The sequence below is a fragment of the Ochotona curzoniae genome, unplaced genomic scaffold (assembly GCF_017591425.1).
Source record: "Ochotona curzoniae isolate NIBS_2020 unplaced genomic scaffold, NIBS_Ocur_1.0 contig_883, whole genome shotgun sequence".
NCBI lineage: Eukaryota > Metazoa > Chordata > Mammalia > Lagomorpha > Ochotonidae > Ochotona > Ochotona curzoniae.
The window spans coordinates 33,823,261-33,966,556 of record NW_024466599.1 but is presented as its reverse complement, the minus strand read 5'-3'; the positions used below and the strand labels follow the sequence as shown (position 1 = coordinate 33,966,556).

The following is a 143,296-nucleotide window of genomic DNA, read 5'->3' as shown; positions in this document are numbered from 1 at the left end:
ATCCCAGGGAGTACAAGGCGAAGGCTTTAGCTGCTAGGCTACCAGGCCGGTCCCTCAGCTCTTCTTTCTAATGAGAAGACCACCTGGCAGGGAGCGAAGAGCCTCTGGGAGGAGGAATCCATAACCTTGAACATGAAGTAGAATAAGACAGCTGTGGAGCTCTGGCTACCTCCTTTCCTGCCTTGCCTTTTCTGACAGGTGACTTGGCCCTCAGGTTTCCTAGCTTGAGAACGATGCTTTTGAAGTGCTTGGTATTTGGGAGTTGGCCCTTCTGTCTAGACTCTTGGACCGTGTGGATAGCGGCAGAAGAAATTCTTGTAGTGGGGTTGGTGTTTTGGTGTAGCAGGTAAAACTGCTTGCAACACCGGCATCTATATGGGCATCAAGTGATGTCCTGGCTACTTTACTTCCAATCCAGTTTCCTGTTACTGATTTGGGAAAAGCAGTGGAAGATGGCCCAGATGTTTGGGCTCCTGGCATTTACGTGGGAAACCTGGAAGAAACTCTTGGCTCCTGGCTTTGGGCTGGTTCAGCCCTGACTGTTGTCGCCATCTGGGGATGAACCAGCAGATGGAAGATCTGTTTCTTCCTCTTTGTAACTGTGGCTTTCAAATAAATAAATAAACATTGAAAAAAAATCCCATCCTGCCCTTAGCATTGAGCTGTCCTTAATGAGGCAAGCTGGAGGGATGCACTGTTTGCTCAGAATCTGGTTGGCTTGGATGGAAACCACAATTGCAAGAGTTGTGAGAAACAGTCATCTGCTTGCTGATGAAGCCTGTGCAGAATAACGAGCTTTATAAAACTTGCCGCAGAATGACAGAGGGCAGGTTGTTCATGGAAGCAAGCCATGGACCCATTGGTTAGCCCTGCTTGTGGCACACAGAACAGTGTCTTGGGACTGTTGTGCCCTCAGCATGATCTGTCCATCTCCCAAGACCTGCGTGTGCAGACTGTGACTCATAGGAGCAGGGCACACAGCTTTCTAGGGCACAAAACACCAAAGTCCAAGAGGCTGGGCTTTTTCCTCTTCTGTCTGTGTCCTCCACCATCTTTCTTCAGAGGAGAAAAAGGAGGAAGGAGTGCGTGCAAGACGAGAAGCAAGGGCACTGATCTTTGCCCTCACGGTGACTACAGAGCACTTACTTCATTGTTGCTTTGGTTTCAAGAGAGACTGCTAGACAATATTACCAAAAACTTGCCTCCCTTTTGCCCAGTTACTAGACGGACACCTGTGTGAGCTCGCTCTCAGGGCAGGCTGTGACTCCAGGGTCCCCGAAAGGAGTTCCCAAGCCAGAGGCTATCTAAGACTTGCAGGTGTGTTGGCTTCCTTTGAAGACAGCTGCAAAGGCGTCTTATGAAAACATATGTGGGCTTTGCAAAAAAAAAAAAATAGATTTCTGGCTTCTTTGGTAAAATTGAAAGAAGTGAAAGGGTTTGTCACACATTCCCACTGAGTGCGAATTGGCTGAGCTGACCAACTGCTGACCTTCTTAAAGGAAACACTGGCTTCCTGTTTGGCCGCAGTCTCCATCACTCCTTGTATCTCCCTGTCCTTGCTGCTGGACTTTTTTTTCCCCGTCCCCGTGGATGCCATACCCTGGCTCCTGTAGCATCTGAGTTTGAGGCCTTTGACTTTAACTGAAGAAATTATATAGCAGCAGGAGCAGCCAAGAGCACGGAAAGCCACAAATTTCTGGACAGAGAAATCTGTTCTTGCTCACAGCATCATCCCCTTTAGGAAATCCCAGTACCCAGCTTTGCACACTCTGAAGGATGTCCGTCGGCTAACGGATGCAGAGAGAGGTGTGCAAACACAGGCTTGGCTCCCTAGCCCCATGGCCTGGCCCTCCAGCACCCACAGCTGCCCATTTCCACTTCACCAGGGAATAGAGGACCCGACTGATCATGGCTCTGCAACCCAGAATGGAGTCAGCTTTGAGCCTGCCCACTCACTGCCTTGTTCGGGGTCACCTCTTACCTTACCACCTGTCTTGTTCCTACCAGCACCTCAGCATTCCAGGAATGAGTTGAATTCTTGCCCTGCCCTGTCCTGTGGATCTTTGCACCTGAGCTCTGTCCCTGGAACACTAGCTGCAGCGGCCAGACTTCTTTATGCTGCAGAAATTCCATCCTTCTCTCATTTCTGCCTACCCCAGATCCCTCAGGACAGACCTTCCCTCTTGCTTGTCTGGCCCTGTGCACTATGCTGTCAGGCAAGGACAAGGCTTATGGAGGGAGTGGAGTTTGGTGAGATTTCAGACCCCAGATGCTTTCTCGACCAGGCATGCCTGAATCTCTCATATGGGTGGCAGGGACACAAGTACTTGGGCTATCATCTCCTGCCTTCCTAGGAGCATTAGCGGGAAGCTGGTCAAAAGCAGAGCAGCCATGCCTTGAACCAACACCTGCTGTACCACACCAGCTTCAAACAAACTTCATTTCTGACTCCCATCTCTCAGGTTCCTATCATGTCCATGTCCTCTTTCACTGATACCTAGTCCTGGAGCACAAATGATCAGCACAGTAACAGTGAGTATGTTGAGGTTCTGCTTGAGGGTATTGATACTAAATATTATAGGTACATGTTTTTAAGATTTTTTAAAATAAAGATTTGTTTATTTTTATTGGAAAATCAGGTATACAGAGAGGAGAAGAGACACAGAGAGATCTTCCAACTCCTGGTTCACTCCCCAAACGGCTGCAGTGACTGGAGCTGAGCCGATCTGAAGCCAGGAGCTAGGAGCTTTCATTCTAGTCTCCAATGTAAAGACTCTTACAGGTCTTTCAGTGGGTGCAGAATCCCAAGGACTTGGGCCATCCTCTGCTGCTTTCCTAGGCAGGGAGCTGGATAGTAAGTGGAGCAGCTGGGACACAAATCAGCTCTGTATGGGATACTGATGCTTGCAGGATTAGCTTATTGAGCCACCACATCTGCTCCAGTAAGTGCATTGTTACATCTATTCTTGCAGCAACCATATGAAGTAATGCTGCTGTCCCCATTTCCCAGTAAAGAAACGGACACAGCAAAGAATTTTCTCAAGACCCACCATGAGTAAATGACCCAACCAGATCCAAACCTAGTTTGGGTGCTGCTGAAGCTTAAGCTTTGAAACAGCTCTGCGTCCTGAACACAGAAAGAGCTAGACTAGCATCTCCACATGAGCCAGTGGCCTTCAGACTTTTCCAGAGTTCTCTTCCTGTTTCTGACTGGGGATGAGGATGGAGAGCACAGGCAGGGGGCAGGGGGAAGGGGATGACTCTTTTTCCTGGCTGTCTCCAGCCTGGTATCTGTTTATTTTATGAGGAACTTGAGCCGTGGCCTCTTCAGGTGTTGCTGCTGATTCCCAGTAAAGGGATGCAAGGATGGGCTTTAGTGTCCAGGTGGCCTGGCTCCTGACCAGGTGTGCCAGTCACTTCCAGCTTGAAACCTCAGCTAGATTGGGCTCAGGAGCTCCCGGCTCCTCCTGGGCTCAGTTGGTGCCTTCCTTTCTGCCCAGATGAACCAGCTTGTGCTCAGCCTGTGCCGTGCCAGGTCCTTGCTTTCTTCACCCTCCTCTTCTTACCACCAGGTCCATGGAGGGTGCTTTAGGGTGCAGTCCCTAGGGGGAATTGCTCCTTTGGGGTCTTTGCTGCTCCGTATTTTGCTGTTATTGTTTCCACAGCTGGGCTGGTCTTGCTGGCCACCCTTGCAGTTTCAGAAACCAGAGCACTGTTACTTCCTCACTGATTCCACATAGGGCTCTCCCCTCATCCGGTTCCCTTGGAATCCTAGAGGTGCATAAAGGAGAAAAGAAGAGGTGATAGAGTGGGTCTCTTTCCTGCCTTCCACTCTAACCAGAGACCCCGAACCAGCCTGGGAATTGCAAGCATCCTGAGGCACCTGCAGCTCCATGCAGCAGGCAGCCACGACTGCACTCTGTCTGCCCATGTGAGGGTGTGTGGGGGAGCTGGGCCTGATTGCAGCTGGGAAGAGCAGTGGGTGCTCCAAGGCTCCCGAGGGCAGGTGAGAGAGACAGGAGAGTGAGGATGGAGTGGCAATCAGAGCTGAGGATGGGGAGCCCCGGGGAAGAGGATGCCTGTAAGGGGGAGGATGGGGGGATGCATAAAGGGATAGAAAGCCTTGCCTTGCGTGTCTCCAGTCCTCTGACGTGGTTGTGCTGATATCCCTGGCACTAATTGCTTCAATTAATAATACTGCTCTATGAAATTTCAACCCCTGAGAGCAAGTGCAACGGAAGATGACATAATGCATTAATAATGCAGGCCGGTGTTCGGGCTGGGCTCCTGGGGAGCTCCAGGAAGGAGAAGCTGCCGCAGTGCTCACAGCAGCGAATGCTCCTGTGTCCTTGGGCCTCTGCGGATGGTGGGGCTGTGGGCAGAGGTGGCGCCAACGGAAGAGAGGCTGGGAAGACTTTCCCCTGCTCCTCAGCGCCAGCGAGCACCCCTTGGGGGCTGTTCTCCCATCTTATGTAAGCACTGTGCAGGGCTTGGGGTTGGCTCCCCTAACTCCCTCTGATGGCCCTTCCCCTGCCTCTCAGGTTGGAGCTTTCTCTGCCCCCATGCCAGCGATTTGGGAGTTAATAATAAACGCCAGGGCTGAGAGCAGTAGCTTTCTGCTGGCTGTTGTTTTTCGTATCTCCTTTTTTCTTCTTCTTCTTATCTGCATCTTCATCTTTGTGTTTCTTTGTCTCCCTGCCCATGGATTCCTGAGAGTTTTTAAGGAGATAATCCCTTCTTTCAGGACAAAGAACCTGTTTCCAAATCCTGTGGAGCTGGCTTCTCTTCAGCCTCTATCTCCTTCACCAAAAGCTGCCTTTAGTGTTTGCACATGCGCACCGTCCATCCCCCAGCCTTAAGTCTGAGAGGGGAACCGAGAACAAAGGAGCCAGCAGCAAGCACACCACCCCGCTCCCCGCCCCCTACCCTGGAGCTGTGGGTCACCGAGTGATTCCTTGAAACACAAAGCCAATTTTTCCCCCTCCTTTTGCCTGTAGGAGCCAGGCTTGTCTCATTCCAAACAAATTCCCTAATTAGGGCTTCTCACTCTTATTTCTAAGATAGATAGTCCAGAGACTGTGGAGCTCATATACAATCCTCTTGGTCCACATGCATATTTCTCTGATAAGAAGATCCACAGCATTCTCTGATGGTTGATGGATCTGTGTGGGGCCCCAAGCATGCTGAAGCACAGCTCTAACCTCTCTGGGAGCAGGGCAGCACTTAAAGGAAAACTTAGGTGACCAAGTCATTTAGATGAGTCCTTCTGTCTGTCTCAGCACCCTTGGCTATGATCTCTTGTGACTCTGCTGTTTCTTACCTGGATGCCCACAAAGCTGATGCAAAAAGAGGTCAAGGAAGGAAGGAAAGCACGAAGTGGCCCAACGTTCTGTAAGATCCCAGTGGAAGTGGAAGACATGCAGTAGGTCTTGGCAACTGACACAGATCTGTGCCTGCATTCCACAGCAGGGTGTCTGTGTTAGTGAAACCACGCATTCTTCTTTCCAAGGAGGGAAGATAGGTGACAAATCTGTGGTAGGCATCTTCTGAGTATAGGTCTCTGTCCTGGAGAATCCAGTGCCATCCTGATCACACTCCAGAGAGGCAGACCACCACCCTCCCCGCCCCACCCCTCGTCCTGCTTCATGGAGGAGGAAATAGAATCCAAGGTGTGATTCTAGGCCTCTTGGCTGTCAATATCCAGCCCTTACCATTTTTTTTTTCAGAATCGCCCCTTTTTTTTTTTCCTTTTCTTTCTTTCTCTTGCTGAGGTGATGGAAGTGTGGGTGTTAGCAGTCCTTTTAAAGGGACATTTTCTCACTAAGCCCCACCTCTAGGCTTCCATTTCTCATTGTCCATTCTCCATCTGTACCTGTTGCACCCTATTTTTAAGACTTAACTGAAATACTGCCTCTTCCATCAAGGCTTTTTTAGACCAATTCAGCAGAATGGCCTCTCTGCATGCAATGGATAGTGTGGGGAGATGTTAGGTGCCCAGGGGGTGGGCTCCAGTGGACCCTATTTTCACTCAGCAACCGTTTTCCTAGTTATTCATCTCTAATAGAGCAGGATTTATAAAAAAGCTTATTTACTTGAAAGGCAGAGCAATGGAGAGAAAAGTCTTCCATCTGCTGATTTACTTCTCATAGCAGTCAGCGCTGAGCCAAGCTGAAGCCAGAAGCCTGGCACTCCAGCTGGGGCCAGAGAGTTTCTAGATGCAAAAGCAGGAAACCATAATAAAGGCAGAGCAGCTTGTCCTTAAATATGCATTCTCATAGGGAATTCTGACATTGCAAGTGATGGCTCAACCCACTACACCACAACGCCAGGCCCCCGTAGATCCTGATTCCTCCGTTGTGATTCAGAGGGCAGTGCCCCATCTTAGCCCCAGGAGTGGATGGTGCTTGGTGCAAGCCGGTTGCAGAACTCTTAGCCCCCCATTCATCAGTGGTCAGCTTGGGATTCTGGCTGGTGAGATGCAGGGTGAGATCTTCTGGGGAGACCCTGGGAAACAGGCCTAGGAAGAGGCAGTGTTTCCTTCTTTAAGAGGAAACACGGGCACGGCTGAGGTGCTGCTACCCAGCAGAAGGAAGCCCATTCCCAGTGGCAGAGTAGGAGGGAAAGGATTGCTTGATTGGGCTGCTGTATCCAGTACCCCGAGTCTGCCCTTTCCTCCAAAGCTCTGCTAATTGAGATGAATTCTTTTGCAGCTAATACCAACTTGAGTTCAGGCTTTTTGTTACTCCCTGACAAAAACATCCGAGTTGATAACATTCCTCCTTCGATGCATTGTTCTTCTTGAGACTTATGACACAGGGTTTTGTCATCTCTATTGTCTGGTTGCCTTGTTGTCATTTTGCATTTTCTGTATTTCTATCCTGTCAATGAAATCTGCACCAGCTCTTCCAACCACAGAGTTGTGCTCTGCATTCTCATGGAGTTTCCAGACAGCAGCCATTCATTCCAGAGGAGTCCACAGAGGCTAGTCCGTGCGCCGGGACTGCAGAGACAACTGTAGGCCAGGCAGTTGCAGCACAGAAGCTCTAGTCCTGCGAGTGCTCAGACCTCAATCAAGTAGCCTCAGGAATAAGTCTTGCATGACAACCAGGTCTAGAATAGCAACTGGGGAGAGCTGTGGAGGAAGGAATCCAGAGTATTGTTACAGGTCAGAGGGAGGACTTGCCTGTGCTTGGGGCTGAGGAAACTCAGAGAAATTGAAGCAGTGAACTGGGTGAAAGTAGGGAGAATTCACAGGCTACAAGAACAGTACATCCCCTCATCCCTGTCCTGACCACCATGGCTTGGCTCTGCCCATATCACTTCAACAGGAGCATCACTGTGGTTTCCTGATGGATGTCCCTGCAGTTCTGTTCCTCTCAGGTACAGCCCTGAACCACCAGTATTTGATAAGACCCTGCAGTGGCTCCCACTGTCTCCCAAAAACAATGGCAATTGCTTCCCAGGGCTCTGATTTGTTCACTTTGCTTTCTGCCTCTCCCTGCCTCCCTGCTGGTAATTCTCAGTCACACTGCACACCACCGGACCCTTTCATACTGTTCTCTGTGCCCAGCTTTCCCTGTGTGACTGCTGACTCAGCTCTGGTGTCCTGTGCTGTCTTGTGAATGGGAAGTTCCAGGGTAGGTGTCGTATCTCAGGATCTTGGTTCCCCTTAGAACATAGTCCAGCACACAGTAGGGTCTTGGAAATTGGTTGTCAAACTGCACTTCAGCATTTATTACTGCCTTAACACATAAACTAGCACAGCTAATATTGTACTCCATAAGTATTATATTCCTCTGGCTTTCTAAATTTTTAAAAAATTTATTTATTTATTTTTACATATTGATCAGGGTGGGAATGATTGAGGGTAAGAGGAAAATGGGTGAGATTATTGCTTCCCATTTTTATTTTTCTTCCTCCTGTATCTGGGGGAAAGAGGGAGTCAAGTGGAGAAGCTGCACCCAGCTTCCCAACCACCTCAGTTACCTGGAGATGGGGAATGGCCACCCAATATCAACTCAGGGTCCCTGATCTGGAATGTGTTACAAGGGTGCTGCTTACGTGGTTGTGATAGTTCTGAACTGCTGTTGATCTCCTTGATCCGAGCATGAGGAAATCCTTCCAATGTTCTTTGGCCGACATAGTCGACCTTAGAGTCTCCATTCATTCAGATATTTGCTATCATTGCTTGGCTGGGGTAGTTGTCCATTTTGTTCTGCCCTCCGTTCTCTGCTGTGGTGTCAGATATTCTCTACAGAACTCAATGGGCTGCCATATCCTACATGTGCATCTGGGTGTGCTGTCCTCTGTTCTGTCTTTTCTACTAGGAGTCACAGTTCTGACACATGCACTGTATGGTCAGTCTACCAGTCCTGGACTTAAACGCTCAGGTCCCTGCACATCCCTACCTGTGTCATCCCCCAGATCCCCCGCAAGCCCACGCTCCCAAGCCCCAACAAGCATGCTGCTAGGCGGCCCAAGGGCTTTGCCCTGTGCCATTGGCACCCCAGGTTGATGAGACCCTCCATTCCCAGTGCTCCTGGGCCTGACTGCTACCACCCAGGGAGAGCAAAAGACCTGAGCCCTGCCATACCCCCACCCCGTCCCTGGGACTCCTGGGCTCCACTATCACCCTCCTTTTAAAAATAGTTTATTTTTTAAGTTTACTTATCATTTTATTTGAAAGACGGAGACCTTTTACATGATAATTTACTCCCCAGTGCCTATAACAGCTGGGCTTGGGTCAGGCTGAAGCCAGAAGCCTAGAATCCAATCCAGGTCTTTCACACAGGTGGTGGGGACGCAAGAACTTGAGTCCTCATCTGCTATTTCTCAGGGTGCACATAGCAGGAAACTGGATCAGAAGTAGAAGAGCTGAAACTTGACCAGGCAGTCTGACACAGCACATGGGGATGCCAGCTGGCCCCTACGTCCGCCCCTCTATTGGCCATTCCTTGTATGTACCCTTGGACTCCATATGTAGACTTTCAGCTTTTGAAAGCCACTTACATCTTACATCTCTCCATAGTCTGTCCAGCACTGAGCATAGCTGCCTAAGTGCTAAATTAGTAGAGAGATTAGTGTGTAAGTGTGTGGATGGAGATTAAATAAATAGTTAAGCATTATTCCTTCAACCTCTCCAGTTTGGAAATGAGAAATGAACCCCTTTCTTGAAGTAGATGCTGCCTTCCAGTGTGTGCTGAGGAACCAGGATGAGGGAGGCTCCAGGACCTAGCTTCTAGGTAAGGAGGTCAAGACCCTGGCCCCTTAGGGAGAGTTGTTCCTCCCAGAACCTTTTGATTTAAGATAAGGCACCTTCTATTTTAACTTTGTAAATTAATTTGGTATATGCTATTCCTTTTATTTATATCTTTTCATTTTATTTATTTGAGGAAGAAAAAGAGAGCTCTTGTCATTCATTGGCTCTGTCTCTCCAAATAAGTACAAAAGCTAAAGGTAGGCCAGGCTGGGGCCAGAACCCAAGAACTTGAATCTGGGTCTCTCATGTGGGTGACAGGGACCCAGGCACCTGTTGCCTCCCAGGGTTCCCATTCATGGGAATCTGGAATTGAGGAATGAACTGAGACACTTCGATATGGGATGTAGGTGTCAACTTAATTCATAGGCCCAACTGAAGTCCCTAAGAGAGTGGAGGTGAAACATTTGAATCCCCTAAAAGTGAAAAATTTCCATTAATCTATTAATGAGACGTAGTCCAAGCCAAATATCAACAAGATAATCTTTGTTTTGAACTTGGTAAAAATAGTATTAAGACAGATTTGCAAAAATAAACATGGGAGAGAAACCAGGGAACGTTTTTAAAAGAATAAGTCATCAAAAATGAGGGGATAGGATCTTAGATCTTAATGTACATATGCATAGTTGCTTGTTTTATTTTTACATGGAGGGACAGTGTGGGAGACAGAACTGCCATCTGTTGATTCACTCCAAAAATGTGCAGGAACCTGGCGCTCAGTCTAGGTCTCCTGCTGGGTGGGAGGGACCCAATGACTTAAGCACTACCTGCAGCCTCCTGGTATGTGCATCCACAAGGAGCTGCAGTTGTGATTGCTTTGCAGGGATCCCAAGCAGCTTAACGGTGTCACCAGATACCCGTCCCTAACGCATATTTTAAAGGGCATGTAAAGGGTCCCTCCAGTACCATATATATATCCTTAGTTCACAGGACACCCTGCTCCTATAGTGAGACAATGAAAATTGCATTGATTTCCTGGCAACAGGCCTTACCCATCATTCTGAAAGGAAACGTCAGACCCTTCTCCCTTCCTATTGCCTAGCCCGTGCCATGTCCGGAAGCTACACAGAAAGTCTTACTTAGGAAGACAGCATGAAACCGACCCTCTCCACTGTTCAGGTGTGGCATGCACTGGCTGAGCTGTCTGGGATCATAGCAGGCATTCCTTCTCACCACAGGTTGTTACTTGGGCCCTTCCTTTGTGCTGTGTCTTCTTTGAGTGTCTCCACTCAAAGCATTAATTTAATTTCTTGTTTTGTTTTGTTTTGTTTTAGGCTTATGTATTTAATTATTTGGAAGGCAGAGCAACAGAGGAAGGACACATGCACACACATTCCACCCTCTCCCCAAATAGAATCTTCCCTCTACTGCTTCACTACCCCAGTAGCTATAACTGCCTGGGCTGGGTTGGGCCAGGCCAAAGCAGAACCAGGAACTCCATCCTGGTCTCCCCCATGGGTAGTAAAGTTAAGCACTTTGGCCATATGCTACAGCTTTCCAGGTGCATTAGCATGGAGCTTAATTAGAAGCAGAGCAACTGTGACTTGAATCTGTTCTCCTGTCTGGGATACTGGCCTTGCAGGCAGCCCTAGAGTTGAGTTCTTGGAAGCTGAGAGGGACATTTCCTGAGTGTTAGTGGTTTGTTCTCCCTCATTGCTGTCCCTAGGCCTTCTCATTTGCACATATAATAGTTAGGGACTCTTCCAGAAAACTGAGGGACTCAGCCATGTGGCCATTCTGAGTCTCTCCCCCAGCCTTCCCTCAAGAGGGCCCTTGTTTCTCTGTGCATTTGTTTTGGAGGAAGATGATTTGCAAGGAGCATTTGTAGCGAAACTCCACAACAGCCGTCTTTTACTTTTGCAGAAACTAATCGTGGCTTGTGCCAAAAACTGGGCATTCAAAGCAAGTAGCCATTCATCCTGACTGGGAGCAGACACTTTGTTGGACTTTTCATTTTCTTTTCCTGGCTCTGACTCATAGTCAATGACATGAATCTACATGGAGTCACCATCTCAGGAACTGGGGGAGAAAAAGTGTGCACAGATCATTAGCTCTGCCCCAAGCAGGAGCCTGAGTGGGGTCTGGCGTGCAGACAGAGACTTGCTGGCTGAGACAGATCAGCTGTCACTGTGGATAGAACCACAGCTTATTTTAATAGTTGCAGCAGGAACCAAAGCACAGGTTCATGCAGCTCAAAGGCAGCAGGAGCTGGAGCTTAGGATCAGCCTGCAAAGCTTGGCATGCTGGGAACCTCAGGGCTGGGGTGCCACAGTTCCAGCCCCGCCCCTCCTGTTGCCTGCTGCATTGCACCACTGATTTGGTGAAGACATCATCCTCACCCCCTCTGAGTGCATCTCTCTGCGGTGCTCTGACAATTACACTGGCTGATGCAGAGAAGTGCTCCTCCCTGCCGACATATGGCTTTTTAAGGTGATAAATTACGTTAGCGAATTTCTTATTAGCTCTGTGTCAGGAGGGAGCTCCTGCCATGTTAGCATGCTCAGGCTGATGCATAACTTCCTGGTGGTTAATTACCTTGCCAAGGGCTAAAGGGACTCAGGTCTGGGCGGTGGAGGCCCCCATTCTTTCTTCCCATGATTGTGGGTGGTCAGGGAAGACTGGGTTCAGGAGCCCTTGAGCTGTCTTTGGCCTGGCTCTGCAGAGTCCTAGACCTGGGGCTGCTAATCTTTGTGGGTAGGGCCCAGCACTCCCAGATACCATCTGGGCTGCTTCTGGTTGAGTTCTCCCCCAGGGCTTCCAGGCTTTGGCAGCTTGGAGTCTGCACAGCATCTCTTTCAGAACTGCATATTCAAGGCAGGGTCTGGCCTGTGTCCCAGAAAGGTGTTCTCCTTGGGAGCTGGGGACTAGCGATCCTCCTTGTCCCTCCTCCCCTCATCCCAGACAGCCAGAGCCTCCTTCCCGAAGGTGACATCATGTCCCCTGCTTAGGTCTTCTCTTGGTGGACGTCCAAGGAACTGCGTATTCAGATTGCTCAGCCCTGATTTGCATGAACCCGGGCTTCCTTCTGTGAGGACTTGTAGACAACTCCAGGAGAAGTGAAACGTTACCATTTCTTGCTTTACTGTCCCTCGAAAATTAGTAAGCATTTTGATACTTCATCCAAGGAAAAAGACACACACAAACGTGCATTCTGTCCCACAGTCTTCCCAGACCCTCTGCATGCATTCATATTGTACAGGTGCACTTCTGAGTACCCGATCCCAGGGACCTGACAGTGGCAACATCCCTGGGCCACAAGAAGTGATTCAGCATTCTCCTAAGAGAGCAGTAGAGCCAGCTCCCCAGGGCAGCCTAGGGCACAACTGGGGCGAAGGCCTTGAGATGCAGTGGCATCATTTTGGGGGTTGCATTCAGGCTGGGGGTAGCAGCAACTCTGTGGTCAAGCCTGCCTGAACGACTCATTCTGAGAAGCAGGTTCCTGGAGTAACATCCTCCTGTCCTGGTGTGTTCCTGCTGAGAAGGGAGGTGAAGAGGAGGAGGAGAAGGAGGAGGCAGAGATTGCTACAGAAAAAGAGAAGGTTCTGAAATGGGTGCGGGGGAGGGTGTGTGTGTTGAGTGCTGAGAGGCAGCAAGAGGGGGTGGGGAGGAGAGCCAGATTCCTCATTATTCAGCCCAATGATGCCTGAGATGGAAAATGAAAAATGTGTGAATGCGCCTGCACACTAACACACAGAGCCTCTGATTTCCCCATTACTTGGAGCTGTGGCTAAGGTGCATGCTCTGTGCTGTGAGATTAGAATGAAAAATGCCCATCCTTTCTAGCTAGGCTTTTGGAATTGCCCCAAGGTGGATGGGAAGGTGGAAGGAAGCAAGTGGGAGGACTACCAACTTATTCTCAAGCAGTTTCCATGACTCCTCTGGGGCAGCATGAGGACAAAAGGACTGCATCAAGACCAGGCCAGACCCAATGTCTTCTGAGGGATGGACGCCCAGCTCCCTTGCCTGCCTCCCTGAACTTGTGGAGCTGGTCTTGATTGTAGCCCAGGTCCCAGTGCAGCCCTTCCAGGACCCCATCTCATTCTTGTACTCCCTTCTCCCTGTGTCTCTAGGTGTGTGCAAAAGGCAGGTTCTTGCTGCAACCCTAGCCTAGCATCTGGGCCCCACCCATCTGACCTGCTAGGCATCCCCTTCTGGTGTTGCTTGAGCCCAGGGGGCTCTGCTTCAGCCCCCCTTTGGCTGCCCCAGTCTGTGCCTTCCTTGTCTGAAGTTAGGAATCTACGCATGGGTGTCAGGGAGGGGGCCTCTCAATGTCCCCAGCATAGAACTGGATTGTCTCAGAACTCACTTTCAGAAAAGGATTTGAAACACAGGAGTTGACCTCTCCCAGCTCTCTATTCTGAGCCCTTGTACTCACACTGACTGTAGCTTCATGAAGAGGAGAGGAAACAAGAGTTCAGAGGAAAAAAAAAAAAGAGTTCAGAGGAATAAATGATCCTCATAATCCACATCCACCTGCCCAGAGCTAAGGCCTTGCCCTGCCGGTCGGCCAGGCTTCCTGCAGCTGAGCTGGAGACTGTGAGGGCGACTGATGAGTCCTTTATGCCACTGGTGAGCCTGCTCTAAAGTGTGTATCTGCCTATTGGGGCAGGACCAAGTTGGCAGCTGTCAAGGCTCAATGCTGCAATCCAGAAATGAGCATTTCTGGCTATGCCCAGATGACCACCCCAGGGTTAACGTCTGCGTAGATGGGAGGCTGCAAAGCCATCTGCTCTCCTGAGTGAAAATTCTGGGAAAGACCCAGGCACCAAGGGCTCAGTGATTCCTTCAAACCTTGGGATGGAAGCTGCAGGATTTGCCTCCTCTTGGCTACCCTATCCTTCCACAACCTTTCTGATAACCAGAAATCCCAGGACAGTGGCTCCTGTCATTTAGGACTTCATTGACTCCAGGAAGCACAAAGAGGACCCAACTGCCAGTGCACCCAAGGCACTGGTCACCCCTGACGGTGATGCTGGTTCTCTGGGACACACGCCAGAGTGCCTGATGGCTGCCGGCCAACCCTCGCCTGCCTGCAGTGCAGCAAGGCTGGCTCAAGGGCTCTTGTTCAATTCAGTAAAGAGGTGTTGAGTTTCCTGTGGGCTGAAAGTAGCACTGAGTCTCTGAAGGTTGGGGTAGAGGGAGAGCATGTGAGAAGGCCCAGGGATATTTCGAGGATCTTACAGGGGAAGCAGGAGAGAGGGAGGTGTGGTGCTCAGACAAGAGTTTTGAGTGGGCATAAAGAGGATCTAAGTATCTTCCTGAAACCAAGTCTGCAGGGGAGTCTGTGCCTTCCATGTGGCCTGAGTGTGTTCTTCATGGGTTCATGTGTTGGAACTGAGTCCCCAGTGTGGGGATGTTAAGTGGTGAGCCCCACAGTAAACAAAGCCTACTTCAAGGTGGTTTGGTCATGGGTGCATTGGTCTCAGATGGGATTGATGATAGACTGGAAGAGGGAATTCACTCTTAGGTAAGGTGGGGGATCCCCCTGCACACATGGCTCCTTATGCCTGGGCCACTTCCCTCTCTGTTTCTTCACCACATGGTGATCAGCCAAGGGACTTCACCAGGGGCCAGAGAGATGGGGACTGCCTGCTCCTGGACTTGCAGCTTTCAGAGCTGGAAGCTGAATAAACATTTTTTTTTTAAAAGATTTACTTTTATTTTTATTGGAAAGGCGGATAAACAGAGAGGAGAGACAGAGAGGAAGATCTTCCGTCCAATGATTCACTCCCCAAGTGAGCGCAATGGCCAATGCTATGCCCATCCAAAGCCAGGAGCCTCTTCCAGGTCTCCCACGCGGGTGCAGGTTCCCAAAGCTTTGGGCCGTCCTCGACTGCTTTCCCGGGCCAAGGCAGGGAGCTGGATGGGAAGTGGGGCTGCCGGGATTAGAACCGGTGCCCATATGGGATCCCGGGCATGCAAGGCGAGGACCTTAAGCACTATGCTACCGCACCGTGCCCTGAATAAACTTTTTCTTTCTGAAGTTTCCAGCCTTGGGGAGTCTGTGATTACAACAGGCATTGGGCTGAGATGATAGAAGGAGCTGAGTATGGAAGAAAGAAATACACTTGATCTTAGCCAAAAGGCCAAGAAGCGAAGGAAGACAGAAATCCCACTGTGATCTCTTCTTCTTCCCATCGTTGCCCACCCCTCTCAGGCTCACTTTGCTCCAGATAGCCTGAACTCACTCACCCAGCATCTGCCCCTGGGGCTCTGCCAGCCCTGGGCCTCCCCCTGAGTGGGCTTCTCACTCGTGTCCAGCCCACATCATTCAGGTCCCAGTTCAACTGTCATTTCTTCCCTGTTGGTCCTCCCTTCCACCATCACTCCATCTCGTTCCAGTGTTTTGTCTTTGTTGCATACCTGTCACTGTTGGGAATGGCCTCCGTTATTCCTACATTGGCTGGCTGGATTGTTGGCTGTCTGCCTCTGCTGCTCCATCCTCTGTGGCTCCATTGAGCAGGCTCTGTCCTGTTCATCTCCCCTGTGCCCAGAATGTCCCTGGTTCAGAGCAAAGATGTGCAATTGTTATTTGTAGATACCCTGGGAAATGATTGTGATTTGGAGGAGAAAGTGGGTCAGAGACTGTCACAGTGAAAGGGGAACAGAGAGTCTTTGACACTTTTCACTCCCTTTTCAGTAGCTTCCATAGCCAATGGATGAAGTCTGAACTCGTTGCCCTCACATGCAAAACCCGGATCCACCTTCTGTGGCCCTTCCTCTGCCTCTCGTGCTCTTTGAATGGCTAAGTGGTCCATCTGAGCCCAGGGTAGTTCTCATGTGTTCTTTTGTGTATATGTGTTTGTTCTCACCTGGAATGCCTTGTAACTGTGCAACTGGGAGTGATAGTAATCCTTCTTTCTCCAGTTACCATGAGGAATGAGAGTCTGTGGTATAGGACAATCTCCTAGCACAGTGCCTGCCCAAAACTCAGTCCTCACTAAATGCTGGCCAGTCCCCTTTCCCTCCCTCTCTGCATAGGGGGATGCATTGGCACATGGAGAACCCTCTCTAGGAAGCTGAGGCTGCATCATCCCCTGGTCTTCACAGCATTCTGTCTGTGATCCCATTAGTGAACTATCCAGTTGTTTCTCCAGGCAGATGTATCTTCTTGTGCTTAGCAAGACAGTTGGCACATGGCACGTCAGAATGGATGTTTGCTGAATGGCCAGAGTGAAGGCGGCTCTGGACATGGGAGGCTATGGGGTCTGACTGGGTGGAGGCTCTGTTCATCCTCTTGGGCCCAGAATATCTATACCCGTTGTCCTTGCAAAGGTCAGTGCCTTAACACACCTGTAGCGAGGAAACCAGGAATAGGGAGGGAGCACCTGTCCTGCAGCCTAATCAGCCATCTGGGTGCACTTGGCCATGAAATGAGAATCCTCAACCCAAGCACCATGGCCACATCTAATTTTCCATCAATGAAATATTCAGCCACTCCATGGCCCCAGTCTGCTCAGTGTCTGGAAGGGAGGAGAGCCTCCTCTCTTCCCTGCACACACCACACCACACCACAGTCCCTAGAAACTGCAGTAAGGCTCTGTACCCTCCCCACCTCCCACACACAAGGGTAGCCTTCTGCCTCTTGTGACCCTAGGCCAAGCTCTTTAACTAAAAGTGACCTTTCCTTCCCCAGGATCCTAGAGGGATTCTGCTGGGACAGTACCCCTGCCATTTGCAAACCCTGCAATTAATTCTCAACTGGACCCATCTTCATCTAACTGGGAGAAAGACTTTTGATGTGGAACAATGGCTTGGCGGCTGCTATAGATTTTTCTCTGAGGACTGGGATTGAGAATGGAATGCCTTCTAGGAAGTGGGAATGGGGGTTTCCTGTGGAAATCTGTGGGGGTACTTTTAAGAACCTCTGCCTATCCTGGATGCTGCAGACTACTTGAACCAAGGAACTTCCTCTAGTTTAATCTCTACTCCAGACTAATCCCCTTGCAGGGGCAGGGCAGGGCAGGGCAGGACAGGGCAGGGCAAGGCTAGGAGATGTTGGGGTTAAGGATTTAATGCTGTCCAGGTGCGTGGTGACTATTGCTGTTCACTGTGGGGCGTCTGGGTTTGTTATGAGAGTGCCATGTAACAGAGCCATGAGCTGAGGGCAGCTCACTGGCAGAGTTCTGAGAAGAAAGGCCATCTGTGTTAGGGGCCCCTTAGTCATGCAAGTATCCTCAGTCATGAGGTATTGCTTTATACATCCTGAACTTAGGTTTAAGTGAGATGTGAGACTACATGTAAATAAAAGCAAGTCTAATGTTTTTAGGTTTATTTTATTTATTTGAAAGGCCAAGTTACAGAGAGACAGAGAGAGAGAGAGAGAGAGAGAGAGAGAATCTTCTGTCTTTTGGCTCATTCCCCAAATGGTTATGCAGCCAGGGAGGGGTCAGATAAGCCAAGTGTTTACTCCAGGTCTTCTATGTGGGTGCAAGCGTTCAAGCATTTGCGCCATCTTCCTTTACTTTCCCAGGCCATTAGCAGGAAGCTGGATCAGAAATGGAACCACCAGGACTCAAATTAGGACCTTATGGGATGCCAGCAATTGCAGGAGGCAACTTTATCCAAAACATTACAACCCCAACCCCTCAAATGTATATAGTTGAACAAGCAGAGGTTTAACAGAGAGTTTGCATAACACTGTAGCAGACATTCATCGAAGGACAGGCCTAAGAGTCAGAATTGTGAAGCAATGGAGAGATCCTGGCAGACAAAATCTCTCAGATATAAAAATATCCCACTTGGGATATCTGAGGAGCAGCCATGTCATCTGAGCAAAGAAACCTTGTAAAGTATAAAGCATTGTTTTCCAAAGCCCAGGCTCGGCTCCTGCCCTGAACAACTTTCCCGTCTGACCCAGTTGGTCAAAAAGAGCCACACAGTGGGCCCGGTGCGGTGGCGCAAGTGGTTAAGGTCCTCGCCTTGCACGCCCGGGATCCCATATGGGCGCCGGTTCTATCCCAGCAGCTCCACTTCCCTTCCAGCTCCCTGCCTGTGGCCCGGGGAAGCAGTTGAGGACGGCCCAAAGCTTTGGGGCCCTGCACCCATGTGGGAGAGCCAGAAGAGGCTCCTGGCTTCGGACCGGCATAGTACCAGCCGGAAGTTCTTCCTCTCTGTCTCTCCTCTCTGTATATCTGCCTTTCAATAAAAATAATAATAATAATTTTAAAAAGAGCCACACAGTGCTCAGGTGATGTAGCTAGGGATCAAGTGAACAGTGTACGCCTTAACCTAGTGGTCAGCTTAATATTCCTACAGTGGAACCCATTAGGCCATGCAGCATGCAGAATTCCACAAGAAGGGTCTAGCATCCACTTCCCAGCATATTCTTACTCTAACATTATTGAACCTGGGGTCCATTCAGACAGGTCCAAATTGTGGGATATTTTGCAAGATAACTCGGCTAGACACTTCAAAAAATGCCCATGCCAGGAAAAATAAACATAAACAAAAACACGAGGATGGTTCTAGGTTAAAAAAAACTATGGGGACATGACAAGTATGCCATTACAAATCTTGATTGTATCCTGGTTTCAAAAAAAGAAAAAAAGCAATTAAAAACCACCAAAGGCGGGGTGGGGAACCTGCATTTTGGCATGATGTTTAAAGCCGCTGCCCATCCCATAGGAGTGCTGATTTGAGTCCCAGCTCCTCCATTTATGATCTGGCTCCCTGCTAGTGGCCCAGGAAAGTGGTGGAAGAGGGTCTTAGTGCTTGGGCCCCTGCATGCATGTGGGACACCCCAGAAGAAGCCCTGGCTTCTGGCTCTGGCCTGGCTCAGCCCTGGCTGTTGCAGGCTTTGAGGAATGCACCAGCAGATCCCCTCTCCTATCACATTTTTATCTCTCTTTCTCTTTCTTTCTGTCTCTCTCTAGCTCTTTCAAATAAATAAATAAATCTTAAAAAACAAGTCATGTAAGAGTATTTGGAGAGAATTAGGAAAATTTAAATGTGTTTTAAAACAGTTAATATTACAATATCAATGTTAACATTTTTGAGTGTGATAATTATATCATGGTTGTTAGAATATACAGGAAGAACATATCTGCCCTTTTGTGGTTTTTAAAAAATAATTATTTATTTGAAATTCAGTAAGAGAGAAAGAGAGATTGCTCTTCCATCTGTTCCTTCTCTCCCCAAGTAACTGAAATAGCCATGTCTAGCCCAGGTAGCCTAGTGGCTAAAGTTGTAGCATTGCATGGGCTGGGATGCTATATGGGCACCAGTTTGTATCGTGGCCACTCCACTTCCCTCCCGGCTTCATGCTTGTGGCCTGGGAAAGCATTTGTAGATGGCCCAAAGCCTTGGGACCCTGCACCCACATGGGAGACCCGAAGAAGCTCCTGGTTCTTGGCTCCTGGCTTCTGGCTTTGGATTGGCTCATCTCTGGTCATTCATGCCACTTGAGGAGTGAACCAATGGAGGAAGATCTTTCTCTATCTGTCCTTCTCTCTGTATATCTGACTTTCCAATAAAAATAAAATAAATCTTTTTTTAAAAAAAAAAGAAAGAAAGAAACCAGGAGCCAGGAACCGTATCCTGGTCTCCGACGGGAGTGACAGGCGCCCAAGTACTTAGGCCATCATCTGTTTCACATTAGCAGGAAGATTGATGAGAAGCAAGGCAGCCAATATTTGAACCAGAACTCTGATATAGGATGCTCAGTGGCAAGTTGCAGCTCAACCAACTGCACCACAATGCCAACCTGAATATGATATTTTTGAAGACATTTTTGTCTCTTGCACCCTCTCCATCACCAAGCACAAGTTTAAAGTTGCAAATGAGCCCTCAGAGCCAATTTGCTAATAGATGAATTGAGGAAGAGCTGCGAGAAAAAGAGTGAAGAAGGTGGAAGGGAGAGAGAAGAGGAGGATGATGGGTCAAGGCTGGGTGTGCAGGGCATGGACTGTTCCATGAGGCTGGGATTCAGACCCTGTAGGTGGGTGGAGTTAGGGTGACTGCTGGCCCACTCATAACTATTTGCATTTGGGGCTTGGCTGCTTTGGGGTTCCTGCCCCCACATGACAATTTGCATCCATAAATTTACATAGATGTGAAGGAGCTTCCTGCGAGAAGAGACAGGGCCCTGCCACCTCTCTGCATTTCTCTTTTGTCATTCAAAGTCATGTGGGGGTGGAGAGATAGGCAGTCAAGCTAGATCCAGAAGAGTATGGTCATACACTCTGGAGGGAGGATGAATGTGCACCCAAATAAAGCGAGAACCACAACTACATCCTAGGCTAGTACATAGTATGCAAGATTACATATAGACAAAGAAATGAGCTTCAAATTGCTTTATTTAAAAAAAATACTTATTTTTTTCATACTGGCACTGTGGCATATCTGGCTAAGCCTCTGCCTGCTGCTGCGCTGGCATCTCATATAGGTGCCAATTTGTGTCCTGGCTGTTCCACTTGTTCTCCAGCTCTCTGCTAATGATTTAGGGAAGCAGCAGAATATGGCCTAAGTGATTGAGCCCCAGCACCCACGTGAAAGACCTTGAAGAAGCTCTAAGCTCCTAGCTTTGGACCAACCTGGCTCTGACCATGCTGGCCATTTGACAGTGAACCAGCAGATGGAAGATTTCTCTCTTTCTTAATGTATAATTTTGACTTTCAAATAAAAATAGATATTTTAAAAAATATTTATCTTAATCCTATTTGATTTGCAGAGTAGTTAGAAAGAGAGAGAGAGAGATCTTCCGTCTACCAGTTTACTCCTTGAATGTCCACAACAGCCAGGCCAAAGCAGGTTAGCTCAGAACTCCACCTGAGTACCCACATGAGTGTCAGCAACTCATATGAGCTCACCTGCTGCCTCCCAGGGTGCACATTTGCAGGAAGCTGGATTAGAAGCAGCACCAGTACTCAAACCAGGCACTCTGAAATGGGATGCAGACATCCCAGCCGGCCTTGAAAGCCACTGCACCCAAGGCCTGCCCCGAGATTGCTTTCTTACTTTTGCCTCCCCTCATTTTGCTGATAAGGCTGGTGAGAGTGAATGCCCCTCGGCTTGCCCCTTGGATCCTGCCCTGTAGCCTTAAACATCATGGCAGAGCAGGCTCCAAGCCCTCCACAGGCTTCTCTGACATGAGCTGCCTGTGTTAACCCAAACGATGGACTCAACCTTAAGGGCCATGGGACAGAAACCAGAGCAGCAGGTTCAAGAGGAGCTGCAAAGACAGCACTTGATTCAGGAACATAGAGGAGGTCAGTGGCCTGGGGGACAATGGCAGGCACCAGCTGGCCCCGGAGAGCCCCCAGCAGATCCTGCAGGGACAAACAGGGAGAGAGAAAGCTCAGTGGTGCAGAAAACCTTCAGCTGGCGGCTCTGATGTGGGGCTGTCAGGCGAGAGAGGAGGGAGGGCTCAGGGCTGGGAATGAGTTCCCTGAGCCCCATCTGTTACCAAGGGAGCTGCTGGAGTCCCAGCCCCCAGAGGCCTGGCGGGGGAGGGGATGATGGATAATTACGTAAAGGACTCTAGTTTGATAGTGGCCTGCCTCAAGGCCTGAATCCTAGCAGTTACCACAAAGAGAAGTGCAGATGCTGTCATGGAATTATTGTGTCACGTGTGCTTGCTTTAGCTTTCGAGAAGTCTCCTGAGTGCTCCAAACCAGGATGAATTTGGTGATTTCACGCCTTCCTCCCTCCCCCCACCATCCTTTTCATTGAAATAACAACAAAAATTCGAGCCTCAAATCCTGAAAATGGATACTTTAGTGTCTGTAAAGACAGGATATTCGGCTGTCGTTGGAAATACCTGCAGTTCTCACTGGTTAAAGCAAGGTGTGTGTACTGGCAGGGGGTGGTGGTAGTGTTGGAATATTAATGTGGAGCATTTAGATGGGGCTCTTAATTTGAAAAGAATGTGAAAACTAATGCTGGAGTTTAATCAGAGCCTGAATCATCACAGATAGATTTTTACCCTCTTCTCCTTAATCAATTTCAGCCTAATTAATTCTTCCATGGATAAGTTCTTGTTACATTAGATAGTCTGCTGATTATTTTTCCACAATCAAGAGACTGTATATTCATGCATTTTTAATAGGGAATGGCCGCATCCTTTTTCATAAGTGATCCTCCTGGTTGGCAGTGGCAGCCGCTGAAATAATTATAGAGCAGATGACTTACTTTTAAAGCATTGTTTGCTGTCACAGTCTGCCCAGGTGACAATTTGGAAGAGCTCCGGAGGCTGCTGCAATCAGGCAGAGGAGTATGGCACTGAATGTGGCAATTTTCAATGTCAAGTGCTGTTTATTCATAGGTCATTGATTTTTTTTTTAAATAAACACAGGGATGATTTGGTGTTGCTGGCTGACAAAGCCCTGTATTTGAAGGCCCTCCTACTTGGATGCTCACTTTAAACCTTGACTGTCAGAAGGACCCACTTTCAAAGGTGGACTGGCACCTTCTATCTTCTCCTGTAACTGGCCCAGACATGGTTATTGCTATCTGATGACCACTTCAGTGGGAAGGGTGCTCTCAGGTCAGACCCCAAAGCCCCTGTCACCACGCAGGCTTGAAATAAGGCCATACACACACACACACACACACACACACACACACACACACAATTCCAAAGCTCTAGCTGTGCCCTGTTTTGTGAAAAGAAGAGGAAAACCCATCTAGGGGACAGATGCTTTTGGTGTTGCCTTTTGTTTCAGCAAAAAAATTTTTGATTATGTAGAGGGAAGGCTCCAAGCTAATTCTGGGAAGCCCCGGGTTGAGATAGAGGCAACCTCAGTGGTGATGGCTGCTGGTGTAAAGGCTGCCATGTTGGGAGTGACAGGCAGAGCTGCCCTGTTCGCCAGTGGTGAGACATCTCTCACTTGGGGAAAATGAAGGAATTGAGATGTGGTATCCAGCTAGGGGAGATGCAGCCAAGGGCACTCCTGCCTGTGTAAGCTAAGTTAGTTCTGCAGTCAGATGGCAGGCCTGGAGGAAGAAAGCAAGCACAGCACCCCCACCAGAGCCTCAGCAAGGCTGCCAGAGAATCCTTAGGCAATGTCCAATGTACTGTTGACTTTCATGATTGTAACTCTCTTTTACCAGCCCCAAGCCTTCAACATTGAAGGTGTTAACCTTGCAACTTCAAGAAAGTAAGAGAAGACTCTGAGACTTTGCTCCTGAGAGCTTCCTCCTGAAACCCGCTCAAGAACAGCTGGTATGGTCCTGGAGCCAACATGCCAGGGGGATTCACTGGCCGTGGGGAAGGAGGCCCCTCATGGGATCCCCAGAAAATGGAGAATCAGGCTGGGGCCTCACTCAGGTTGACAGGTGCAGGAGCGGTTTCAGACAAATCTCCTTCCCCTTCTTCTGGAGAGAGAGAGAAAGAAAGAGAGAGAAAGAGAAAGAGAGAGAAAGACCTTCACAAGGAGAAGTCACAGCTTGCACAGCCCACAACCTGGGTTGTTGGCTGGCAGCCATCTGGGTTGCCCTTCATAAACACTGTACAGTTGGCCATAGTCGTGGAGGTTGTCCTGTCCTGCCTGCTCTGCATACCAGCTGTTGGGGAACAGAGCCCAACTGGAGCAGCCTCCAGCTCATTTCCCAGGAACACCATTGCCAGCTGCTCAGGGATAAGAAGGCTGGCAGTTATCACAGAACAGGTCAGCACTCCCACCCAGAGTGCAGACAGGAAACCTTAGGTGTAACTCTGCTGTGGTTACTGGTTACTTTCTGTACTGAAATGGGTTGAGAGTACATGTTTTTTTTTTTTTTTTAATTGGAAAGTCAGAGTTACAGAGAGAAAGATCTTCTGTCCACTGGTTCATTCCCCAAGAAGCAACAATGGCCAGAACTGAGCCAATCTGAAGCCAGGAGCCAGGAGCTTCTTCCAGGTCTCCCACATGGGTGCAGGGTCCCAAGGCTTTGGGTCATCCTTGACTTCTTTCCCAGGCCACAAGCAGGGAGCTGGAAGGGAGGGGAGCAGCTAGGATATGAACTGGCACTCATATGGGCTCCTGGCGAGGCGAGGACTTTAGCCATTAGGCTACCATGCCGGGCCTGACAGTACATCTTTATACCACTGTAGGGACTGTAGGGATTGGAAGGGCAAGGTCTGACCAAGTGTTTGGTTGTACAGTAAATACCTGGCAAGTTACACAATATCCAAAGCTAGATCTCAGTGCCCATTTTCTTGATAGGAAACTTGGCCTCCAGAAGTAACTTGTTCAAGGTCACTCTGTTGATCTGGGAAGGATTTAGGTCTTGGGTTCCAGGTGTCCAACTATCTTTTCTAAATAGCCCTTCATTTTAGTAAATTTCCTCCCAGTAGAGAAAAGGGAGTTGATTAGGACATCCTACCAGCTTGCCACGTATCAACCGTATGGCCAAACATTTGTTCAGGTCTTAACCTTCCAATCGACTCATTTTTTTTTGGCAGTCTTTTATGATACTTCTTTGTTCATTTTACTGTAGACAATAACTGCAACACAATTTTTCAGCCTTCTTATCTATAATCGAGGTCTAATAATAGCAGATTTATGGTATTGAGTTAATTCAAGTAAAGGGCTTAGGACAAGGTGTGACAACATAATAAATGCTAAATAAATGTTTGCTCCATGAATGGAAGCTGGGATAGAAGTCAGTTTATGGTCTCTGGAGGAGGCAAACTGATTGTTACTGTTGGAAGAATCAGTGGTCCTATGCTAAGACAGGAGCAGTGAGACCCCTCGTTGCCCCTGGGTCACTGGCTCTGGGCAAATCAGAGTGTACAGAGTGTGCAAGCATGCTGCTTGGCTCACTTGTAAGTTCCTATCAATCACTCTCCTTGGGCTACGCTGGACTGATTCGCCCCTGAGTTTGACAGCTGGGGAGTATTGGTAAGGTTAGTTGAATAGGAAGATCAAGATGATATTGGCAGGGTGAGAAGGAAGACCTCCATTTCCAATACTAGCAACCTCCTGGACTAAGAGGTCATTTTTTTTTTTTTTAATGGAAAGGCAGATTTACGGAGAAGAAGAGACAGAGAAAGATCTTCCATCTGCTGGTTCACTCCCTGAAAGGCTGCAATGGCTGGAGCTAAGCCAATGTGAAGCCAGAAGCCAGGAGCTTCTTCTGGGTCTTCCACACAGGTGCAAGGTCCCAAGGCTTTGAGTCATTCTTCTATTGCTTTCCCACGACACAAGCAGGAAGCTAGATGGGAAGTGGAGCAGCTGGGACATGAACTAGCACCCATGTAGGATCCCAACACTTGCAAGGCAAGGATTTTGCCACTAAGCCATTGCACCAGGCCTCTAAAAGGGTACTTTAAAACTTTGATGAAAGGGGCTGGCATGGTGGCATAGCAAGCTAATCTTGGCCTGTGGTGCCAGCATCCTACATGGGAGCAGGTTGCTGTTCTGGCTGTTCCAATTCCTATGCAGCTCCCTACTAATGGCCTGGGAAACCATCAGAGGATGACCCAAGTACTTGGACCTCTGCACCCACATGGGAGACCCATTGGGAGCTCCTGAATCCCAGTGTAGACTGGCCCAGTTCCAGCCATTTTGGCCATTTGGGTAATGAAATGAACCAGCAGATAGAAGATCTCTCTGTGTCTCCCTTTCTTTGCATAACTCTGCTATTTAAGTAAAATAAATAAATCTTAAAAAAAAAGTTCATGGAAAGTGGAATTAAAAGGTAAGAGAAGAGGCCAGTGCAATGGCTTGACTGGCTAATCCTTCCAAGTGCTGGCATCCCATATGAGTGCCAGTTTGTGTCCAACTGCTCTATTTCCATTCCAGCTCCCTGCTTATGGCCTGGGAAAGCAGAGGGGGCTGGCCCAAGGCCTTGGGACTCTGCACGCATGTAGGAATCTCAGAAGAGGATCATGGCTCCTGGCTTCAGATCGACTCAGCTCCAGCCATTTCAGCCTTTTAGGGGGTGAACTAGCAGATGGAAGATCTTCGTCTCTGTCTCTTCTCTCTGTAAATCTGTCTTTCTAATGAAAATAAATAATTAAAAAAAATTTTTTTAAAAGATTTGCTCATTTATTGGAAAGTCAGATACACAGAGAGGAGGAGAGACAGAGAGGAAGATCTTCTGTCCGATGATTCACTCCCCAAGTGAGCGCAACGGCCAATGCTATGCTGATTCAAAGCCAGGATCCAGGAACTTCTTCTGGGTCTCCCACACAGGTGCAGGGTCCCGAAGCTTTGGGCCGTCCTTGGCTGCTTTCCCAGGCCACAAGCAGAGAGCTGGATAGGAAGTGGAGCAGCCGGGATTGCAGCCGGGATTAGAACCGGCGCCCATATGGGATCCCAGTGCGTTCAAGGTGAGGACTTTAGCTGCTAGGCCACGCGCCGCCGGGCCCATGAAAATAAATAAGTTTTTGAAAAGATGAGAAGTCATACATACAAGGAACTTTCAAGAAGCTTACAGAAAATGAATTTTATGAAAAAGTTATGCATGAGTCTCAATTTTTTTGCATCAGAATAAACCTATATTTTGCCTCCGTTTCCATGAGGTTTTTGAAGCACTCTGGTATATATAAAAATAATTTTCTTTTTTCTTTTTTTGTTACCTTACTTTCTAGATTACCCTCATTCCTAGCACTCCTCTTCACATCATTTCTCATGGATGATAACAGAAAATTAAAAGATGTGGGGACAGTTGAAGAGGACCCCTCCACCAATCAGGAAGTGATTTCACCCTATTAAGAGGGGTCTTCAAAGGAAGCTGGGAGCCCCAGAGCTGTTTGTTGAGCTTCAGAGTGCAATAAACAGAACTCACTTCCAAGAGCTCTGCTACCAGGGAGTACTGGAGCCTGGGTGAGCAAGGTCTCCACCTTGACCATAACACAGGCCATAAGTGCCCGAGGGCAGGGGCAGAACCACAGGTGTTTTTAAAGACTGGATTGGGAGTCAGAACACTTGGGCTTGGATTGGGTCTCACTTATGTTTGAGCTATGTGAAATGTGGTAGGCCTTTAATTTCACTGTCCTCATTTCTGAAACGCAATGAAGTATTCACTTCACAGGCCTGTCTCAGCTAATGCATATCAAAGTGCCTTGTGAATCGTGAAGTTCAATACAAGGGAAAGTGACGAACACTTTTGTGACTTGCCTTTTTATTTGTTTTTTAAGATGTATTTATTTTTATTTGAAAGGCAGATTTACAGAGAGGATGAGAGATTTTGAGAAAGATCTTCCATCTACTGGTTCAATTCCAAATGACAGCAACAGCCAGAGCTGAATCAATCTGAAGCCAGGAACCTCTTCTGTGTCTCCCAGGTGGGTGCAGGGAGCTGGATTTCCCAGGGTATAGGCTAGATAGGAAATGGAGTAGCTGTGACACGAACCAGTGCCCATATGGGATGCCAGTGTTTGAAGATGGAAGACTAGCTTATTGAGCCATGACCCAGGCCCCTGCTTGTCTTTTTAAAATTAACCTTGTTGTCACTGGTGTGTGTATGTGTGTGCGCAGCTTTGTGTGATGCAAGCATTCAATATTTCACTGATAACTTCAGAATTGCTTGCCCGAGTTTTCTCTCAGTCAGCCTGCCTAAAGTTTTGCTGTGTCACAGACTATCCCAACCACCAAGGATTATTGCTTTCTGTGTTGTATCTTCTGTATCCAGCTCTGTTGAATGCCCTGTTCATTCTTGGGCCCACAGGACCTCTAGGGGGCTCATCTACCTTGTGTGGTAGAGGAAAAGAGCAGTGAGGAAGCATTCCGTGGTTCTTAGAGCTGCTTGGATAGGATGCCCAGAGCATCCATAGGGGAACAAAGGCATTTGTACAACTGTGACACCAGTGGGTTGCAAGGTACACTGTCTCCATAGGGAGGAGTGACATGGTGGGGATGTAGCAAATATTTTTGAACATATAATGTAGTTTACTCAGAGAAGTTTCAGGTTATGCATACAGTATGGCTGCAGTTATACCAACATTTACACAATAATAAATTTTGTGTTGGTTTCTGCTTTCCATTAACTCGGTCTGACTATTGTCTCTCCACCTATTTTGGCCATTCATCAGTACCCACTTTATGTCTCACCTTAGTGCATTACTCTTTACTAATGGTTCCAGGTGCTTTTTGACAATCCATTGTGCCACCGTCACTGGCTTTTTCCTGGCTGCTGTGTGGGAAACTTTACCTCTCTTAGGAGGCTGGGGACAGGAGCTACATTCTACACTCCATTGGGAAGCCTGCTCTCTCCAAATGTTCATGTACTCAGGAAGCACGTAAAAAATAAAGATCAATACTTTTTTAATTGGAAAGGTAGATTTGCAGAGAGAAGAGACAGAAAGATCTTCCATCTGCTGGTTCACTCCCCAAATGCCCACAATGACTGGAGCTGAGTCTTAGATGTAACAGGCATTTGGTGGAAAGAGCCACCATATGATGAACCCTTTGTGTCTCTGTGCCCTTCAGATGAAACAAACACTAACCTAACCACGCCTGGATTGAAGGCCTACTCACAAGCATGAGGGCTTGCATGACTTTAATTTCTCGCTGCATCCTTGTCTCTACCCTGGAGTCCCGCAAGCTGGCTCTTGTTATCCTTATTTTGTAGATGAGGAGACAGGTGCAGAGAGGTTAAATAATTTGAATAACTTTCCCAAGGCGATGGGATGGCAGCCAACTAAGTGGCACTAACCAACCTGGGGAAAGGATGTGGGATGCAGGGACAATGGGACAGCCTCTACAGCGGTGCCCAGGGGAGGAGTCCGGGTCCCAAACATCCTGGCCCTGGGCAGGATAAGGCTCCAGGCTGCAGGAAGGCCATTGCAGCCTTCCACGGGGTCATCACCTGCCGTCTGTCCCCCCTTGGCTCACCAAGCAGCCTTCTGACGGCAGCTCACTCCCTCACAGGGGACTGCCCAGTCTCCTGCAGATGCTCTTCCCTGCCTGGGACACCTTTGTCCTGGATCTTGGCCCCTCAGAGACGGCTTACTGTAGTGAAGTGGCCTTCCTTCCTGCCTTCCTCACTCCTAAATATGTTAACAGGTGTCCTTTGTGGTGCTTATCATTCTCAGCTATGTATTATTTGTATACATGTCTATGTTTTCATCTTCCCAAATGGAATACAGCTACCTGGCACTTAGTAAATGATCAGTAAGAAATAAAATGAGAGACAAAAAGAAAGGAAGAATTAGCATTCTGGTATATCAATGCTTTATGATCCTGATTGATGTCAGGCTATCTTTAACAAACAGATATCTCTGCCTTCCAGAGATGAAGGGTTGTCCCAGAAAATGGGAGAGAACCATCAAGGTACACTTCCACCCTGGCAGCCCTCCTGCAGCCAACTGACATCTCTCTCTCTCTTGCTGCACATTTGCCTTCTTTGTTTTTCATATTTTAAAAATATTTGTTTATGCGCCCAGTGCAGTAGCCGAGTGGCTGAAGTCCTCACCTTGCACATGCCAGGATCCCATGTGGGCGCTGGTTCTAATCCTGGCTGCTCCACTTCCCATCCAGTTCCCTGCTTGTGGCCTGGGAAGGCAGTTGAAGATGGCCCAGAGCCTTGGGACCCTGTACCCACGTGGGAGAGCCGAAAGAAGCTCCTGGCTCTGGCTTCAGTTCCAGCCACTGTGGCCACTTGAGGAGTAAACCAGCGGATAGAAGATTTTTCTGTATATCTTTCTCTCTGTATATCTGCCTTTCCAATAAAAAAGTAAATCTAGGGCCCGGCGGCGTGGCCTAGCGGCTAACGTCCTCGTCTTGAATGCCCTGGGATCCCATATGGGTGCCAGTTCTAATCCCAGCAGCTCCACTTCCCTTCCAGCTCCCTGCTTGTGGCCTGGGAAAGCAGTCGAGGACGGCCCAAAGCTTTGGGACCCTGCACCCCTGTGGGAGACCCGGAAGAAGTTCCTGGTTCCTGGTTCACTTTGGGAGTAAATCATCGGATGGAAGATCTTCCTGTCTGTCTCTCCTCCTCTCTGTATATCTGACTTTGTAATAAAATAAATAAATCTTTAAAAAAAAAAACGTAAATCTAACATGTTATGCTGCTTTCTCAGGCATATTAGCAGGAAGCTGGGTTGGAAGTGGAGTGGTGTGGATTCTAACCAGTGTTCATATGGGATGTTGAGGTTGCAGCCAGCAGCTCTTGTGTGTCTGCTTTTAAACACCAGAAGACAGTATCTGCTGAGTGGTGTGAGTTTTCTTTTTTTTTTTTTTTTTTTTTTTAAAGATTTATTTTTATTATTTTTTTTATTGGAAAGGCGGATATACAGAGAGGAAGATCTTCCATCCGATGATTCACTCCCCAAGTGAGCCGCAACGGGTCGATACTATGCCGATCCGAAGCCAGGAGCCTCTTCCGGGTCTCCCACGCGGGTGCAGGGTCCCAAAGCTTTGGGCCGTCCTCAACTGCTTTCCCAGGCCACAGGCAGGGAGCTGGAAGGGAAGCGGGGCTGCCGGGATTAGAACCGGCGCCCATATGGGATCCCGGGCGTGCAAGGCGAGGACTTAACCACTTGCGCCACCGCGCCGGGCCCGAGTGGTGTGAGTTTTCAATGCTGAGACCCTCTCCTGATTATTTTGCTTATACAAAGGGATGTTTAGTCATGTCCCATCTTCCCAGTGTAGACAGACACTGGCTGCCCAAAGGAACCATTAGCCTCTAGTCCTGCTCTCAGGGCCACCTCCTTGCAGTTCACTCGCTGCTGGCCATGTACCTCTCACAACTTGTACCCTTGCTCTCCAGCACCCTCTGGATTCTGCTGGGCTGCAAGACCCAATCTGGACCTGGAGTTTATGTGACTCACTCTCCCAGAAGTAGGTACTGAGTAATAACCTTTTCATCACCGAGGGACACTTGCTGGTTTCGTGGCTGGGTGAAGAGTAGCCAAATGAGAAGAGATGGATATAGAAACACTTGATTCTGGCTCATTTTTGGAACACTCACTGTGTGTCAGATCCCATGCTCTCATCTATGATATCATTCAATCTGTAAAACAGACATATGATTTGTGTCATCCCTATCTTACGGATGACAACATTGAGTCTCAGGGTAAAAACATTTGCCAGGTAAGTGAATGACAGAGTTGGGATTTGAATTCAGGAGCCCTGTATTATGCTTTTGCTCACCCTGTCCCTCCTCAACAGTAAATAATCCATCATAGCTTTGCAGAAGATATGGCATTAGCCTTTAACATGGGATTCAGACCATCTTGTCTGAATTCCAAGGTCTTGCCTAGCACACTAATCCCATAGTAGCCCCTCCAGGGAATGGCACTTGCCATGGAGCACCCAGGGGAAGGGAGCCACCGCAGCCTCTCCCTTAGGCGTCCCCTTGAGCCCTTAGTTAGACAGGGGTTCCCCTAAGGCCATGCAAGAAGCTCTGTGGTTCCAACATCAATCACTTCAAAGGTTTATTGCCTCATGTGCAGGACTGTGCAAGGGCACTGCGAGCCGTGTTGATGGAAGTGCTCTGGGTCTGTGTTCTCAGGTTTGGATTTACCTTTCTGAGCTGTAGGCACTTCCTTATTTCGGGCAGGCTGACCTTTGTTAGGAAGATTGATACGCTGGGCTGGCAAGGCACCCTCTGCCTGGCAGGCCTGTGGGGCGAGGAGCGCTGGGGCTGCTAGGAACACCCTTCCTTTTGCCTTCAGCCTGAGTGTGCAAGAGGGCAACAAAGCATCCAGGATGAGGGACAAGAGGTGAGGAGGTCCAGAGTGTCAAAGTCCTGAGAATCCCCACTGGGATGCCACCTAGGGTGACAACAGTGGCTACCTGTGTGGGCATCTCAGAGGGTCCTCACAGCCTCTTTTGTCCCCCACCTAAGATGAGAAAGTGGAGGCCGGAGGCTGACTGGCCCAGGAGACCACGAAGCTGCCAAGTGGCTGTATCAGCAGGCCATGGTGGAGAATGGAATCTGCAAACTATGGTTCAAATAAGAGATTTCCGTTTGAGAGGCCAGGGCAGGGCTATGCACAGACCAAAGCTTGTGAGCCCCATCCGACATCAGCAGCAATGACAGGAAGTCTAATGCAGCAAGGAGTGAGAAGAATGGAACACATACTGGGCGGACGAGAGTCACAGAGGACTCAACTGCTGCCAGAGAACCCCCTGCCTCTCTTTCCTCCTGCTATCCCAGTTCTCCCATTGGCTAAATCTACACAGACACCAGAAGTAAAGGAAATCCCACATGAAGCAGTCTCAGCAGGGCGTTTGGTATAGTGGTTAAGACGTTGCTTAGGGGTCCAGCATTGTAGTGTAGCAGGTAAAGATGCCATCTGTGACACCAACATCCCCTGTGGGCACTGGCTCAAGGCCAAACTACTCTACTTCTGATCCAACTCCCTGCAAATAGGAAAGCATCAGAAGATGGTCTATGTGCTTGAGCCCCTGCACCACCTAGAAGTTCCTGGGACCAGCCCAGCTCTGGTTGTTGTAGCCATTTGGAAAGTAAATTAGCAGATGGAAGACCTTTCTCTAACTCTGCCTTCCAAATAAGTAAATAAATCTTTTTTTTTTTTAATGTTGCTTGGAATACCTATATCCCCTGAGTATTGGAGTCCCAGGTTCTATGCTGACCCAGCTGCCTGCTAATATGTGCCCCAGGAGACCTCAGTGATGATTCAAGAACTTGGGTCCCTGCCACCTATGTAGGAGGCCCGACTGGAGTTCTGCATTCCTGGCTTTGGCCTAACCTAGCCCTAGCTTCTATAGGAATTTGGGGAGTGAACCAGTAGATAGATCTCTGTTTCTGCCTTCCACATAAAATGACAATACATAAATACATGACAATTTTAAGAAGCCAGTCACCTGAGCATAAAAAAGGGTCGAAGACAATGGCCTAGAGGAAAATGGAGTTGAACTAGTAGAGGGGTAGAACTGGGTGTTGCAATATAACTCTTTTTTTCTTAGAATCTATTGATTTAATTTTTTTAAAGATTTATTATTTTTTTATTGGAAAGGCGGATATACAGAGAGGAGAGACAGAGAGGAAGATCTTCCGTCCAATGATTCACTCCCCAAGTGAGCGCAACGGCCAATGCTATGCCGATCCAAAGCCAGGAGCCTCTTCTGGGTCTCCCACGCGGGTGCAGGGTCCCAAAGCTTTGGGCCATCCTTGACTGCTTTCCCAGGCCACAGGCAGGGAGCTGGAAGGGAAGTGGGGCTGCCGGGATTAGAACTGGCGCCCATATGGGATCCCGGGTGTGCAAGGCGAGGACCTTTAACCACTTGTGCCACCGCGCCGGGCCCAGAATATATTGATTTATTTGACAGGCAAAATGACAAAGTGACAGAGAAAGAGAAGAGAGAGCTTCCATCTTCTGGTTTACTTCCCATATGGTCACCACTGGTGAGGCTGGGACCTGCTAAAACCAGGAGCCTGAAACTCCATGCTTGTCTCTTACATGGAAGGCGGGAACTCAAACATTTGGACCACCTTCTTCTGCCTTCCCTGGCATGGTTGCAGAAAGTTGAATTAGAATTGGAGCAGCTGAGACTCAAATAAGAGCTCTAATATGGGATGCCAGCATTGTAAGCAGTGACTTAACATGATGCGCTGTCATGTTGGCTCCTTATTTAAATATTTACTTATTGCTTATCTGAAAGACAGAGTGACATGGAGAAAAGGAAAAGGAAATGGAGAGAGGAAGGAAAGGAAGGAGAAAGATCTTACATTTGCTGGGTCACTCCCCAAATGGCTGCAACAGCTGGGGCTGGGCTAGGCCAAAGCCAGGAACCAGGAACTTCATTTGGGTCTCTTGTAAGGATAGAGGACTATAATATGCTATCTCCCAGGGTACTCATTATCAGGAAGTTTGATGGGAAGAGAGGAGCAGCCAAGACCTGAACCAGGCACTCTCACTCACTCCCAAATTGGCTGCAATGGCCAGAGCTGAGCTGATTCAAAGCTAGGAGTGCTTTCTAGGTCTCCTACATGGGTTCAGGGTCTCAAGGCTTTGGGCCATCCTTGACTGTTTTCCCAGGCCACAGGCATGGAGCTGGAAGGGAAGTGGAGCAGCCAGAACATGAACCAGTGCCCATATGGGGTCACAGCACATAAAAGGCAAGGATTTAGCCACTGAGCCATTGCGCTAGGCCCTCTGTGATGCTTTCAAGCTGAGACCCCCCTATGCTTGTGCGATTCAAGTGCAAGCCTCCTCAGAGACTGCAGGACTGAAATGCCAGCCAGGCTTTCCTGCTGATTGGTTTGAGTGGTCATGGCCCTCCTCCATGCCTCCTTGTTGCTCCTGTAGCCATCTTCCCAGGAGAATGACATTGTCTGGGCCCATGGTCCTAGGTAGCTGTGTCCCTCCACAGCTCTCTATGCTGACTCCACACTGGCTTGCATCTCTTGTCCCTGATCCCATGTCCCCTCTGCACCCTTGGCCTTCCCAAGCCCAGGGTTTCCACCCTGGTCTTGCATTTTTCCTCTGTGGATGCCACCACCCTCCATGAGCAGCCAGTCACTGGTAGCTGTCGCTCTGCTACTATTCCAGAGCAGGTACTATGCAGGTGCTCAGCTCACTCAGACCACAAAACAGCCTGCAAGGTGCTGATCCTCTCCAGGGAACCTGGGTCCAAGGTGAGATAAGTTTCAGCAATGAGGGACAGGTCAAGGGAAAACTAGGTGTGCTGAAAGGTAGTCCTCTGACAGCCAGGAAGCAGCTTCCATAGCGAGAGTGGCAGAGGAGTGTCTACCTTCCAAAGACATAATGGCAACACCAACGGGTGTTGGCTAGATACTCGAGAACTTCTGGAAGGGTCTCAGGCTTCCTGTCAATCTTTACGTTCCACCCACACAATTTCATCCAACTGCATCCACTTCTCTCTTGGTAGCTTCTCGCCAGCTCAACCCGCTGACCAGCCTCATGTGTGGCCTCAAAACTTCCTTTCTTGAGGTATTGGGATTTCTGGATGCCCAGTCAGTCTTGAATTCTTGACTTCTCACCTACTGCCCCTATCCTCTGGCCACAATTCTGATCTGTGCTGTTTGTCTGCCCTGTGTTTTAACCAGCAGCTTCACAAATGATGATATTGACAGTAGCCAGCATTTCCCTTTCTTTAGCCCCTAGTCTCAGTACTTTCAAATACCAGACACCTTCGCTAGTTTACAGATGAGGAAAGCAAGGCTTGGAGAGATGATGAGCATGATCAAGGTGACACAGCTAGTCAGAGCAGGGGTGCAAACCCAAAAGGCTATCGATGGCCAGGGGTACATTTTCCCTTCTCTCTCCCTCCTTTCCAAAAGCTTTGCTGAATTGTATCAGTGTGTAATTCACCACATATTTAAGGACTTCAGTTTGGTAAGTTCTGACATGTACACAGCAATGAAACCAGTGTGACAGTCAAGCTAATGAACATGGCCATTAGCCTTTCTTCGCAATCCACCCCCCTTTCCCACACACCCTGTTTCTAGGCAACCTGTTATCTGCCTCCTGTCAATGTGGGTTAATTTGCATGCTCTAGAAGTTTGTGTGTGGAAGTAGGTGGCATGTACGCCTTTTTGTGTCTACTCTTTCAGTGTAATAGAGGTTGCTCCACGTGGTTGCATGTATCAATAGTTCACTTTTGTGTATTGCTGAGGAGTATTCTGTTTTTTAGTTGTGCTACATTTGTCCATTCATGGGAAAACAGACATTAAAATCTGTATATAGAAATCTTCTATATATGAGCAGTGGCTCATTACCCAATGTCTACATAGACATGGCGAGGCCAGGCTGAAGCCAGGAGCCAAGCACTTGAGCTGTCATCCGCTGTGTCCCTGGATGTTTGGCAGGAGGCTGGGTCAGAAGCAGATCAGGATTTTAACCAACCATCTAGTCTCGGATGTGGCTATCCCAAGCAGGAGCTTAACCCACTGCACCAAAATGGCTATATATGCTTTTGTTTCCTTATAGCAAATACATAATTGAGAAATGGCTTGATCAGAATGGGGTCATGTAAAACTTTAGAAGACATGCTTTTTGTTGTTGTTTGAAAAGATATATTTGAAAGGCAGAGAAGAGAGACAGAGGGAGAGAAGTCTTCTATCCAGTGATTCACTCCCCAAATGGCCACAGTGACTGGAGAGGGGTGTGTCTGAACTTGGGGGCCTGGGCATCTTCCACGTTGCCCACATGGGGCACTTGGGCCATCTTCCACTGCTTTCACAGGCCATTATCAGGGAGCTGGATTTTGAAGTAGTGTCCATATGGGATACCAGCACCACATTTTACTGGCTACCCCATAGTGCTGGGCCTAAACTATTTTCCAAGGTGGTTTTATCCTTTCATGCCCCCACCAGCCATGTATGAGGGGTGCCAGTTGCTCCATTTCTTTGACTAACATTTGATATAGACAATCTTTGTCATTTTGGTAGGTTAAGTAGTGGTTTCCCACGGACATTTTAATTGGCATTTCACAACCAGCTGACTAACCATCTTTTCGGGTGCTTACTTACTATTAGTAGCTTTTTTGGTGAAATGTTGGCTCAAATCTTTTGCACATTAAAAGAAATTGGTTGTTTGTCTTGTTATTGAGTTAGAGTTTTTGTATACTCTAGAACAAATCCACCATCAGATATGGGTGTTTTTTTTTTTAAAGATTTATTTTTATTATTTTTATTGGAAAGGCGGATATACAGAGAGGAGAGACAGAGAGGAAGATCTTCCGTCCGATGATTCACTCCCCAAGTGAGTGCACAACGGCCAATGCTATGCCGATCCAAAGCCAGGAGCCTCTTCCGGGTCTCCCACGCGGGTGCAGGTTCCCAAAGCTTTGGGCCATCCTTGACTGCTTTCCCAGGCCACAGGCAGGGAGCTGGATGGGAAGTGGAGCAGCCGGGGTTAGACCCGGAGCCCATATGGGATCCCGGGCATGCAAGGCAAGGACCTTAACCACTGCGCCACCGCGCCGGGCCCAGATATGGGTTTTGAAAATTTTCATGTCTCACCTTTTCTTTCTTTTTTTTAAAGATTTATTTTTTTTTATTGGAAAGGCAGTTTTACAGAGAAGGAGATATAGAGGAAGATCTTCCGTCTTTTGGTTCACTCCCCAAGTGGCCTCAACAGCCGGAGCTGAGCCCATCCGAAGCCAGGAGCCAGGAGCCTCGTTTGAGGCTCCCACACACGGCCCCAAGGCTTTGAGCCTTCATCTACGGCTTTCCCAGGGCACAAGCATGGAGCTGGAAGGGAAGTGGAGCAGCCAGGATACAAACTGGCACCCCTATGGGATCCTGGTGTGTGCAAGGAGAGGACTTTAACTATTAAGCTACAGCACCAGGCCTCTCATCTCTTCATTTTTGTAACAGTGTATTATGAAGAGCTAAGGTTTAAAAATTTGATGAAGTGCAATAATTTTTTTGTTTTGTTTTGTAGTCCACCTTCCTCTCCCAAAAAAGAAGCCTGAAGAAAAGATGTTCTGAGTGTGTGTGTGTGTGTGTGTGTGTGTAAGTGTTTAATTGTGTTAAAATATATGTAACATCATATTTACCATTTAACTGCTTTTAAGTGTTTGGATCACTCTCATTAAATATATTCACAGTGTTGTAATGTGTTCATTATTAATTGTTTTCAAGATGTTTTTGCTAACTCAAGTTCATAAGATTCTTTTCTTCTTCTTTTTATGTTGCTGTTTTAGACTTTATGATTTTAGGGTTTTAGGTTTGCGGTAGCCTAGTGGCCAAAGTCCTCGCCTTACATGTGCTAGGATCCCATTTGGGCACTGATTCGTGTCCCAGCTACTCCGCTTCCCTTCCTGCTCCCTGCTTGTGGCCTGGGAAATCAGTTGAGGATGGCCCAAGGCCTTGTAACCCTGCACCCTCATGGGAGACCCAGAAGAAGCTCCTGGTTCCTGGTTTCATATTGGCTTAGCTCTGGCGATTATAGCCATTTGAGGGAGTGAACCAGTGGGCGGAAGAATTCCTCTCTGTCTCTCCTTCTCTCTGTAAATCAGAATTTCCAATAAAAAGAAATAAATCTTTTTAAAAATTGACTTTATAGTTCTAATTCTGACAGGACAATTTCAAATTAATTTTTGTGTGCAATAAGATGACCACTGAGGTTTGTTTTTACATATGGTTAAATATTACTTTCTGCATCATTTATTGGAAAGGTTATCCTTTTCCTGTTGACTTGCATTGACATCTTTGTCAAAAATCAGCTGATTGGGTCTAGTGTTGTGGCTTAGTATGATAAGCTTCCATCTGTGGTGCTGGCATTCCATACGGATACTGTTTTGAGTCCCAGCTGCTCTACTTCCTATCTGGCTTCCTGCTAATGGCTTGGGAAAGCATCAGAAGAGGATGAGGGCACAAATGTGTGGGTCCCTGAACTCACATGGTAGACCTGGAAGAAGCTCCCAGCTCTTGGCTCCACAGCAGTCCATCCCTGCCGTTTGGGGAGTGAACCAGTGGATGGGAGATCTTTGTCTCTCCTCTCTGTAAATCTGCCTTGCATAAATAAATAAATAAGTAATTTTAAAAACCCATTTGGTTGCCCCAGCTGTAGGCAATGGCCTAGGCTGCCTTATACCTAGGCAAATGTTATACAGCTGGGAGAAAAGCAACCAATAGATGGTTGGCATCTGGGCCTGGTTAATGCCAAATTTGTGTTAACTATACCAGTGTACCAGCATAGTTGCCTGTTCTATTTTCTTTTCTTTTTTTTTTTTTTTTAAAGATATTTGGGGTTGTGGGGACTTGGCATTGCAGGCTCCCCACCCAACTTGGGTCGGCCTGCGTGAGATCCTTTTGGTGCAGGGCGCCCCGTGCATCCCTGGGGCACAGGGACTGTGGATTGATCAGGGAAAGGGGCAAGGGAATGTGTGGGAGAGGACTGCTTAGGGAGTATGTTGCAGTGAGGAGTGACTTCTGAAGCACTTCCATTGACAAGGCCATTGTACTTGCTGACCATGGAATGCGTGTGTCAGAACTGGGCCTCCTCAGTGGATCAGATGGAGCAGTGGAAGGCAGTCCCTTGGGGCCTGCAGAGGCCGTGTGGTACCACAGCAGAGGATGGAGGGCAGAACAAATTGGTAAACTACCCCAGCCAGGCATTTACAGGAAACATCTGGACGATTGGGGACTCTAAGTTGTACTATGTCGGTCAATGGACCTTGAAAGGATTTCCTCATCCTTAGATTTGTTAAGATTGACATTTCAGAACTACCAAAACCACTCAAGCAGAACCGTAGGAGCAAGCTCCACATCAGAGACCCTGGGATGACAGCGGGAGGCCGCCCCCAATCCCAGGGTATTGAGGTGATTGGGAGGCTAGGTGCAGCTTCTCCTCTTATCTCTTCCCTTCCTCCAGATATAAGAGAAAGGAAAATGTGGAAACAATGTCCACTTTCCCCTAACCCTCGACAATTCCCACCTTAACCAACTATGTAAACATCTTCAAAAATAAAATTAAACAGTACTACAAATATCAGCTGGTTGGCTTTTTGCTTTTGTTTTGAGTTTGCCCTCAACTCTTACCTTCTGGTTCTCCCATTTTCCTGGAGGGACTCCCTCGCCTGTCACTCTGCACTAGGCTGGCTGCTGACCACCATTCTCCCTGGCTTATTGATATCTAGTGGTGTTTTCCAGGGCTTTCCTGACTCCCTGCCTCTCCCCTGCACTCAGCCTTGCTGCTGTCTCCTGCACCCAGGCACTATGCCCAGACCCTGAGCCCTGCTGCCGTCAAAGCCCCAGAGGGCAAGAGACACAGATGGGGCCTACTCAGTCTGTGAGCTCAAATAGACAGCAGGCTTTCCCAGCTGGGATTCAGGCAACCCTGACCCTGGACACAGAAATCTGGCCCTGTAGGACGGAGGGGCTGCCAGCTGCATTTAGGACCTCACTGTCTATTGGTATCAGCACGATTGTGAGGCCCAGTTAGGTCCATAAGTGAGATGGGCAGAAGAGTGATAATGGATCTTGTGGAGCAAGGAAGATGAGGAGTCCTGTGCATTGGAAAGGAAGGAAAACTTTTTTTTTGAAGCTTTTATTTTTATTGTAATGGCAGATCGGATTTACAGAGAGAAGGAAAGACAGAGAGAAAGATCTTCTATCCACTGGTTCACTTCCCAAATAATCACAACAGCCAAAGCTGAGTTGATCCAAAGCCAAGAGCTTCCTCCAGGTTTCCCACACAGGTGCAGGATCCCAAAACTTTAGGTCATCCTCTACTGGTTTCCTAGACCACAAACAGAGAGCTGGGAGGAAAGTGCAGCAGGTAGAACTTGAATCTGTCTTGCACCCGTATGGGGTTCTGGTGCTTGCAAGGTGAGAATTTAGCCATTGAGCCATCGCACCAGCTCTGAAGGAGAATCTTTTAAACAACACCTACTCAAGGCCAGCACTCCACACTGCTTTCCTAGTTTGATTTCAGGGAGAAGGACCACCTCATCCACCATTATGTCCTAGGAACCAAACCTGGAAGAAGCCTTAGAATGGCTTTCCTTAGAGGATATGCAGACCCGGTCTCCTCTGGGAGAGCACAGGCAGTCCTCTGAGCTTTGCTTGAGTTGGATGAGAAACAACCATCCATCTGTGCTTATTGGCTTCAGGGAGATTGAGGTTGACAGGAATGTGGAGGATGCTTCCCACTGTGGCTCCTGGGATAGTCTCAAAGCAGCCTACAGGAGGAGAGTACCTTGTAGGAGGACTTCATCTTGAATTCAGCTGAAAGAAGGTGCCACTCAGAATACCCAGATCTAAGGTGAGGCTTTCTGGCTTTTTTTTTTTTTGAGGAGCAAAGAACCCCTATGGCCAGCACATGTTCTGGCAGGCCCTTGAGAAGGCTGTACCACAACCCAGTCTCCAGTCCCTAGCGGCTGCTGGTCATAGCCCCTGCGTGGCAGGTGTCTGCTTAAACACTGGGCTCCAGCTGGTTTCCCAGTTTGAGTGACAGTTGGACATGGGAAGAGGGAGTTTTATTTGTTGATGCTGTCTCTGGTTTGGTCAGGACTGACCATATTAACACCAGATTCTGATCCAACCCTCAGCCCCTTTGGCAGGGAACCACACACCCACTTTCCTAGGAAGGCCTGAGAATCCACAAACCTGGAGATTGGCTGGAGGGAATATGAGGAGGGAGTGGGGCGTGGAGCAGTGTCACACACTAGCTAGCCAGTCTCAGCTGTGGGTCTTGTCCTAGCAGGAAGGAGACCAAAGGATGAGCTGTGTCCTAGGTCGGCTCTTGGGAACAGCGGTCAATCATAGTGGCTTATGCTGGAGCTTGACTGGGACATCGCGGGACTCTGGGGACTTTGATTTCTTCTCAGGCTGTCATTATCCCAGCAGCAAGACGCTCTGAGTCCCAGCTGGGGAAAAAAGAACCTCCACTGCTCTGGGGAAGAATGAGGGCAAGAAAGCAGACGGAAAAGTTGTTTATGGTCAATAAAATCTAAACAATCAGCATTTTAGGACAGGCTTCTACGTGTCCACAAGTTTCAGGCTAGACATACTAGTGAGCAGAAGTACCTGAGGCTTTTGTGGTTAAAAATCTAAATGGTATTGTGGAAAGAGTACATTCTTTGGAGTCATATATTTATACATGGATTTAAAAAAATTTTTTTGCATTGTTTTAATGAATAAAATTTCTAAAAAATAATTTAGAATTTCTAAAAGCATTTACTGTATGCCACACTGTATTAAATATTTTACATGTATTAAATCATGCAGTGCAGACTCATTACTTAAACAGTGTAATATCTGCAAAGCACCTGGTATGGTAAGCTATACAGTCAGTCCTCAGCAAATGGTAGCTGGTGTAAACGCAATATCTCAGAGATCTAAGTAGAGCCTTTGCCTCCCCCTCTCACAGTCACTGCCTCAACTGAGAAATGTGGCTGGAAAAGCAGCACTGGCACTGATAACAGACAACTGATGACAGAACTACTCGCAGAGTAGGTGTTGGGTGGGGAGGGAGAGGTGAAGAAGGATAGAGACAGGGATGTGGACACCAGATCAACACCAAAGAACAACGCTGCTATGCCTGTGAAGATCACTCTAGAGTTAGGGAGTTGCAAAGTGAGGTTTCGTGGGCCAAGATGGGACTTCTGTGCATGGGTATTTTCCATTTGGTTGAGTAATCTGTTTTTTCTTTTTTAAAAAAAATTTATTTATTTATTGGAAAGTCAGATATACAGAGAGGATGAGAAACAGAGAGGAAGATCTTCCGTCCGATGATTCACTCCCCAAGTGAGTGCACAACGGCCGATGCTATGCCGATCCAAAGCCAGGAGCCAGACTTCTTCCAGATCTCCCACACAGGTGCAGGGTGCCAAAGCTTTGGGCCGTCCTCGACTGCTTTCCCAGGCCACAAGCAGAGAGCTGGATGGGAAGTGGAGCTGCCGGGATTAGAACCGGCGGCCATATGGGATCCCAGTGCGTTCAAGAAGAGGACTTTCGCCACTAGGCCACGCTGCCGGGCCCTGAGTGGAGTAATCTTAGAGAGTCCAGTGAAGTTGCTTTTGCATCACCAAATTTTTACTTATGTATTTATTTATTTTTTAGTGATTATTTATTATTTGGAAGGCAGAACAACAGAAAGAAGGTCATATAGAGAACTTCTACCTATTGGCTCACTCCCCGAATGCTCCCAACAATTGGGGCTGGGCCAGGCAGAAGCCAGGAGCCAGGAACTCCATCCGGTTCTCCCACATGGGAGCACAGATCCAAGTACTTGCTTCATCACCTGCTGCCTCCCAGGAGAGGCGTTAGCAGGAAGCTGGATTAGAATAGGAGGCAGAACTTGAACCCAAGTACTTGGATATGGGATGCAGGCATCCCAAGCATCATTGAGGCATTTATTCATTTGACATACAGAGAGACAGACAAAGAGATCTTGTAAGGAGTTATTTGAATGTCCTACCCTGGACCCGGCACCATTTCCTCTTCCTCACAGCTCACAAAATTCGCTCCGGTCTAGCCATCCACCAATCAGATGTAACCTGGCATTCCACTTGAGAATCCCACCCCCAATCTTCCAGCCCCTTCCCCAACCCCACCCACTCACCAATCATCCCTAGGCATTCACCTGCAGTTACCAATTCCTTGGGGCCTGCCCCTCAATCCCTCCCAATCCCCGCCCCCCACATCTTGCAGACAAAAAGGCCCCAGGTGCGGCTACTCTCTCTCTTCTCCTTCGGGCCTCCATTCCCCCTTTTCCCTTCCCCTTCCCCCCCCCCCCCCCCCCCCCCCCGCCGCCATTCCCGCCCCACTGGAGTAAACCTCCTAAGATACCTCGTTGCGTCTGGTGTTTTCAGCTCACAGTAAAGAACCAGGTTGTGGGGATTAGCTGTGCGTAATAATATCGTAATATCGTATGAACTAGAACTTAAACTGTTTTACATAACTAACAGATGTCCCATCTGTGATTCCCTCCTCAAATGCCCACAATAGTCAGGGTCAAGCCAGGTTGAAGTTAGAAGCCCAGAAGTCAGTCTCCTACTTGGGAGGCAGCCATCGCTTGCTGCCTCCCAGGGTGTACATGAACAAGAAGCTGAGAGCAGGAGCAGAGCTGGACAAGGTATTTCTGTGTGGACTATGGGCACCCCATACAGTGTATTAGCTCCATGCCTGTCCCTGTGCCTGAATTACTGAGTTTAGGGAATACCTGAGACCACGTGGACAATATCCCTGACCCTAGGGATACCTTTACCTGTGTGTAAGAGGAGGGGGTGTGCTGGAAAAATGAGCAGAAGCTATTTTGGAGGTTTTCTGGTCCTTTAAGTTCACATCCTCCCACTATGGGGGACTCCAGATGGATGACTGGAAATTAACAGTGGGGACCCTAACACCTTCAAATGGATTTGCGGCTGGGGCAGGTTGTCCTTCAGCTGCTTGCCACAGGACTCACATAGAGGCCGAGCTTCTTATAAAAATATCCTGGTTTTCTGTTTTCATAACTTACAATGTGATTCTTCCAGGAAGTAAATGCCTTCAAGGACAATTAATAGAAAGCTTGTGGAATTCTCTAGTGCAAGGCAGTATTGCAGCTAAGTGAAACACTTCTGAGAAATTCTCTGTAGAGAATTTATATAATGCCTATCTGAAGAGCTTATTGAAAAGCATAACAGAAAATTCCCCTGCCAGCCCTACTCCTGAAAAAACCTGGTCCCCAAGAAGGGTCCCATCTTGGAGTTAAATCACTCGAGGAAGATATACATATATAAAAGATTTACTTATTTTTATTGCAAAGATAGATGTACAGAGAGGAGGAGAGATAGAGAGGAAGATCTTCTGTCCAATGATTCACTCCCCAAGTGACTGCAATGGCCAGAGCTGAGCCAATCCTAAACCAGGAGCCAGGAGTGTTTTCCGCGTCTCCCACGCAAGTGCAGGGTCCCAAGGCTTTGGGCCATCCTCAACTGCTTTCCAGGGCCACAGACAGGGAGCTGGGTGGGAAGAGGGGCTACCGGAATATGAACTGGCGTCTATATGGGATCCAGGTGCGTTCAAGGCGAGGACTTTAGCCACTAGGCCACCATGTTGGGCCCGGAAGACATATTTTTATGCATGTCTTTTTCAATATGATTGCCTTCTGTGATTTAAAAAAAATTTATTTGCATTTTCTTTGAAGGGCAGCAGAAGAAAGAGAGAAACGGATAGATCTTGCACTCATTGGTTATTCCCCGAAACAGTCAGAGCCAGGCTGAATCCAGGAGCTTGGGAATACAATCCAAATCCACACCTCCTGTGCAGGTGACAGGGACCCACGTACTTGAGCCACTGGCTGGCCTGCGATCTCCAGGGTGCACATTAACAGGAAGCTGGATCAAAGATGACAGAGTGGGACTTGAACCCAGGCACTATGGTATGGGATGTAGGCATCCTACTCAGCAACAACTTCAGAAAATAATTTACCATTGGGCCTGATGCAAAGGCTAAGTGATTTAATCCTTATCTTGTGTGCCAGGCATGGTAGCCTAGTTGCTAAAGTCCTTGCCTTGTACACACTGGGGTCCCATGAGTGCTGGTTCTAGTCCTGGCAGCCCCACCTCCCATCCAGCTCCATTCTTGTTGCCTGGGAAAACAGTTGAGGACAGCCCAAGGCCTTGGAACCCTGCACCCGTGTGGGAGACCCAGAAGTGGCTCCAGGCTGCTGGCTTCGGATTGGATCAGCTGCGGCTGTTGTGGCCACTTGAGAAGTGAATCATCGGATGGCCACTTGGGGAGTGAATCATCTGTCTTGCCTCCTGTCTGTACATCTGACTTTGCAAACACACACACACACACACAAACAAAAAACTCACACACACACACAACAGCAACAACAAAATAAACCTTAAAAAAAAAAGAAAAAAAATCCTCACCGTGCAAGCGCCAGGATCCCTATGGGCGCTGGTTCATGTCCCAGCTGCTCTACTTCCCATCCAGCTCCCTGCTTGTGGCCTGGGAAAGCAGTCGAGGATGGAAGAAGCTCCTGGCTCCTGGTTTCACATCAGCTCAGTTCATTATGGCCATTTCGGAAGTGAACCAGTGGATAGAGGATTTTCCTCTCTGTCTCTCCATGTCGCTCTGTAAATCTAACCTGCCTTTCCAATAAAAATAAATAGTAATAATAATAAATAATAATTTAGTTTATAAGTGTTCATCCCTTCAGTTTCTCAAATGGTTATTTTTGTATATATCTCAGTAGGCTTTGTGTTTCACTACCAGAAACAAGTAGTTTTAAAAGTGATTTTGGTCTTATAGCTGCATCCAAATGAAAAATCACGAGGCGACCCCTCAACATTCCACAGGTTTTCAGAAGGTCTGAGTGGTGAAGATGGCAGGGCTAAGAGAACAGGACAAAGCAGTAGGCAGCCCAGTTCATTTTTGGACATTTATTCATCCCTTCACTACATCTCTGCTGAGCACTTATCCAGTGCTGTGTATTCTGCTGTGTGCTGGAGATACAGAAATAGATACAAAAGGCTCTCATGGAACTTACTTTTGGGTTGTTGCATGGGCAAAACTATGAAGTGTGTGTGTGTGGTGTGTGTGTGTGGTGTGGTGTGTGTATGTGGGTGGCTGGCTGGGGCATACGAGTCAGGTGGAGAGCACAATTGGAAAGGAGGTCAGAGAGTGATGGGGCCAGACACTGGGTATGTCATGGTCAGGGCTTTGGTTTTGTCCTTCTGAATGAGGTGGGAGGATCCTTGGGAGGAGGTGAGCCCACGAGTGATGTGGTCCAACCTACTTCATGATGGGATCCCACTGGGTGCTGGGTAGAACATACACTTATGAAGCACAGATGGAAGCCAACCAGCCAGCACAGAGGTAGTTGCAAGAGTCTGGGTTAAAGGGCAGCAGAGAAAATGATGGGAAGTGTTGTCTTCCTTCTAGATGGGTTTTGGATGTGGTGCTCCCAAGAACAGTACACGGACGATGTGTGGAGAGCGCCCACGTCCTGAGTGGATGTGAGCTGTGTACTTGCTGGATGGTGGATATTGGACTTCCAGGGAGGTTTGGGCGTTAAGCCTCGGACTCTGCTCACACAGGATTGCTAAGGGAGGGCCTAGCGTTGTGTAGGATGTCCAGCTGCCTCCTGTGACGCCAGCATCTCATATGGGCTCCCATTGAGGCCCTGCTGTCCCACTTCCCATCCAGCCTCTGTCTAGTGTACTTGGGAAAAGCAACCCAAGATGACCCAAGTGCTCGTCTACCTACCACCCATGTGATCTGGCTGAAACTGGAATTTTTGGCAGAAAGTTGGGTAGAAGACCCCTGCTGGGCGCTGGGTTCTCAGTACAGGAGTCAGAGTTTAGTGGGCCTGACTTGGGCCATAGGATCTGCTCCATGGAGCCCTGCACCCAGGTCAGCCTAGTGCTTCACCAGAGATCAAGAGAAAAGAGAGCAGGTGAGTGTTAGGCCAACTCCACAGATGCTTATGCTGGATTCGGGTGGTCAGCTTCTAAAGTTACAGAATTACGCTCCAATTTTGACCAGGCTGTGGGCAGGGAAGGAAACCCACAGGCTCCGTTTGATTGGGGTGGAGAAGGGGGCTGACCCAGCTGTGCTGCTTCAGGCCAGAGAATGAACACGTCTGGGTTCAGGCTTGTGGAGACTACCACAGGCAAATGCTATAGACCTTGTCTTCATCAAAGGACCACCTGGATGATTCCTTCCCCCAACCCCACTTGGTTTCAGTGCCTTACCCTTGGGAGAACAAATAGGGTGCAGTAGCCTGGTGGAAACTCTGATGGCAGCTGTAGCAAGTGCCACGGTAGTGGCAAAGCCTCATAAGCAGGGAGTGGCCAGGGAGGAAGAGTGCAGAGAGCAGGACACTGTCCAGAGGGCGCAGCTAGCAGGGCAGTCCAGCCTTATCTTCTCTCATGTTGTTTACCTTCCCGGTTCTCTGACAGCTCAGAAACCCGGGCAGAGTCAGCCCCACCTTTGCCTTCCTGGGTGTGGGGATGCCATTGGTTACCTTGTTACCTCAAATTCCCTTCTCCCTCTTCCCACTCCCAGCAAGCAGTGCAGAGCGGCACGGGATTTCTGCCTAGCTCCCCAATCCCCTGTTCCCTGGTACTGAACCCACCTGCCTTTCCACGCATCCTCCTACGCACCTGATTGCCTGGACGCCGCCCCCGCCCACTAGGATAGGAACCTGCCCACTACTAAACCGGAGCATGCTAGGTTTTCAACCTCCTCCGAACTGCTGTCACTTGGCCCTCCTGCTTTCTGTAGCGGTGTTGAGACTCTCCACCCCTATGCGGCTTTTTGTCCTCTTGCTCCTGGGCCACTGTGCTCTGAGAGGCTTCCCCGGACCTGGTCAGGCGGCCCTTCTTCCTCTCTCACAACCAAAGCCCGAGAACAAGGGGTTCGCCGATGGGCCCGTGTGTGCTGCACGAAGCCCCAGCATGGAAGAAGCCTGGCAGAGAGCTGTTACGGAGAAGGGCGAGGCTGCCGGCTGGGTGGCCAAGAAGGGTTTCTGGGCTACTGTTCTTCTGCCAGCCTGCGTGGGCCATCATTTTCCCCAGCAGAGCCTAAGAGCCCAAATGTCAGTGGAAGAGGAGCTGCCTGCTGGAGTGCAGCCCAACGGGGCGGGGAAAAGGTGGGCAGAGGGGCAGGAGGGTGCAGGCATACAAGGGTAACAAGATGGCAACCGCAGTTTGAGGTAGCTGATGTCGGGCACCCCTCCACCATCCCTGAAACCAGGTCTCCTCCTGAGTTGTCTAAAACTGCCGCTGCTCCTTGCCTCAAGCTCACTCATCACTGTGCCTCCCAGCGTTTATTCATCTTCTGAATGTCCTTCTCTTCCACTGTCACCTCGGTGAGAGTGGGGAGCCCTTGTTATCCTTTAGGGACCAGATCAGATGTTCCCTCACCTAATTCCCTACACATCCTGGTTCCATTTCAGCACTTGTTACATAATATTTAAATTAGCTATTCATCTGTGTTTGCTCCCATAAGCAGTCAGCCCCCAAAGGCCAGGAACTAGGCAGGCCTCTTATTCCTCACATACTTGGTGCCTGGCACAGCTTGGCATATGATAAATCTCAATTCATGTTTGTAGGACCTGCGATCCATGAGAGTAACTGACAAATCTTCTCAGAGCATCCTGCTGTTCGTTTTCCTGCTCTACAACCCACTCTAGTGCCAACAGCCTATGGTCATGAAGACCAGGCAAAAGTCAGAGCCGCAGTTTACTTTGACTTAGGACACCGTGTCAGAGCATTTTTATGTAGCAAACATGTCTGACAAAACCCACAGTTACCATTCTAAAGTTGTTTTGCTTGTTTGAAAGGCAGAGTAAGAGAGGAGAGAGAGTGGTCTTCCATCACTGTTTAGCTACCAAAACGTCCACAGAAGCTGGGGTTGGTCCCCCCTGAAGCCAGGAGCCAGGAACTCTATCTAGCTCTCCCATTTGATGGGCCCCAAGTCCCCAAACCATTATCTGCCATTTCCCAGGATGTATATCAATTAGAATTGGAAGGGGCCGTGGGACTCAATCCTGAGCAACCTAAGCATCAACTTGGCCCATTCTACCACAATCCCCAGCCCATTTTATACCATTTCCAAGTTCACAATTAAGTGAAACTTAGTACTTTCCAAATGCTGCACAACAACCACCACTAGCTGGTTCCAGATTGGTTCTATAACTCACAAAAGAGACCCATCCCCTGACAATTATTCCAATTATTCTGCCTTTTGTCTCTTGGATTTGCCTATTCTGGGCATTTCATAGAAATGGAATTAAAGGATCTAATGAGGTAGCCTAGTGGCTAAAGTCCTTGCCTTGCATGTGCTTGGATCCCATGTAGGTGCCAGTTCATATTCCGGTTGCCCCACTTCCCATTAAGCTCCCTGCTTGTGGCCTGGAAAGCAGTCAAGGATGGCCCAAAGCCTTGGGACCCTGCACCTGCATGGAAGACCTGGAAGAAGCTCCTGGCTCTTGGCTTCAGATTGGCTCAGCCCTGGCCATTGTGGCCATTTGGGGAGTAAATCAGGGAATGGAAGATCTTTCTGTCTGTCCTCTCTATAAATCTGACTTTCCAATAAAAATAAGTAAATCTTTTTAAAAAAGGAAATGGAATTATGCACCATACAACTTTTTTATATGGCTTCTCTCACTCAGCTTAACCTTCTTAAAATTTAGCAATGTCTTAGCATACATCAGACTTCATTTCATTTCATTTCTTTTCTTTTTTTTTAAGAACATCAGGTGTATTTTTAAGATTTATTTTAATTTTTATTGAAAAGGCAGATAGATATACAGAGAGGAGAGATAAGAGAGGAAGATCTTTTTATTGTTGATTCACTCCCCAAGTGGCCACAATGGCTGGAACTGAACTTGATCCGAAGCCAGAGCCAGGAGCCTCCTCCAAGTCTCCCATGCAGGTGCAGGGTCCCAAGGCTTTGCACCAACCTCTAATGCTTTCCCAGGCCACAAGCAGTGAGCTGAATGGGAAGTGGTGCTGCCAGGATTAGAACCAGTGCGCATATGAGATCCCGGTGTGTGTTCAAGGCAAGGACTTCAGCCTCCAGGCGACCACGCAGGGCAGACCCTTCCTTTCTTTTCATATTACAGTGAATGGCTATAGTGCATTTTACTTATCCAGTTCAACAATTGATGGGCATTTTGAGTTTCCATCTTTTTGCAGCTATCAGTATTGTGTGTAATCTTAAGCTTAAATACTCATTTTCAGTCCTTTTGAGCATATAGCCAGCAGTAGACTTCTTGGGTCAATTACTTCTATTTTACAATATATGAGTTATATTAATTGATTAGTTGGGTGATTTTGTGTATTGAGAAACCATTTTACTTGGTATTTTGTGTTACCACTTACATGAGGGTTTTAATTTCTCGACATACCTGCCAATGGTTTTATTCTTCGTTTGTATTTGTGTGTGTAGCCAGTGGTAGACAATGTGGGATATGTGTTCAACTTGAAAGATTTCTATCTATAAGTGCCTTATAGTGGGTAACTTGCAGCAGCTGTTGTTTATACCTAATGTGAACCCTGGCCCCCGTCCGTAGTTGATTGAATCAGGACAGGGTACTTTTTGAGTTGAGCTCAAAGAGTTCCTTCTGCAGAAATTTGTATTTGAGAAGTGGCTGGGGATAGACCTGGTTCATACAGCTGAGGTATGAACTTGGCAGCTGTGAGTACCTGTCTTTGACCCCACATGAGGACAAAACAGCAGAGAACAAAGATAAAGAAGTAAAGAACAAAAATACAGATGGAAATGAGAGATACAGAGAGCAAATCCCCTGAAGTTCTGGCAGTTTGCAAGTTCTCCATTCTAGCCCTCTCCATAACCCCAACTGCATTCCTGTGTTGGGCTTCTGATTTGCCCTTCTAGTCTATTGTGGTTCAGTTCACACCCATAAATTTCTGGTTCTGGCAACAACAGAATCCAACATGACAACTCATGGCCACTCTCAAATGGAGGCCCAAAGCACAAGAATTGTTACTTCTGCTTTCTGATCCCCAAAGTCATTTCTGTGACCCCTATGACCTTGTCTCTGTCCACCCACCCAAGGTCACTGGAGCCGATTCAGCGTGTTCACAACATCCAGTATTCCTGAGGCATCTTCAAGAGCAGAGTCCAGAACTTGGCCACCACCTTGATAGGTCTCTTGGCATTTGTTCTAGATATTTTTGCCCCTAAGAGCAGACCTCTTAGGTTCAACTCCTGCATATTTGCTCATGGTGGTCGTTGCTGTAACTGCCTGCCTCTTCAGAGCTCCTCCGGGGCAGCGAGGCTGCACACTGTGCAGAAGGACATGCAGCCAGGTTTTCTACAGAACCCCAGTTCTGCTTCCGTTCCTGCCACTATGTAATGCTGAGTCAATCAGGAGACGCTTGATCTGTTTTCCCATCTGTCTAAGTGGGAGAGAAGAATACTTGCTCTGCCTACTTCACAGAGATGCGAGTTAAAATTAGGTCATGGATGTGAACATTCTATGAAGCAAAAATATGCAAATTGTTCTATCCATAATGGCAATGAACTTCTTTCGTTTATGTCTCACTCCCAGATACCAAGTTCAAGGTCCTCACTCTTTAATTACTTGAATTTAATTCTTTTTTTTTTTTTTTTTTTTTTCATATGTGGCCCTGTCTCTGCTGAATTGTTTTTCTTCAACTGAGAAATGCTTTAAAAGTTACAACTAAGGAAATCAGGAAACACCCATCTTGTTCTGTTATAAGGCAGGCAATTTTTATCTCTCTCTCTCTCTCCCTTCCCTTTTTTCTTCCTTCCTTCCTTCCTTCCTTCCTTCCTTCCTTCCTTCCTTCCTTCCTTCCTTCCTTCCTTCCTTCCTTCTATCCTTCCTTCCTTCCTTCCTTCCTTCCTTCCTTCCTTTTTAAAGATTTATTTATTTTACTTGAAAGAGTTACAGAGGGCCCAGCAGTGTGGCCTAGCAGCTAAAGTCCTCGCCCTGAACGCACCGGGATCCCATATGGGCACCGGTTCTAATCCCAGCAGCTCCACTTCCCTTCCAGCTCCCTGCTTGTGGCCTGGGAAAGCAGTTGAGGACGGCCCAAAGCTTTGGGACCCTGCACCTGTGTGGGAGACCTGGAAGAAGTTCCTGGCTCCTGGCTTCGGATTGGCATAGCATCGGCCGTTGTGCGCTCACTTGGGGAGTGAATCATCGGACAGAAGATCTTCCTCTCTATCTCTCCTCCTCTCTGCATATCTGACTTTCCAATAAATAAATAAATCTTTTTTTTTTTTAAAGAGTTACAGAGAGAGAAAGAGAGATTTTCCACCTGTTGGATGGATCGCTTGCCCAAATGGCGCAACAGCCAGAGATGGGCCAATCCAAAGCTCAGAGCCAGGAGTTTCTTTTGAATCTCCCGTGTGAGTGCAGGGACTCAAGGCCTTGTTGCTTTCCCAGATTATTAGCAGCAAATTGGGTCAGAAGTGGAACACTCAGGACTTGAATTGGTGCCCATATGGGATAGCAGTGTTCCAATCACAGACTTAGCATATAGGTTACCACACTGGCCCCAGGGTAGGCTAATTTCTTAAGGATGCTATTTATTTTCCATTAACTATATGTGCCATTTCCTCACAGCTTCACTATGTATATTCCCATCCAAGGTCACTAGAGCCAATTCAATGTATTTATATCATCCAGTAGTCGTGAGGTATCTTCAAGGTTAGGGAGTGGTTTCCAAGTTCATGTACACATTGGAATCCATGAAGAGCTTTGAAGAATTCCATGCCGAGGGTGGGGGAGGTGTCCTCATACTCAGAGATTGTGATGTAATTAGGTTGAGCTATGGCCTAGGCTTTGATAGTTCTACAAGCTCTCCAGATAACTCACATATGTTCTCCACATTTGAGAATCCCTACTGTTAAGGTTTTTTTTTTCCTATTGAAATGTGATTCAAAGCGTCTATGAGCTGCTTCCCAATGCTCTCCTGAGCATGTCCCTTGTGAGGCACTGCAGGAAGCAGCAGGAGATGAATGTTGCATCCGTCTCCTCTTTCTGCTGTGATTGGCCTGGTCTTCATCTGGCTGATTGAACTCCCTGCTGATGACTGTAGCAGCGAGGCTGCTACTGGAGGCTTCTGCATGTACGTTGCCTGCTCTGCCATGTCTTCCTCCCCACAAGTGAGAGAGGATTTGCATGATATATGTGTTTTTTCCAATTCAAATGGCCTCTCCTGCTGTCTTCACTTCTGTACTGGCCACATTTCCCTGTCTCCCCTTGTGTCATCTCCATCTCCCAGATCTTACTGGACAGCTTGGGAAGCTTGCTCCAGGGGGTGGTTGGGGCCTCTTCTCTGCATGAGATGCCTCACAACTGGGGCCAGACATGAGAAAACAATTCTGCACTTCTGTCTATCCATTTCTGTCTGCTGGGGAGGCCAGATTGAATCTGCTGTTGAGCCGCTAATGTAAGCAGTCCTTTCAGGGAGCTGCTGATGGTAAGGGTTGATGACACACAGGCACACAGTCGCACACTCATCGTGGATCTGAAAATGTAAAGTAAAAGCCTAGATTGGTGTTTCACTGGGGACGTTGTCCCCACTCAACGATGAGCCACTGTCTGTCATGTGCCTCAGCCCTCTGGGTTTACAACACCATCTGATTTGCTGGGAGTGGCGAGGGGGTGGAGGTGATGGAAGAATGGATGCTTTCAGTCCAGCAGGTGTTGTGAATCTTGTTTCAGGCCATATGGTGTCACAGCCTGCAACAATCCCCAGTGCCTCTCCTTTTCTTGTCATTCACCCCTTCTCCCATTGGATGCATCTTCAGTGTCACCCCAACCCAGGGAAAGACTTCAAATGTACCTGTGTCATCAACAAAGGACAAAAACCATTCTCTTCTCATTCTAAAATATCTATGTATTTTTATTTAATGAAAAGGTGGAACCCCAAATAGAGAGGGCAGACAAGATGTGTTCATTCCCTAAATGCCCAAAATAGCCAGAGTTGGGCCAGGCTGTGGCTGGGAGCCTAGCACCCAACATGGGTCTCTGGTCTGGGTGCCAAGGACCCGGCTATCTGAGCAATTACTTGCAATCCCCCAGGATGAAGGTGGAATCCAGAGCAGAGGCAGGACTTGAACCTGGGCATTCCAATGGCAGCTGCAGGTCCCCCAAGGGCATCTTAACTGCTATGCCAAACATCTGTCCCCCTTTTAGCTTTAAAAATGTATTACTTTTTCAGCTGTTTAAATTATTTTATTCTCTCTGAAGATAGCATTTTGACATTAAGTCTAATTTTAGGTATTCCAAAGACATTTACCATGCATTTTCCCATTTTAATTGCTTCTCAGACCTAAGAAAAGTTCAGAAGGGTGTGTGATGCTGACACCAAAGTTGCTTCCAGGATTAGGGCATATAAGAGTCACTTCTTTCATGGATTATTAATGCTGTACTGCTATTAATAATGACTGAACCTATTGAGTATGTAGTATGTGTTGGGTACTATGCCAAACCCTTTCCATAATTGATTTTCTTTCAGTTACTTCTTGCCCCAGGTAGATATTATTTATTATCTCCATTTTACAGACGAGACCATTGATGTTCAAAGAACTGATAGGTCCACAGCAAGGATGTAAAAGTACTGGAACCCAAATCTTCCCTGACTATGATAAAGTCCATAGTCCTACCCACCCCCGGTGCTTTTTGCTTTTTTTTTTTTTTTTTTTTAAATTGGAAAGATGGATTTACAGAGCGAGAGAAGATCTTCCATCTGCTGGTTCATTCCCCAAGTGGCTGCAATGGCCAGAGCTGAGCCGATCTGAAGGTTGCAGCCAGGAGCTTCTTCCAGGTCTCCCACATGGGTGTAGAGTCCCAAGGCTTTGGGCCATTCTCTGCTACTTTCCCAGGCCAAAACAGGGAGCTGGATGGGAGGTGAAAAAGCCAGGACACAAACTGATGCCAATATGGGATCCTAATGCTTGCAAGGCAAGGATCTAGCCATTGGGCCATTGCACGAGGCCCCATAGTCATACTCTTAGCTCTCCCATTTCCTGTGACAACTTCACTAGGGCCTGTACGTTTATGGGGTTCTAAGTTTGAAGGATCCATCATTTCATGTACTGAATAACCATTTGAAAAATACTATCAGTGGGCTGGCTGGCAAATAGATCCTGGATGGGGCTGTAAGGGGTGGGAGATGAAGGACAAATGCCATCTGTGCTGCTGTAAAGTTTTTCTCTGCAGTCACATCTGTGCCTCCATTGCTCAGACCAAGCCTTCTCTCACAACACTGTTCTCTCGCAGAGACCGACTCCCAGGGCGGTGGAGCTGGCTGGAGAGACTGAGGATGGCTGAGGCTTTTGATGGAAGGCCAACAATTTCAGAAAATGAGTCCTGTGGTTTCAGCAGAAGTCAGTTGGATTTGTACTCTGAACTCATTTTGTCTGTTCTATTAAAAAAAGAGAAGAAAAAAGGAAAAGAAAAATAGATGTTCCCATCAAAAAGAAAATGATTTTCTTAGGCCTGGAGAATTACAGCCTGAAGCCCTTTGCAATTCCTTTTTTTTTTTTTTTTTTTTTTTTTGAGCTGAAGAAGAACCTGTAAAGACAGATTTTTCGTCTGAGTCCCAAGTTTCACAGAAAGGAAACTGAGGCTTCAAAAGGGCCTTGGATCTAGTCAGTTCATGGCAGCTGACCCCCAGACTTCCTGCTTTTTCTATTTCACCCCTTCTCTATGCTTTTGCTTGGTATGTTACAGGGTATTCACAAGCCACTGGGAGAAAAAAGAAAAGGTAATTTCTGTTGCCTCAAGAAAGGTCAGTGAGAGCTCCAAAACTTCTAGAAAGAGGAGAGACAAATTATTTAATCTAATTTCTGAGTAGCCTTGATTTTATTAGCTGAGGGACAGAATGAGGGGGCAGAGGCCCTCCAAAGCAAGATTTATTACTACTTTCCATGAAGGGAGAGGGAAAAAGAATATTGGCTTAATGGGGATCTGGGTCTGTAATTGAATTCTTCATTTCAGCCTAGAGAAACAACCCACAAACAAAAGGGCCTTGCCTCCTACCAGTGATGAGCCCAAGAGGGATGGGGATCACCTGCTTCTCCATGGAGCTCCGGGTTTTGGTTGCTTCTGTGGCATGGTGGCTAGCAAGGAAACAGTCCACTGGAATCACACAGTGGTCTGTAGCGTGTTGACTACGGCACCGCAAGGGAGACATCTCTTGCAAAGATGTTGCCGATGATACATCTATGAGTTTCCACGGGAAGAATTTGGAGGTGAAAATAGAGAAGGAGCCTTGGGGGTGGGGAGTCCAGCGGGGCCCAGGTTCTTGGGCCTGCCTGTGGGATGGGTGTTGGATCCTTGAACCCCAGGGATGAGGGGCCTGGCAGGGCTCAGGTTCTTGGGCCCACCTGCATGGTGGATGCCAAATACATTAGCCCCCCAGGACTGGGGGTCTGGCAGGGCCTGGGCCACCTGACCCAGAGTCCATGGGCCCACCTGTGAGAACTGGTTCTCCTCAATGTAAAGGATGGAGTGCTAGACAGCAGGCCATTGCATACATAGAGGATATGGTAGCCCGGGACCTGCAGAGGACATTTGGTATCATAACAGAAAATGGAGAACAGAACATATGAACAATTACTCCAGTCAAATGCTAATAGCAAATATCTAGGTGAATGGAGACTCTAAGATCAACTGTGTCAGCCAATGGACATTGGAAGGGATTCCGCATCCATAGATCAGCGAGATTGACAGAATTTCAGAACTATTGCATCCACCTGAGCAGAACCCTTGCAGCATGTGTCACATTGGGACCCTGGGTTGACTTTGAGCAACCGTTCCCCGTCCTCAGGTACTAGGATGGTTGGGAGGCTTGGTTTAGCTTCTCCCCCTTGTCACACCCCACCCCGCCCCCGCCCAGAAATGGGAAGGAGAAATAGAAAGTTTAGAAACAATGATCACACCCACTTTTCCCTAACCCTGGATCCTTCCTTCTCTGATCAACTATGTAAACATCATCTAAAATAATGAAAGAAAGAAAATGGAGAAGAAGAAGGCTTGAGCCATAATCAGTTCAATAAGCACTTGTGGAGCGCTGTAGTAGACAGGCAGGCGTCAAAGAAAGCCTGCTCCACCCCGGTAGGAACCAGCAGCCGTGGAGGATTCGATATTCAAAACTGGCCAGCACCCCTGGCAGCTCATTTCCATCCTTTCACTCCTGTTTTCATACATTTATTGGGCAGTACAGCTCACGCCCGTGGGCTCCAGGACTCCCAAGCAGTTAGCAACTGGTTCACAGATATTAACCTTTCAGGTAGGTGCTGGATGAAGCACACACCTCCAGCTAGCATCTGAAAATGTTGAAACAAAGATAAGTTCAGAGCCACTGGGTGCATCGTCCCCAGTCATGGTGTCTGGAGACCCTGCATCAGAAATTCAGTTCTTCAAGGTGACATCACTCTATTGAAACCTCAGTTATCAAGGAGGACTGCTGGCTTGTGTTTGGGAAGAAAAAAAGAAGAAAAATCACTACCCATAATGGGAACTGATCCAGGCAGTATCAGTTGGATCAATCAACCTTTTAAAAGTCTTTTTAGGATAAACATTCAGCTACAGACATGAATCAAAGATATAGGGGAGAGAAAAGTACCCAGCTTACCATGGTTAACATTGAGTTTAAAACCAAAGTGTGACAATGCATTTATCTCCTTACTGAAGCCTAATCAGAATTGAGTAAGATTTGTTGTAACTGTTGCTGTTCTGACAAACATGAAAGATTCTTGAGTTTGTGGAATTGCCTGGCTGATGGATGGTGCACAGCCTCCCTCAGCTGTATTTCCAAGTGACACATCTTTGTGTGCATATAAAGCAGTAATTAAGTAAGTAGTGGTTTCAGTAGCCATCAAGGCAACTCAGGGATCCCCTGAATGAATATTCACTGTTACTCTGTTTTTTTTTTTTCAGATGCTAAATACTTTATTGTCTTTATATAGACTAGATGATAGCCACAGCGAGGGCCTGGGTCCTCTGCACGGACACGCAGGTGTGCGTCTTCACCAGTTGGTCCGTGAATTCCTGGTAGGGAGGCTTGGGGAACATGGTCTACTTCCAGAGGTGTGGGGTTAGGTAGCTGTAGGTCTTGGAGATGATGTCGAAGGTGGCCTTAGCTGGGAGATTTGAGGAGGGAGGATGGCAGAAATTGCCCAGGGTAGTGATGCACCTCCTGGCTGAGGTGTAGTAGTTGTCAATGTCGGCTATCATGAGCAGCTTCTTGGGCCCTGGAACCGACACGATGCCAGTGCCATGGGGATGAGGTACACCAGCACAGAGCCACAGCACCCGTCACCTTTTACCCGCACCATTTGGGGCATGCCGATCTTGTTCCCCCAGTAGCCTCTGTGCACGGGCACAATGGACAGCTTGGCCAGGATGATGTCGCCCTGGATGGCTGTGGCCACCTGCTTGGAGCACTTCATGCCCAGACCCCTGTGGCCATTGTTGTGTCCAATGGCGACGAAGGCCTTGAAGCAGGTGCGTTGGCCGGCTCACGTCTGCTTCTGCACCAGCATGATCTTCAGCACTTCGTCCTTAAGGAACGCACGGAGGAAGAAGTCAATGATCTCAGACTCCTTGATGGGAGGCAAGAACAGGTCGATCTCCTCCAGGGACTTGATCTTCATGTCCTACACCATGCAGCCCAGTTTGGTGACAGGGACCCACTCCTTGTCCTCGGCCTTGTTGCCACGTGATCCATGTCCACAGCTCCGGCCCCAGCCCTGACTGGGCAGGCTGCTGCGAAGCCATAGTGGAAGCCGCCTTGGACTCACATGCCGGGGGCCCCGGGACCTCCCAGGCCTCCTGCTGTACCTGTGTCATCTGCCATTTGGTGTTCTTTCAGAGAGTAAGAAATCCTCTGTATTGCTACAGGTTAAGTCATGCCAGTGATTCTCAGATGTGAGCTGGCACACAAGGGCCTGTCACACCAGGACCTCACCCGCAGGGGACCACACAGGGATCTACAATGGAGTTTAGCCCACACTCCTGCATTACACCTCTCCCCATAGAAGCAACACTTGGAGTTCAATGCCCTGCCGTTGCCCCCTAATACAGTTTTTATCTGGCATTTATCTGGATATAAGCCTGTTGGTGAGTACATTAAAAGAAAAAGGCGAGGCCCTGGATGATAGCATAGTGGTTAAGGTGCTCACTTGCATGCGCCGGGATCCCATATGGGTGCCGGTTCTAATCCCGGAGGCCCTTCTTCCCACCCAGTTCCCTGCTTGTGGCCTGGGAAAGCCTTGGGACCCTGCACTTACGTGGGAAACCCAGAAGAGCTCCTGGCTTTGGATTGGCTCAGCTCCAGCTGTTGTGGTCACTTGGGTAATGAATCATCAGATGGTTCACTCGCATGGTTCACTCAGATGGTTCAGATGGAAGATCTTCTCTGTCTCTCCTCCTCTCTGTATATCTGCCTTTCCAATAAAAATAAATAAATCTTAAAAAAAAAAAAAAGGAGAACTAGACTATCGTTTCCACAAGAATAGCAGAGGATAGTCTAGTTAGTAATAGATACAGTTGGGATAGATACGACAGTGAGAAGGTTTCACAGAGAAGATAGAATTAGCAGTGTCCTGAGAGTGGGATTTAGGGGAGGAGTAGGAGGAAACTCTGTAAGTGTGCCCCAGAAGGCAGGTGTGACGGTGGCCTCACCACACAGCTAAGTAGAAGCCACACGCGTCCTAGCTCAGCCATCAGGTTGTATTTTTGATCCAAGACCATTCATCCATGGCATTCCCAGAGTGAGGGAAGAAGATGATCCTGTGAGAGGGGGCATCGCTGGTTCAAGCCCTGGTGGGAAGTAGGGAAAAGTGTGGACTTATGGTGGCCGCAGAGAAGAGACAAGAAGATAAATGGGTCCAGAGCCTCTCAGATGTGAACACTGAGGTGTGGCCAGCTGCCACGGCATAACACAGCAGGCCAAACCTGAGTTCTTCTCCCTGGGCCAGCAAAGAAAGCACAAAGGCCTCCGCTCTGCTTAGGTTGAGTCACGTTTCCCAGGCAGCTCAGCGACAAGGGTGAAAGTGCATATTTTCTGGTGAAGGTTGATTTCATTAGCCATTCTAATTATTCATGAGTCTTTTCAAGTGTTTGCCAGAAGAGGCAGTGCTCCTCAGTCCCTTGGATTCCACTGCTGCTGTTTAGCTCCGTCTGGGTTTTCTCAGTCACAGATTGTACTGCCTAATGGAATGACAGCAAGGGCGAGCCTGGAAGCGCTCAGCCAGAGCTCCCATGGCTTTGAATCCTTTGGGGCTGAACACCTCTTTGGGAAACTAATGAAAGTTTTGGACCCTTGCCCTAGGGACCTGCCTGCATACACAAATGCAGGGATTTATGAAATCCTAGCTTAAGAAGCCCTGATGCTGGGGTGCTCTGAGGTCTGCCCACATTCTCGCCTGCTTTTTCAACATACCCAGCAGCCAGTCTGTCAAGATGTCATTCAAAAATGCAGTGACTCCCTGGGCCTGTGGGCAAGCAGCCGCCTGTGACTGTTTACAATGTGAGAAAAGCATGATGGGATATTTGTCAGGGCCCCAGCCCTGTTGAAGCAGAAGACAGAATTCAATGAATCAAAAACAGTGAGTCAGCTCCCTCCCTGCCACCTGCCAGGGAGGCAGTGAACTCTGAAGCCCCTCCATCCCAGGCTGGGGACTTGTGGCCATGTCATGAGTTGGGGTTGGGACTATGGAACCTTGCTTGGCCTCAGTTTCCTCATTTGTAGAACAGGGTTGTTCAGGCCATCCCCTGTGTCCTCCTGGTTGGGAGGACGATCTGACCTGATCTCTGAGTCAACAGTCCCTTGGTAGAAGTAGTTTAGTCCTCTAATCTTACCCGAGGGAGAAGGGGCACTTTGGGGACACGGTGTTGATTTAATTCCTGGGGAGGAGACACATACCAAGGAGTGGCTGGGAGCTCTCTCTTGCCAAATCCTGGCTCTGTGGCTTCTCCCCCTCCTCCGCCTCCACAAGCCTTCCCCTTAAAGGAGCGTGGGCTGGGCCGGGCTGGCTCCCAAGGCTGGAGCGGCACGCAGAGTGTGCACGCTGCAGGAAACCATGGTGGGAGATGCTGGGCTGTTCTGGCTGCCGGCCTGACTGCAGCAGAGAAAGGAGGGAGAGAGTGGTACTTCTCCTCCATTTGCAGAGCAAGCCACTTTGTCAGTTTAGAGCCAGCGGCAGCAGCGTGAAGCTGCAGCTAGTCCTGTTGGGGGAGCCGGGTCCTGCTCTAAAGGGACCCTGCTGCCTAGCCCTTGGAATCAAGATTAGTCCTGGAGAGCAGCTGGGTGGGTGCAGAGTAGCTCCTCCAAGATGGGGTCTGGGATGGGCAGGAGGCAGGCAGGGCTGGGATGTGATGAGGGGGTGGACCCTGGCCATGCGTCAGTACTCAACCTCAGGAGAACACTCCAGGGTAGATGCTGTTCCCCCTGCACTGTGCCCAAGGTGCAGAAAGCTGCAGCCCAGAGGGCTCAAGCGACTCATTCAAAGGCAATTGCAATGAAGGCTCCAAACCAGCCCTGCTTGCCTCTCTGTCTCTCTTCCCCCGCACATTGTGTGCCTCGGAACTTAAGTTGTGGAACCCAGAAGCCCCCAGAATTGTGGCTCTGCAGCACTTAACACTGGCCCAGAAGTCGTGCTTGGTAAATATTTGCTCCAGCAAGGGGAAGGAGAGAAGCCTCTTTGCTCGGAGCCCTCGGCAGCTCACGTGCACTGTTTACCTTTCCTCCCACATTCCAGGCTGAGGACTCATCATCCCTTCCTCCCCTTGGCGGGGAGAGCCGGGCTCAGACCTGCCCGTGCTGCCCCAGCTCTCCTCCCCAGTAAGCATCCCCTGGCAGCGAGGAGTCCTTGCTGGGATCTGCGGTTCGTGTGTTTCATCCTTCAGATTGAGGCGGCACACGTGTGGCCAAGAAAGCCCGCATGTGTTGGAGCGGCTCTGGAGAAGGAGGGCATGTTGGATTTCCTGGAAACAGCTCCTTGTTGTCCTAAGGGAACTGGGGGCTGCAGTATCCTGGTCTCTGAGACTCCGCACCATTCACTTCCAGCCGTTGCTCAGTCATGTGGATGAGCTGGGATTTGTACAGTGAAAGCGGTTTTGTCACCGTTGTTTTTCTATGAAATCCTAGCACAGCTCTTTTTTAGCCACAGCCCTGGGTACCATGCTTTTGAACATGTTTCTATGACATGTTTCCCAGGGCCGGCTTTTTATCTTGTTGACATTCTTAGGATATCAGAGCCCATGTCCAGAATCTACAATCTAAATAGGAAAAGCCCATAATATTCACTTTCAGTGAAGTCCTTTCAGATAGTAAGGGACCACATAGTATTAATTTTTCTGGCTATGACTTGACAAATATGAATTGGTTTTGTATGAGACCCAAGAGCTCATCAGATTGAATTTAGGAAATGGGTAAAACAAATTTGACTGCAGTGGGTTTGAGTGATTACAATGCAATAAACATGTAAAGATGAGGGAGCTAATTTATCATTCCTTCCAGTGTTACTTATTTGATCAATTCCTGTGTTGGTATTAAACAGGCTTTATTCAAGATTGTGAATTCAATCTCCAAATGAGCTGTAAATGGCTTTCTATAAATTATGTTATTTATTATTTTCCTGAATAAAACATGATTTTGCCCAGTGGAGTTATGTAGCCCCTATATGAACATTGGAAGATTATTCTGTTGTGCTTGGCGTCTGTGATGGGCATCGTTTGATTTGTTCTCTCATCTGTTTGTCTTTAATAAACACCGAGGCCGGATGCATCACCTCCCAGGACCTGCGCGTCAGTGACTCATAGCAGAATGCCTTTTAGTGTGGCAGTTTATCATGAGAATGATAATTCTGGTTCCCTTTAGAAATGTGATAGTGTCCACTCTTCCTACCAGCCGGGAGCTGGGGGCTGATGGGGAGGAGGGGAGTGAGAACCGAGGTTCCCTGACCTCCACTTCTGTCGCATGGTAACAGACTCTGGAGGCATGCCAGCATCTCCTACACAGAACTTTACCCATGTGCTGTCCTCAAAGTCGGGGCAGGTGGCCGGGGAGGGAGGGGGCAGGCTATTTGATTTTGTGTTTTCAATTCAGAAACCACATAAACAATGTGAAGCAGCCCCTTGTGGAGAGATTCCAGTTGGTACTGAAGCCAGCGCCTCGGGAAGTTAACTCGCCAGAAGCCTGCCCTATTGTGCGTACTCTTCAGTTTCCATCTTTTTGCAAAAGGGTCCTCAGCCCCAGCACAATTGAGCTCACCCTGCCTGCCCACCTGCTCACCCCGCAAACCCCGGGGGGAAAAAATCCGCTCAGCACAAACGTAAACCTTGAAGAAGGGAAGTGTGGGGGCTGGGAAGGAGTTCGGGAGGCTGTTTGTTTTCATTCCCTCGGGGTCAGGCAGCAGATTTTAATATATTGAAACTACTGCCTAAAGAGCTGGAAAAGCTAATTGCCTGAAGAGATGAGATTCCACCTCTCCCCAGGAAGCCCCATTTGGTCGTTGCTGCTCTTTTACTACATCGTAAAACTTCAGGATGAAGGCTGCTGGGGTCCAGTAGAGAAGTCATTAGCCAAGGTCAGTTCTGGAAGAAATGATTTCATACTGTTGATGACAGTGGTATGTTCCCTCCCATAATTCAACACTTTGAAAGCAGCCTCCAATGAGGAGACTTGAGTATCTCAGTGCAAAATGAATTGGACCACAGGCCACTCTGGTTTTAAATTTTTTTTTGTCTTGAAGATTGGAAATTGACTCAGTATTTCCAATGTCTAGTAAAGAAATACAAATAGTTCAACTGTTCACTCACAGATGTGAAGCAACCTCAGGAGTGAGTCAGTCTGGAGGAATACAAAGGAAGCAAGTTCAACTCCAGTTAAACAAAATGTATTTGAAAGGCAGATTTACGGAAACAGAGGCAAAAAGAGAGAAGATCTTGCACCTGCTGGTTCACTCCCACAATGGCATCAATGTTGGGTGCCAGGACCTTCTTCCAGGTCTCACGTGGGCACAGGGTCCCAAGGCCTTCAGCTGTCTTCCACAGCTTTCCCAGGCACATTAGCAGGGAGCTGGATTGGAAGTGGGGTAGCTGGGTCTTGAATCAGTGTCCATATGGGATCCAAGTGTTGCAGGCAGTAGGCTTACCCACTAAACCATAATACTGGTCCCTAAAGTCCTATCTTAAGGGAGCCTGCCCCTTGATATAGATGGTGCTGAGAAGACTGGAGGCCTGCATACTTTTCAAGGCAGAGTTACACACAGAGGAAGAAATGGAGAGCCATCTCTCTGCTCATTCTCTCTCCAAATGCCAGTAACAAGGGAGTGTGGAAAGGTGGGGACAGCTAGGTCAGACCAGAATTCCATTCAGGTCTCCAAAGTACTTGGGCTTTCATTTGCCACCTTCTAGGCCCATTAGCAGGAAGTTGGATCTGAAACTCCAATAGCTAGAACTCAAATCAGGCCTTTTGATATGGATTGCAATAATTCAAGCATTTTCAATGGCTCCCACCCCTGTCTGGTCTACTTTTAAGCAGTTACTTTATTTATCTATGTACTTATTTATTTATTTTAATTTTATTTTCAGTGAGTTTTACATAGTAGACTAGAATGGGAAGGGTTGAGGGTTAGGGGAAAGTGGGCGAGACCATTGTTTCCACCTTTTCTTCTTCCTGTGTTTGTGGGTAGCGGGGAGATAAGGAAGATAGGGGGAGAAGCCACAGCCAGCCTCCCAAATTGCCTCAGTTCCGGGGGGCGAGGGGGTGGGGGAAGGATGGGGAATGGCCACCCGCTGTCACCCCAGGGAACCCAATGAAGAGTTTATTCTAAGGGCTCTGCTCAAGTAGTTTTGATAGTTCAATAGTTCTGAAATGCTGTCAATCTCATCGTTCCAAGGACCATTAGATCTCTCCAAGGTCCACTGGCTGACATAGTCCAACGTAAGAGTCTCCATTCACCCAGATATTTGCTGCCAACTCTTAGCTGGGGTAGTTGATCAATTTGTTCTGCCTTCCTTCCTCTGTTATGGTACCTGATGTCCTCTGCAGGCTCCAATGGACTACCATATCCTCCATGTGCACCTGGGTATGCTGCTGTCCAGTGCTCCATCCAAGCCACTGAGGGAGGCCCAGCTCTGACATACGCACTCTGTGGTCAGACCACAGAACCTGCAATTCTCCCCGTGGTTAGAGTTCTGAGTCCAGTGGTTCAGTTGGGAGGATCCCCAAAGAAACCTTGTCTGAGGAGATCCCAGACCTGTGTGTCTGTGTTTGCCAGTACAGGGTCTGTCTCAGTCCATCACACACATCAGTCTACACACACTGGTAGTTGCAATTGCTGAGTCAGTTCTGTCTCCAGTGCTTAAGCATTTACTGTAAGCCCCAAACTTTTTTGTTTACTCTTCAACCCTCAGAATATTTAGCTTTGTTATTTTCCACTTCCCATTAGAAGCACCTTTCCCCAGGATCCTTCAGATAATCCTAAAGGCCAGCCACTTGTGACCACACACACAATAAGGTACTGTTATGCACACAAGTCTGGCTTTTCCATCTGGGCTGGGCTGTTTTGATCGTCTTCTCTGTCTTTGTAGTTTCCAGGTGCCTTCATATCATAGGTGTCATAGGTACTCAGTTTTTCTTATTGTTGATCATTTGTTAACACATGTTTAACTGTCAATCAAAAATTCTGCATGGACTTAGGACTTTGGTTTGGTCTTCAGCAAAAAGGCTACTTTCTCAACCCCGGCCTCTTTCATCTCTGATCAGAGATTATTTCTGGCATTATCCATCAGGAGCCCATTATATCATATAACCATGGATTTAAATCTTGCCTTCAGAAAGCTTTTAGTTTATTGACATTTAAAAACCACTTGGTGGACTGGGAATACCTCAAAATTTCTTTGAGCATCTCCCCAGTCGAGACACCGGACTCAGAGTCCTAACCAAGAAAGACAGAACAAGTCAAGCAACAACCTCAGCTATCTGTTGGCAGCAAAATACTGGGCAAATGGAGACTCTAGAAGGGACTGTGTCAATCAATGGACTCTTCAACGACCACCTCGTACTTGGAGTGGTGAGACTGGCAGCGACCCATGAATGGTGAACTATTGGAACCACTTGATCGAGTATCTCAGAGCATGCCCCACATCCAGGACTTAGGGTGGGTGGGAAACTGGGTGGGGCTTCTTCCTCTATATCCCCCTTTAGGCCTTGAACCTTTTTTAGCCCCAATTAAATATGTAAGGATTGTCAAAATAAAAAAATAAATTAATTTAAAAAAAAACAAAAAAAGAGAATAAAGATGTAACATCCAAAAAAAAAAAAAACTTGGAATTCCTATATAACTCATGCTGTCTTGAATTCTAGTTATTTCATGTTTATAGAATTTTGCGTCTCTGGGTAGAATAATGACTTCATTTCTTTTTTTTTCCCCCTCTCTTTTTACGTGGTGCTTGGTTCCCTTGCTAAGCACGAGCATGTTCCTGTTAAAAACCTATACACAGAAGAGAGTATATATAGGTACACAGGCAGGAAACTACAGTGGTGAAATCTAGATGTCCAACAGAAATGAATTAGAAATCTGAGACCTATGAGCTGCGTGACTTTGGACAAATTATGTAAGTCCCTTAAGCTTTAGTTAGTCCTTTCATCTATAATTTTTCCATGAGGATTAGCTGGCATACTAACTGCAAAATGCTTAGCGTAGTACTGGAGTGTGAGGAATTCAGAGGCAGGAAATAGGGGTTACTAGAATTGCTGTGGCTGGTTGGAGAGTCAGCAGAATCTTTGAGAGTGAAAAAGGGAGTTTTGACTCAACTACTTTACTCCTGAATGTGTTTTCCTTTCAAACCACTTGACAGTGAAGGAATAGGTATAGAACTCTTAGTTTACTTAAAATACACAAAGGAATATGTAATAAACTTGAATTTCCAGTTCAAATTGAAATGGATAAACCTAAATATTTACATTTCATTCCTGTTTATAGGAAATCAAGGTTCTATAAACAGCCTCCCAAAGCTTGTTTCTTGCAGGGTAAAGGTGATCACTTTATGTAACTGGAAGTTAATCATCATATACTTGAGACTAGATTAAAGACTTAGAGACTAGATTGAATTTTTTTCCTCCACTATATGCTTTACCTTGGAAAAAAAATTCAATTTTAGGGCCCTAACTTCCTCTGAAGAGCCCAGCACAATGGCTCAGTGGTTAAATCCTTGCTTTGCATGCACCAGGATCCCATATGGGTGTGGGTTTGTGTCCTGGCTGCTCCACTTCCCATCCAGCTCCCTGCTTGTGGCCTGGAAACCAGTCAAGGAAGGCCCAAAGCCTTGGGACTCTGCACCCGCGTGGGAGACCCGGGGGAGGCTCCTGGCTCCTGGCTTCGGATGGACTCAGCTCCAGCCGTTATGGCCACCTGGGGAGTGAGGTAGTGGACAGAAGATCTTTCTTTCTGTCTCTACTTCCCTCTCTGTAAAGCTGCCTTTGTGATAAAAATTAATAAATCTTAAAAAAAACTTTTTTTTTGACCTGATGGTAATGCAGATGCCAATCCCTGAGTGGCTGTGCAGTGGTGGAGAGGAGGCAGTATACTACAAGGCCTGCTCTTGTTGCAGGAATTTTGACTCCGAGTATGGCAGCAACCTCAAATTCTTGTCTCGCAGGAAAGAAGAATTTTCATGCGGACACAGTTTAGTTTTAAAGTAAGATTTATTAGAAAAGTTGAGAAGAGAAGACTCCCGTCCTAGCGACGGGAGGGGGTTTGAGATAGAAAAGACCCTTACCTCCTGCCAAAGTGGCAGGAGGAAAAGGACCTCAGTGCTCTGCCATAGTGGCAGGAAAATAAGAACCCTAGTCCTCTGCCATAGTGGCAGGAGGCAAAGAAGAAAAACCCGTATTAATGGTGGGGAATGCACCTTTTAAAGGTTTCCCTCAAAGATGTTTCTCCATGAACAAAGAAAATTCCTAGTTTCCATGGTACCTGGCCTTGGGACAAAAGGCCACAGAGGTGCCAGACATAGGACATTCCAGGCCTTGGGCAGATGTGTATTACTTCTTCCTGCTCTCCTTTCAATGATAAAGAGATCGGCCTGAGACCCTCCCACAGTGGCCGGAGGTAATGGCCGATACTTCTGGTGGGGAATTGATATGCTAATAGCACCCCTGTCCCTGGGAGAGTGAGTTCAAGACATGGTGGGGAAATTCTCTTTTACTCAAGGACCCAGAATACCCTAACTGCCTACTACCCACTCTAACTCCTCTCTCATTCCGCCCCCCAGAAGAAGTGACCCTAACTGCTGTTAGGGGACTGGGACGACGACCGCTCTGGCTGCTTCCTGCTGACATGGGACGAAGTTCAAAGGCAGCAGTTGGGTATTCCTCTGGGGGTCGGTCTAAGGGTCCCCAGTGGAACGTAGAAGTCATCAGAGGTGCCTGGCAGGTTGTTTTGGCTCTGGATGTTCCTTCTTGTTGAAGTCTAGATGACAAAACAAAGACAATTATTATCTCTCCCAACCTAGTATGTCATGGGATAGGTGGAAACATCAGTTTAAATACTTGAGTTTTAGAACTTAGATATGAGAAACATTTTGTTGAACATTGGACTTGAGCAGTGTTTAAGGCTATGAACTAGATTTATCAGTTTGAAATAATTCTTTTTAAGCTCAAGTTTTGAAACAATTAAACTCAATGAACATTATAGAACACATGAAACTTTCTGAGCTACATGAAATTGCTATCTAGGTCCATTAGAAGGCACAGAACTAATGAAAGTTAACATGTAGCTTTAGGACTTGAACCCATATAGGGCATGTAAACATTAAGTTTCCATGGAGTTATAATTTCGTCTAGCATTGATGATTCTGAATTAAGATTTAAACTTACTTGACTTTTGAAAATACTACAGTTGCTTTGTATACAAATGGTGGATTTTTAAAATAACAATTGTACTTTACCAGTTGCTGGAAACCCTAAGAGTGTCAGAAGACATTGAGCCTAGAACATAAAGCACAGCGCTGAAAACATTTCATTGCAAGACTTATCTGGATCATAGCATAGATGGCAAAAGACTAAACTAGTTGTGAATTACAATAACCCAGCAGCTTATGGCATTCTAGTAAGAATTCACAAAACTCCACACATTAGGGCAAAGGCAATGAACTAGTCCTGTAGTTGTAACAAGCCATACATTGACAGTTGGAGAACAGAAGAGTCTTAAATATATGAACAGAGAGATCCAATAGTTTAGTAGATGAGGAAGACATGAACCCTGCCTCAGAATGGTGAGGGTGTTCTACCTAGTGATGTCTAGTACAAACTGAAGAGCGATGGCAAACATGCCCTGTTAGGAGCCTGGTCAGCGATACAGGCTGAGCAGTTACAGGCTAACTAACTTTTCCCTAGAAAAACTTCTTTTCTGAGCTTCTAGATTAATCTGTCTGTCACCTAAGCTAATTTGGGACTCCTGAGAGACCCTGATGGTCACCCTGAGAGAGGGAAGAAGCCCAAGCCAGCTAGGACAGAGAAGGCAGTGTCCAGACAAAATTAGTTTTCTCTTTCACTGTGAGAAGCACCCGGGGCTCCTCGATGCTGTTACGAGGTGTCACCGAAGTCCGTGGATGGCCTTGAGCCTGTGCAGGTTCCAGGGCTGCTTCTGTCCCATGTAGGGGATCCAATGGGAGATGACTGACCTGAAGTACTTGGCCTTCGAGGACAGTCAGATCTCCAATGACCTCCTTGGCAGTTGGGACATGGCCCTGGGTGGCCTTTCTGACGAAGTGTCCGTTGCTTCTGCAATGAAGAGCACTTGGGAGGCCTCCGGGGGTCTCACTGAAACCAGAAGCACACACCTCTCTCATCCTGCTTTGCCATGGGATCCCCTCCTGGTCTGAGGTAAAAGACCATGGTGACCCCTTTAAGAGGATATCAGGGCACATTCAGGTCCCATTTGTCTAAAGTTCTATCCTAATGTCCAGGGCAGTTAAGAATCTGTTATCTATAAGTCACCTATTCTTCTCTACATAGAATCTAGTGGAATATACTTAAAGTCATTCCTCAAGCAGTTTAAGAAGCTGGGGGATTTCTCTGTGGCTCTTAATCTCAGATTTGTTTAAATCAAAATAAGATTCAGCTTAGCAATTCTCATTTATGAACATTTGCCACAGTCAATTGAAATAGACTACATAGCTTGCCACAGTATATGCACCAGATAACATACATTATAAAGCAAAACTTTTGTAACAGCTTTTGAAAAATCTCTTTAAGTGTTTTAAAGTTACCACATCTTGCTCTTAGTAACACTAGTTGAAGGTGCTTTTAGTTGGAACCTGTAGCTTACTGCTTAGCTTTAGTTCTATCTGCAATGGATGCAATAGTATCTGTTGGAACTAGAAGATGAAGCATTCATTGTCAGAATTATCACAACAAATATAAACATCTATTTACACAGCACACTGTGGAACCACCTGTAGGACTTACACACATTTGTAATGTTTAGGCCTTGTTCATTAGGATAACAGCTGTAAACAATAAAGCAATAAGATTATTAGACTTTAGTGATGTTTCACATTTGTACCAATAGCAGTCTGTTATGTTAATATTTCATTATACTGGAACTAGAGCTAGCAGATTTAGTCACCAATAAGATGAAAATAACTTGAAGAGAACTTAAAAAAGTTGCTTTGACAAAGAATCAGATTTCAATTCCATTGCACCAAAGATGAACATTAAGAAGATGTTGTACACAATATTCAATCATACCATACATCCTTTAAGGACTTGCTGTCTTCCTGTAAGACAAAATCTCACAGACGATGCTTTTTGCAAGTTAGAACATAAATAATTGACAATGCAAGAATACAAATAATTCCACAACGTGATACAGCTGCACAATTAAAAGACAGTTTGACCATAAACATAACCACCAGTATATGCATTAGCAACTTTTGGAACTTTACTAAGAATCTTTGTAATTATGCAAGTATTCATTCACTTTAATAGAACATACAAGCTCACACGCAGAATCTGCTCCTCCTTATAGCAAGCACACTCTGGTGTAAACACTGTAGGCCAGATCTGATCAGAGCTAGGATGGCACTATAAATCAGTAGATGGTTAAACTTCAAGACCAAATCAGCAACAAAAGCAGCAGAAAACATTGCAAAAACACTGAGAACTCATCGCTGAAGCCAGTTGCAATGACACAGAAAAACTTTGATTGAACATGAACACAGCAGAACAGTGAGATACACATGAAGCAAAAGGCACATAGAATGAAATACTAGTAGTCAGGGTCAGAGGAAACTGCAAAGGGAAGGAATCTCTCAGGCTACAAAGAGTTAATGAATTTTAAGTTCTCCCCGGGGGTGCAGGAGTCTGGGGTCTGGCCCATTGTTAACTAGCAATATTCCCGTTGGTTCCCAAGATCAGTGACCAAGGAGAGACAAAATGAACTTCTACCTCCTGTTAGATATCTCTAACAATTAAGCCTAAAATGAAACAATTAAAGCTAAAAGACAGAACAGGTAAGGCTCAAGGTAAAAACCAGTTGTGTGCTCCACGTGGCGGTGGAGCCAGCACAGCACAGCAGCATAGTTATGCAAAGAGACCCATCCAGACTAACTCTCTCCACTCTAAAGCTCAAAACTGGCAGCTAAGGCTTGGGTGCAGAAAAAGATCAGGCCCTTTTCTTTACATTCTGGGGATCAAAGGAATCCTAATGCTTGAGGATAAACCCCCAGGGGGGTTGTGGTGGATGGCTTGCTTCCCATCTGAAGAGAGGATAAGAAAACAGAAGCGTCCCTCAGTTTCTATCTCTCCTGAGTTTAAGACGTCTCTTAAAACTCCTATTGCTAGCCCGTGGCGTCCAGGTGTACTCTGAAGACCACAGAAGTAGGGAGGGAGGTGGGAGTGAAGTCAGTACACTTGACTCACGTCGCTTGACCTCCCACGCCTTATGGGATGCGTCTCAGTTAGAACAGCATGTGCCAGGAGTGAAAAATCCGCTCCTGTTTCCTGCGCCATGCTAGACCTAGGCCTCTGCCTGGTGCAATACTCTGATGTCCTGGAGAACATATAAGTCAGAAGCAGCATGTGCCAAAAAATATCTCCTGCACCCTGCTGCGTCTGGGACTTCTGCCGGACAAAATATGCTCTCCTTTTGAAATTCATTCTAACCTTGAGCGAACAAGCCTGACCTCAAACTTCAGCCTGATTCTATCAGCCTGTGTAACAATGTCCTTAACTAGAGCTGGAGGAATACCTGTGTTGATTCTGATTTTCTGCTCACATTAGCGATCACACTGGTTAAGAGCTGACCTGGAGGAACTGTCTCTGCTGACTGCCTTGTGAAGGAATTAGAGCACTTTTCTCCATATCTCAGTTGCTTGGATCTCATCTATAGATGGCCTAGAAACTGCCTGCCTTTTCCTTTTCCCCATTACAGACCAGCTGATATTTAGCACATACTGACCAGTAAAAGAAAGCCCAAAAACTGAATTCATACAGAATGAGGAGACTTAGTGAGAAAGAGCTTTTGGAGAAGATATCAGAAAAGGTAACGGAGGACTCGTCAGTGCCTGAGGCTGTTTGGGAATTGAGGCACGCAGCCCAGGGCTCGTGGCCTCGCTGTGGTGACGACTGAGTCCCCGCAGAAGGAAGAAAAGAGTGCAGATTTCAGCCCGACACCCTGACGGGCTGTCGGAGTCCGGGGTACAGTCCAGAGGCCTTTCGAAAAGCATCAGGGAGTGGCCCTGACCAGAATTTCTGAGGCGCCCTAAGACTTCTCCCAGTCTCACGCGACGGGCTTAGTCCGCGAAAGGAAACTGAGTTTGGACAAAACCGACATTCCTGGAGCCGAGGAGAGAGAAGAGAAAGGTAGAACCCCCACTTCCGTAGGCTGAGCACCCAGGTGCCTTTCCCAGGAGAAGCGCTTCACGGTCCTCTGCTCGCTCGAGGCCTAGGGTGAGGCTGACTGGCTTTCAGGGAACGCCAGAGAGTGCCCTGACCAGATCCCCTACTCGCCCAAGCCTTCTCCCACATTCTCCACGAGAAGTCAGTCTGCCAGAGCAGTGTTTCACGGCGCCTTGCCCACTGGGCTTTTTGGGGACTGAGGTCAGCCGACGGGCTTTCAGGGAACGTCAGGGGGTGCCCTGACCAGATCCCCTACTCGTCCAGGCCTATCCCCAACGTCCTTCCTTTGGCGCCGATCCACAGAAGCGAGAGGAGCCGTTTCCCAGCGCCTTGCCCACCGGGCATTTCTGGGAACCAGGGTCAGCCGATGGGCTTTCGGAGAACACCAGAGAGTGCCCTGGTCAGATCCCCTATTTACCCAGGCTTTCCCTGTCGTTCTTGCGGCACTGATCTACGGGAAGTGGGAAGCAAGGAGAGATCAGAAAAGTGTCCCAGCTCCAGGGGATCAATTTAGCCAAACTCAGCAAGCCTCGCCCCTGAGTCTTAAGACCGGCAGCCGCGCTAACCGCATTTAACTGGCTGACAGGGACCCGGTGTTTCTTTTTCCAAGAGTTACTAATTGTGGAGAGCTAGTGTCTCCGAAAAACAGGAAAGAGAGTCCGCTTTGCTCACCGTCCGACGAGATGGATGTCTGGAGGCTGGCTGGAGATGAACTCAAGTCTCGCTGGTAGAATCCGAGTCACACGGCACCAAAAACTGTTGCAGGAATTTTGACTCCGAGTATGGCAGCAACCTCAAATTCTTGTCTCGCAGGAAAGAAGAATTTTCATGCGGACACAGTTTAGTTTTAAAGTAAGATTTATTAGAAAAGTTGAGAAGAGAAGACTCCCGTCCTAGCGACGGGAGGGGGTTTGAGATAGAAAAGACCCTTACCTCCTGCCATAGTGGCAGGAGGAAAAGGACCTCAGTGCTCTGCCATAGTGGCAGGAAAATAAGAACCCTAGTCCTCTGCCATAGTGGCAGGAGGCAAAGAAGAAAAACCCGTATTAATGGTGGGGAATGCACCTTTTAAAGGTTTCCCTCAAAGATGTTTCTCCATGAACAAAGAAAATTCCTAGTTTCCATGGTACCTGGCCTTGGGACAAAAGGCCACAGAGGTGCCAGACATAGGACATTCCAGGCCTTGGGCAGATGTGTATTACTTCTTCCTGCTCTCCTTTCAATGATAAAGAGATCGGCCTGAGACCCTCCCACAGTGGCCGGAGGTAATGGCCGATACTTCTGGTGGGGAATTGATATGCTAATAGCACCCCTGTCCCTGGGAGAGTGAGTTCAAGACATGGTGGGGAAATTCTCTTTTACTCAGGGACCCAGAATACCCTAACTGCCTACTACCCACTCTAACTCCTCTCTCACTCTGAGGCAACATCAGTAGACACAGCTGAAGGAGATCTGTAGTCCATATTTGATTGTTGTCTCTGAGGAGGAGAGCGAGAAAGAAAGAGATAGAGCTCCCATCTGTTCACTGCCCAAATGTCTGTTAAATCCAGAGCCTGGTGCTGGAAGCTCAGTCCAGATCTTCCCTGTGAGTGGCAGGTACTTGAGCCGTCAACCGCTTCCTAGGGTCTCCATTAGCAGGCAGGTGGTGTCAGGAGTCAGACCTAGGACTTCGTCCGGGTCCTCCACTGTGGGCTACAGACATCTGAACTGCCAGGCTAAATGCCTACCCCCTAAAACTAGGAGTGTTAATATAATCAAGGTATCTAAGAATCACAGGTAAGTGAAATCATTTTAGTCTTATACTAAAAAAATGTAGTCAAATCAGACATAGAAGAGGGAACTTCAGAAAGTTCATGGAAAATGGCTTATCTTGGTTAAAAAATTTTTTTTCTGAAATCCATATATAGTTTTTTCTTTTTTGAGGTTTTTACTTGAAAGTAAGTTACAGAGAGAACAACACACACACACACACACACACACACACACACACACACATATCTATCTACTGGCTGATTCCCCAAACAGCCATAACAGCCAAATCTGAGCCAGTTCAAATCTGAGAACTGGGAGCTTTCCCACATGGGTGCAGGGACTCAAGACCTTGGGTCATCATCCTCTGCTGCTTTTCCAGGCCATATGCAGGGAGCTGGATGGGAAGTGGAGCAACCGGGACATGAACAGACACCCTTATGGGATCCTAGTGCCACAGGTAGAGGATTAGCTTGCTACTTCACCACAAAATGTCTCCACGCTTTGTTTGTTTGTTTGTTTTAATAATATGCAATTCTATAAACTTCTGGAAGACTGTTCAAATGCACAAGCCTTAATATGAACACGAGATAAATCAGGGAAGAAGCTTTCTACAAAGATAGTGAAAGTAATACAACTACAGGTTCAAATGAATATTGGAATGACTCTTCGGGACAAAAGCAATAGCTCCTATCCTTTTTCTCTCCTGATCTTGATGTCTTTCTATCCCCAAGCATTTCCTGTCTTCAGGAAAGCAACTCAAAGCAGCAGTGAGAGCTAGAGTGCGAGTGGGAAGAGGGTGCCTCTCTGCCAAGGGCAGTCCCATTATGGTGCTCATGGACCCTGTGCTATGAGCCACTTTCCACTTTGGTCCAGGGCACACTTTTTGACTTGATCACATGGCACCTTTTGGGAAAGACTGAAGGAAATGCTAAGAACTACACAGAGTTTACACAAAGATTGGTGTGCTTTGAGCCACTCTCCAGGAGAAACTTCATTGGGAAGGAAGCTCTAGGAAGGCCATGGAAAACACCACTGGTGTCTTTAGGAACAGGATGGATACCGCAAATAAAGAATGATTGTTTTTCTTTAAAGTTTAGAATGCAAAGGGGAGAGAGATGCATTTAAAAATCTCTGAAAAATCCTTGAAAAAAATGGCTGAGCGTAGATCCAGGTAGAGAAAGTACAAGGTGGATCGAGAATATTTAGTGTCAGAAAGCAAGAAAGTGTCCCCAAACTGATGCAGAAATGTCAAAAGGACACAGGAAGAGCAGGTCTCAATAGTTCATACCTGTGGGATTTGGGACAGCTTTAGCATCAAAACTAAACTGAATGTAATTGATACATCAAATTAAAAAAAAAAAAAAACTCAGGCAGCCAATAGTCATGCTCACAAAAGAAGGGAAGGGAAATGATTTTTTTTTTTTTAAAAAAGGAATGCTAGTTAATTAATACATATAGAATAGAAAAGTTATGATTTACACAAGGATCAGCCATGAATGATAACACCTACTATATCCCAATGACATGCAAGGCAGGGAGGGGTACAAAGGTAATTAAGGTTTTTTAAGGAACTCAGTCTAGTTAGGGCAACAAACCTATGAGGAAATATAAAAAATGTTGGAGGATATAGTGAGAGGTGTTGATTGTTCCTCTTTGGGCCAAGAGCATAGAAGCTGGTGTGGAATTACAAAGACATCATAGGGAAGGTGATGCTTGTGCCAGCTGTGAGCAGATGTTCAGGCAGCAGTGCAAAAGGGAGAGAAGCTGCTGTAAGTAGGGGAAGTAACCCCAGAGAAGACAGAATCAGGAATGAGCTAGAAGCTCATGTAGATCCCTGAAGATGGTTTGGTATGGTTTGGGTGATACAGTGAGGGAAATGATTTTCACTGACATTAGATTTGGGTGAAAAGATGATGGGTTTGGGTTCACATGTGATGTTTTAGGGTCTGAAGGTCTCCAGCAGGAGTTTCCAGAAGCATTTTTAAGATGAATGGTCAAGATGAATGGGCTGACCCTCGTGTTGCTTTAGCGGGTCTTGCCCTGGTGTTCTAGATGCACACCACACAGGCCCAGGGGACTTCCCTCCCCAGAGCCCACACGGCCTCAATCCTTCTGGATGACTCCCAGTTTCCAGGGTCACAGGATTTCTGGCTTAGACAGTCTGGAGCCTGTTTCCAGGGCCTGGGGAGGCTCCTTGCACAAGAACACTCTCCAGGGAGCATCCTGCTTGTCTGGGGCACACACCCCTGTGCCTGAGAGTGCCTGAGGGACAACTCTTTGGGGCCTTTAATGGAGTTTGGTTAGAATGCTTTAGAAGAAGTCTTGGTTATAGGTTCAACAATGAAGTAGTCAAAGTATGGATAACATATGTGTAAGTGCTGAGTCACCAGTGGCTGCAAACGTGGTGATCACAATAATGGAGGTGGCAGTGAAGATGCTGTTGTTTCTTTGGGTTCCTGTCCTTGCCTTCAAACCCGCTTGTCCCCTTTCCCCACCTGAACACAAATTCCCATTGATCCCATTCTCTACGAAATCTTCCCTTGGCCTGCTGTTTTCCATGTGCTTTCATGGTCTTCCATGTTTTGTAACAATGCACTTATAGCACAAGACAAATTGCTAGTGTATATTGAAATGAATTAGTGAGCATGGTTTCCAGGGTAGCCAGTTGTCCATTTTTGTCTGGAATTGTCCAGATTTAGCACTCCAAGTCCAGCTTTTCAGGAAAACACAACCATTCTTGACAAATCCACAAGATTGGTTACCCTAAACTGACATTTAAATTTTTAAAGATTTTCTTAAATTGGAAAGGCAGATATGCAAAGAGAAGGAGATACAGAGAGATCTTCCATCTGCTGGTTCACTTTCCAAGCAGCTGCAATGGCTAGAGATAAGCTGATCCAAAGCCAGGAATCAGGAGCTTCTTCTGGGTCTCCCATGCAGGTTCAGGGTCCCCCTCCCCCCTGTATGTATGCTGACATTAGCTCATCCAAGACATCTGGAAGGTTCAGTGATTTTTCCTAGAGTGGCCAACACTCACAGGGCTGAGAATGTTATGGGGAAATCACGGCCTGGCTAGATTCCTGGGCCAACTCTATTTTGCGCCATGATCGTGGAGGAAGAATTACTTAATTTTCTCAACCACAGCTCTTTATCTGAACAGTAGGACAAGAAAATGACTTTGACAGTATTTCACCAATTCTCTCAAGGTTGGTACATCACCAGGACACGTTCTATATATAAAGGAGATGATTCATCTAATAAAAAATACCTTTGAATGTTTAGAGTTTCTTTCACCCATTGGATAAATACATAGACCTTAAAATCAAAAACACTGCCATGGGTGTCTCTCTGCCCTTCTTCACAAGCACGCCAGCTGTAGGAAGGCTCTGGAAAGGAAGTGCGTGGCCTTCTGCAAATTGAGGAAGAGGCCTGGAGAGGAAGTATATTCTCAGTTTCCCATTACAGCAAAGGCTGGGACTGCAAAAGCTCACCAGTCAAGCTACCCATCGCTTAGGCTGGCAACTCCCATAGTTGGGCAGCTCTGTTCTGTCACAGTGTAGAAGACAAATGCTCTATAAATAAATAGGCTTGGAATAGTCTCAAAAACGCAGAAACCACAATGGCTTTATATGTAGTTCTTGATTTTTTCCCCCTCATTTTCCTTCTCTTCTCGGAGAGGTGAGCAAGGAAAGTTCTGTAGAAGAGACCTTTCCTGAAATTCAGCCTAAGAAACCTGCAAGAACTCAGACATATCCTCTGCAACAAAGACATCTTTTCCCTAAACACCTGCTTCAAAAGCTCCCAGATTCAAAACCTATTTTGCTGATCACATACCTACATATCATTCTTGAGTTCATGCTGGTGATGCCTTATGAATCAATCCTTTTAAAAAATTTATTTTCTAGGGAAGGTGCTTATTCATTTTGTCATCCAATTTCCCATCATTAAAAATTTCAGATGTAAAACCACCGCATACTTAAGAGGGTACAGTGTAAAAAAAATTTTTTTTTAGTAACAAAGTGAAAGAAAATAGTTGCTGGGCTCTTGCCTCTGAGGATCTTGGGGGAAATCAGAGATAAATTTCTTTAGATTACCTTGGAAAGACGTGGAAGCTGCCAGAACACAGAGTAATGGACTGGTTGGCCTTGAGGCTCCACTTCAGCTCAGATTTTTGGAAAGAGGCCCACTTTTAAGTAACGTTCTGCCTAATGGTATTTCATTTACAGGATAAGGATAATTAACTTTCCTTTCTCCTACCATCATTCCATCGTCTTAGCAAGGACAATAGAAGCACAGGGTCCCCAGTTTTCTTTGCACACTCATTCATGTGAAAGGAAGATCCCAGGGTTGCAAACACAAGTTGGAAGAACACTTAGTGCCTGGTTTGCACAACTCAAAGAGAGAGAACCCATCTCTGGCCTAGCTAAGAAAATATTTCTGAGGGTGTGAGACAAAGGCTGACCTGGCTAGTGGAGTGAGCTTTCCTTGAGCTTGCAGGCAGCTTGTTGGCTAGGCAGGAAGTGTCCCCACAGGAAGCCTTCTCAATAAGGCCAGATTTGTTTAACTTGCTAAGAACGCTGCTCACTGGGTTCAAGGGTCCACCCACCTGCACTTTCTTTTCCCTGGAAATCCTAAGATACTGACACAGCCTAAAGGAGATTCCTTCCGGGTTGGTTCTGCCAAAAGATGTTCCAAAGGATGTTGAGTCTCTAAGTTCTTCGAACTGGCAGCTGGCTGCTTTGGGTTCCAGTAACATCCGTCCACAGCGGTTCCATCCTGAGGGCTCACTACATGCTTCTGGCCCTTTCCTGCACCTAGAACTTGCTTTCTTCTTCCTTCTCTGCCTTTTTCTTGTTCACTATCACGTGGAGTCCTCTTCTTCAGGAAGTTGCCTTGCAACTTGCTTGTTGAGTGTTAAGTCCTCTTCTCCGTGCCTTGTCAGCCTTCTCTTTTCATATAGTAACAATTATTTTCAAATTCAGTACACAAGCAGGTTCGCTGCTTGTTTAAGAGTCCAGGGTAGGCACATTCTTGCTGATTTGGGGTACAACCAAGAAGCTACCTTGCTGGGGTCCGTGTGATGGGTGTGGAAGACAGGAAGGTGTGAAGGCAAGGTCGCAAGGAACTTCCCGCTGTGTGACAAGGCCTGGCAGATGTCTCTACAACACCTGAATGCAGCTCTGCCTCCCTTTGCATGGACACAGGACAACCCCGCTGAGTATTCTGTAATCTATTTAGGCATTGTCTGCCTCTGCGGAGTTACTGTTAAATATCAATAGGAACTTAGAAGCTAATGTTGCTGGTGCCTAATGTTGCTGGTTTTTAGCCAAAGAGCTGTTATTGCTGTTAGGGCTGCATCCTGTGGCAATATGTTAATCAAGAGTGTTAAATCCCCCTTTTGATCCTATGCTAATCAAGGGTGCTAACCCCCCTTTTTGATCCTATGCTAATCAAGGGTGTTCCATCTTCAGGTGTAGTGGGAATCTATTCTTTCCCTCTTTCTTTGATCTTTTAGGCCCCTTCCTTCCTTGACTGTCTCAAGACCAAGCTGTAAAGTAATTGTGGTAGGAATGTGCTACTGACTGATATGCATCATCTATTGAAAACCTTTTCCTAGCCAGGTGCCAGGTGAATAGCAACCTAGCCTTAGGTGAAACTAATGGCAGAGTTATCTTTAGAAACCCCCGCTTGAGAGTGACATAAAAAGCCTGAGCCAGAGTTTGACTGATTTTGTATAAATAAAGCATACAGCTTTTGTGTGTCATCCACGATGGTCAAGAGTTCCTAGTGGTCCGTCTCATTCTTTCTTTGCGCCTCATCCACGCACCCTTCGCGAGTTCCGAACTCAGCTGGAGCTGGACTCCGGCACTACCTTTTACATGATTTAAAAAATATCCAAGTAGGGCCCAGCGAGATAGCATAATGGTTAAGGTCCTCGCCTTGAACGCGCCAGGATCCCATATGGGCACCGGTTCTGATCCCAGCAGCTCCACTTTCCATCCAGCTCCCTGCTTGTGGCCTGGGAAAGCAGTCAAAGACGGCCTAGAGCCTTGGGACTCTGCACCTGTATGGGAGACCCAGAAAGAAGTTCCTTGCTTCGGATCGGTGCAGCACTGGCCGTTGCAGCAACTTGGGGAGTGAATCATCGGACAGAAGATCTTCCTCTCTGTCTTCCTCCTCTCTGTACATCTGCCTTTCCAATAAAAATTAAAAAAAAAAAAAAAGAATATATACCCAAGTATAAGAAGAGAATCCAAAGAACAGATTCGTGATGCACAGGAAGCAGACCCCCTTGTTAGAGGCCTACCCTGAGCTAAGGACTTTCAACATTTTAGCTTTGGTGTAATTATTAACAATACTCTTACCAAACAGGTAGTATTGCCTCCATTTTACAAGCGAGGCTAAGGATTAAGTGACTAACGCAAGGTCATACATCGGAGAGTGACCCACCCAAGACTCACACCCAGGTCTGACCCCAAGCCAGAGCTCTTACTCCACAAAGGGTTGCTTGGAAACCAACCCCACCATCTGGGACACAGGGGCCTTCTTCTTCTTCTTTTTTTAATTCCCCAACAAACACCGTTGGCCAGGGAAGTGACAGGCAGTAAAAACGGAAGCCTCTTTTAAATGAGTCAGCCAGCGCCTGCCTTTGCCTTCACTCAAGATTCCACGGCTTTTTGTGTGGGGAACTGAAATGGAAACTGTCGCCTCCACGAGGCTGAAATCAAGCTAGGCGGGAGAAGCCCAACTCAGTGTGGTTTCCTTCTCAGCCGGTGAAAGGTGTTTCCGTCCACCCCTTCACAGGGAACAGCAAAGCGCGGTGTGCGCGTGTGGCAGGGCAGGGTGGGTGGAGGAGGAAGGTTCTCCAGCCAAGCGCAAAGCACGCGACTCGGCCACCCGGCGCAGTTGCCAGGACAGCGCGGCCCGTGCAGCAACGGCACAAGCCGCACAGCGTCCTGGCGGCGGCTGCGAGGCCGAGTGACGCATTGCAGGTACGAACCAGCCAATCAGAGGCCGGCTCCAGAGCCATCGCGCAGACGCGTCGCCGGCTCGATGCTCCTCCGCGCCGCAAAGTAGCGCCCCTCAGGCGTGGCTCCAGCGGCCTTTTCACGGCCCGTGGCGGGAGTGAGACCCACTGACGTCACCAGTACCCCCACCTCCCTTCACCTCTGGCCGCGTTGACCAAGTAACCGTGAATAAAAGGGTCTCGAGGAGAGAGTGAGGGGAGGGGGCGGGCCGGGACTCGTTCGCGCTGTTCCGTTATCTGGGCTGCGGCGGAGGGATCTGGCGGAGGGAGGTGTTTATGAGACGCTGGGGGCGGAGGAGGAGAATTAGTCCGAGTGAGGCGAGCGAGCCGAGTGGTTGTGTGGACGCGGCTCGGGGACCGGTAGCGCTTGCAGCATGGTGAGTGCGTCGCTGAGCTGCTGGCGCTCGGCCTGCGAGGGGGGAAAGGCTGAGGCGAAGGTGCTCCTCCCTGACTCCCTCCATGAGGGAGTCTGCACCAGAGACGGGCAGAAAACGCGGCCGGGGGCTCCCGTAACGGTTGTGTCGCAGGTGCTCCTCGACCCCCATTCTCCTCCGGAGGGCTTCCTCTAGGGAGGCGAGGGGTGGTCGGCCACACATCCCGCCCCCTCAAGGACTTGAAACGGCTCCTCGGGGCTCGGGGTGGTGGGAAGCTGCAGTGAGGGGGGGGGAGGGCGGCAGCAGCCCTGGCTGACCGGGGGCGGGAGAGAAAAGTGATGAGGAGAGGAGAGCGGGGAAAGCTTTGGGTCGGACTCTGGAAAGGTCAAACCGGGGGCCGGATTCAAACAGCCCAACGGACGGTTGGCGCGGGCGCCAGGAAGCGCCTTTGTCCGCTCGCGGCCGCCATGCGCCGAGGGGGCGGGCGGAGCGCGCGGGGCCCCGGGGCGAGCGCTGGCGCCGTTAGCGGCCCGCGTGGCCGGGGTGCGGGGGGCGCGCGCGGGCGGCGGGGCGGGCGGCGAGGCGGGGCGGCCGCGAGCGGGACCGGACCCGGACCGGAGCCGCCGCCCCGCTCGCCAGGCTCGGCCCCAGCTGCTGCGCTGGCACCTGCAGGGCTGTCGTGGAGCGCCCCGCCGCCCCCGCACCCCCTTTCCCTCCCGGTTCTCTCATCTTGGCGTCCAAAGGGGGGTGGGAAGAAGGTTCTGGAGCCCGGGCTGGGAGCTCCAAAAAAAAAAAAAAGTGGATTAGCTCTGGGCGGAACTGAGCCTTATGTCTTGATGTCAGTCGGAAGGCACAGCTTGCTGGAGAGGGAGCCGTGGGTTCCAGCTTGGGACGCAGAGATATTTCCTGTGGGCCGCCGAGCGACCACAGGCTGCGGCGCGGCCGCCTGGTGCCGAAGTCGGGGCCACCGGCTGCTTTCTCGTCTCTGCCCAAGGCTTGGGGACCTCAGTGCTGAGGAACCCCCACCTCCAGCATTCCTTCACAGTCCGATGAGCCCAACGTTGGCTAGGTTGATTTTTCTACTGTAGTAGCTGTCAAATACTGTAGTGATTGAAGGGGCTGCGGGTGGGGCGGCTGCCGCAGACAATTGGAAAATGCGTTTTCCTGAAACAAGTGCAGCTTTCTGTCCTTTTCTTTCCCCGGGGAGGCGGGCGGCGGGGGGAGTGTTGATGATTCTAATGAGGGCGATAATTTGCAATCCTTGTGCCAAGTGGTGAAGGCGATGGGTGTGCCCAGGCGGCAAGGTGACATCTTAACCAGCAGTTGAGAATCCTTGCCAACTGAAACCTCCAGCCTGCATGGGTGTGGGGAGAGTTCACCTTCGATACAACTAGGTTCGCGTTTCAATTGATGGGCTTTGTCCCTCTCTATATTTTAAATTCTGAAATTGTGTTGGTTGAATTTGTACACCACAGGCATGTAATTGCAGATTGCATTTAGAAGAAAGTAAGGGCGTTTCTACTCAGTACTGCAAATTGAGTCAAAAATTCAGGATCTTAATAAGCTCTGTGTATTTGCTGTTGGCATCATTGAGCTTTGTTTTTACTTTGTTTAAAAAAAAACTTTAACTGGTTTAAACAATTGGGCTCAGGCAGCTTCATAATTACGTACTTGGAGATTTATTTAAAACTCCCATCCAGTTAGTAAGAGAATCATTGCTGTAGTGGCTCTTGGTTTGTGTGCGATCAGGGCGTGACCATTGCTTCGGGAATTGAGTCTAGATGAGCAGCAAAGTAAAAAATGTTAGGAGGTAGAAGCATTTGAGTCTAAATCTGTGTTCCTTTGGAGTACAGGAGTTCATACTCAGAAAATCAAAGAATTCACCTGGCTCTGTTAAAATACAGGAAGTTCTTGTTTGTTAGAATGTAGGTGTTTAGTAGCAGTCCGAGCTGTTATGAAGTCATTTTATTCCAGTGGTTTCTCTTGGTCTGGGGTTGCTGTATGGAAAAGAGCTGTTCTATCACTTTTTTTTTTTTTTTTAGCCCGATTGAAATAATTTGACTGGTTTTGGTCTGTTGGTGTACGTAAAACAAATACCAATCTGTAATTGTAAAAACATTTTAAGTATGAAGCCTTTGTTTTCTCTAATTTACACTTAGGGGGATGGATGGAAGATAGTTTGTATTCCTGTGGATTCATGATAACTTTGATGACAAATCTAAGAAAAGGATTTTTAAAAGATGGCTTAGCACTATATAAACTCCATGCTTGTTGGTGCCTACGTAGAATGCCATTTGGGTCTGTTTACTAGATACACAGTGCATTCCCTTCACTCAGTGTACGGCAGTGCCTCTTGGTGTTACAGGTCGTCTGTGCTTGCTTGAAAACTCAGAAGTCAGTAGGTTGACTGGGATTTTAGAGTACACCAATGCCTGGAAGCGTTCTCTGGAGTGATGAGAGCAGGAGAAGTACAGAAATAAGGGAGTAAACGTGAATTAGTCTTCATGTTGTTTAGATACACGTGAGTGAGCTGGAGTTTCCCCAAAAGTATGCTGCTTTTCGTTCTGAGAAAATAACACACACACTCCATAGACAGAAAAGGACCAGATTTATTAGCTTGTAGTGCAGAAACTAGAGAGAAGGCTTTTAAAAGCTCCTGCTTTCAGGAAGCTTAATTCTGAATGTTGCTGACTGGTACTTAAAAATTTGAAACTCTGGATAATAGTAACTAAAAAAAACTGATAAGCCTTCCCAGCAAAATTTGGGAGTTTTCAGGTTGAGATAGCTTTGTGCTTTTTATTGCTTGAGGCTCCTTCTTTGTGTGTGTGTGTGTGTGTGTGTGTGTGTGTGTGTGTGTGTGTGTGTGTGATCTAAGATTGAGCCTTACAAAATCACAAGCAAAACTGGACAGTGACGTTTTGTTAGAACGCACCCAGTCTGTACCTAAAGAAGTCGTTCCTTCAGGATTACACGTGGTGCAATGCCTGCCACACGTTTAGCTTAATAGCTTTCATTCTGAACTGATTTCACCTGCTGCTGTCTGTTCCCGAGGCACTCTTCCTGGTTTCAGTTTGTGCAACTAAGTTTTGTCTACTTAAATCACAGTTAACATGGGCTTTTGCTGTAACAAGCTTGACATTTTCCATGCTTTTGTGTGGAATTTGGGATAGTTTGGTCATTCATTATGGATTTCTTGATTTGTATTTTGCCTTGACCACATGAGGTTATCCCTTACATAGCTTCTCACACTGCACACTAAACCCTACAAGGTGAGTAGTGTCGTTCTCGTGTTACTGACAAGTGGCTATGAGGAATTGAGTAGAGTGGCCAGGGTCACACAGCTATTACAGATCAGATCTGGGAGACCAGCCCAGTCATGACTCAGAATACCATACTTTTTCTCCCAGGGTGACATGCTGCCTTTGCTTCAGAGATGGAACCCTGCAAAAATTAAATCAGAGGATGGGTGGGGGCGCTCCAGTCTTTGACTAAGCCAAATATTTGTTGGTGGATGATTGGGATTTGTTAGAGGTGAGAAAGTAGGTTTATTTTGACTTAGAAACATGTTTGTATTCTCTGGATTCTCAAATTTTTTTTACTCTGTGCCCTAAAGAAAATGTGAGACATTACCCTGCCCAGGGAAGTGTTCAGAAATGAAATTGGCTGGATTTGTTTCCTTGCTTTTACCTATGTATAAAAGACCTGATTAGTCATTGTACGTTGATTACATATTACATATTGGCAGTGTCCCTCAACACCACACGTGTAGTGCCATGGATGTATATACAAATAATTACATCCAAAAATGAAGGCCACAAGAAAACACAAGGCTTTGATATTTTGTAAACATCTGTATATGTAATGCTCCAAATTCAGGTATTGGATATGTCTAATACCTTAGTGCTTGTTTAATTTTGATTCTGTTAGCCATACATTTTTGTCCCATACTGCATCTTTCCTTCATTTAACCCTGTCCTTAATATTGGAAGTAATAATACCATTCTAAAATTACTGAGAAGTTGGGACAAGATTAGTTTACACAATGGGTTTTAACAAATGTCTAAAAATTGTAAAAGCAAATGAAGTAATCTCCATGTACTATAAAAATATAAACCTTAGGCTTGGGATTTCACAAAGCAAGAGAAGGTGGATGACTGGATTTAACATCTGGTAAAGATTATAGTATAGATCCTGGTTTCTTTGTATTAGCCTCATATGTAAAGGATGAAAATCTAGATCTTTTTTTTTTTTTGGAAAGTCAGTATGGTGTCCCAATGATGTGTTTAATCCCTATGAGAGCAATCAACATGTGGTTATTAAACCTGCGTTTTGGTTCATTGGGGATTTCTAGGATGATGCTTTCAGTTTGCCGTAGAAAATGAGATTTCATTTAGGTTATCTTGCTTTAAAAAAGAAAGCAGTGCTTCTACAGGATTCTGCCCTTGCTTTAAAAGCATTGCCTCACCATATTTTGTGTGTGTGCCGTGTTTGTGCATTTTAAACTTGGAGGAAAGAAAGCTTAGTTTTGAAGATAAACCAGGTGTATGCATGTTGTATCCACCTGTTTGCCAGGATTGTTGAGCTAAGTGGAGCTTACTGTGAGCTTGGAAAGTTTCGACTTGTGTCTAACTGCTGATCTCCACATTCTCAAGTCCCTAAACTATCTCTCTGATCTCTTGTAGGCTGACCAACTGACTGAAGAGCAGATTGCAGGTGAGAACACTCCACTAGACAGTGTCTGTTGGGTTTTGTATAAATAAAATCACCAACCTTAAAATACAGTAGTTGTTTGAAATAGACTTTGATGTCTGTCAGACGGTAACAGGTGAATGTACTGTAGTAATTCAGCCTGCTTTGGTGGGTGAGAATGTAACCCTGCTTGTGAAAGATGGCTTGGGGCTACGTGTCTAATATGTATTTTTGAGTCTATGTGGATATACTTTAAAGTGTCCCCCCCCCCCCCTTTTTTTTGCTGACAGGGGGAGAAGAATGGGGGGAGTGTTTCTTGAAGCTATAACTCATTAAAAAACAAATTCTGAGCTACTTAACAGTGTAATTCCAAATCAGTACATTGGATTGTAGAATAAGAAGTTGAACATTTTATACAGTTTAAATCAGTAAAAATTTAAACATACAGGTTTGAACATATTACCCTAAATTGCCAAGATCTGAAACTTTGTTAGTGCTGATATGATAACCTATGACAACGGAGTGGAAAATTCCACACCTGACCTCACTTGATGAGTGACTGGCAAAATACAGGCTATTGGAATTATAAGGTGGTCATCTTGTTACATGAATAAGATATTCATGAAATGTGAATTTTGTGTTTAGATTTAGGTCTCATCCCCAAAATACCTTGTGATGCAGATTAAGTATTCAAAAATCTGAAATCCAAAACACCTCTATACTTCTGATGCTCAGAATTTCAGTTTAAGGAATACTACTCAGCCTATATAATTAGAGAATAATCATTTCTCTAGTTAAAAGCATCCAGAAGCCAGTGTTTTTGTTTTCAGATTTCACTCGTAATTTGAAATTTGTCTAAAAAAAGCAGTGGCAGCTGTCAACATCTTGAATTTTACTTCCTCTGTATTGCTTTGGAGATGTACGAAATTGTTATATAAAATCTGATCTTGATTTTATTCTGGGAAATTTGGATGGAACGGTTTTGTATATGTTTGCATTGCTGCATAAAACAGTATTAGCACAAGTGCCAAATAATTCAGCTGCCACTGTTTTCTCAATAACCAAGAAGTTAAAAATGGAAGTACTCGACTATTTAAGTACAATTGGAACTCCACTATTACATAACCCATTTAAGATGAGGCTTACTACCATAAATGTACAAAAAATTGGGGATGTCAGAAATCATTATGGTCTTCTTGAGCATCATAAATACGGATAAGACTTTGTGAAGTACGAAGCTACTTAATATTAAGGACCACATTAAAGCAGGTTTTATTTTGTGCAATTTGACTTAAACATGGGACTTGCTTCTGGAGTTGATTGGTTAAATATGTTTTCAATACATTGAGTACACTGAAATATTGTTAATCTGTTATATTTTCCATTTTAAATACCCTAATACAGATTTTCTGAAATGGTTTTTTAATATAATGTCTCCTGGAGGAGCTAACTCAGACTGTCTTAATTTGATCTTAAACTTTTGATCTTCTTCATTAATATATTTTTTTCATTTTTTTGTATTGTCAGATAACGATCACAGCATAATATGGACACAGTGTATTTACCTTAAGAAGTAGGAAATGCGTTACTCTAGGTGCCTGTCACATGGTTGATGTGCTTAGATAGCTAGCTATCTCTTTTCCTTATTTGAGAGGCAGAGCATCTGCTGCCTGCCCGGAGCATTAGCAGGAAGCTGGATGGGAAGCTGAATATCTGGGACCTGAACCAGAAATTCAAATCAATACATGCTATATCAGTGCAGCTATCCCAAGCAGCAGCTTAAACCTGTTGTACTTCAATGCCCATTCTTTTTTTTTGTTTCGTTTTGTTTTAAATATTTACTTATTTTTATTGGAAAGGCAGAAGTACAGAGAGGAGGAGAGGCAGAGAGGAAGATCATCTGTCCGATGATTCACTCCCCAAGTTGCTACAATGAAGCCAGGAGCCAGGAACCTGTTTCCCTGTCTCCCACACGGGTGCAGGGTCCCAAGGCTTTGAGCCATCCTCGATTGCTTTCCCAGGCCACAAGCAGGGAGCTGGATGGAAAGTGGAGCTGCTGGGATTAGAACTGGCACCCATATGGGATCCTGGGGCACATTTAAAGTGAGGACCTTAACCATTACGCTATCGCACCGGGCCCCAATGCCCATTCTTATTTTTTCCTGTTTTATTTATTTAAAAGGCAGGGACAGACAGGTTGTCTGTCTACTGGTTTACTCCCCAAAAGCCCAAAACAGCTGGAGCTGGGCCAGGATAAAGGTTCTAACTGAATCCAGTTCTCCCACCCTGGTGGCCAGAGTCCCAAAGGAGCCATTATTGCTGCCTCCAAGCTGTGCATTACAGAGCAGATCCAGCATTTGAATTTTGAGGACTGTCAGGATGTATGGGTATCCTACACAGCATCTTAAATGACTGCCGTGCTGCACAGTTTTACAAATGTTTAAATATAGGAGAATCAGTCTTGATTGGCTGATTGCATGTTTATAAAATAATACTGTGGTTTACCACAACATTGTCTTTAGGGTAAAATCTTGTTTTCCTTTCTCCCCCTCCCCAATTTGTTCTTTGCTTACCTTGCCTTTCCCAGACCACAGATATCTATTATGTTTCTTGGGCTCAAAGTTTTTTAAGTTTTAGAGGATCCAAAACTTTATGCTTACATGTGAGAAGGAAGGTGTTACTGTTCTCTCCATTAGCCCCAGTGCTGCCCTGAAGTAAACATTAAATACTTGTGGAGTGGATAAGTTTTCTTGAAGTTACACAGAAGAATTTAGAGCACTGCTGCACTACCCTAGCAATGGTGATAATTTACCTTTGTAACGAAGCTAATTTTATTTTTAATTTGGTGAGTTATGTATTGTAAACTCTTAAGAGCTGCTTGTTTCTTAAGCTTCCTACATAAAATGTAACAATGAATGTTAAAGCTGTATTTATCAACATGTAATAAAAATGCTAACAGATTTGTTTAGAAATTCTAACAACAAATAATGTAGTCCAGAAATCTGGTTATTTATTTAGGTGAAATCACTAGAATTCTTACGCGTGTGATGTTACACATGATGTATTATTATACATCATCTTGAAGAATATTATGTGACTAACGTGTCACTTTTGTTGAGGACTTTGCTGTGGTGTCGTTAGTTGTTGGTATTTCGCATTTGTAGGACTGAGGAAATGCACAAAAATTTTAATTTTAACAAATCTGCTTAAGCTTTACATGGTCCAAATTGTATTAGTTTATAAGCCACTATTATTACGTAGTGCCTTGCAAAGATCCTTAATATAAAGACCTTTTATGGGATTTTTAAATTCAGAATTTTGTAAATGAGATGTTAATAGATTTTGTTAAAATTATGAATGTATGCCTTATAATTGGATTTATGTAATAAACAGAAAAAACTCCTAAAATTGCCTGTAAACTTTTTATAAAGATTTACTTATTTTCTATGCAAAGTCAAAGACATAGAGAGGAGGAGAGACAAAGAGAAAGGTTTTCCGACCACTGATTCATTCCCCAGTATTGGCCAGAGCTGAGCTAATCCAAAGCCAGGAGCCAGGAACTTCCTCCAGGTCTCCCACTCGGGTGCAGGGTCCCAAGGCTTTGGGCCGTCCTGACTGTTCTCCTAGGCCACAGGAAGGGAGCTGGAAGGGAAGTGGAGCTGCTGGGATTAGAACTGATGCCCATCTGGGATCCTGGGCATGCAAGGCGAGGACTTTAGCTGCATGCTGGACCCAAGAAGCAGACAGACAGATCTTTTGTCCTTTCGTTCACTCCCCAAGTGGCCTCAATAGCGAAGTCAGGAGTCCAGAACTTCTTCCATGTCTCTCGCACAGGTGCAGGGTCCCAAGGCTTTTGGCCATCATCTACTGCCCTCCCAGGGCACAAGCAGGAGGCTGGCTAGGAAGGGGAGCATACAGGATTCCTGTTTGGGATCCTGGCACTTGCAAGAGGAAAATTAGCCAATTAACCCATCATATGAGGCCTTTTACACTTAAGTATTTTGTGAAAAAGCCATTTTATGACATTCAGCACTTGATTTTACTGTATTGTTAGGTTTTGACTCTGAAATTTGTATTTCAAATCATTAGAGATTCGGTTTAGAACCTTATACAGGGTGAACTTAAATTGTACTTTGGCTTTTATAATTATCCAGAATTTTTTATAGAATTTTCGTCAGTGTGAAAACACAAGTAGAAATTTGGAGTAAATCTTGATCTTTATTCATTTCTTTTTTTTTTTTTTCTTCTTAAGATTTATTTATTTTTGTTGGAAAGGCAGATATACAGAGGAGGAGAGACAGAGAAGAAGATCTTCTGTCCAATGGTTCACTCCCCAAGTGGCCACAACAGCTGGAGCTGAGCCAATCCGAAGCTAGGAGCTCTTCCGGGTCTCCCACATGGATGCAGGGTCCCAAGGCCTTGGGCCGTCCTCGACTGCTTTCCCAGGCCACAAGCAGGGAGCTGGAAGGGAAGCGGGGCCACTAGGATTAGAATTGGCAACCATATGGAATTCCACCGTGTGCAATGCAAGGAATTTAACCACTACACTATCATGCCTGGGCCCTCATTTCTTCTTGAACGCATAAAGTACATTATAGATAAGGTTTTAATTTGTTTTTCACTTTTTTCAGCGAACATTTTAGGGCATATTTTAAATATATTATATACATTCTGCTTCTTAGGAACTTTATCTTTTAGTTAAATTCTGTAATAGAGGAAAATGATTATTGATAAACACTGTAATGTCATGCACTTTATAATGTTAGAAAGTGCATGGCTAAGTACTTTTGCCGAAAGATGTATAAAGAACATAAGATAGCGTGAGGAACATAAATAATAATAGGTGATAGATGTTGTATGTCTGAGCTTTGTGTATCTCAGACAGTGCCTATATATCGTGGAAAGGTCTTTGTTATTTTTTTTTAAGGATCATAGTAAAATGGAAATATCTTCATTGAATTGATTTGTGCTGGGACATCCTAATATATTTTTGTCACAGTTTATATAAGTTAGCACTATATACTTTTTTTTACAAAAATAATTGCTAGTGATATTAGGTTATGATTGAGCTCAGTGGAGTTTTCCTGGAAACAAGTAGTATTTTAAATAGAACAGAAGTGTGTAACTTTTCATAGCAAACTCTTACAAAATAGAACCTGATCTAAGTTGAGTAGGCAGTTACAAGGGGTTAAACAGAAGAAAGTAATGTGGTAGTCCCACCACCACCACCCCACCCCCCTAAAAAGAAAGAAAATCAGGAATGGCCATGTTTTGTGAAAACCCAGTTAGGAGGCAGTTCTAGTGAAAAGGGGAGGGGTTAAGATATTAGATATAAATACACAAAGGTCTTTTTGTTTTGTTTTGTTTTTAAACTGTCTATTCAAGGAGACAATTGGTTCACTCTCCAAGTGCCCAAAATGGCACCAGGCTGGACTGGGCGGGAACCATGAGTACAGGCCAGGGCTTGCACCTGGTGTCAGGAACCTGGTGACTCCTGGGGTCTACCTTAGCAGGAGCACTGCACTCAGGAAGCAGACTCCAGATCAGACCCTGGTACTCCTATCTGACCCTGGTGTCTTCTAGTAATGTGCAGCCTGGGAGCTGCGCAAGTACTTGGGTCCTACCATCCATGTGGGAGAGCCAGATAGATTGACTCTTGATTTGTGGCATGGCCTGGCCAGTTACAGCTGCTGTAGGCACTTGGAGGAAACAGTGAGTGGGTGGGAGACGCTGTCACAATTTTGAAAGTTTTTTCTTTCAAAATGGTAGTATTACTGAGATTATGAGTAGACATAGATGAAATGGACAAGGAAGTAAACTTTTAAGATTTCTTTATTTTCAAAAGGAAGCTTTCATCTGCTGATTCAGTGCCCAGTTGGCTGGAATAGCCAGAGCTGAGCCAGGCCAAAGCCAGGGCCCAGGAACTTCATCCATTTCCTATGTATGTGCCAGGTGTCCGAACGCTTGGGCCATCTTCCAGTGTTAGGTGCGTCTGCAGGGAGCTGGAGGATGGGAAGTGGAGCAGCCAGGACATGAACTGGTGCTCATATGGGATGCTGATGTTACAGCCTGGCTTTATCCACTGTGCCACAATGCTGGCCCCAATCTTTTTTTCTTGACATTTACCAGATGTTTAGCTATAAATGCTTTATACATATTCTTAGATCTGGAAGGTAAATAAGTTGAAGCACAAATAATTGGCTCATATTATGTTGCTATTAAGTAGCCGAGTTGAAAAATACTAACACCTTCATTAAGTTCTAAGTTTAGATTATGTGCCATATGGCCTTGGCATACTGAAAGATGCTTGATGTTGAGCAGCTGTAGGTAATCATTGCTGAACCTAACTTTATCATCCAATGGGTTGAATCTGTAAGTAATTTTAATAGTGGGTTGATGAGATAAAGGATATGATTACTGATACCTTCCAAAATTTGCACTTGTATTTGTGGTATTGTGTAGCAAGCTGGGTATTGCAGGTAACAGCCTGACTTGCTATACCAAAATGATGGCCCTCGTTTTATTGTGTCCCATATGGGCTTCAGGTCAAGACCCAGCTGCTGCACTTAAAAATCTAACTGCCTGGGAAAAGCAGCAAAGGACACCCCAAGTGCTTGGGGACCCTGCACCCATGTGCTAGACCCAGAAGCAGCTTGGCTCCTGGCTCCTGGCTCCTGGCTCCTGGCTTCAGGCTGGCCCAGCTCCAGTCATTGGCAGCTTGTGGAGAGTGAACCAGTGGGTAGAAGCTTTCTCACTCGCATTCTCTGGCTTTTCCTAACTCAAATAAATGAAAGTAAGTCTTTTTTAAAAATGAAAAATTTGAGTTTACCTGTGGCCTGAGAGACTTCGATACTACATGGAACAGAGCAGTAATAGACGGGTATGTTGTATTGGACTAAAGAAAGGCATTTTTCAAACACTAGTCAAGCTTATTGGCCCCATGAATTTTGGAACCGCTTTTGTATTTGGTTGCTGATAGGTCTAATACCTTTTAGAGAAGATAATAGCTTTGTTATTAACTCAGTGGTATGACCTTTCAAATGTAATCTTTTTTGTTTGTTTCTCTATCTGTAAAATAAATTGTAAAGCCAGGCAGTAGGGAGCATTGGTCCATCCACTTTTCATATAATTTCACAAGAAGATTTTAAGGAATAGTATTTCATTCTGTAAGCTTGGAGTTTTATATTCTAAAGAAAGATGTAAGTTACTTGTGTTCCCAAGGATGATCTCACTGGAGATTTTTAAGGTTTATTTGAAAGGGAAAGCTGAAGTAATCTGGGGCTGGGACAGGCCAAATTCAGGAGCCTGGAACTGGTTTCCTGGTCTTCCAGATTGATGGTAGGGAACCAAACATATAAGGTAATGATTGATTTCAGCAAAAAGAAGTTTGGTCTTAGAATTCTTAGTGCAGACTATATTGTAAAAATTCATGTTTGATACTGATAATTTTGTTTTTTATTGAGGTTATAGGTTAGGCCTGTAATTTTGAATTAAGTTTCACTGAAAAGCTTAATTGGAAAATAAACTAGAAAATAAAAAGCCAGTCATTTGGGATTTTGGGGTTTTTTGCCCCCTTCTTTCAACCTAAAATAATTTTTCTGGTCTAGATTTTCTGGTGGAGTTCCCTCTGGGATTTTAAAATGAGAACTACTTGTTAGACAATGTGAATATATATATACTGGTATTTTCAGCCAGAGATGTTTGAAATACTGCTATCACAAAGTTTCCCACCTAATTCTGGAGTAGTGAAAGTCCAGTTTCAGGTGCTAGGTCCACATCTTTGCTTTGATTTTTCCTTTATGTGGCTTTTGTTGTTAACCTGGTGTATTTGGATTGTGATCTTTTGAACAGAATTCAAAGAAGCTTTTTCACTATTTGACAAGGATGGTGATGGAACCATAACAACGAAGGAGTTGGGAACTGTGATGAGGTCTCTTGGGCAGAATCCCACAGAAGCAGAGCTGCAGGACATGATTAATGAAGTAGATGCCGATGGTAAAAAGTCTTACTTTGGAATGGGCAGTGATGGAGGAACTGAGGAAGTGTTATTTATATTTTAATATTTTGACCATTTCAGGTAATGGCACAATTGACTTCCCTGAATTTCTGACAATGATGGCAAGAAAAATGAAAGACACAGACAGTGAAGAAGAAATTAGAGAAGCATTCCGTGTGTTTGATAAGGTAAGTAAGATACTATAGCATTGGATATGTGATATCCAGACCTCTTGATTTTTGATGAGTAACTACTAGTACACTTTTCACTGTTAACAGATGTTGTTTAGGGGTTCAAAATAAGTTTAGATTTCTTCATAGTATGCAATGCTTTAGGCTTTTGGCAAAGGAGATGTCACTTTGGCTCTAGGAAATAATCATTTCCAAAGTATAGGACATCTTTCTTGATTCTGGGGACATTTAATTTATGAACCAACTGTTTGGATTTTCTTTTTTTTTTTTATCAGAAAGGCAGATTTACAGAGACAGAAAGATCTGTCCACCGGTTCACTCCCCAAGGGGCCACAATGGCTAGAGCTGAGCCAATCCAAAGCCAGGAGCCGGAAGCTTCTTCCTGGTTTCCCACACTGGTGCAGGGTCCTAAGGCCTTGGGCTGTGCTCTACTGTTTTCCCAGGCCACAGGCAGGGAGCTGGGAAGTGGAGAAGCCAGGACATGAACCAGCACTCATATGTGATCCCTGCACATACAAGGCGAGGATTTAGCCTTTAGACTGTTGCACTGGGCCTGTGGATTTTCTTAAAAAAATGAAATTTTCCCCTGTAATATGAAGTTTAGTAAACCTATTAACTGTCCATTCCAACCTTAAGTTGATCATTTTATGCAAGTACCATTTTTTTTTTTTTTTAGGATGGCAATGGCTACATTAGTGCTGCAGAGCTTCGCCATGTGATGACAAACTTGGGAGAAAAGTTGACAGATGAAGAGGTTGATGAAATGATCAGGGAAGCAGATATCGATGGTGATGGTCAAGTAAACTATGAAGGTAAGTGCTGGGCTCTCGTTTCCTCTCTGCGTGCTTTGTTACATTAGAAGGACTTGTCAGATGTGGTAGATCAACATTAGCAACTCCCTAGCCCCGAAGTTAGGATGCCCGACCAGGTGGATGTGCTAAACCTGTTTCTATCAGTGCTGTACGTACAGATGAGGCAGTTCACTGTTACTTGAGACTTGTTAGAGCTGTTTCTCAGGTTCTACTCTAGCATAGCGTCTGCATTTTAAAAAGATTCCTGGCCGACCAATAAGCACATTTTGCACTTGGAGAAATGTACTTGTGAAACAATTTAGAAAGCTTCACGCTTGATCCCAGTTTCCTACAATGATATTAAAGGTTACTTTTCCTTACTTGAGCTTCTTTCCCTTCCCCTCCATAGATTGAAATTTTATACTTCAAAAGTATTTGCAACTTTTTGGGAATTGAAAGGATTTCTACTAAATTCTTAAGTTTTTTTTGATTTCATGACAAAGCTTCTAAATTAAGAGAACTGCATAACCTTGGACTTTCAAAACTGAATTCAGAACACTGAAGTTAATAATATTGACTTGTAACACCTCAGGCTTAAAATTCAAGTCAAGTTTTTACAGCTAAGAGTGTGTAAAACTATTATTGGTAGTAATCCTAATAATTATAGCTTATAATTTTCTGCCCTTGGTTGTAAACTAGCTTTCTGGCCCATACTTGATGGTAATTCTGAGCAAATAAAGGGGAATAGACTGTTCAGTGAGCAGATGTGATTGGATCTGTCATGTGTCATTGACTCAACTTTTTGTGTATTTTTTCAGAGTTTGTACAAATGATGACAGCAAAGTGAAGACGTTGTACAGAATGTGTTAAATTTCTTGTACAAAATTGTTTATTTGCCTTTTCTTTGTTTGTAACTTATCTGTAAAAGGTTTCCCCTACTGTCAAAAAAAAAAAAGGTATGCATGTATAGTAATTAGGACTTCATTCCTCCATGTTTTCTTCCCTTATCTTACTGTCATTGTCCTGAAACCTTATTTTAGAAATTGATCAAGTAACATGTTGCATGTGGCTTACTCTGGATATATCTAAGCCCTTCTGCACATCTAAACTTAGAAGGAGTTGGTCAAATGAGGGAACATCTGGTTATGCCTTTTTTTAAGTAGTTTTCTTTAGGAACTGTCAGCATGTTGTTGTTGAAGTGTGGAGTTGTAACTCTGCGTGGACTATGGACAGTCAACAATATGTACTTAAAAGTTGCACTATTGCAAAACGGGTGTATTATCCAGGTACTCGTACACTATTTTTTTGTACTGCTGGTCCTGTACCAGAAACATTTTCTTTTATTGTTACTTGCTTTTTAAACTTTGTTTAGCCACTTAAAGAAAATCTGCTTATGGCACAATTTGCCTCAAATCCATTCCAAGTTGTATATTTGTTTTCCAATAAAAAAAATTACAATTTACCCAACTGTTGCTCTGAATGTGAGTCATTTGATGAACTTCCGAGGTCTAATCTTGAATAAAACAATGTTCATTGGTTTCATCTTGATAGAATACTTTTTGAAATTAAGATTGTGTTTAGTTTTTAAACGAGGGTACATCTTTCCAGTCTTCAAATTAAAAGCATTAAAAAACACTTTAACCTCCTGGAGATTAGTGTCTCCTTTTAAAAATACTTTAGCTACACACTGGTTTTTAGAATATTAAGACTTTTAATCTAGTTGAAAAGGGTTACTTAATTTCTAATCTTTTACTCATTGCGCTTTTTAATTTTTGCTTCAAGACAACAGTTTTCAGTTGTGCTGGCCTGACACGTTTTGCTGCACAAGATAGGTGGTTTTAGGGGAGTGGATTGGCAGTGACTAAGCCTTGTTTCAGTTTTTGCTTGCATTGCTTTGTGTATAATTTAAGCTACTAAAAAGGTAGTTGTCAGGGTTTAACTACCTTTTAAATACTTAATGAAAGATTTCATAGCAAACCAGAGCCAAGATTAAAACATTAAATTCAACTTACCTGGTAATAGCCACAGTATTTTAATTAGCCGGGGGACTAATTCCTTATTTGGCAGGTTACTGCCCCAGCTTTTGACTGTTTTAATACTACTGTTTTGTTCTAAAAAATAGGAAATTGGATGATTAATGGAGGAAGAGTGGTTAAATGTTTCAGGCAGAGCAAGGGAAGTTAACAGGCCTTAATAATCTTAATGAGGGTAATTACATGGTCACATATTAGTTGATGGATTAAATAGGAAGATTCTAGATGTGTGTTCTGAAGACCCGTTTATTAGAAGCAGGGACATGCAAACTAAGCAGTGGAACAAGATTCCTATTTGTGGCTGTTGAGGCATTCTCTTAGGATGTTAAAATAAGCATGGACCCTGGAGTTTGATTGTAGCAGTCTTCAGATCACTGCTTGTGTGTTTGCTTGAAAGGACGTCAGTAACCTTGCCTGTAAAATGGGTATGATTTACTCAGCTGGTTTCTAACTTGGGGGTTTTTGTTTGTTGAAAGAGACCTTCTGTCCTGCTGGTTCGCTCAAATACCTGGAACTCCTCCTGGGTCTCCCACCTGGGTAGAAAGAATCTAAGTACTTGAGCTGTCACCATCCCTTCCTAGGGTGCTCATTACTAGCTGGGAGCTGTATCACAGGCAAAGTTTCTAATTTATTTTAGTAAAGATCAGAAAAGCAGAATTAGAATAGATCTTCCACCTTCTGGTTCCTCAGTCAGAATTCCCTCTGGGCATCCTGTTTAGCTACAGGGACCCAAGGATTTGGGCCCTCCTCTACTGCCCTCCCAGGCCATTATCAGGGAGCTAGATCACAAGTGGAAGCTGCACAAATGTGGGATGCTAGTACGACAGGTGGGGACTTGGTGTGCCTACCTCACAGCACCTGCCCCAACTCAGGATTTTTTGAACCCTGTAAAATAAGGGAATTGAGTTAATTTTAGTTTTTCCAGTTTGAAATTTTTAAACTTTCGGAATAGTTATAAATTTACACACCAAAAATTATGCAGTTTCTTATTACACACTAGTATAATTGTATATTTGTCACTATCCAAAAATCACATTCAACTTTCCTTATTAATTTTATCCAGGTTCTTGCTATCACTCCCACCATTCCCAATATTAGTAATCAACAGTTGCTACCCATGTGGGGGGAGCATGTGTTACTTTATTCCATCCGACTAAATGTCTTCTAGTCGTATCCATTTTGCTCCAATGACAGGATTCCAGTCTCAGGGTTGAATGCTATTCCACTGTGTGTGTGTGTATACCACATTTTTCATTGATGCATCTGGTAGGAACCTTGATAGTATTATGAGCAGTTCTATAAGCTGGTAACAGGGAGAGGGGGTTTAGGCTTTGTGTGTTTGGTTTTTCTGAGCCTTTTCAGAAGCCACACAGTAGACATGTTAAAGTATTAGTACAGTACTCATAAATAAGTACTTAGTTGGATTGAAATTTGTTTCTGTAATATCTGAATCCAGGACAGTAGTCTTAAAATAGTCACCTTTAGGTCTTTTTCAGTTTTCATTTTATGTTAGGATTATGGCAATTGATAATTCTCTGATCTGACACATCTTCACTGTCTATTTTACCCTGGAGCCATCACCATTGTGATTAAAGATCCCTGGATGGCACGTATTTTTCTTAGAATCTTTGGATGAGGGTGAGACTTTAAGAGGATCTGAGCCATGGAGCTGTTCAGTGTTCTGCAGACCCGAGTATCAAGAAGAAATGCCTCCTTCAAACTACCTCTCCCCACACACACCTACAAACCTGTTCCAAATTTAGAATACCCTGAAAATAAATCTTAGGCTGTATAATGCTGTGTTTCCTGCGGAGAACATTTTGTTTATCCTACATGCTTAATCTATCTCATGGATAAGTCCTTGAAACTACTGACCCATACTGTTTCTATTTTTGAGATACTTAAACTATTTTCTCAAATAGATGTTCTTCATTTGCACACCTTGTATGGGTTTCTGGACTTCTGTACCTTCTGTGGACTGGGACTGATTCCCGCCTCTTGAGAGTAACAGTCCCTCATCTACTGAGCTAGTTATAGGCTCGGCCAAAATAAGAAAATGGAGTGAGACACAGGGATGAACTGAATTTCTTACGCTGAGGTTGAGTTCTGTGCTCCAGTGAGGACTATGGTGGCCTTCTAATTTCATTCATTTTTTTTTTTTAAAGATTTATTTATTTATTGGAAAGTCAGATATACAGAGAGGAGGAGAGACAGAGAGGAAGATCTTCTGTCTGATGATTCACTCCCCAAGTAAGCACAATGGCCGATGCTATGCCAATCCGAAGCCAGGATTCCAGGAACAACTTCTGGGTATCCCACACGGGTGCAGGGTCCCAAGGCTTTGGGCCATCCTCGACTGCTTTCCCAGGCCACAAGCAGGGAGCTGGATGGGAAGTGGAGCTGCCGGGATTAGAACCGGCACCCATATGGGATCCCAGCATGTTCAAGGCGAGAACTTTAGCTGCTAGGCCACCGGGCCCAATTTCATTCATTTTTAAACCCAGTTCCTTATTAGTATTTTTTGAAAGAGTAGTCGAGGTCCTATTGTCTCTTGCTCAGCAAGTCACCCACAGGTCACCAAGGATCTTTGTAAGAAATGAAGATTGGAATCTTCCTTTTAAAAAAAATCATGAGGTCTTGGGTATGTTCCTCAGGTTTTTAAGGAGCTTCTAATGCAGACTGGTCAGTCATTTCTTCAAACGTGTTAAGCTCTGCTGTGTTCTCAGGACTCTGAGTTTAAAACTTGTTTTTGGTTATGTTTAAAATTAGGGCAGAAATCCTGAGTTCCCCAAAAAAGGTAGGCACAGGGTTTTGGACGTATGGATTAGACTGGAAAGATGATCTTGCCGAAGAGGGGCAGACAGAAAATCAGCAGTTTGAAGATGACGCATGGGGGGTTCTACTAGTACGACAGGGAGCAGTGAGGCCTTACAGAAGTGAGGGCTTGCGTTGTAAATTGTGCTTTTGTCCTGAAATAGACCACGTGTACTGCAGGCACTGTGCCACCCAGTTCCAAACATCTCTTGATAACAACCAACACCTTCTTTAAGGACAGCCCGGAATAAATCCTACCAAGTGCAGCCAGTGTCCAGGTGCCGGGAGCCGAGGGGGCGAGGGGGACTAAAGAGCAGTCAGTGCAGCAATGCAAAGTGAAGGCTGATTTCAATGAACGGTAAGTGCCCCGTTGGCGTTGGCAGCGTGTCACTGAGGGTCTAGCAAGTCCAGCTTTTATTGGAAGGTGTGTTTGTTGACATGTTAGGAAAATGATTCTAACAAAGCATGGGAAGGGGAGGAAAGGAGTCCACGTCTCCTGAATGTTGGTGAAATGTGGCACAGGGGAGTCTGGAATGAGATCTGGATTTGCAGTCTGCCAACTACTGAGAGGCTGTCCAAGGAAGTGTCTTACCTGTGAAGTTGAAACTAAAGCCTGCTTTCCAAGGTGTTACGAAGATGAAATTATGGGCAACACAGGCACTACAAAGTGAAACTAAGGGTAAGGGAGGGAGTTGTTTTTAATCAGAAAGGCAGATATATATAGAGAAAAGATAAAGGTATTTTGTCCGCTTTCACTCCCCAAGTGCCCAGAGCTAAACCCATCCGAAGCCAGGAGTTTCTGGGTCTCCCACGTGGGTGCAGGGCCAAAAGGATTTGCTTTTTTTTTTTTTTCCTAAGATTTATTTTTATTGGAAAGACAGATGTACAGAGAGGAGGAGAGAGAGGAAGATCTTCTGTCTGTCTAATGATTCACTCCCCAAGTGACCGCAATGGCTGATGCCAGAACTTCTTTCCAGGTCTCCCACATGGGTGCAGGGTCCCAAGGCTATGGGGCATCCTCAACTGCTTTTTCAGGCCACAAGCAGGGAGCTGGATGGAAAGTGGAGCTGCCAGGATTAGAACCAGCGCCCATATGGGATCCCGGCGTGTTCAAGGGGAGGATCTTGACCACTATGCTATCACGCCAGGCCCAAGGATTTGTTTCTAAAGGCAAGAATGTGTAGGTCAAGAAGGCACAGCAAATTGTTCTGCAGGCGAGAATAGCAGCCTTCTCGACCGGAATTTCTATTTGCAGGAACTTAGAGCGGGTGCTACGGTGGGTTTATACCAGAAGGGATCTCCCAGTATGCGTGGCAATGTGGGATAAAAGGGCGTTTGAGGGTGGGGCTGTTGGAGATTGGCCATCTCCCTTTGTGCATCACCAGAGGATACTGGGATACTGGGCACCCCAGGGCCCTCTAGATTGTGTTTGGGTTTCCACCTGGGGAGGATCACCTCTGAGCCCACCCATGGAGATGGGGAAGGTCTCCAGTGCGCTCGGGAGTGGGGGAGGGGAGGACACGCCATCACAGAGGCCTCCTAGCAACAGCACACCAGCCTGGGCCAGGAGAGGAGGCCGCCATGGACCAGCAGGGCATCACCATCACCACCTCAGGAGTAAGACGGCCTGGAGTGTAAAGTGCTTGCCACAGCTGGTGAACCGCGTCTTTACTCATCTCTGTCACCTTGGCCCATCTGCCCCCGGCTTTGCGTTCCTGCTGCTCTTATTACTTGGTCTTGATAGATAGAATCTTTCCTAAATTCCATTTCCTTTTCCTGTGCGGCTGCCATAGCCGCCGCCTTCACCCTTTCTGTGTCTTCCTTCTCACAAGTAATTGCACTAGACAATTAGGACAAGATTTCTTTCTCCTCCTGTCAGCCTGGAGAATGGAATTTTCTTAGCTCCATTTTGCCTTACCTGCTACCTTAGTATTGATCTATAGAATTTTTGAAGTTTTGTTGCAGTTTTTAAATAAATTTGGATGGGATGCTCAACCCTTCTTTTATTATTATTATTATTATTATTATTATTATTATTATTTTCCCCTCAAAGAGAATTTAAAATAGAAAATGAATTTAGATCACTTCCCTTGGGCAAAAGCAAACAGCAGCTGCCAATTACTTGCTTTAGATTTAGCATGTTTATTTTCTTTCCTCTCCTACCACTTCATTTCCCTGAGTAGAGTTGGGAGACCTCACTTGACCTGCCTGAGAAAGCTCCCCGGCCCATCAGTATAAAATATACAGTGATTCAACATATGTTTGGTAAGAGAATCTATAGAAGCCAGACAGAGCAGCATGGATGAAGCAATATGTTTTAGAGAAATGGCACATGTTTCCTAGTTGAAATGAAAGCGTAGTGGACAAAAGTTACTGTACTAACTGAACCTCTTTGCTTGGCAGAGGCAGCCCATCTGTTGAGCAAGGATCATGGGAGCACAAGTTTACACCAGCAATGCTTTATTCTCACGCCAACTCCTGTAGTGCTTTATTTGTATGTGCTTGTGAGGAAGCGAAGGTGTGAGGATTGCGTAACTCCAGTGCCCTTAGCTGGGAAGTGATGGGGCTGGGGCTCAAGGCCAAACATGACACCAAGCACAACACTTCTGTACTAAGAACACCATGTTGTATCATGTAAATGTTCTTAAAATACCTCTCCAAAACAGAGTGTATTACTGTCTAAGTTCAGCAAAGGGAATCTAGAGACTCAAATGCATTAAAGGTTGTAAAATAGCAATTTAAAGAAATAAGTGAGCAAAATTGATTGTTATGTAGCTTTTATTTTCATGAAGGCTTATCAATTTGATACAGGTATTTCTCCCAGTCAATTTTTTATAACGTATCTATTTCTAAAGAATCATCTATCAAAAGTAAGTGTGTTTTGTGCTTATTGATAGAAACCAACCCGGAAGACGTCATCTTTTGAAAGAGAAGGATGGTGGAGAGTAGCATTAACAGTGTGTATATCTTCAGTTTTTCCTATTCAAATGGTTGCAATTTGCTTTAGTATCTTAATCAGTACATAACCGTAAGAAAAGTCATTATTTGGATCTGTGCGGCCCTCTAACTGCAGCACCAGCAGATGAATGCAAAACCAACTTTAAATTTTGAGTGCAAGAAAAGATGGGGAAAATAAAGCAAGTTCAGGAATGTGGATGGTTTACAGGGTAGCTAGATGAGGTCAATCTATGCTCTTATCCTCTTCATGAGGTTGTGCAAGAAAGAAAAAAAACCACGTGTTGTAGAAGGGTGCATTGGTCTCAGCTTTTCTCTTAAATGCTGTGGAACCTGCAGTAACATTTGTTACCATGGTGAACACACATAAAGAGGGTATTACAGAGAAGAAAAATGACCCGAAGACTGTCCTCTCAAGAGACAGTTTCTGTATTGCAGATATATTTTCTGTATTGAGTACCCTGCAATAAAAGAGGGACCATGGGTCAAGGCCTGCATGGAACTGAGCAAATCTTTATAAATATTCACCTGTTAGTTGACAGCCAGGGAGAAAAACTCTCATCTGCTAGTTTATTCCTCAAACCACTTCAATGACCTTAGAAGGTGGATGGGGCTGGGATTGAACCCAGGCACCATGGTGTGGGCTGTCTTGACAGCTGGGCCAAGCACCTGCCCTGAGCTCATGTTTGTAATGGCAAGTGAGCTAAGTGTTCTCAAGGGGAAGACGGCCACCAGAATAGCAGTCACTAAACCAGGTCTGGCTGTTCAGTAGTACTGTGGTTGTGACCAAGTCTATTGTACCAAGCCTCTATTGAAAGTACCAAGCCTCTGCTGAAAGTACTAAACCTCTCACTGGGCTAAATTAGACCATGTGGGCTGCCAGTCCCACCCCAGTTTCATTTATTCGCTTGAAAGCTGCAGAGGAACAGTGTTAACTAAGTGGCTATAGAATAGTCAGGAAACTGGAATTTAAAGTCATAGTTATTGCATATTGAAATATATACGGGAAGGTACCTTTTTTTCTTTTTTAATCGTTTTAGAGACAGAAAGAACCCCTATCCCCCTGGTTCACTCTCAATGGCCACAGCAACTGGAGTTGGACCCATCTGGATCCAGAAGCTTCTTACAGGTCTCCCACATGGGTGTAGGGACGCAAGGCCATGGGCCATTCTCCACTGCTTTCCCAGGGCATTAGCAGGGAGCCAGATCAGAAGTGGAGTGGTTGGTACTCAAACCAGTGCTTATATGGTAGGTATGCTGGTGCTGTAGGCAGAGGTTTAGCTTGATGCACCACCACACCAGCCCCTGAAGTTAGTTACCTTTAAAAAAAAAAAAAAGATTTATCTTTATTGGAAAGGCAGATTTATAAAGAGAGAGACAAGAGTTTCCATCTGCTAATTCACTCCTCAAATGGCCACAATGGCCAGAGCTGAACTGATCCGAAGCCAGGAGCTTTTTCCAGGTCTCTCGTGCAGGTGCAGGGTCCCAAGGCTTTGGGCCATCCTCTACTGCTTTTCTAAGCCACAAGCAGGAAGCTGGATGGGAAGTGGGGCCACTGGGATGGGATGCTGGCACATGCAGGTGAGGACTTTAGCCATTAGGCTACTGTGATGGGCCCAAAGGTACCTTTTATATGTTAACATTCACATAAAACTGATTTGCTGTAACTAACAACCTGTTCAGAAAGAAATTAGCAATTATTCCCTTGAAATGTTGTCTGTCAAGAGTGTCTGTTATATCAGGGGAGCTCCAAAAGTTTGTGCAGAAGTGGAATTGAACAATATATTTACCTTGATGCAAAGCACTTTGAAATCCATTTTGTAATTGTTAAAGATAATCTGCATTTTCTGTGAAAGTTTTGAAGGCCCCTAGGACTTCATTGTTAAACTATGAAACAGTAAGAAATACTACTTACAAATTACTCTTCCGGGAGTGATGCTTTGGGAGCAGGTACAGGTGAATGCAATGGCTTATAGCAGCTGTTGATTTTCCCTAGAATACTCCTATACCTGGCACATACCACCTGAAAACTTTCCTTGAAGAAGCCTTGTTAAATCCAGTGACAGCAACATATAATTTTAAAAATGAAGGAAGGAAAAAGCTACCTCTTGTGCAGAGAAACAATCCAGTCCTGAATGATCTTCCACAGTACATGCCTCCTGATTTCCTGGACCTGTTAAACAAGCAAGTAGCCACTTACTCATTCAAAGACAGGCCTCGGCCCAGCCCCAGCACGCTAGTTGATAAAGATAAGGTAAGCATCTGCCACATTAGGTTTTGTGGGTATGCTACTAAGAGTCCCTAAGGAAAACAGGCCTTATCCTGTGCATATGTCTTCCTCCAGGCGGGATGGGGACCCTTAGCGTATCTTATTTCCTATAGAAACCAAGGAAGAATGAAGTGAGGGTTGTGGCACAGTGGATTATGCTGGTGCTTGGGATGCCTACACTCCTCACATCTGAGCACTAGTTCAAGTCCTAGTTACACCTGTTTGGATCCAACTTCCACTAATGCACCTTGGCAAGTCAGCAGAGTGTTTCAAGTGCCTGGATCTCTGGCATCTGAGCGGGAGATCAGGATGGTCTCAGTCTGGCCCTGCCCTGGGCATTGGAGAAGTGACCCAGCATGTGGAAGACTGAGTATTCTTAATTTTTTGTTTGTTTGTTTGTTTGTTTTTAAGAAAAGATTTACTTATTGAAAGGCAGAGTGACAAAGAAAGGAAAAATTTCCACTGGCTGGTTCACTCCTCAAATGGCCACGACAATCAGGACTGGGCCACATTGAGACCAAGAGCCAGGAGCTCTTCTGGCTCTCCCACATGGGTGCAGGGTCCCAAGCTCTTGGACCATCTTCCATTGCTTTGCCAGGCATATTAGAGGGAGCTAGATCAGAAATGGAGCAGTCAGGACTCAAACTGGCTCACATATGGGATGCTGGTGCTTCAGGTGGTGGCTTCACCCACAATGCCGTAATGCCAGACCCATGGATAAATCTTTTTTTTTCTTTTAAGATTTATTTCCATTGTAAATGCAGATATACAGAGAGAAGGAGAGTCAGAGAACCAGCCCCTGGTTCACTCCCCAAGTGGCCTCAACAGCCAGAGCTGAGCCAATCCAAAGCCAAGAGCCAGGAGCTTCTTCTAGGTCTCCCACATGGGTGCAGGGTCCCAAGGCTTTGGGCCATCCTCAACTGCTTTCCCAGGCCACAAGCGGGAGCTGGATGGGTAGAAGTGGAGCATCCTGGACACAAACTGGTGTCCATATGGGATCCCAGTGGATACAAGGCAAAGATTCAGTCACTAGGCTTTTGTGCCAGGCCCCCTCATCAATGAATCTTAAGAAAGGGAGAGAAGGAAGGAAGGGAAAGAGGGAGGAAGATAAATCTTTTCTTAAAAAAGATTTATTTATTTTTATTACAAAGTCAGATATACACAGAGAAGGAGATATAGAGAGGAAAATCTTCCGTCCAATGATTCACTCCCTAAGTGAACGCAGCGGCCGGTGCTGTGCTGATCTGGAGCCAGGGGCCAGGAACTTCCTCCAGGTCTCCCACACGGGTGCAGGGTCCCAAGGCTTTGGGCTGTCCTTGACTGCTTTCCCAGGCCACAAGCAGGGAGCTGGATGGGAAGTGGAGCAGCCGGGATTAGAACCAGCACCCATCTGGGATCCTGGCGTGTTCAAGGCGAGGACTTTAGCTGCCAGGCCACACCACTGGGCCCAGGAAGATAGATTTTGACTTGCAAATGTGCCCATTAAGACTTTACCTGGTGAAGGCCCCTGAATCTAAGTAAAGGACATTGGATAAGTCTCTGTGGAGTGACTTGGCAGGATTCCTTTAGCTCGGGAGCCTCTGGTTCCTCATGTGTGATTCAGCCATACCAGTTCCCTGAGCTTGATTACAGCGAGGTGTTTTAGAGAAAGCCCTGGCTCTAAGTGAGTATTCTTATTAGTGTGTGATATAACCATGTACCCCAGAGAAACTCATTAAGTTTTTTGCTTAATGTAAATGAGTACCTGGTTGCAGGAGGGTCAGATTCTGTTTTCAGTTCAAGCCACCAGTTTATTCGTGGCTTTGGTGGCAACACACTGTAGGACTACGCTTACCACTGCGTGCTAGGCTCAGGGAAGGAAGGCATTGTTGGCCTGGAAATGCTGTAGTTGCCACATAAGATGACAACACGTGCAGTGCTTAGATGAACTGCCTAGTGGGAAGTGTCAAGGGGAGAGGTCAGCAGAGGCTGGCTTAAAGGCCTGGAAGGCCTCTGCACTGTAGGGCTTCTGTGGACCTTGACCGCCATGGGTCTTTCATGCGGCTCTGTGGACACTCATGTATATGCTCTCTGTTGCTTCTTTCTTTTTCTTTCATTTTGAAATGGGTAGAACAGATGTGATCTCCCATTTTTCCTGGAAGAAAACCCAAATGGCCTGTTTGATGGCACAGGGCGCATACATGGGTAGGCGAGATAAATACTTTTCACTAACAGCTTCCTGTTTTCAGCCTACTTTGTGCCTTCCACTGTGCATGAGGGGCAGGTTGTACACAGACAAGAAGCCTCTCCAGGGAGGAGGGTGTTGTAAAGGTGTGAAACTGGCAGGAACATGGTCCATTCAAGAGATGCACTGGTGGTCTTGGCTAAAGTCCTCGCCTTGCATCCTTGTGGGTCCCATATGGGTGCCGGTTCATATCCTGGCTGCTCCACTTCCCATCCAGCTCCCTGCTTGTGGCCTGAGAAAGCAGTCAAGGACGGCCCAAAGCCGTGGGACCCTGCACCTGCATGAGACACCTGGAAGAAGCTTCTGGCTCCTGGCTTCAGATCAGCCCAGCTCCTGCTGTTGCAGCCACTTGGGGAGTGAATCATCAGACAAGAGGCTCTTGCTCTTTCTCTGTGTCTCTCCTCTTTTTAAATCTGCCTTTCCAATAATAAATAAATATTTTTAAAAAGAGAAGAGAAATGTGTTGATGCCCTGGTCTTGGGGCACTTGTCTCTGTTCACTGTGTCTTGATAGTTCTCTCGTATGGAGAAGCTGATCATAGTATCGGCCTTCACAAGTTCCCCGGAATATTACTGTGACAGCTTGAGAGGAAATGAGATGCAACCACAAGTTAAGATGAGAGAGTCAGGGCAGCAGGGTTATGGGTGGTTCACCAGCCACGTGGGATGCCTGCATTCCATATCAGAGTTGCATATGTTTGATTCCAATCTGGAGTTCTGTTAGTGCACACCACTGGAGGCAGCAGATAATGGCTTTGGTGCTTGGGTCCCTGCTCTCCATGTGAGAAACCCATACTGACATCTCCTCTCTTGGCATAGCCCTGCCAGCATCTGTGAAGGAAACTACACGATGAAAGGTCTCTCTCTCTCTTCCTTTGAAATAAAAGCAAAACAAACAAATAAAAGTGCACTTAAAAGGTATAAAGGGTTGGGATTTTAAGGTGAACAAGGAATCTTCAGCAGGATGGGCATAGAACTGTTGACACAGAGACACCTCCTACTGCTGGGCAAATTATAGCTTTGAAATAGAACAGAATGATAGATGTGAACTGGGCAAATCTTATCCTGTCTGTTCCAGTGGGTGAATGCAGTCATTTGTGCTTGCACTTTATGACGTGGGATTGGATGACCAAGCTACATGTGAAGTTGTTCTGGTCATTTTAAACACGAAGTCCTTCTTTCCCCGCTGCATTTAACTTTCTGCTTTCTCGCTACTTGATTTTGTGGGTCTCTGGAGGTCCACCACAGGCCCGCTATTGAAAGGGAAAGCACAGAAGGCTGGCACTGGGCATAATCACAAAGTGTTAAGTGATGAGAGAATTTGGATGTGTAAGACCTGCAGAAGGATAGGTGTTGAAGGGCAATGGATGAAGTTGCCATCTGGGATGCCCACAAATGTTGGAGAACCTTGGATCCAGAGCCAGCTCTTTTGCTTCCCATCCAGCTTTTTGCTAATGTCCCTGGGAGGCTGCAGATGATGGCCCAAGCACCCGGGTCCCTGTCACCCATATGGGAGATCCAGATAGTTTCTGGTTTCTGGCTTGGGCCTGGCTTAGCACTCGGTGTTGAGGGCCTTTGGGGGAGTGAACCAGCAAGGTGGAAGGTCGTGTGCTCTGTCTCTTTCAGCTTCACTGTGTCTTTCAAATAAGTAAATAAAATTTAAAAAGAAATAAACCCTACAAAAAGCATGTTTTCTTTTTTTTTTTCTGCTCCCTACCACCTACAAAGGATTAAGCTCCAGCAACTAAAAGAATTCGGTCTTTCTACACTTTTGTAGTTTCTATTTCAAGGGCATATGATAAAATGTTTGCAACATGAGAAATACTCAATGTCATACTGTTTTTTTTTAAAGATTTATTTTTATTATTTTTTCATTGGAAAGGCAGATATACAGAGAGGAGAGACAGAGAGGAAGATCTTCCGTCCGATGATTCACTCCCCAAGTGAGCGCAACGGGCCGATGCTATGCCGATCCGAAGCCAGGAGCCTCTTCCGGGTCTCCCACGCGGGTGCAGGGCCCCAAAGCTTTGGGCCGTCCTCGACTGCTTTCCCAGGCCACAGGCAGGGAGCTGGAAGGGAAGCGGGGCTGCCGGGATTAGAACCGGCACCCATATGGGATCCCAGGCGTGCAAGGCGAGGACCTTAACCACTTGCGCCACCGCGCCGGGCCCCAGATGTTGTACTGTTAACTTACCAATAAAATTCATAATTCTATTGGTTAATAGAACTATTCAATAGAGTACTATTAGATAGAATATTATCAAATAATAAAATCTTTTGAACCTTAGGTAGATAAAGTAGATTATTGTCATTCAAATGGAATAGCATTATCAAACTCAATAATTTTTATAGAATCTTGACCTTGTACATTAGCACTTTTCATTTATAAAGAAATTTTCACTTTTTAAATTATAGATTTACTGCTTTCTCTAGTAATTACTTTTTTTTCCTTTAGAGATTTATTTTTATTGGAAAGGCAGATACACAGAGAGGAGAGACAGAGAGAAAGCTATTTCATCCACTAGTTCATTCCTCAAGTGGCCGCCATGGCTGGAGCTGAGATGAGGTGAAGCCAGGAGCTAGGAGCCTCTTCCGGATCTCCCACACGAATGTGGGGTCCCAAGGCTTTGGGTCATCCTAGACTGCCTTCCCAGGCCACAAGCAGGGAGCTGGATGAGAAGTGGAGCAGCCAGGATACAAACTGGTGCCCATATGAGATCCCAGTGCATGCAAAAGGAGGATTTAGTCACTAGGCTATCACGCCGGTTCCAGTTACCATTCTTGAAACCTTTATTCTAAAACAGTAATTCAGCAGGTGACTCAGAGCCTAACTGGAGATATGCATCTCCATATTTGAGATGTGAATGTGTATGTGGGCGCATATGCACTCATCTCCACATTGCCCTTTCCCAAGAGTATTTGAGGTGGCCCCAGAACTTTAGCAATGATTTTGTTGTTATTAGAGAAACAACACATTTTTATTGTAGAATGCAAGGATACTTTCAAACATTAATGGAAAGAGAATTGAAAACTAAGTTTATTTCTGTGTAATAATTTTGAAATCCATGTCCATGCAAACTCTTTTAAAATTTCCTGGGAAGTAGCACTGGCTTAGCAGTTATGACAAAAATGGCAGTCTTTTAATAATCTCCCTCACATGAATGCCCATTAGGACAGCACATTCTGTATCAAGAATGCCTGGGTTTCAGCCCTGGCCTTGCCCTTGGGTCTAGCCTCTGGCTAATGCGCACCCTGGGCAGCAGCAGGCAGTGGCGGCTCAATTCCTGGAGTCCTCGCCACTCATGCTGGAGAGGAAGTACCCTTGATCATGGACAAAATTGGAGCCCCCTCTCTCTGCATGCGTTCCCTTTAAGACATGCTGTTCCCTCTCCCTTTACAATGACCCACTGAGCCCTGGGCATCTTCCCTCACTTCTTGGTGATCTTCGCTCCCTTTGTGTCCGCTGCTGCTCTTTCTATTACTCCTGCTATAAATTCAGTGCACATGGAGATGAACTTCCAGTCAACTGACTTCTCAGGTTCTAGAATCCTCTACCTCAGACACCCTTTGGAATCTTTTTAAGACCAAAAATGGCAGTATTTTAATAATCTCCATCATATGAATCTTTCTCTAGTTTTTGAAAGTCAGAGTTATAGGGATAAGATGGGATGGCAAATAAATGATCTATTTCACAATGACCATAATGTGGGCTAGGCCAGAATCTAGCCAGGCTGAGGCCAGGAGCTTCATCCAAGTCTCCCCTGTGGTCCAAGCACTAGGGTCACCTTCCATTGCTTTTCCCAAGACATTAGCAGGGGGCTGGATGGAAAGTGGAGCAGCCAGGACACAAAGTGGCACCCATATAGGATGCCAGTGGTGGCTTTACCCGCTATGCCACAGTCCTTCAGTCCCTTCTGTAGTATCCCAGCCCCAGCACTTTTTCTATTTCTCTCAGCCTATAATTCCACCTTTTCACAACCTCATAGCCCCCTGGTGTTTTCCTTCTGAAGCTTAAATTCCATAGTTAATCATTATAGTTATTCCCTGCACACACCATCAATTGCCTTGCCCCGACTGCTCATTTCCCAGTTGCTTGACAAAGCCACACCCTAAACGGCATACTTTGTACCTGCATCCATGTAGTTAAATGAGGAGTTCTGTTTGAACCCCTTCATTCCCAGCGGGCACTAAATGGACTTTGCGACTTTGTTTACTTTTCCATGTGGCATTATCTCACATCTCTGTTCAAACCTCCAACACCTCCTCCCCAGCTCTCTCTCCTCCTTCTCCTGGTGCTTGCTGCTGTTATTCCTCCTCCCTGACCCCTGGGTGGACCCCAGCCCTCAAACCTCTTCTTGATTTACAGTGACTCCCCAGAGTGAGTCGTTATCCAGTTTCATGGCTAAGAACACTGCTTATTTGTGCCTAACCTCACATACGTCTGCCCACACCATCCTCCTGGATTGCGCGTCTAGCCCTGCTTCCCCTGTTCTTGCTGGCCTTCAGGAACCACCAGCTTGTTCTCTTTGGTGTCAGTTCTTTTTTTTTTTTTTTCAGCTTCTGCCTAGAAAACAGAAAAGTAATTGTCTTTCTGGGTCTAGCTATTTCACTTAACATAATGTCCTCCAGTTCTGTCCCTGTTGCCACAGATGACAGGATTTCATTATTCTGTGTGGTTGAATAATTTCCTTTTGGGTGTGTATACCACCTTTTCTTAGCTGTTTGTGACTACTGCTGCGGTAACTGCGGGAGAACAGGTGTCTCCTCGATATGCTGATCTCACTTCCTTCGTATGTGTACCCCGTGTTGAGGTACCTGGATCGTGATGGCCCTCTAGCTCCTTGAGGCCTCTCCGTGCTGTTCTCCACAGCAGCTGCACTAACTGATGTGTGTATTCCTGCCGCAGACTCTCCAGCATTTGGCATTCTTTGCTTTTTTGGATAAAATCCATTTGGACAAGAAGATACTGATTACAGTTTTCATTTGCATTTTTCTGATGACTAATGTTGTTGAGATTTTTCCCATATACTTATATCTTGACAATTTGCATATCTACTTTTCAGAAATGTCTATTTTGGGGGCTGGGCCATGACACCAACTGGCACACAAGAGGACTGAGTCTAGCGGCAAATTCTGTAGGGGATTTGTGCACTCACCCCCTTGAGACTGTAGTACCCCCTGGTTTGTGTGAGAGCTTAGGGTGGGATTAGGGGAGGGGACTGGGCCAGGCTAGGCTGCAGCATTCAATCGTGAATACCAAGACTGGTGATGGAGAGTGGGGGGTGTCATGCACAGAAATTAGGGCTGCAGATTTTTTATTGGGAGTTGCCCCAACTAGGCTGCAATTCCCACTGGTGTGCATAAGGGCTGGGTTTGTACTGGGCTGGATTGGGTTAGCCCGTAGTACCCAGAGGCTTGTATAGGAGATGGGGTTGGAGGCAGAACTGACCAGGCAATTGCGTTCACCAGGATGTGTGTAGGCTGATGAAGGTGTCTGGCTGAACCAGACCCCGTACTAGCTGGTGTACACAAGACTCAGGTCTGGGGTCACTCAAATAAGCTTTGTTGAAGGACTCTTCAGCTAGACTTTGGACTCAAACTACAGTCACGGGGGAAATCACAAAATATGTGGTCCTAGCATCCTGTCTTTTCTTCAATGTATGTTTTTGTAGAAAAACCAACTAGTAGTAAGTATGTCAATTTATTTCTGTGTTCTCTATTCAATTCCATTGGTCTGCATGTCAGTTTTTGTGCCAGTACCATGCTGTCTTGATTACTATAGAGACTTGATATTGTAATGCTCCAACTTTACTTCTTTGGTTTCTTTGGTTGTTTAGTCTCTTTGGTGGTTGGGATTTTTTTTTTTTTGTATTCCTGTGAAGAATGTGTTTTCATGGGGATTACACTAAATCCGTAAATTATCTTGAATAGTATGTACATTTTAGTAACATTAATTCTTTCAACTTATGGATATGGGAGATCTTTTCATTGTTTTGTGTCTTCTTCCAGTTCTTTAATCGATATTTTGGAATTTGACATTGTAGAGATTATTCATTTCCTTGGTTAAATTTAAATTTATACTTATTAATATAACTGTTAAAAGGCAAAAGAAGGTCTGATGCAGTAGCCTAGTAGCTAAAGTCCTCGCCTTGCATCCTCTGGGATCCCTTATGAGCGCCAGTTCGCACTCCGGCTGCTATACTTCCATCCAGCTCCCTGCTTTGGCCTGGGAAAGCAGTGGAGGATGGCTCATGTCCTTGGGACCCTGTGCCTGGGTGGGACACCTGGAAGAGGCTCTTGGCTCCTTTTTCAGATTGGCTCAGCTCTGGCCGTTACAGCTGCTTAGGGAGTGACCCAGCAGATGAAAGATCTTTTTCTCTGCTTCTTTCCTTCTCTCTATAAATCTGCCTTTCCAATTAAAAAAAAATAAATCTCCAAAAAAAAAAAAAAAAAAGAGGCAAAGAGGGAGGGCAGATAGAAGGGGAGAGAGAGAGAGAAGTTTCATTGCTGACCTATGTCTCCAATGCCCACGACGGGATTCTTGCGGTGACCAGGGCTGAACCAAGGCTAAAGCCATGGACCAAGAACACAACCCAGGTGTTGCATAAGGAACATTAGGAACCCATCATCATGAACACCTGAATCAGCACCTCTGTCTTCCGAGGTCCACAGCAGCAGCAGGAAAGCAGAGTCGGAGGCCGGAGGTCAGCATTGAACCCAGGCGCACCCTCTGACGAGCACATGCCAACTGGTGTCTCAGCTGCAAGGCCAAATTCCTGCCTTGCTTTCTTGATGTATTTCTTAGCAAGTCCATTAATTACTATATGAAAGTGCAACTTTTAATAATATGTTGATTTTGTATCCTGCAACATCACTGAATTTATCAGTTCTAATGGTCTTTTAGTGGAGTCTTGGAGCTTTTCTGGCTGTAGAATCACGTTTTTCTCATGCGGTTGATCTTTGATCTTGAACATTTCTTTTTGTGAATTCCCTGAGGCCCAAGAGGATGAGTAGCTTTCGCCATGGAAGGTTTGTGCTTTTGCCTCTGCTATATGTAGGGAAGCTACCAGTCTGGCTCCACTTGCAATGCACTTGTTTATGTGTTCTTGGATCACCCCAGTGCTGTGAATTAGACAGGAACCCACAGAGGAGACACCCACCTCTCAAGGATGCATTCTGCCCCCTCTCAGTTCCACTTAGCATCGTAGCAGCCCTACAGTTCCTAGGGCAATGGGACGAGGTGGTAGGACTGACTTTCAGAAAGGGTCCTTTTAATGTCCCAAATTCCCATGGGTAGGGCTGCCATTAGATTAATATTCATAGCACAATTATATGTATATAAATTAGGAGAGTGGTAGTTCATATATGTGACATTAAATGCATGCTTGTCTTTTTGAGGGGCACTTAATTAACATTGGTTTCCATTTGGGAAGTGGGGATACACAGGGTGTGAACATTCCTTTATTTCTTATTTTAAGATCTTGAATTGTTTTCCTTGTGTAAGTAATGGCCCTTTTCAATTATGTTCATGAGTAAAGAACTCACGGTTTTTTCCGATTTTTTTCCTCATGCATTCTCTTTATAAGTTCCATTTAAAAATATTTATTTATTTATTTTAAAGAGTTCCAGAGAGAGGGAGAACCAGAGATCCTTCAATGGCCACAACGGTCAACTCTAGACCAGGAGCCAGGCACTTCAACGGGTCTCTCACATGGGTGACAAGAACCCAAATACTTGAGCTGTTGTCCTCTGCTTTTCCCAGACCATTAGCAAGGAGCTGGGTCAGAAGTGGAGCAGCTGAAATATAAGATGGCACACATATGGGATGCCAACATTGTTGGAAGTTGGGTTCACCCACTATGCCACAATGCTGGCCTTATTTGTTTTATTTTTAATATTCTCTTATTTGTTTCCAGGACTGGACACTTTTAATAAAAATTGCAAATGAATAAAAGTTAAAATCACTGGAAGTTTCTATCCAGATTAGCTTTTTCACATAAAAGGACAGAAATCTGGTCACTGTATCACAGCCTTGCCTCTACATCTGACCTACTTGCCAAATGCCAGGATGGGATTCTTGCAGTGGCCAGGACTGAACCAGGCCAAAGCCATGGACCAGAAACCCAACCCAGGTCTAGCACAAGGATCTGGATCTTGCACAAGGGTCTAAAATCTGTTTTAGGTCGAGAAACTGCAGTGTCGGGAGGCTGTCCTCCCTCCCAGGGTGCAGAGGCCTTTAGAGGCTGGGTGTGGCTTCTCTGCTTGACTCCCTCCTTCCCCCAGATACAGGAAGGAAAAAAAAGAGAATATGGAAATGGTGATCTCACCCACTTTCCTGTAGCCCTTGACTCTAATCACCCTAATCAACTATCATAAAAAATAAATATAATTAATAATAAAAAAAGAAACTGCAGAGAACAAATCAAAGGATCCATTTCTATGTGTTTAAGGACATTCTTTTTTTCTTTTTTTTTAAATTGTTATTATTTTCCATAATAGTTTTGTAGACACAAGGATTCTTCCCTCTGCCTCTCTTCTTTTCTCCCCAATTTCCTATTCCATCATCACTCCCCCATATTATCATAGTAGTATAATCCTTTATGGCAGTTACAAGTTAACATTTTGCTATTTAAAGTGTATCATGGAATTATAGGCACAAAGAAAGATAATACAGTATCATATTGTCAAGGTATATTCCTTTTATTCGGGAGTAGATGCACACTGAAGCATACCTTTGTCAATCTCCATCATACAGTCATTCATCCGTGAGAATATATGTGTATCCTTGTTTACATATATATCTATTTGTCTTGTATTTTACATGAATACATCTGAGAGAACTTACATCAGAGAGAACATATGGTATTTATCCTTTGGGAACTGGCTTATTTCACTGAGCATAATGGGCTGCAGTTGGGACCATTTTGTTGCAAATGGTAGAATGTTCTTTTAATGGCTATATAGTATTCCATGTAATGCATGTATCACAGCTTCTTTATTCATTTCTCTTTGATGGGCATCTGGATTGCTTCCATATCCTTGCTATTGTGCTGCTGTAAATATAGGATTGCAGGTTGCTTTCTCATATGCCGATTTCACTTCATTTGGATATATCCCCTAAAATGGGAAAGCTGAGTCATATGGTAGAACACTTCTCGGTTGTGTGAGCACTCTCCATGGTTTAACTGTTGCTTCTGTAAAATGCCGTAACAGCAGCAGCAACAACAAAAAAGTCAAAGACAAAAGTAAAATCCCAAAGCAGCACAGGGCACAGAAGCAGGGCTGGTGGGGGTGCATCATGGTGAGCACTGAAGACTCGGGCAAGGGAAGGCAGGTGAAATGTATTGAAACAAAAGAAGGGCTCCCACAGCCCTGTGACAGGGGGGTCTCCTCATCGGTGAGCCCCTCCAAGCAAGGGCTCTGGGAACTCAGGGGCAAAGGGGGAGTTCTACATCTCCAGATGTGCTCCCACCTAGCTGTGATCGCATCCCGTTTGCTTGTCTCTCCTTCCTCCCCTCTCTTTGTTCTCCCAGCTCCTTATCTCTCATTCCTGCCATCTTGTTCATTTCCAGTCCCCCTAGCTTGCCTGCGGCAGACCTGTCTATTTACACGTAGGCCCTTTCGTGTCTTACTACCTCAGCTGGACTAACCAGCTCCTGTCTCTGACACTAGAATTCTGTGAAATTAGTCTGTGGAAGTGAAAGGGAAGTTGCTTAGGCAAACAGAAATTGAGATTTGTTGCCAGTAGACAGACCTGTTTTGTAAGAAATGTCAGAAGAAATTCTTCAGGAGGGAAGAAAGTGATGAAAGTCAAAACTTGGATCTACAGTGAAGAAATGCAGAGTTTGAAAAAGAAATAAGTGAAAGTGAAATGAAAGTGTTGTTTTTATCCTTCTATTCTCAAAATCTGGTTTAAAGCCAGAGAGTCAAAGATCTTGTATTTGCTGGTTCACGCCCCAAATGCCAGTACCAGCTGGGACTGGGCCAAGATGAAGTCTGGATGTCAATTGATACTAGGCACCCAACCTGACCCTAACCTGCTGCTCCCCAGAGGTTGCCTGAATAGCAGGAAGCTGGAATGAGGAGCGGAACTGGACTCGTATCCAGACACTGCAGTGTGAGATGAACACATCTTACTAAGCGTTTTAACTGCTGGGCCAAATGCTTGCCCCTATGAAAAAAAAAAAATTCCAGCTGATGTAAATCTAAATGTTGATTTCTTTAAAAATATTAACAGCAAAGTATCGTGTTGTGTATCGTATTGTGTATGCTTATGTCTATACTTTGTGTGTGCTCACATATGCTTATATGTAGATACAATGAGTGGTAGCCATGCCACCAAATGTAGGAGGCAGGAATGAGGATCACTTGGTTATAACAAGGTACTCAATTACCTGTAAGGTGGTAGAATGTTATTTGAAGGTAACTTGGATTATATGTAAATATGTATTGTAATCTCTGGAACAACCACTGGAAAAAAAAATTTTTTTTGATTAAAAGTAGCAAACCAAAACTGCTGTATTAAGAAAGGAGAGAAAATAGAATAATATAAAATCTAGTTAAACCCACAAAATCTGGAAAAAGGGATGGAAAAGAAAATAAAAAGGAAGAAAGAGGAGCAGCTAACCGTTAAAACAGTTATGAATATGGCTACTATCGATGCAACTGAAAAAAATCACTTTGACCATCAGTGATGTAGGGGCAACCATCAAAAGATAAAATTGTTAAAGTGGCCCAAGATTCAAGACCCAAACAAATAGTGTCTGCAAGAAACTTTCTTACTTACAAAAAAGTTTCATTTACTTACTTCAACACAATGAACTTCATGAATTTCAAAACGCCCGTTCTGCAAAGAGACACTGGGAGGAGGCTGGAAAGGCAAGAAGGGCTGAGAGTAAGTTGGATAGGCAGAAGATGGATTACTATCCAAAATAAACCAAGAACTTTTGCAATTCAACATGAATACCTATGTAGACCAAACAGCTTAGCAGACACCTCATCAAAGAAGACATACAGATGGAAAACAAACATATGGAAAATATTCCACATCATTTATCATCAGAGAAATCCAAAAAGAATGATTGTAAAATGCCACTACACTACTGTCAGAATGAACAAAACCCAGAACACTGTCAAAGCTGAGGCTGGCAGGAGTGCGTGTTCACTGCCACACAGGCTCAGTGATACAGCCTCTTTGGGAGATAGTTTGGAAGGATTTTTAAAAAAGATTTATTTAGGGCCTAGTAGTTAAAGTCCTCTCCTTGAGTGCCCTGGGATCCCATATGGGTTCTGGTTCTAATCCCGGCAGCCCCACTTCCCATCCAGCTCCCTGCTTGTGGCCTGGAAAAGCAGTCAAGGATGGCCCAAGGCCTTGGGACCCTGTATCCTTGAAGAAGTTCCTGGCTCCTAGCTTCGGATCGGATCGGCTCAGCTCTGGCTGTTGTGGTCACTTGGGGAGTGAATCATTGGATGGAAGATCTTCCTCTCTGTCTCTCCTCCTCTCCATATATCTGACTTTCCAATAAAAAAAAATAAATCTTTTTTTAAACAATAAATAAATAAAAGATTTATTTATTTTACCTGAAAGAGTTACAGAGAGAAAGAGAGACAGATTTTACAACTACTGGTTTACTCCCCTATGGCCACCCTGGCCAGAACTGGACTGGTCTGAAGCTGGGAACCAGGAGCTTCTTCCTGATCTCTCACATGGGTGCAGGGACCCGGGGACTTGAGCCGTCCTCCACTGCTTTTTTCACTCCCATTAGTGGGGAGCTGATCAGAAGTGGAGCAGGTGGAACTCAAACCTGTGCCCTGGGGAGCACTAGTACCACAGGCCCTGGTTTCACCTGTTAAGTCACAGCATCGATGCCCATCCTGCCATATTTTATGTCTTCAAGCTACTACAGGATTTCTGAGAGTCTAATTGGCATAGTTTGAAACAGTTGCTAGAATATTTTTTAAGGTGCATTGTATATTCTCTGAGCCTTACATTACACCCAAGGAAGAGCTAAAAAGCATATGTGGGAATTACAGAAGAATTGTGTGTGTGTGTGTGTGTGTGTGCAGATTCAAGGACCCGGGGACCCTAGAACCACCCCCACAGCCAGTTTAGCAATGTTCAGAAATGCAGTCCCTGATGAGAGGGAGCTGACTACTTAAGGCTTTATTGGAAAATAAAAAGCCCTCTCTCAGCTAAGTTAAATAGCAAAGACTGAATGGTGCCAGACATAATGGTTAAATACCCAAGATGCTGTGGGAGCAATGTGCCCTTCTCGACTGAGGCTGTCTTTGTCCATGAATGCTTCATTACAGAAATCTTAGGTCGATTGCTGAGTTTCTATGAGAAAACAGCTGCTTTAAGATTTTTTCCCCCTCTTCTTGTGTACATGTATGTACATGGAGAGAGAGGATAACTCTTACATGCACAGTTGAAAGTAAATTCATGTAAACATTGCCAGACTTGCAAGTTCAATGTTGCTGGCCCCCCAAGGAAGTCCCCTGTTTGAGATAGGGTTTGTGCTTCTGCATTGTAGCACAAGAATACTTCTGTATCCTGTCATGCAATTAACAAGGCACAGGTGCATTAGGAGGACATGCGTATTTCATCATATATTTGAGGTTACTGTCAGCATGGCCACACCCACAGAAAAAGCTTTCTGCATGATCTCAGCGGTAGACTCGTGGGACAGCTGTAGGGGGAACTCTAGTAGATGAGCTTCCACGCGGTGGTAACTGCAGGATAAGGATGCCTCATTTTCAACAAAGGCGGTACTGTTTCCTAAAATGGGTTATGAAAATAACAGGACGCAAAAGGAGACCGCTCGCTTCCGGGAGGTTTTCTTTCTGGGGTTTTATAATCTAACACTTCCCTGCCCCAGCTCCTTCAGCATAGAATGCTCTGGTTGCCCTGTTAATTCTCCTTCTCAGTCCCTCCCTCACTGCTTCGTTCCTTCCTTCCTGCCTGGCTCCTACTGCCTGTCCCACTAGTTCCCAACCCTCCTTGGTTCTTTCACCTCTGAGCTGAACATCTCTAGAGCTAGCCACAAGGCGTCGGCCAGAGGGGCATTTTCAGATGCGACCTTGGGCAGGGACGGGGAAGTGTCATCCCCCACGGAACACCTTCCCTGGTGCTTCTCCACAAAGCCCTGTCTTCCTTACAAGCCTGCCATCCTTACCTCCTGCCTGGCCACTCCAGTGTGTTTAGGTCCTCCCTCTCTGCCTTCCTTTCGTCTTTTGTTTTTTTAATTTATTAATTACATTATATTATGTGACACTGTTTTATAGGTATTGGGATTCACCCCACCCCTCCCGTAACCCTCCCCCCCTTGGTGGATTCTTCCACCTTGTTGCGTAACCACAGTTCAAGTTCAGTTGGGATTCTTTCATTGCAAGTGTATACCAAGCATAGAGTCCAGCCTCTTATTGTCCAGATAAGTTCAACTGCTTCTTGGGGAGACCATCTCTGGTCTGAAGGTAGAGCTGGCAGAGTGTCATCCCAATCAATTAAAAGGCCCAACATAACATCAGCAACAATTTACAACGTTATGGAATTAATTGACATAGTATTGAGTAACCAATATGTTAAAAAAAAAATGCAAGTTCTTAACCATATCCTGTGACTACTTCATTGACATTTCTATTTTAGTTTATATACAACCGGGTTCTATACATCTTAAAATGGCTTTAGATTACTGTTCAGCTGTCTTGTGTCTATTTTCATTATAATATTTAGCATTTTATAGCATTGAAGCATAACTTTGCTGAACCTGGGCTTTTTTTTCAGGTAGTCTAGACTGGCTTATATGTCAACAGTTTAGGTGCAGAACAGTTTTAGGAGGAGTGTGCAGAGAAATCTTCAATACCCTAACGGGGGCTCCAGTATTTGGGGTTTTCGGAACCCATCTCCCTCCTGCTGGTCAGGAACCACAAGTCTCTTCCTGCTGTGCCCCCCAGCCCTGGCTCCAACTTATCCCAGCGCGGGCTCCCTGGATGTGTGGCTTGAATTGTGGGATCTAGGACATCTGAAATACAGCATCTCAGGCAGGCTGCCTATAAAAACCACCAGGAAAAGCAAATGATAGATGTGGGATGTTTTGAAGCGGCCCCTTTGAAAATGTGTATAAATGTGTTTAATGACATCTGGTCATGAAACAAGAGATTATGAATGACAGGTAATGAGTTTATAGCCCATATTAACCCTTTATTGATGTCCTCGTTCATTCCACGTAGGCTCTTCGGCTTTGCCCAGGGCAGTACGAGGTGCTTCCTGCACCAGTTCCCAAGTACCCTTCCAGGTAATTTCCACCTTAATTAATTTCCACCTTAATTTCCTCCTTTCACTCATCCCTTTTGTTGACATACTCACAGATCACACGTGACTCTTAAGCCTATGTACATACCTCATATTAAGATGAGCATTTAAAAATATTTAATGAAGACAGAAAAAGTAAACAGAGGTCTTTTTAAAACATCTTTTTTTTTTTTTTTGTACAGGAGCTTCATATTTCGTTCTACGGTTCGAAGATTTCCAACGGGCTGCTTCGTACCTGTGAGTACAGTGTAACAGTTCAATCCCGACGGATTTGCTGTTTAAAATGTACAGCGATTCCTTCATACAGAGCATTTTCCTCGTCATAGTGGGTAAACAGTGAATGAGTGAGGCAGGAGAAGGCACTTGGTTGAGGGGTCGGGGGTCTCACCACGCTGCGTCAAAGTTCGCTCAATTCCTATTTCCAGCACAGGCTGCAGCCGTCACTGCCTCCTCAATCCAGATCTTTCGTCTGCCAATCACCCACAGAGATGTGGGAAAAGCGGTGGGTGAGCTGGGGCGGGGACCCGGGGTTGAAAGATTGAAACCCACCGCCACCCCAGCTAACCATGCCCGATTCCACAAAGGCCGGAGTTCTTGCCCGGCTCTGGAGAGTAACTCCGTCCACCGCTCTGCCCAGCTGTCAATCACCTTTTCTCCACTCGGCCCTGCATCTTCCGAAAACACATCGTCCTCTTGCCCTGGCTGTTGGCTCTTTTCTTGGTTCTTTCTGTGTGTGCAGATGGGATGTGGGGGAGACAGTTTGACTACTTTTTTGTTGTTTGACAGGAAAGGAATGGGGATAAAGGCATGTCTTCATTGGCTTCCCCACAAGCAGTCCAGTCCCTCCCACCCCACTCCGCCCCACAGGTCGATGCGCTGCATTTCCTTTGACATGCTTGCTGTCAGTGAATGCTGTGAGCTGCTACTGATTTGTTCACTGTTAGTAAACAGTGACTCCACTGAAAATATTTACCTGCTCAAATCAAGCAGCCTAATATGAACGAGTATAAGGTCATTGATTCTGATATTGATGCCATGCTGTCTTTTGCTTTTTCCTAATTTTAAGATTTATTTTATTTTTATTTGAAAGAGTTACAGAGAGAAAAAGTAAGACAAAAAGACCTTCCATCCACTGGTTAACTCCCCAAATAGTTACACTAGTTGGAGCTGGTCAGATCTGGAGCCAGAGCCTCCTCTGTGTCTCCCAGGCAGGTGCAGGGGTCCAAGACCTTGAACCATCCTCTGTGATGCTTTCCTAGTCCACGAGCAGGGAGCTGGATGGGAAAGTGAAACAGCCAGGACTTAAGCCAGTGCCCATCTGGGATGCCAGCACTACAGGTAGAGACTTAGCCTACTATGCCACAATGCCGGCTCCCTCTTTTGTTTTTATGAGAAAGGTTTTCAGAAGTCTTTACTCTGACATTTTCACTAATATCACCTCATCCATTCCACTGTGTAAATAAAGGCGAGGCACTGATAGAGAATACCTTGTCCTGCAGAAAATAATTAATTAAATAAGTTAAAAGAACGTTTGTAGAAAATAGTCCAAGCTAAAGAAATAGCCCAGGGCTGTGGTTCATGTCTGTCCTAAGCATTCCTGGAGCAGGTTTGTAGGTTGGATTCAGGTCCACAGACGACTTAGAAACTGCAGAGAGCAAGAGCCTCTGATCCCAGCAGTGTGCATGTGTGTGCAGTGAAGAGGCGGTGAAGACGGCCTCAGGCTCCTTGGAAGGGCTGCGTGCCTGCTTACCTGGGCTATTAAACACTCCATTCTGCATTAATCTGAAAAACTCATTTGGTTGATATTATCAAGCAGTTGAATTGCTCTAGAAATAAACCCTATAAATCAACTGCTCCACTAAGAGTCAACTTTGATAATGATCTTGGCTGCCATTAAGTCTTTTCAGTGTTGGAGTGTTTTCTCACCTAGCACAGGGCTCTGGGACAGACACAGGTTGTCTGATTTAATTCTCTCAACCGGGTGAGGTCTGATTTCTTCACCACCCCTGGCAGACAGGAAATGGAAGTTAATTGCCTGAGATCACACGATTATTAAGAGGTCGACTTCACTTCAGCCCATGGAAACCACGAAACCCTGGCTCTAAGCTGTCCTACCTGGTGAGTGAGCACAACTGAGCCGCTTGCTTAGGGTCCTCAGTCAGCAGGGCCAATGTCAAGGCCAGGGAATCAACACTGAAAAGCTAGAGACCTGGGAGGAGGATAAGCCCTGAGGCATGCTACCACTTGAAACTATAGACAGAGAGATTGAATTTGGAACCCTCTGTAGCCACCTTTTAGCAAAAAGGTTGGTGATGTTTTCCTCTGAAAAATCTCCGGAAGTCCAGAGGGAAGGGAGCAGCATCCTGCCACTCAATCCTGCAGGAGGAAGCAGCCATTGCCTACCTGTGGCCCTGATCCCATCCCATCCAGCCATACACCCGGAGCTTCCACCAGGCATGTAAGAAAAGCCTAACATAGGCGATGACGATGCTGTCGGTGACACAGAGAGAGCAAGGAATAGGTGCAGGAAGACTAAGGTGTGGGACCCAGGCAGAAGTGGGTTCCCCTCTGGGAGGTTACCTGACTAGAAACCAAGCCATATTGAGGGAGAAAATAGAGAACTCTAGTGTTGTGGCTCACGAGGTTAAGTCTCTGGTTGTGACACCCACATCAGAGTGCCTAGGTTTGAGTCCTGCCTCTGCCTCTGACCCAGCTCACTGCTGCTGAACAGCCTGGAAGGCAGCAGATTATGGTTCAAGTACCGGAGTCCCTGACACCCCCAAGGGAGATCTAGGTGGAGTTCCTGGCTTTGGTCTGGCTGAGCCCAGCTATTGTGGCCATCTGGGGAGTGAGCCAGTAACAAAAGATTCCCCTCTCTCTGTCTCTCTCCATTCCGCCTTTCAAACAGACAAGCAAATTTTAAAAAAGGAACAACTTGGGCTCACACTGTGACATATTAGACTAAGCATCTGACGGTTGTACCGGCATCCCACATAGGACTGGTTCAAGTCCCAGCTGCTGCCCTTCCTATACAGCTCCTTGCTAATAGCCCGGGAAAACAGCAGAGGATGGCTCCAAGACCTTGAGTCCCTGCACCCACATGGAAGACCCCGAGGAAGCCCCTGGCTTTGAACCAGTCCAGCCCTAGCCATTGTAGCTGTTCGGGGAGTAAACCAGTAGATAAAAGATAGATCTCTCTCTCTCTCTCTCTGTAACTCTGCAAATAGAAATGAAACAAATGTTTAAAAAGTAAAAAGGGCATATTGGTATAAAGTGTAAAACCACTGACTGTAAACCAGCATCCCAAGTGGACCAACAGTTCATGTCACAGCTGCTCTACTTCCCATCCTGCTCTACGCTAATGGCCTTGGAGAAGCAGCAGTTGGCCCAGGTCTTTAGAACCCTGCTACCCATGTGAGAGACCCGTATGAACCTCCTGACTCCTGACTTTGGCCTTGCCCAGTACTGGCCATTATGGATATTTGGGGAGTTAACCAGGGGCTAGATTGCTCTCCCTTTTTCTTGTAACTCTGACCTTTAAATCTTTTTTTTTTGAGGGACAACACTTAATGGGGGAAAAAAATAAGAAACCACGAATAGCAAAAAGTTCAAGTGAAAACAGCAAGGCACTAATTAACTCCAGGTAAAACAAAAGACTGTAAGAACAGAAATCAAGAAGAAGCAGTTGTGGTGCAGAGGGTCACGCCTCCATGCGTATAGCACCCATATGAGGGCGTGTTTGAGTCTGGCTCTACACTTCTAATCTAGCTTTCTGCTGATGTTGATGCTCATGCAGGTCCAGGTACTTTGGAGACCAGGTGGAGTTCCCAGCTCCTGGGCTCAGCCTGGCTCAGACCTGGCTTTGTGTTTGTGGGCATTTAGGAGAACAAACCAGTGGAAGGAAGATATTTCTCTCTCTTGCTCTCTCTCCTTCTCTTTCCTCCTTTTTTACACTCTGCTTTTCAAATAAATACAGTAAGTCTTAAATATATATATATAAATTGGACCCAGTGCAGTAGCCTAGTGGCTAAAGTCCTTTCCTTGCATGCACAGGGATCCCATATGAGTACCAGTTCATATCCTGGCTGCTCCAATTCCCTTCCAGCTCTCTGCTTGCGGCCTGGGAAAGCAGTCAAGGACAGCCCAAAGCCTTGGGACCCTGCACCCATGTGGGAGACCGGGAAGAAGCTCCTGGCTCTTGGCTTTGGATCGGCTCAGCTCCAGCCATTGCAGTCACTTTGAGAGTGAACCAATGGATGAAAGAACTTTCTCTCTGTTTCTCCTTCTCTCTGTAAATATGACTTTCCAATAAAAATCAATATTTTTAAAAAATACATAAATTAAGGAATAGCAGTGACACAGAGTATTTGTAACAAAGAGTAAGTGCTAGAAGAACTACTAAGAGTCAAACTTGGTTGCTTTAGATCCTTTAAAGGAACAAGTATAAAAGATGTTTCTGGAGTGCTAATTGCGTTTATGATCAGTTCAACATGATTTCAGTGATGCTGTGTTCACCCATTACCATGCTACATGTTATACAATAAACGGTGTCTGGGGAAGAACTTGGAGAAGGGTGGGACTAGACCCTTCTGTTTTTCATTAGAAAGCTTTTGTTACCAATTACTTGTTTTTGTTTTAATAATTTGCTTTTTATTTTATTTGTAAGGCAGAGACGTAGAGACCTGTTATCTAGTGTTTCACTCCCCAGATGATTGCAACAATCAGGGCTGGACCAGATTGAAGCCAGGGAACTTGGAATTGAGTGTGAGTCTCCAGCATGGGTGACTGGGATCCAGATAGCTGTCGTTAAAAGATGTGAATGTTGGGCCTGGCGCGGTGGCACAAGTGGTTAAGGTCCTCGCCTTGCACGCCCAGGATCCCATATGGGCGCTGGTTCTATCCCGGCAGCCCCGCTTCCCTTCCAGCTTCCTGCCTGTGGCCTGGGAAAGCAGTCGAGGACAGCCCAAGGCTTTGGGACCCTTCACCCGTGTGGGAGACCCGGAAGAGGCTCCTGGCTTCGGATCGGCATAGCATCGGCCGTTGGGCTCACTTGGGGAGTGAATCATCGGACGGAAGATCTTCCTCTCTGTCTCTCCTCTCTGTATATCCACCTTTCCAATAAAAAAATAATAATAATAAAAATAAATCTTTTAAAAAAAAGATGGGAATGTCCCAACTGATGGTGGTGGCAATCTGGGAAGTGAACCAGTGATGGGAGCTCTCTCTCTGTCTCTCTAATTCTCTCTCATTCTTTTAAATACATTTATCTGAAAGTCAAAGTAACAGAAAGAAAGAGGGAGAAAGGGAGTCTTCCAACTGCTGGTTCATTCCTCAAGTGGCTGTAACTGCCAGGGCTGGGCCAGATGGAAGCCAGGACCAGGAGCTTCTTCCAAGGACTTGAGCCATCTTGTACTGCCCTCTCAGGCCATTAGCAGGAAGCTGGATCAGAAGAGGAGCAGCTGGGACTAGAACCAGTGCTGATATGGGGTGCTGGCGCCACAGGTGGCAGCTTTACCTGCTTCAGTTGAGTATTTTGTGATCACCCCCCAGAATATATGCCTCATGAGACAAGGGATTGTGTTTGTTTCACCAATACCCGTACATAGTACAGTGCTCAGAAATGTGTTTAATGAATGAAATCTGTCTCTTTCCCTTATTAGAGATTTCTTCCACCACTGACAAAATTTCCTCCAGAGACATATTCATTTTAACTCTCTTATATTTTTTTTTTAAAAGATATATTTATTTGTTTAAAAGGCAGGATTACAGAGAGAAGAAGAGAGAAGAGAGATTTTCCATCTGCTGGTTCACTCCCTAAGTGGCCCAAGCTGGGCTGGGCTGAAGACAGGAGTGAAGAACTCCACGTGGGTCTCCTACATGAGTGGCTGGGACCCAAGCACTTGGGCCATCCTCTGCTGCTTTTCCACATATACCAGCAGGGAGCTGGGTTAGAAATGGTGCAGCTGAGACTCCCACTGGTGCTCCCATGAGATGCTGGTGTCACTGTCAGCAGCTTAACTCACTATGTCCTAACACTAGCCACCAGCTGCTACTGTTGCTGCTTCTCTCTCCTCCTCCCTCTGCCTTCTCCCGCTCCTTTCTCCTTCCTGTTTAAATAGCCTACTCTAGATCTCCTGAAATGTGTTTTGTCTACGGTGTGTGGTGAGATCCTGTGGTCATTATTGGCCTACGTAGAATCCATAACGGCCAGAAAGCTGCCCTGGGGATGTGTTGCAATGCTGTATAGGTCTACACCCCCACCCCCAGGCCCTTCAGCTGGCCTTGAAACACGGTTATAAAACAATCAGGCAGATGTCCGCCTCTCCTCTCTTTCCATTGAGATCCCTGTTGATCAGTGATGTGTACCATCCCAAAGACCAGCCCATTCAAAATGGTTAAAGTCCGTGTGAAGGCTCTGACAGATCACTACGTGGTTTTTCAGTTGTAAAAAGCACGTTAACTTTGAACTTGAAAAGCCTCTTAGGATCTATGTGCCAAAGACCGCTCAGTGTGGAGGAGATACCACAATGACTAAAACAAGTAAACACCATCAAGTCTTCTTATCTGCATCAGGGCTTGGTGACGCTTTGGCTCCGGAATGCCAGGGCTGCAGGGAGAAGCATTCAGTCAGGACTCTGACTGGTTGGCAAGTGGTGTTTACCCTTCCAATGACACCATGGACTTCCAGTGAGATCGCTGATTACAGATCAGCAGGGTTTGGGTCCACAGGGAAGACAAGGGAGGATATGTGGGTGCCTTTTGGGGTACAGTCAGAGGACATGTTTGACAGTAAGTAAAAAGGGCCATTATCATGCTCAGGAAAAATAACATTTTCAAATTATTATTATTATTTTTTTTTTACTTGAAAGTCAGAGTTTCAGAGTTACAAAAGACAAGAGCAAGATCTTTCATCTGCTGGTTCACTCTTAAATGGTTTCAGTGGCCAGAGCTGGAGCCGGCTGGAGCCGGGAGCCATGAGCTTTTACTGGGTCTCCCACGTGGATTCAGGGGCCCAAGCACTTGGACCATCTTCTGTTGCTTTCCCAGGCCATCAAGCAGATCAGAAGTAGAGCAGCTTGAACTCAAACTGGCACTGGGAAGCCGCTGCTGGAGGCAGAGGATTAGCCCACAAGCCCGCCCATCAGCCCCAACGCTGGCAGTTTGTACCAGCCACCACTTGCTGCCAGCACCTTGAGAACAGTCCCAGAAATCCCAAGACCAAAAGATGCAGCTCGGCAAATGGAAACTGCAACTAACCTCGTCGCTCTCACCCAGGAGGCTGCCGCCCAGGGAAACGGGCCGTTTGTGCTTTGTCCGCCTCTTGAAGGGGCTTTTATTGCTTTCATAAACATCCTATACAAGTCTCCTGATACAACTAAAACCTTCAAGCTTGTGGTCCCTCTTGAATGTATTTCACAACTTCCTGCAGCGCACAGGGCTCCTGCTGCCTTGATTTATTACTCCTGTTAGGATGGGGACGAGAGAGGAAGGTTCTAGTTGGCCAATTTTTTGTTCTCTGTAACTACGTGGTATGTGGAGCATGGGACCAGTGCTTTTCTTGTTGGTTGCTGAGGGAGGATACAGGTTCCCAAAAGCCATTTGGCAATGTGTACCACACTCTCAGAGGTGTGTGTGTGCGCGCGCGCGCATGTGTGTGTCTTAGTCTTCCAGCTCATTAATTCCACTTGGAGGAAACCTTCCCAATATGATTAATCTTACATTCAGGTAATCAGCTCTACAAATAAATCATGAGGGGGTTATTTGTAATGGCAAGAAAATAACAGCAACCATTCAACACACAGCAAAAGGGAAATCATCTTGAAAAAAAATTAGGTAGTTGCTCAAGGGAGCATTTGGTAGCCATTTAAGCTATTTCAATAGCCTCAGAAGTGTTTATGATGTAATACACAGTGATATGAGCAGAGGACAAACTGATAGGCATATTACGATGAAAGTCATGTGAGGAAAGTAACGTAAATTAAAAAACTGAAGAGCCCCAACACGCTTGCAGGAGCTGTGCGTTGGCTACAGGTGGGAATTGGTCTCCTTTCTGTCCCATTACTTTTACAGTTTAGTGCTAGAGGGAAACAGCCTTCAGTGCAGTCAACATGTGAACATTTTGTTACTTCAAATTTGTCCCACTTTTCTCTGCTTCCGTAGGCTCGGTCAGTCCCAGGAGGTTTAGGGTCTGTGGTGATCCACTTCGCAGGCTCCTTGCAGTTGTTGTTTCTCACAGTTGTGTGCAAAGCAAAAACAAGACACACACACCTTTCCTAACTACGAGAACAAACCTTCAAAAGTCAAATAAGGGGCTGATGCAACGGTGCAACGGGTAAAGCTGCCACCTGTGGCACTGCAATCCCTAATAGGTGCTGGTTGGAGAGAGAGACCACGAGCTAATTTACTCCCCAGTCTGCTAATTTAATCCCCCAATGGAGGATTTTGAATTTGCAACTCTGTCTCATTTGGGAAACAGAGGCCCAACTACTTGGGTCATCTGCTTCTTTCCAGGCACAGGAGCAGGGAGCAATTGGAACGCTGATTGTAGCCCATAGGGGATGCTGATGCTGCAGACAGCAGCTTACCCTCCTGAACCACAAGTCTGGCTCCTATCTCCAGTCCGAATCCAGCTTCCTGCTAACGGGCAGTCTAGAAGGTAGCAGATGGCTCAAGTACATGGGTCCCTGCCAGCGACCTCAGACAGCTGAATGGAGTTCCAACCCCAGCTGTAGGGAGCATTTGAGGAGTGGACCAACAGATGGGAAACCTCCCTCCCGCTCCCTCGTTCTGTCACTTAGCCTTTCAAATAAGTAAAGCTCACTCTCAGAGAGATTTATTTATTTGCATATCTACATAAACATGGAAGTAGCTGAACAGAGAGTTTGAAGTTCTGTGAAGAACAGAAAAACAATTTTAAAACATGGTCAGATTAAAGTAAGCAGAAGATGGATTTTTGCCAGAATGGCATCTGGAGTATAAGATGGCTAAAGCAGGTTCCTGTCTCAGGCTCCTCAGAGATGGAGATAAACAAAGCACTTGAAATTCAGCTGCAGATGGCCTTTTTAAAATATATATATATATATACATATATATATATCCCTTCTGGGAATTTTTCTTTCTTTTCTAAGATTTTTGCATGTAAGAGGGAGAGACAGATCCTCTGCTTGTTCACTCCCTAGTTGGCCACAACGGCAAACACCACTGTGGTCAGGCAGAAGCCAGGAGCTTCATCCAGATCTCCCACATGGGTGGCAAGGGCTCAGAAACATGGGCCATCTGCTGCTGTTTTCCCCAGGCCATTTACAGGGAGCTGGATCGAAAAGTGGAGGAGCCAGGACCCAAACACATGGAATGGACGTTGCAGGCTGTGGCTTTACACCCTATGCCACCATGCTGGGCTCTGAAAATCTTTTTGTTTTCTTAAAAACAGCTATGCACCCTTTCCACTGGAGTCTTATCTGATGACATGTATGGAGTCACGGAGGGCCATCCAGCAGTGCTGGAGTGTCTCCCAGTGAGCTTCTTTCTTGTAATAATATCTGGGAGCAGGAAACAGAAAACTATGTTAATAATTTTTTCTTTTCCTTTTTTTTTAAATTACAAGTAACAGAAAACAGAAATCCATCCAACATAACCTTAGGGAAATTAAAATAATAAAATAAAATAAAATACAAGAGGCCTAACGGTGGGTGTGGATGGGGTTGTACTCTTTCTAGCAGCTAGGCACTGTCACAGCCAGGATGAGCAGGAGTTCCTGGTCCCCCAAGTTCACAGTTATGGTCAGAAGCATTACCTTGGCATTCCAGCAACCCTGGGGGTCATTCCTGTTGCCTCTGGGGTGCCCTAGAAAACAGAAGGTGAGGTGTTGACCTGTCATTCAGTGCTGGATTCCCTGGGCATTCCTGGTTCCTGTAAGAACTGTCCCTTTTGATGGGGGGACAGGTTTGTGATCACCCCCACATTGCACCTTCCCTGGAACCCCAGATGGCTACACTGTTCATCTGCAGAAACAGACTCTTCACTTCCCCAAGTGGAATAAGCCGTATGGGTGTGACAGGTGGCTTCCCTCCCATCCTGTAGCATGTGTGTGTGTCTGACTTCTCTGAACCTGCTGAGCCAGACTCACAGGCCTCCAGTACCTCCAGGGTGGAACAGGTGCTGCCACTACCTCCTCCTGAGTTCCCAGAGCCATGACACCACAGCCTGCCCCTGTGCCCACCTCCACCTAGGAGTTTCCCTTGCTGGGATGCCTAGGTTTCCTTTTTAGGGCAGTGTACTCCTGCTCACTGCGGGCCCCAAGGCCAAGTCAATTTCATAACACCGCAGAATAGCAATTTCAGCTTCAACTGCTTACCACTTGAGTTTTCGATGTATAATTAGAGGGATGGGACCACAGATGTATTTCTGGCCCTTTCCTTAATAAGACAAACTGAAGCTTTCTGTCCCTAGGACATGCAGGGATGAGACTGTACTCTTTCTAAGTTCCCTCCAACTTTATGGCTTTAGAGAGTACAACTGAGGGCCCAGTGTGGTAGCCTGTGGCTAAACTCCTTGCCTTGCACACCCCGGGATCCCATATGGGCATCGGTTCTAGTCCCGGCAGCCCCACTTCCCATCCAGCTTCCTGCTTGTGGCCTAAGAAAGCAATCGAAGACAGCCCAAAGCTTGGGACCCTGCACCCATGTGGGAGACCCAGAGAAGACTCCTGGCTCCTGGCTTCAGATTGACACAGCTGTGGCCATTGTGGCTACTTGGGGAGTGAACCATTGGACAGAAGATCTTTCTCTGTCTCTTCCTCTCTGTATATCTGACTTTCCAATAAAAATAAATACATCTTCAAAAAAAAGAGAGAGGGAGAGTACAATTGAGAAGTAAGTACCATTACCTCCCGGCAGCCAGAAGCAAGATCAGTGCCTGGGCCTGGCTCCCTCACTTGCTTCTTAGCTGCTGAGTGGAGGCAGAGGTGGGAGCATCAAGTGAGTGCGCATGTGCAAGCTGACGGCAGTAACTAGTGATGGCTGGGGGGCTTTGGGCAGTGCTAAAGGACTGCAGGCAGCTGGCATGGGCAGCCATGGAGGCCGTGTACTGAGCCGATTTCAGATCAGGCTGGATTAACCTGTTTGGAGTCAACCTTCCACAGCTATCACCTATGGCTGTCCCCAGCTGCACCTGTTCCTACAGAGAAGGCTTGCAAGTCATGAAGGTTTACAGAGACCAGAAGTGTGTGGTGGAAGAATGTATAGCTGTGATCAAATTGTAGAAGGCATTGTCAAGGCCAAATAACACACCTTGGAAGAAGCGGCAAGGTGCTGACTGGGCGGCATCTAGGCAAGCATCTATGGACAGTTACTTGGTGCACAGAGAGTCTTTGCCACAGAAATGGAAAGACAGTTTGATAAAAGTGGGTCTAGCAAATTCCAGTGGTTACTCTGGAGAATAATTCAGTCATGAGTCTTGTGTTGAAATTTTGCTCTGTGGTTTATTTTCCTTAGCAGTTTATATGCTTTTATTTCAAAAAATTTAAGTGAAAGCAAAAATTTCACAGTACAAAATGATCATCCTTGGGGGCACCTGAAGACCAGTTCCAGGCCCCCCCAAGTGTGTCAAATGACTGCGATGCTCATGGCCCTTCTATAAAATGCTCCAGCATGTGTATGCGCTCCGTGCAATCATCTCATCTACTTTAAGTCACTCTAGATTACCCATGAGACAACACCATATCCGTGCTAAAGGAATAGGTGCTTTACTGTACTGTTCATGGAACAATGTCGGGGAAAAAGTCTGAACATGTTTAGACACATTTTTAACAATTCTTAAGAATACTTAGAAAAAAATGTATGTGGGAGACAGAGAGAGAACTCGCCCATTCACCAGTTCACTTTCCAAATGCCCGTGATGGTTGCAGCTGCAGCAGGCCAAAGCCTGGAGCAGGGCACTTCAACCTGGGTCTTCCACGTGCGTGTCAGGGATGCAAGTTCATGAGCCATCACCTGCTGCCCTCTCGGATGCTCATGAGCAGGGAGCTGGAGGAGAGAGCAGAGCTGGGACTTGAAAACTTGGGCATTCTGTGACAGGATGCTACTCGTGTGGAAGGCCTGGTTTGAGTTCTAGACTCCTAGCTCAGCCCTTGCCTGCCCTGCCCTCATGCATCTCCCTACCCCTGGCTGTTGCAAGCATTTGGAAAGTGAGCCAGCCTCTGTATTTTGTTTCTCAAATAAATAATAACAATAGTAATAAATCCATTCTTGGATGTCAGTATAGTAATATCTAGTCTGTGACGGTGTTCTTTGTTTTGTTTTTGGTTTCTTGTCTCGTGGTCACAAGAACCACGTTGGCTGAATTTTTGTCTCTGTTTTCACAACTGGAGAGCAGCTCCCCCTGAGTCTAAAATCCTGCCCAGAACATTTTTGACACCTGCCACCACCCCTGCCATAAATATCTTACAACCCAGAAGGCTTCCTCAGTGACTATTCATGGAGTTGATTTATTAAGCTGGGTTTTAACAGAACTTGACACATTCAGCCCAGCCACATCCCCTGGCTCCCTGAAACCTTTGTGGTTTGCGGGGAGCTGAGTGGAAGAGAACTCCTGGTGGGACCACACATACCCATGGAGACATCCCAGTGGCCATGAACTATTGGTTCTTTAGTTTCCTCTACCGGTGAAATCAGCACAAGCTGGTTAGCTCTTCCTTTATTTCTGGTTATTTCTTTTATTTCTGCAATGCAGTGAGTTTGTTCCAGCAGGTTCTGATGAATAACACCCCCCCACCCCCCCTCCCCGTGTTATTCATCGTCCTCCAGGGCCTGCCCACTTTAACTTGCTTTAACCCTCCCTGTCACTGCTTCCTGCACAAGCCCATCTTCCAGCTGCTTGCCCTGCCAGTTCCTTGTGATTCTTTAGGTGTTGACTAAAATGCACTTCCTTAAGGGGCTGCTCGGGCCCTGTGGACCAGGCTATATATCTATATCTATCTATCTATCTATCTATCTATCTATCTATCTATCTATCTATCATCTATCTATCTATCTTCCCCACTAGACTGTAAACTGTATTACAGCAGGAAAGGCACACCCTTCTGGCCAGTTAGGACTAAGTTACACTACATCTATTTCTCTCCCCTACGAAGCCTCTTGCCTTGGGGGCTGGAACAGTGGCATAGCAGGCAAAGCTTCCAACCCAAAGTACCGGCATCTCATATGGATGTTTATTCACAGCCTGGTGGATCCACTTCTGATCCAGCTCCCTGATGGAAATGCAGCAGAAGCTCCTGGGTCCTGACTTCGGAGTGGCCCAGCTCCAGCTGCTGTGGCAGTATGGGGAGTGAACCTGCAGATGAAAGATCTCTAGCTCTCTGTCTTTGTAACTTTGCCTTTCAAATAACAAATCTGAAAAGAAGGAAGGAAGAAGGGAAAGCAGCAGAAGTCCCCACCGGAGGCACCTTGGGGTTGATGTGGCAGATCTATAGCCTTTGATTGCTCCTGAAGGCTGCTCTGCTGAGCAGGTTCCCTGATTCCGGAGAGCAGAGAACATGGAGCCAGCCAGCAAGAAACATTCTGTGTCCTCTTTTTAAAGATTTATCTATTTGAGATGTAGAGATACAGAGAGAGAGAAGTCTCCCGGATAGTAGCCTGGCACTCAATCCAGGCCTGCCAAGTGGGTGACAGGAACCGAACTGCTGGAGCCATCACTGCTGCCTCCTGGGGTCTGCATTATAATAGGAGACACTGACCATGTTGGATTCGTGCCCATCCTATTGACTGTCCCAACCTGTCCCAAATGAGGTCACATTTGAAGGGCCTTGAGACCCTATTCATCATTGACCACAAATCAACCCATCACAAAAGCTTAGGATTGGGCCTACATGGTAGTCTAGCAGCTAAAGTCCTCGCCTTGAAAGTGCCCGGATCCCATACACATGCTGGTTCTAATCCCAGCAGCCCCACTGCCCATCCAGCTCCCTGCTTGTGGCATGGGAAAATAGTCAAGAATGGTCCAAAACCCTTAGACCCCACACCCGTGTGGGAAACCTGGCTCCTGGCTTCGGATTGGATCAGCTCCTGCCATTGTGGTCTCTTGGGGGGTGAATCATCGGACAGAAGATCTTCCTCTCTGTCTCTCCTCCTCTCTGTATATCTGACTTTCCAATAAAAATAAATAAATCTTAAAAAAAAAAAAACTCAGGGTTTATGAATTGGGCTCATCTAGTGTCATCATTCAGGGGTACCTGGCGTTTTGTTCTCTGAGCTGCCCACCAGGTCTTCATCCCAAGGCCTTGTGACCTAGATGGATCCCTTCCCACTCCCAGCCTGTCCCTTCCCACTCTCAGCCTGTCCCTTCCCACTCTCAGTCTGTCCCATGCAATGCAAGTCCAAAGCTCTGAGTCTCGCCCAGGGAGGTCCACCTCCCTTCCTGGCCCCCAGGCCAGAGGGGACAGAATGTGCTGCTGCCCCCCCGAAAGCAGAGAAGTCTTAAGTGCCCTCTCGTCGTCGACTAGCTCCAAGAGTGGCACTCGTGGAGCCATCCACACTCCCTGCCCCCAAGTCTACCCTGCGTCCCCACCGCCACACAACCCTCCAGGGATCTCATGCTGCTGTCCTGGCTTTGCCACCACATTCCTGTGGTTTCTGGAGTATGACCATGGGCCTGGATCCACTTCCCTCATCATCCCTCTTGGAGAGTCAGTCCATCTGGCCCTCACGCAGTAAAGCTCAATCATGTCTTCTCTTCCCCGGTCTCAGTCCCTTTAGTTCAGATCCTCAAGCCCAGGCCGAGGAGCCTGCCAGCTGGCAGGAAGCCCCAGCAGAGCCTCCCTAGGCAGGACATTGAACTCCCAGAGAGCGTGTTAGTGAAAGCTCAAGAAAGAGGTGTGGGGGAGGGTGCGGGCTGCAGTGCTAGCAGTGGGGGGGGGAGGGGGGTCAGGCCATGCGCATCGCTGTGGCAGATGGGGACCCACCAGCAGCACTTCCAGCATCCTGGCTTGCCTCAGCCACTCAGCTGAGTTCTACATGATGTGGCCAGGGGACTTTGTATGCCTGGTTGCTGTCCCAGCTGCCTAGGGTTCCTCTCTTTTAAGTTTCTCTCATGAATGCAGGTTCACGCCAAGCAGCCTCCCCCTGCCGGTGACCTCTGCCACTCATGGGCATTGGCTTCAGCTTGGGCACACTGCTGCTTGAGTTGAGGGTTATGAGACTCATTCATCCCTTGGCTGTCAGACTCCATTCTTGGTGAAGCCATGCTAACTGGCACAGCCTTGCTCTGAAATCCCACGGAGTGGCTGCAATCTGTGTGCTTGTTCTGTCCAGTCCATGGGGCCCATCTGTAGCCAGCTTTCTGTTTGTTTGTCTGCTTTTATTTTTTAAAAATATTTATATATGTTTTACTTGGAAGTAAAAATTAACACAGAAAATCTTCCATCCTCTGGTGCATTCCCCAAATGGTCACAGTGGCCAGAGCTGAGCTGATCTGAAGCTAGGATCCAGGAGCTTCTTACAGGTCTCCCACATGGATGCAGGGTCCCAAGGGCTAAAGCCATCCTCCACTGCTTTCCTAGGCCACAAGCAAGGAGCTGGGTGGGAAGTAGATCAACTAGGACTAGAACCAGCACTGCTGCTGGCTGGGGATTAGCTTCCTAAGCCATGGCAAATACAGCACTGGTCTGGTGATGGAAACTTTAAACAGATCATTTAGTCTCATTCAGTTCTCACCATCATGACAAGGACGGTAAGGCAGGTACAATATGTGCTACTCTTATTTCCTAGGTCACAACTAATCCCAGTATTTTTCTGCTGCATCACACTGAGTCACATTTGTCTGCGGAAGGCAAATAGACATTAAAATACATCAGCTGGTACGTGGCAGATACTTGGTGCAGCAGTTGACACCTGCCTCCCTTATCAAGTGCTTTGCTGGAGTCCTGGCACCTCTGCTTCCTATCTGGGTTTCCACTGATGTGCAGCCAGGGAGGAGGCAGGGGATGGTCCAACTATGCGGATTCCTACCACTGCAAGGACAACACCACCTGAGTTCCTGGCTTCTGGCTTTGGTCTGGCCCAGCCATAGCTATTGCGGGCGGAAGTGGACCAGAGGTGGGAAGATATCTGTCTCTTAATAAGGTGGATAAATCAGTATATAAATAGATAGATAGATAGATAGATAGATATAGCAAACATTAGTCCTAAAAGAAACAACACTTTCTTCTAATGTTCTACAGCATGAAGGACCAGGACCAGGCCATTATGACTGGAAAATACCACCAGCAACTTGCATTACCTCTTGTTTTCAATCCAGAGTCCCTCGGTTCTTGCCCAGCGGCTCGGTGAGTACTGTACAAGGCAGACACCCCCACCAGGGCAGCTGCAGTCATGGGTTGTGTTGGGGCTGGAGGAACTGGGCATGGGTGGTCTTTGGCCTGTTGAGGCAGACAGGGTGTCTAGCATCTGGAAGGCCTTGGCCAGCTGCGGACTCAGATCCTGATGTGATATTGTGCATGCTCCAAACAGGTATCACAGGTGCACCTGTGTGTACCGCATGCTCTGTGTATACTTGCTGTGCTATGGCCACCCACAGCCGTCCTGACCACTGTTTGTGTGTGTGTGGCTTCTGGCAGCCCCAGGAAGCAAAAGGGACCCTTAAGACATGGGGTCATCACGCTGTGCCCAAGGGACAGACAAGGGAATAGGTATGAGTACATGAAGAGAGACAAGGCCACAGAGAATGTGCAAGTGGCCTGCAGGGCCCCGAGTCCACCACAGCAAGTCAGCTCCAGCATCCACGGTTTTGTTAAGCCTAGCCTGTTCCCTGCTCTCTGAGGCCTCAAGACAGCTGGGGAGACAGGAATATGGGCTCACTCTGGGCAGTCAACGGGCGGAAGGAGGAGATTGGGGCACTGGATAGGAGGGGCTAGTTGGCCACTGTGTGGTCCATATGCTAATACCCCCAGCCCCCAGGGTTGCCCCACACTGAGACCTTAGAAATCTCTGCCATGGAGTGGTGTAGCTGCAGTGCCAGAGTCCTGAGGCCTTGACCTAGAGGAGTGCCGGGTGGCGAGATTGCCCACTGACTCACACCAGCAGGCAGGTGCATCACCATGATTTAGAAATACATGTTTCTGAGGCCTTGAGAAAGACTCTGGAGACTGTAGTGCTCAGCTCTCAGCATTCACCTAGAGGGTCCTGGGATCCTGGGTTGCTGCTCTGGGAAGCCCTTCCCTTAGGGGAAATCTGCAGGAAAGTCAAGGCTAGACAGAAGGTCACAGGGTAATAGTCAGGGCCAGAGGGCCAGAGGGCCAGGCTGGCTGTCCTCAAGGAGGCTGAACCTCCTAATATGCAGTGGTTTGTAGGGTTCAGCACCCCATCTCTGCCCCACTGTGCTTGCTGTTCCATGGCCCAGCATCCCAGGGCTGCACATGGCCATGGTGGCCTCCTGAACAGCACTAATAAAGGCCGTGGCTTCCTCTGACGTAGGGCCTAGCCTTGATTAAATTCTCCAGCTGCTCATTCCGCTTCTGGCAAGGGAAACATCCTGTCATTTTTAGCGGCTTCTGCAGGCCCTGCTCTGCTCACTCTCGGCTGTCTCCTAAAGAAATAACTCATCGCAAAGGAGGATGGAAACAGCCAGTGGGAGAGAACAAGGCAACATGAGGTGGCAGGTGGGAAGTATCTGCTGCTGATCTGGCCCAGGGGTCTTCACACACCACAGCTAGGCACACTAGACCCGGATGCCTCAGGGTCCTGCTGAGCCAAGGCTGGTGGACTGGGACTCCGACCTAGGCCTGTGGGACTCTGGTCTTCACCCTTAACTGTTCCATGGGTGTTTCTCCAGGAGAACCCTAGGTCAGCTTTCTTTCAGGTTTTAAGATGTGCAACCCCCTTGCCACACAATCATGGAAAACTCAACCTATGACACTGAAGTCCCACTCTATGAAAATGGTACTCATGGGGCAGAGCTGGCACAATGGCTGTCAACTGACTAATCCTCCACCTGCAAGTGTCAGCATCCCATATGGACACCAGTTCATATCCTGGCTACTCTACTTCCCATCTAGCTCTCTGCTTTTGGCCTGGGAAAGCAGTAGAAGACGGCCTAGAGCTTTGGGCCCCCTGTTCCCATGTGGAAGACCAGGAAGAAGCCCCTGGGTCCTGGCTTCAGATTGGTTCAGTTGCAGCCATTGCCACCATTTGGGGAATGAACCAGTAGATGGAAGATCTTTTTATTTCCGTCTCTTTGTAAATCTGCCTTTCCAACAAAAATAAATAAATCTTAAGCAAACAAACAAATAAAACTGAATTCATTTGCATGTTATCACTAGGGAAGAAAATTTTCTTTAAATAATCAGCAAAATGTGGGGCAAGTGTTGTGGTGTATTAGGTTAAACTGCTGCTTGAGTCATCCCCCAGGGAGCCTGGGATCTCATCCCGTGACCGCTTTCAATCCAGCTCCTGGCTGGTGCACACCCTGAAGCAGCAGGTGCCAACTGCAGTGTGTGGGCTCTTATCACCAATGGGGGACACTTGGTGGAGTTTCTGGCTCCTGCTTTCAGTCTGGTTAAGCTGTTCCAAGCGTTGGAGAAATAAACCAGTGGATGGAAGATCTCTCTCTTATCCTACCTTTTGAATAAGTAGCAATCAGCAAACTTAATAAACAACTGGCAAAATAACTTTTCAGATATTTCATCAAAATGGAAGTGTGACTTCTGGGTGGCCTGTGGTTAAGACACACTGGCATCCCACATTGGAACATCTGGATTTGATCCCTGCCTCCTGCTGCTATTTCCAGGTTCCTACTCACACAGACCCTGGAGGAAGCAGGTGATGGCTCAAGTAACAGTCTCTGTAACCCACTTGGATTGAGTTTTGGGTTCTTGACTTAAACTAACCCAGCCTGAGTCATGGGTGGAGTTTGGGGAGTGAAGCAGCAAATGGGAGTGTTGTCTCTCTCTCTCTCTCTCTTGTTCTCTGCATTGCTCCCTTAAACTAAAGCAACAGGATTTGAAACAGACCTCGCTGATCCCTGCAGACAACTTCTGATCTGGGGCCCACAGAGCCTGGTTAGGAAGCACCTTATTTTCTTGCACTGGGTCAGGGATGGAAACAGACCAAGTCCTAGAGGACTTCTGAATTAGACCACTCAGCTTGAGGATACAACTGCCCCAGCCCCTTGCTGGTAGCCTGGTGTCACTGGAGGGCAGGCTGCGGGCACTCCCTGGGACTGGAACGGCCTGGGCAAAGTGTTCACTGAATGCCTAGAAGTACATGTGGAGTGAGACACCTCCTCCCTGGTCACTGGCTTGTCCTTGACAAAGAGCTGCCCCTGCTCCAAGGACACGCACTCCGTCTGATTCCAGGGTCCACCAGGCTTGAGTGCATCCTAACCAGCAGTAAGGTACAGGCAGGCTCAGGGTCACCACCTCATCACCTCATCACTTCCTATTTTCTGTCTGTTTCCAGAAAACTCCAGGCCCAGGAACATATGCATCAATCGTACAGTTCCCTAAGCAGTCTGCAACTGTGGCCAAAATGGGCCGAGGACACAGTCTCTTCTTCAACAACACCATGGGCTTTTAAAATAAAACCATCCTGATGCTAAGTTATATGGGTTTCTATTAAGTTCTTTTGTTTAGATGGCAGTGTGCTCTTTTCCTTGAAGGGGTCTTTAACCACAGAACACACCCAAGGTGATCTTGCCCGCTTAACTGGGAGGTGTCGTTACCACATCTTACCTGAAGCAGTCGATTCTTTGCTCATGACCAAAGAGTGTATGTGACGGGCTGTACCCTGGGCTGCTCCTGTGTGTCCAGGCTGCGCTGGGTGTGCTCTTTGTTCAGATCTCAGCTCAGTAGGGCTGTAAGAAGCTCCATCAGTAGACACTCGGAGAAGCAGACCTCACCATGCACTTGTGACCCTGAGAAGGAGAGCCCAGCAGCCCTTGCAGACTCACTTGGCCTGCTGAGTTTTAAAGGAAGCAACCAAGTGGCCCCACCCACCCTCTCACAGCCCATAAAGCAGTGGGCCAACCCATGCTCAGAAGCTTGGTCCACTGAGACCCTGAGAAGCAGGAGCGTGGCCATGCCCACCCACCATCAGCCCTGAGACACAGCTGGGAAAGACATCTGACTGCCCCAGGATGCCATGCAGGCAGTCTTTGGACTCAGCCAAGCACCCTAGCTGAGTCACCGCTGTAGCCTGGTCCCCCTGCAGCCCTCAGACCCTGCAGATCCCTCAGTGACCTGTCTGGTGTAATTGGGTGTAGTCAATCATGCCCATCTGGGCCCTGTAGCCTTTTCCTCATACAACCCATGGGAAAGGATGTGCACCCACACCCACCATGGGATGCCCTTCATCTCAAGCTGCTAGGAACCCACCCCACCTAAGGGAGCAGCACCCCAGCTGGCAATGCAATTCCACAACCCTTATAGTCCACCACTGAAAGACATCACCCAAACTGATTACAGCTGAGGAAGCAACAGACATGCTAAATAAAGCACCTACCTGGAAACCAGCGCCAGCACATCCAATCAACACCCGCAGATACATCACTAGTAGAGTCTTTTACCATGAAAGCCACCCTGTAAGACTGGTAGCTGGGGCTAGTGCCATGGCTCAAGAGGCTAATCCTCTACCCTGTGGCACTGGCATCCCATATAGGTACCAGCTTATGCCCTGGCTGCTCCATGTCTGATCCAGTTCTCTGTTTATGGCTTGGGAAAGAAGCAGAGGATGGTCCAAATCCTTTGGACCCTGTACCCATGTGAGAGACATGGAAGATGCTACTGGCTCCTGGCTTTTGGCTTTGGATCATACCAGCTCTGGCCATAGTGGCCATTTGGGGAGTGAACCAATGGATGGAAGACCTTCTCGCTGTCTCTCCTTCTCTCAGTACATCTGCCTTTCACATAAAATAAATCTGAAAAACAAAAACAGATTTGTAGCTACAAATA

At 46.4% G+C, this 143,296-nt stretch overlaps 2 protein-coding genes and 1 pseudogene across 3 annotated transcripts; 2 read left to right on the top strand and 1 right to left on the bottom strand.

The window, feature by feature from the left end:
* Positions 1–57,986: 57,986 nt before the first annotated feature.
* On the bottom strand, positions 57,987–58,693 carry LOC121164634 (annotated as a pseudogene).
* A 23,300-nt stretch (positions 58,694–81,993) lies between these two features.
* On the top strand, positions 81,994–97,220 carry CALM2 (calmodulin 2). Its single transcript, XM_040993214.1, has 6 exons — positions 81,994–82,089; positions 86,769–86,799; positions 94,627–94,770; positions 94,853–94,959; positions 95,639–95,774; positions 96,572–97,220. Exons 1-6 carry the CDS (start codon positions 82,087–82,089, stop codon positions 96,598–96,600), a joined length of 450 nt encoding a protein of 149 aa, XP_040849148.1. The 5' UTR covers positions 81,994–82,086; the 3' UTR covers positions 96,601–97,220.
* Positions 97,221–102,155: 4,935 nt separating this feature from the next.
* Positions 102,156–141,945, top strand: STPG4 (sperm-tail PG-rich repeat containing 4). Of its 2 annotated transcripts, XM_040993212.1 has the most exons (7): positions 102,156–102,217; positions 103,498–103,557; positions 105,552–105,809; positions 122,277–122,341; positions 122,541–122,595; positions 138,572–138,676; positions 141,807–141,945. In XM_040993212.1, the coding sequence occupies exons 1-7, from the start codon at positions 102,182–102,184 to the stop codon at positions 141,921–141,923; spliced, it is 696 nt and encodes a 231-aa protein (XP_040849146.1). In that variant the 5' UTR covers positions 102,156–102,181; the 3' UTR covers positions 141,924–141,945. The 2 variants fall into 2 exon arrangements, with proteins under 2 accessions (XP_040849146.1, XP_040849147.1); XM_040993213.1 differs by lacking the exon at positions 138,572–138,676.
* The last annotated feature ends 1,351 nt before the right edge of the window (positions 141,946–143,296 follow it).

Coding starts and splice junctions, on each gene's coding strand:
- CALM2 (XM_040993214.1), top strand. Junction 86,800..94,626: donor GACTGAAGAGCAGATTGCAG/GTGAGAACACTC, acceptor TCTTTTGAACAG/AATTCAAAGAAGCTTTTTCA. Junction 95,775..96,571: donor TGGTCAAGTAAACTATGAAG/GTAAGTGCTGGG, acceptor GTATTTTTTCAG/AGTTTGTACAAATGATGACA.
- STPG4 (XM_040993212.1), top strand. CDS start 102,182: ATGGACCAGCAGGGCATCACCATCACCACCTCAGGA. Junction 102,218..103,497: donor TCACCATCACCACCTCAGGA/GTAAGACGGCCT, acceptor GCTTATTGATAG/AAACCAACCCGGAAGACGTC. Junction 103,558..105,551: donor GGTGGAGAGTAGCATTAACA/GTGTGTATATCT, acceptor GATTTTCCCTAG/AATACTCCTATACCTGGCAC.